The following is a 144,179-nucleotide window of genomic DNA, read 5'->3' as shown; positions in this document are numbered from 1 at the left end:
ACCACCTTCCACGTTTGCTTTCCCCACTTCTCATCTCCAAGACGAATATGATGTGACGTCAGCAGACGTCTAGGACGGAGAGGTGCGTATGCTGGATGAAGCGGGGGTGCGGGTTAGAAAAAAAGGGATGAGGGTCCTCTCCACCCACTACCGCACCCCGAAAGCCAGTAGAGCACCACCTCCCTCGTTCACCACCTTCTCCGGAGCAGCTTGAGGGAGATATGTCAAAAGAGAAGTAACCATCCTGCAGCCAGCCTCCTCGGGTGAGTATCCCACGAAAATAAAAAGATAAACACACACACATAAGAGAGCTCCGACCTCAGCGTGTGCTCCACATTCCCCCGCCCGGCCATGCCTGCAGCCGTCGCTGCCAAGACCAAACCTTGTCTCTCCCTCCACTACCAGCAGTACGTCTCTCCCATCGTCGCCTTTTTTTCGTTCGCAAACTCCCGCTCAGCCTCGTCTCCGAATCTTCCGTCCTCGGCCGCGTATGTTCAAGCATACCTTCCAGCGGCAGACAGCTCCCCTGCTGCTGCTGGGAGCCCGCCCCCCTTTCTTTTCCATGACAACCACGCTGGTAGCGGGGGTGTCTGTGGAAATAACGAATCTGGAGCCGATCTGTGGAAGTCTGCTCACAAGGCGACGGTAAGTAATGTGGCAAGTGAGAGGGCAAGAAATCGAGACCTAAGGGATCTGGATGAAAAACATAGGTATGAAGAAATAGACGAAGTATTTTATTTTCACTGTCTTCCTCGACGAAACCAGTTGCGCATAGTAGAAAAAATAGCACCTGATGGAGACGAAAAAATATTTACAATAAATGGGACATGGAGAAATATAGTGAAAAACATAATTTCTCTCCAAATGTAGCTATAAATTTCCATGTATGCCGAATCCGTCCCGACTCAGAAACGTAGAACTAGGAAGAGGAGAGGTAGTGAGGACAAGGATGTTTAAGCAGAAGTTAAAGCGAAGGTTTTTACTGACCTTAGCACCACAATTCAATCATTAATGAATCACTCATCTCTGAGTGATAATTTGAACTAAAGCCTAATGTAGGGATTTGGTTCTTTTGCAGCGTCAAAGAGTGTTGGCTTCCCATTTCTGGGTCCTGAGATCAAAGACGGTGGAGGAGAAATTTCTGGGATATTTTGATCCCTGCTTAAGTGATGTATGGATTCTACTCTTCGTACTACGCAATGTCTATCAGATGGAAGGTTGAATTGTGGCCCAGCTGCTACCTCACAGTGAGAGAATGTTAACACCGAATTCCTTGCGTAGATTTTCGCGGTGTGGCGAATATTCTTCGGGGAGGTTTTCGGGATATACATCTCGTGTATCCATCTGTGTAGACGACAGTTTCGCCGGCATTGCAGCTGGCTACTTCCGTGACCTCTCCGTACAGCTCTCCGCTGAATGTTAACACCGATACTGGAATTTTCCCTACCCTTTCCTCATCGCATAAATGAACTGTTACGCTACCCTCTATAGATATCGTGAGAAGAAAAATGTATGCACTCCTTAAATATTATTAGGCAAGCTTTAAGAAAGCCTAAAATAAATAGACCTGTATTTGGGCAGATATTGTGATAAAATCCACATAAATAAACACACATACTGGTGAGAGAATTTTCTGAGGCAGAATGATAAAAAAATTATTTAGGTACAGCTTTTCCTTATAATGAGATGGGAGAAGTTTTGTTTTGCCTATTCTCGAAATAACCTCTTTGGTATTGCAATGCGATGGAATTTTGACAAACTGCATAATCATTTCGCAATTTTTACATCTAATTAGAGACGGAGTACACAGCATATTATCCATCCGCCCATAAATTCCGTTTTATTGCAACGCTTGCTCATTTCTGGGACTACTAATGCTGCATCCCGGATGCGATAGCTGAGGTTCAAAAAATAAAATGCATCCAAACGTTCTGAAAGAGATCGGGATGGTGGGAAAAAATGCTGAAGCCATTGAGATGGAAGAGCGAGAAAGGAATGGGGTAAAGAGGGAGAATAGAAAAAGACGCGACAAAGCGGAAAAATAAGAGTTGCGGATGGATGAGAAGAATGGGAGAGAGAGAGAGAGAGAGAGCGGGGTGAATATTAATATTCGGATCCAGCTTTTCTATTTTAATATCGTGGACCTTTTTATCCCCCAGAAGGAGCACGACTCCCGAGCAGCCCTCCATGCCCCAAGCCGCAGCCGTTGTTGCCGGGAGACGTAGAAAGTGCAGGCAGGGAGAAATGGAAGGATGAAGATTATTCTACAAGAGAAGATACCGCAAAATGGGAAATAGAACAGGTAAAAGAGCGTGAGTAGGCATAAGAAAGAGAATGGCTGATAACATAGGGCGTTGTAAATTGAAGTGTATTCCGAAAAACTTCGCGGAGCCGCATTTTAATTAATTAATCATTTTATTTGAATTACCATCCGATATTTTTATGTGTCAGGCCTTTCCATAAGGATAGGTGGAAGGGATGAAGGGCCTGGGATGGCGGCGAATGAGTTACATAGAACAGGTTATAAAGGATGTAAAAGATATAACTTACGTACCAATGAAAGGCTAGGGGGTAGGAGAGAGTAATAGAGCGTTGGGTCAAACCAGTATTAGGATTGTTGGCTAATGATGAAGAGGCCTTTCGACCACCAGCACATCAATAAACTAGGTGATAACGCGCTAAACACCAAATTATGTGTGATTATCACTGTAAATAAATATTTGAAAGTACAACAGAATAAAAAAATTTACTTCCTCTTGTACTCTCAACTCTCGAGGGAAATAACAGACGAACTAGCCTGTACGAAATTTATCAAATTTCCGCTTTCGGTCTATTACAAGCATAGTTGCATTCAGAATTGGAGATCGTAATCGATTCAACAATCGATACGTTTTCTAGTTACTTATCGATATTCATTGACAGTAATCGCAGCCTTCCTCAAAACGATTTTCGGGATGACGATATGCCGCGTTAAAATAATAATTTAGTTATTATAAAAACTGAATTGAATACTATCTGGATATCACGTTAAATTAGAAAAAATCTTCTTCTCGATTATAACGCAAAAATACGATCTCACACTGTTTTATACCTTATGGTCAAAATTACATAATTGCCTTAACAGTACTGGGTTTAAGGCAACTAATACATAGACGTTCATGACTTGGCATTGCTGGTTCCAGAAATCCTGCACGAAATAAAAAAAAACTAAATAAATATGAATTTTAAGGTGACTACTCGATTTTCCAGCGAAACGAAGGGATGGAACGTTTTCACATATGCAGTAACTGTCAATATACCTAACTGTTTTGGTTACCCCCACCAACATCCGCATGGTTAAGTTACGATTACATCCCATGAATCGACTACAAAGAAGTGGCATCGAAAATAAAAATGTTTGAAAATTTCATGTTCACTCATAGAAAACGTCGAATAAGTAAGATACAGGGTAGTGAGGTTATATCTAAGGTTGTTGACTGACTTTAACATCACAATTCAATCATTGATTAATTACATCCCTGGATGAGAATTGGAACAACGACCTTATGTTGGGTATTTCATTAATTTTGTAGTGGCGAAAGCGGGTACTTATGTAAACTCATATAAAACATTTGACCACTCATGTAGTTTATTTAGATATGTTTCCTATTAATAGTGAAGTGTATGAGGGTAAAGCCAACCGAGACATAGCTCTCATTCTTGGATTGCCATTTACTTTCATGCCTACATCGCCCGTAATCATTAAAATATAATAAATGCGGTCATACCTGCCTCCGAAAATCCATAGCACAAAATGGAATATTTGAGAGGTACAAGGTGAATGCACGGTTGTCCGGCGAGATGACGAGATGGAACGCATAAGAATGCGCACCGCACGGCGTCGCTCATTTTTTTTCTCTCACTCCCGCCAGCCGACACCTCTGAGGGCTTTTCACGGACCCATGAAGTGCGCGGGTGGAGGGCAGGCTTTTCTATCACTTCATTCTCTTCCACCCCCGTGAACCGAGCCATCCACCCTCCCCCTGCCCCCTCCTCCCCAAAACCCACCCTTCAATTTATCATCCCCCACGCCCACCCACCAAAGACGAGCGAGGAGAGCGCTCTCTCGGCTGCCTAACCAAGAGTGACGTGACCTGAAAAAAATAATAATCCCCGCAGCTTAGAGTGCGGAGAGGGAGAGCGGGGGTGGGCATGGGGAAAGAATGGGGGAGGAGATGCGAGAGAGAAAAAATATAATGAAAGATTTAAAGGGGGAAACGAGGGAGAGGGAGGATGTGTGGAGACAAGAGGTGAGCGTATCCAAAAAATGTTTGAGAGGTAGGCGAGTAGTCTATCTCCTCCTCTCCTATTTCCTATATCCTCCAATCCACCCCTACCCCTCTTCCCCCCTTTGTCCTTTACACAACCCCGCCCACTCATCCTCTCCAAGGCTGTGAGATGGATTGGATGGAAATTGCATTAGCGGAGTCCTTTCCCCCGATGCCGACCAACCTCGGTTACGTTTCCTCCCGACGCGACGGTGAAAGTCACAGTAAGCATCTACTCGGCCGTGCAGGTGGATCTCGTTATTGAGGAAGCCGTCAAGCAAGTCGGCGTCATGGGTGGGAGGACTTTTGTCACGCAATTTCAGGGAGGATACCTAGTTGTGGGCAGCCTATAATCACTCATCAATTTGCTTGGGATGAGTGCACAAGCGATAAAAATTTTTAAATGAATCTAAGACATGGCAAAAGGACTTCATAATGAAATTGCGAAAAATGAATCGCTTTCACCATTAATTACACTCGAATGAAATGATCAGGCAAGTTGAACTTTATGGCTTGACTGCCGAAACCAGTTCGCCATTTAATAAAGAGTGAAAGTATCAAGTTTTTTCACTGCATTGAAAAATAAGAGAGCTAATTGAAATAATTAATTCCTCGTCACCAATCATGATTTAAGCACTCATGATTTCCCTTAATTAAACAAAACCTACCACTGGTATTCGGAAATTTAACTGTTTCAATCGTACTAGGATCTCTGCAAAAATTAACGAAGTCAATTATTCAATTAGTAACCGTCAACCGCTTTTGCTATGCTAGTTGTGTAGACGGGCATCGCATAGTAGACCCAACGATGGATCAAGTTCAGCAATTTTCAGCTCTTTCACTATCATACCTGACGATCCACAAGTACGAAAGCGGCGTTCAACTTTTCAATGGATAGAACGAAAAATTACTTTTCAACAATATTGTAACGTATACATGGATTAATGGCTTCCGATTCAAGATAAAAACCTAAAAGAGGAAAAATTAAGTAGCTGCATAAATTTAGATTTTTAAGCCCCTACGTTATACGGCTAAGCAGACTTTTTTTAGAAATATGGATTCAAGAAGAAGAATGCATTTCAGTTCAATCTAAATCTTGGATTAAATTGAAATCTTATACTGAATATGAAAAATGAGAAAAATAGATTTGATACGTATATTTTTAGGAATAATTTTGAAAATTTGAATGTGAAATTAACTTGAAAAAAATTCATGAATTTCAGAAAACATTGTTGTATACATTATTTTTCAATGCAATTAAATTTTGTCAGATATGTTTTTGCAAAATTTTCCGATGGCTTTCAACATATCTGTATTGAAAATGCGGTTTTACATGTCTATCCTATAATCTCGCAGGAAAGAAGAAAAACCCTTCTGATAGAACTCACCGTGTTGGATGCCAGTATTATACCACCATTGCAATGCAATGTAATGCGAAGGCATAGCATTGCACCTTTTAACACAGAGTTGTTTTTGAAATATTAAATAAAATTTTCATGAAAAAATACTTAAAATATAATCATAGCCAATTGTCTTTGGAATGTAATGAAGTTGGAAATTTCCTACCCAACAAATGTAAATACATCTCACTCTTAGGTTTTCTCCTCAACGTTTACTTAATTATAATGATTAGGGTGCTGTTATTCGCCTAGGAATTTAATGAATCTCAAAGCAGTGCGTGAGCCATTGTGGTCCATGAACTTCGGCTCTGATTAATTCCATCCGTCTCCATGCATCAAATTATGCATTCGGCAACACATATTGATGAGCTGACATATACAATTTCACGAAGCATTTACTACCACCATATTTTCGATGCTCGAGCCTAAAATCCAGTAAATTCTTCCGTAACCATCTCTTCGCCCGACTCGATGGCCTTATTGTACATGAATATGGTGATGCTCCTCTCGTTCACGTCCTCACAAAATCTACTTCCACCATGCGCATATTTCTTCTCCCACACCGCATCATCGGCGGAGAAAATATCTCCAATACTTCAGACTCCCTGAAATCTCCTTCCTCTCTTCTTTATGCGGGCATTTGTGCAAACCATCATTCTAGTCGCAAGGCACACGCTCCGCACGATTCTTGGGAGACAAATGCACCCTCAGACTTCCGGCCGCGGGAGTATGTAACATACACGCTGGGATATCTCTCTGGGGAGCCCGGCTCCCGTGGGGTTAAAATGAGGGGAAAAGAGCTGAAAGTGTTCAGCGGCCATTCAAATTCCCACATCCCTCAGCTCTCCCTCCCGTTTTTTTTATTTATTTCGACAAAACGGTCCATAACTCAAAGTCTATGGCCCTTGTTGAGCTTCTTCTGGGTCCCATTCTTCTCGCGAAGGAAATGTGCAAACGTAACACTCGTCCCGGACAAGAAAAATACACCGTGCGCACCTAACTTCCCATTATGCACACTCCCGCTCTTTTAGTCTATCTCACCCCCCGTGAACCCTCTCCTTATTTCTTTCTCTCGGATGCTCTTCACGCTAAGTTATTACACCTCCTCCTGTCACGGGCGTGCGAACATGGCCGTACGCGCAGTTTAAAAGAAGGCTATTGAATACACCACGCTGGAATGTGATGGCGCGTGAGGGCGTGATATAAATGCAAATCCACACGCGGCTACAAACCAGGTCTCTCACGGGAATCTGCTCTCCCATATCTCTGTTTATTCACTCAAGGAAGCACCACCCATGGCTTGCAGTTCGACCCCAGTCTCCGATCTCAGACGTATTCATTCGATCGCTCTGGAGGTTACCTGAACCTCTGTAGCCAAAAATCTCATTACATTACTTTAATTATATTAATTGATTAGTCAGAGCATTACAGAGGTGATGTAAAGAGACAAACGTTTTCAATTCCTTGGTGACATGCTCAGTGCTCTCGGTGAAAATCTCGTCTTCGTCCTTATTTGAAACGATTAATTCATACTATTATCCCGTTTTAAAAATTATAGAGCGATAACTATTTTTTTATGAGCAATATGGGGAAATAGTTACGGAGAAATCCATAAAATTCATTGCAGTTTGCCAAATTCAGCTACAGTAAAGACCCTCAAATGTATTGCTGACTTTATACAAATCATTTTAACCACTCCAAGTGGAGAGAATGGGAGTTCGCTATTGGCGTGCTCTACACGCCCGTCATCCCCAGTCAAGACCCTGGAATTAAACCTCAGCATACGATTAAACTCTGTATTAAGGATCAGACCTAGTAACGACAGCGAAATAATCTCGATTTATAGTTTATCAACCCAACGGAACATAGGTTCATCCGTTTTGAAGTTAATTCATTTGGAGCCAGTTCCTAAGAGATATTCAAGCGCATCTAATATTAATCTCTAACATTTACCGCAGATTTATTTCAAGAATTGAAGTATTTTCTTGTTGAGATGCATACAATTACATGCAGACCAAGACGATGTTTATCGTGATGATTCACATTTAACTAGAAAAGTCTTTAGCACCTAATCTTACCCACTCATTACCTAGCAATGAGTTGGGGTAGAACAATGTTTCCTTTCCTAGCATAGGAAGCATTCGAGTGCTTCGAAAACATCAACCGTCCACCGTATTTGATCACTCCATTTGCAACCATAGGGTGTTCCCCCTTTTAGCAGGCCATATACGGGGAGGCAGTTGTCAAATCTCCCGCGGGCGACGTTTGTGTGGAGGGCTGACGTGGGACCAAGGGTTTTGCCCTCACCATGGCAAAATCTCGCCCTCCGCTGCACCTCTCCCCCAATCAAGCCACCGATTCCCGGCGGGAGGGTCGGCGGTTCTCCCCCGCTTCACCTGCGCCTCCCACCGGGTGGAAACCTATCCTCTAGGCGCGGGCGCGAGCCCCGCTCGCAGCATCAAGTATTAAAAGAGGGCACTCGCACAAAAAGGCAGATGCCTCCCTCGGAGGGGTGCAACTTTTCTCAAGGGGGTGAGAAAAACCGTGGGGGAGGGGTGGGACTGTTCACCTGACGCTTCTAACTCCACGGCCTACGCCTAACCCCCGGGGAAAGAGAAATTATTTAAACATCCCCTCCGCCCTTTTACTGAAGTGGTCTCACGGCATTCCCGCACATCAGCTGCTATCGTCATGTGAGCACTCGCGGCTTCCCACATGGGGAAAGCGCGAAAGTTACCTATAAAGTCGTCGCGTCTATCAGTTACCAGAACAACTAATCAAAGCAAATCCAATAATATGTATATTCATTATTTATTTTCAAGTAGGAAGTAACCTATATAAAGGAGAACAGTGCAAGGCTATTTACTCCATTTCCGTCATTGAAATATATTTAGGAAATAATGGTCATAACTAGCATTCAGTGATGACACGATTATATAGTGATGGTTAATACTTACTTAATAGTTTTAACTATTACTGTGAATAAATTATACCTCGTTTCTCCTCAGAGACTTTTGTAACCATTCGACTTTTTGTAACGTTGGTGAAACTTCATGGAAGGTGAAATTATTCGTATTAACATTCTCTCTCCACCAAGGTGCCTCTAGGATTCCAACACATCATCTGCCATCGTCATACGTGCACTCGCGGTTGATATCAGTGATTGATATGATGGAGGGCGCTTGAGCACGAACGCCGTTCATGATTGTGCTTGAATGCGAAATCGCGGTATCCAGTTTAATCCTCAAATATGCTTGACTGTACCCGTCATGTGTCAAATGTTGGGTGATAAAAATTTTTGATGCTCAAAAAAAGAGTGGTTTACACAAGAGCAAAATCGTAAATTTACCAGCGCTATGGAAGACATTTTGCGGCAAAAATTTGAATTTACTTGATCGTATTTAAAGCTAAATCAAAATTTGAAGCCATATAGTTTATATGGCTTCAAATTTTGGCTATAGTTTATATGGCTTACAAGTTTTCATCCTGATTTTCACGATGCCATTTCCTCGTAAAAACTGAAAAATACAATTATATAAATATTTCACCGAACTTAATAGCTTAATCTAGCATGTAAAGTGTGTTCTGCGCATGCGCGTGTAATATTCTTCACATTTTTAACTCCACGCTTTTAGATAATTTATTTATTCATCTCAATTGCCCCCGAAAATAGCACTGTGAGGCCTTTACATGGGGGTTTTTAACTATCAACAACAGACGATCACATATACCCATCCCCTACCGAGGCTCGAACCTCGGTATGGTAGGCGAGGACTTATCCTTGCCGCCACCGAGGGCGACAACGTAAATGCACTGACATCATATAATTGTGAAAATAAATAAAAACTTCATTTGTTGCAGAAAAAGGATGTTTTGAAACTTGGGAAATAAAATATGGCGTGAATTAAAGGTTTGAAAAATTATTACCATTAATTTATCTAACCACTTTAGTGGAGGTCGCCTTTCTTTACTTGACGAGATTTAAGATTTATTAGCATGGGCAAACTATTCTCTCAAATACATCAGCGCCAAAAATAAACCAAGGATCGTTTAATAAGGCTGAACTTCAACACATAAATAGAAATATCTAAAACTATGCTATTAGAAAAAAGTAGCACAAATAATTCTAAGGAAGCGTAAATAAGTTATAAGATAATAGGCAATATGGTGTATTTCATTTGAATTATGAGAGTTTTTTTTAAATTTCCGCATTACAGTGCTTTCCATCAAATTTGGGAAAGGGTGAAGGGGGAGGGATTTGGCTCGACAAAACCGACAGCCTTTTTGAAGACTTCAAGGAAAAAAATGAAGGGCGCATAAGACGAGGGATGAGACTGCAAGAAAGAGCGAAAAGATATGTACGGAGAGCGGTGATGGTGGACGCTTGAGGAATTGAAGTGCTTCGAAAGGAACGAGAGAAAGGGGGAGGAAAACAGTTGGCGAGCGCTGGTTAGGCGGGACATCCAGCGGCGAGAGAGGGAAACAATGAGAGGGGCTGTGCGGAGAAAAAACGAGCGACAAAAACGCGCTTTGGTCTTCTCCACCCTCACGGATGCATCTGAGCGGAGGGGTGAAAGGGAGTAAGGCGAGCAAAAAGACAAGTCCCCGCTCTCTTTCTCCGTATAAGGGATTCTCACTCTCTTACCACGGCGTCCCGCACTTACGGCTCTCGTCCCCCCAGAGTGCCCAAAGGAGCGGGCGGAGAGAATCCGAGTCGGAGAAGGAGTGGACGACCCTTGTATAAAAAGAAAAGGCCGTCTCGGCGGAACCCTTGAAGATATTCCTCCTCGCGCCGTCGCCTCCACCATCTCCCCTGCCATTCGCGCGTGAGAGCTTCTTTGAGAAATTAAGCCGGGAAGTGACGATCACGAGGGGACATCGCAAAGCGAAATGAGCATCGGGGCTTTCCAGCCGAGAGTTTTTAATTGTAGCGCAAATACGAGGAATCATTCGTCATGGGATGCGCTTCGTGGGATTGAAATCTTGCCACGAGCCTAGTCAGCATTAGCTAAAAGTTCATTGGTGATATTTAATTACCTACTGTATTTCAGCTATATTTGAAAAAATCTAAGTGCGCCAGTAAATATAGTATTATAATCAGAACGATATTGGCATGTGTCTAAATTACAGATTAAAGGTATAACTTAGGAAAATAGCTTTACTATTTGAATTCAATTCTCTTGTTATCTCGCTCAATCATTACAGACAGTAAGCTTGTTCCCTTAGGTTTCTTGGATTTGGTTAATTACATTCTTGAAAAATAAAGAATATAAATTATAAGGTATCTGGGTCGGTGAATTGGGTTAGAGTGGAAAAATAAATAATAATCTTTATATAAGGTCAAACCCATGGAATTCTGTCCTTGCAGAGAATAAATTTACGTAAATTTCTTTCGATAAAAAAAGTTGCAGCCTATGTCATTGCGATTTAAAATCACGTCTATGCAGGTAGTAGGTGAATGAAAATCTGCAATGAAGAAATGTAGTCGCGCGGTCATCAAGCCTTAATGAACTAAGAACCCTAAAAAAGGTCTTTGATTGCATACAATTTAGTTGCATGAGTCAACTGCATGATCGATTATGAATCAACTAAACTTCACTGACAGGCGCGTAATACCAAAGAAACCGCAACCGCCAAGTAATAAGGTAAAAAATCGAATATAGAAAATAGGTAGGCATCTCTTCTCATAGGGAGCAAGTAGGTTACACTTTTTTCGTTATTTGGAGAGTGTAGGGAGTTGAGATCTTAATGGGATGTGGGAGGATAAGGTGTCGGGGGGTTTTGTTGGTCGGGATGAATGGATGGGGGAAGATGAGTGAACGAGCGATACGCGAAAAATCGTTATTGGTCGTTGATGGGATATATTGGAGGAATAAAATGGGATGTTGAGAGGAGAAGGGGTGAGTTGGATGAGAGGGGATGGGTGAATGAAAGAAAGGGAATGAGAGGGTGAGCGAGAAAGTGGAGATGAGGGTTGACCTTGGCGTGTAGATCAAGTGGAAAGAGAGGGGTAGAATAATGAATGAGAATTGCACCGGAAAAAATGACAACCGGGACGGAAAAGAGAAGCATATGACACAAAATGACAGGACCAAAGCGAGATAGAACGGGAATAGTAGGACTCAGGAGAAGGATACAATGAGTAAGCCGAGCAAATCGGGCAGTAAATGCAACTGATAAATTCAGGCTTTACTTTGTGAAACCTCTCCATATTGGAAATAAAGAAATAAAAACTTTGTAAGGTTCACTGTCATGGTATATATATGTAAAACTGAACCCCGATAATTACAAGAGTATTTTTAATGGAACAAAACAACTTCACCAGGACGATTTTTAGTTAAACGCGCTTTTGATAGGAACTCTGAGATATTGAAACCTGCTGCATTCTCTTTTTAACTCGTACTACTGATTTCTTTACACAAAGCTGCCAACGGAAATTAATCCACGGAAAAATACTGACCAAATAATTTTGAATGAGGTTTAGTACTTAGTAAAAGGATTTAAAAGAACTTCATTCACTGAAATCTCAAAATCTGAGGGGCACGTTTCAGTATTGGGTGTGTAACTAGGTAGACAGCGAAATCAAAGCATGGCTAATGGCTATTTACAAGCAGGTGCTCTCTCAAACTGCAAAAGTTTTTTTCAAAAAAGTGGACCGAAGACTCATGATGGGCACATAACATGAATAAATCCATTACCGACCCATGTTTTCCGTCTTGGACACATAGTTTTTACAAAGATTCCTATTGATAATTTTTCAAAATGTATTCCCAACTTCAAACAATTAATTTAATTTACTGCAAAAAATGACCCCAGTTACAGTTTTCTGGCCAAAATAGTTGACTTAAAAATATTAGATTAAATAAAATTAATAAATAAAAGTAATTAAGTCCCTATGGTGCACTTTTAGGAAGAAAATTAGGGCAACAGATACCTACTCTATTCAACCCAATGATAGTGAGCCCTTTTCAGTAGTTTCACTCGCTACAAAACGGACATCGCTACAAATTTTTCTCTAAAAAAAATAAATTAAATAAAATTCTTTTCCCATATAAAATATGGACAATTTAGCCTGAATACAGTTAATTATCTCTGTTGTTAATTACCTTCATACCGATAGCTAACAAAACTGTAAAATATGTTCGGGAAAGATAAGTCAGCACACAGAGGGTTGGCAACCAATGCATAAGACAGTAAGGGAAGAAATAACTAAAGGGTAAAGAAAATATCGCTAATAAAGGCCTAAGTGAATACTAACTCCTCAATTCCTGCTTTTGTATTCCGACATTTTAGTTCCTTTCGTGCGCACTTTAACACCTCACCCTTTCAATACTTGTTTAGCTAAGTTAGCAAACTAAGTAACGTTCAAACTAAGTAAGCACCCAACCTGTTTTTTCACGAGGAGCTTTTTCTTTCCAACACTTCCGATGGATACCTGCAGCTTTTTACTCCTCTTACTCCTTTTCATCCTCTGCGATGTGGCATGGGAAAAAGGGGAAGACGGATCGCCAAATGGAAAGAGGAATGAAAAATAAATGCTCGCGCAAGAGGTGGTAAGTATATACATATCCATGTAATTTTGAGGGGGTTCGGAAGGATGTGGCGATGTTCCCACACGACTGAAGCTTTTCGGGGCGTCCAAGTGATACATGGGAGCGCTCTCGAAGACTCTCTGCGCCGTTCGTTTTCCAACACGCTTCCATTTTGGCATCTTTTCCCAGCATTTTACGAATTTATCCTTATTTTATCCACATTAACCTATACGTTTTTCGATCCTGCATACCTTGAAATCCGCAAGGCGTTCACAACTCGTTTCCTTTCTACTTTATTCTAGACTTCATAAGCACAACTAAACTGAGAATAAATAATTATATATGAGAGAACCAAAAAATGATCGCAAAATTTTCAGTCTAAGGAGAGGAATTATATTCATATCAAAATTATGTGCTTGCAGTCCGTTTTTCCTCAAACGAAATATTCAATTTATGAATAATAAGAGTGACTTATGAAATTAGAACTCAGAAATCTGAGCATTGAGAGAACCAGTATCATAACTTAACTAAATAGGGAAACACGAGGTTTTTTTTCATTTTATATCACCAAAACTCTTAACAGAAAATCTACAGAGGTAAAAGGTAGTATTGCACATGTTATTGGAAAAAAATCTTATAATTATCAGTTTAGTGCACAAAAGTCCGTCGGCGGAGAGAAGGAGATGAGAAGAGATAAGGAGAAATGGAGAGAAGCGAAGAGTTTCCCTCTCATAGGATTGTACTCCCAATTTCATCAGCATTTGCATCAGGAAACTAATTGGCTTATAACTCCCTCGCTTTACTTTTTATTTATTTGCGCTACAAATTTCCAACAAGTTCTCCAATTACCTGTCCGGCAAAACATCGAAAAAAAACGCGGAAAAGTGAATGGGAGGAAGAGACTATTAAAATATTTGTGGAATGAATAATAGCAATGATAAAACTTCGTGGTGTCCGCAATTTATTGAAAAAAATATGGCCGGATTCGGCTATTTATTGAGAGACGAAACCATTCGTATTTTTAAAATAAATTGTGGAAGTCAAGAAGTGTTATCATTACAAATATGGAGCCCTTCCACCACGTTCAAACTTCTCGTTTCCATTTAATTGGCGGAATGGAATTTTCGTTTCGATGAGCGAGAAATGCAGTTCTACAACGTGACGGGCACCTTGGCCATTAAATAGTACAAGTTACCGGGAGCATTTTCCTCGACAATTGATGAAAAGAAAGAGGAAGATTACACGAAGGTGTGAGGGATTAATCAAGAGGGCATTTCGGGATGAAGGAAGGTGGTATAAAGAGGGTAGAGTTGGCCTCCTCGGGAGAATTGCGCGCGGAGGAGTCTTGAAAGAAGGAAGCGTCAATGAAGGAAACGGACAGTGGAATGGATGAACGGCGAGACGGAGGATGAAGATTTAGAGGGGGTGGGGCGGGGGATTGGGAGGGGTGGAGAAACAAACGCCTCCCACCCCCATCCTCACACCCCCCTGTGCGCTAATACGGCCCGATATTCGCGGGGAATCCAGCCCCATCCCCTCGCCCCACCTCCCCTGGACTATTCCTCACACCACCACCTATATTCCTTTCCTTTCTCATCACCACTTCCATCTCGCCATCATCGGAAAGATCACCCCCCCTCCGTCGCCCCCCTCTTTCCTCCACCCCCTACCCATACCCACAACACAACTCCCCCACACCACTCGCTTTTCCTTTTAAGAGACTCCAACACGCCGCCGCCGCCGGAATACACTCCCCACCATTCTCCGGCAAAACCATTCCGTCTTCCCCTCCACCCAACCTGTCTCAAACAATACAACCTCCCATTCCCACCCAAATTCTCCCTCCTACCCTAACCTCCTCGCTCCCGCTTTAAAACTCCCTATTCCTACCCCCACCTCAACTTCCCATTACATCCCCAACCACCCTGCAAAATTTTTCCCAACCCCTTCCCGACACACACTGCCTCTTAAAGGTGCCTCCCACTCTCTTTCCCCCCATTTCTTTTTAACGGGCCCGAATAAAAAAGGTAATGAACGTCTTCCTTCCCCTCTTAAGTGATGCCTTCGTCTCATCCCATTGAGAAGGCATGTTCCTCCAGCCATTCCGATTCTTTCCCCCCATCCACATTCCCTCCTTCGGTCGTTTTTAAGTGAGATCTTTGCGATGTGTGCGACACACGCAGATTTTTCCCACCTCGCTCCTTACCTTCCCCCCCCCCCGCTTCCCCTGCCCCAAAAAAGAAACCCCTCTTCCTCCATCCCCTCCACAATGCCACCACCCCTACTCATCTTCCTCCACCTCCTCCTCCTTGATTTTCTTCCTCGCCGCTAAAAAGACTGTTCACTTGCTCGCTCCCCGAACGTTTAAAAGGTGTTGTTGTCCTTCCCCTTATAAGACGCATCGAAGATCCTTCCCTTAACCTCTGCTCCCCGCGAAGATTTTCCTCATCGTCGATAATCCCGACTGCATCCTTATTTCCCGCGTCTTTCCGCCGCCCGCTAACGAGGTGCCACCTCCCTCGAGTCGCCTCCCCGCCCGCCTCTCTATGAGACAATAGACGGCTCGACGCCTTCGGAGCGGAGATCACAGACTTCTCCGCCCTGCCCCCCGTTGAATTGGGTGGGGGGCGTGGTTGCCTCGCTCATTCATTTATTTTTCTTCCCTCTTCGCGCCGCCAAAGATCCGCGTTATATTAGTTTCCTTCACGCTACTCAGCAGGCGCCGCTCTTACATATCGGCTTCGTCTCGCCGATTTTCTCCGGGCTGAGATCCCCCGCGGGTGCTAGGTCTCCTCCCGGGAGCGCCACCGCGGTGTTTCCCCGCTCTCTCGTTTGCCGGGAGAAGGGGGACTCGAATTACCTGTCTTTTGCCCCTCCCTCCTCCCTCGCTCACTCTCTCTTGTGAGGGAAGTGCACGATTCTTTGATCGGCCGTCTTAAAACGGGGAGGCGAGGGGGAGGGGTTGCACGCAAATTCATCTTGGCTCCCTTCCTCCCGCTTTACCCCCCCGCGCCCTCCCATCTTGCAAAACCCATTTCCTCTTCGCGGGCGTACGCCGTAAAACCCATTCTTACTTCCTTCCTTGCGGCGGTGGAGAGCGCGGATGGCGGCGAAAAGACTTCGCGTCGGCGGCGGTGGCATCGAGACGAAGGCGGGAGACAAAAGGGGAACCGCAGGAGGGAGAAACGACGAACGAACGCGCGGAGCGATTCGTAGCTAGAGGGAGCATTGCATGTGCTGCATCGCGTGTTGTGTGTATTTCTCAGACTGAAGCTGAGTGAAGGGTGTGTGTGTGTGTGTGGAAGGATGAAGCTGTTTCCTCAGGACTGTGTGCCCTTGAAATCTCTAAGAAAAGCATGCAGAGAAGGAGTGATAGGGTTGAAACTCTCGAAACCCGACGCGTGTGCCACGCGGCGTACGGGGGACCAAAAATGGCGGCCGACTCGTGGAAGCCGCAACCGGGGGAAGTCGCGGAGGAGGTTTTCCGGCGAGGCCCGGTGGAGGTCGCCGCGGAGAATCGGTGATGCGAAGACGGGCTCCAGAAAGGACATCTCCCTCCGAGGTGCTAAGTGGTGACCTGCAAAGCATTGCAAAATCTGGTGGAACAGACCAAAGGGAAGTCATCGATGCTTTTCGTAAGTGCACGTTCTCGTCCAAGTGTCGAAGTGTGGTTCAGCCTGTGATTAATCGCCTTCTATTTTCCCCATCTCGCTATCTCCCAAGTAAGAAGTCAGAAGTTCGAAGTTGTCCGTCGGAGCAAAGTTTCCTAGAAAGTCAAGGCTTCGTTGGACAGTCGCCATCAGGGAGGGTCTCTCTTCAGACAGCCTGAGTCCGACATATTCGTCTTTCCCGTCGTAGGAGAAAATTGTACTTCCCGATTCGGCCGTTGTAGTGACATCGTTTGTGGAGAGTTCTTCCGAAATGTCAAAACATGGGTGACTGATGGTAATTCGTAGGAAGTGGTCGTGAGTCCAGTTGGTATTACACAAGAAATCCTCTTTCCTGCAATGGAGGGAGAATGAGAGGCCGAATTCTGACCGCCTTTCCAGCCGTGCGTTCGGCGCGAATGACGCCAGGTGAGTCCGGGGCAGCGTTTTTATCAGCCGTGGTTCGCGACGCTAGCCAGCAGAGTGTGTACGCGAAGGATTGACCAGCGCAGTCGTAGCGTTATCCCCCTCACCCCCACCGTTGCCCACTCCCCACCCTCTGTCCGCCTTCGCTCCGACGTCCCACGGACCCCTCCTCCATGTTCCCTCTTTCCCCCACTTCCCCTCCGCGTCCTCCTCCCGCAACGCATGGACAGCAGAACACCCCTTCAACCCCACTTCCAGCCCCCCCTCCCGCCCCCACATCCGATCCCACTGGAGCATGTGTGCGTCTGTCCCTTCCACACCCACTCAGCCTCCTCCGCCCGTCCCCAAGCCAATCCTATCCTCTCGCCCAACCGCCAATACATCCGCCGACGTCAAGCCCTGTCCCCACCGGACCATTTCGTACGCCATGCATGCAAGTAGTACGGGCAAGCCCTGCTTGCTCCGCCTGTAACCTTCTCGGAATCTAAGGTGAAAAGCGGAACAATGCAAAGTAGATAACTGCTTCCAATAAATAATAAAATGTAGATACACCAACGGAACTAGGAAAAGAAGCGAGATTAGGGGAAATTTTTGTTGCTAATCTTGGAATAGAATTTACCGTACCGGGAGTTAATTTTTAGAAAAGTGAGAGAGGAAGCATCAACATGCATAGAAACACAAAGAAATTTCCATGGCATGTTTATCATACTGTGATGCCCAAAAAATTTTCCATCATCAAGGCAACGCAGTTCTTTTGCAGATACCTATGTAGGTAGGTCATATCAACCTACTGCGAAAATTTTACTAGGTAATGCTTCTTTGGTGAGGCTAGCTAGAATGACCGTCAAAATGGGTTTTACATCGGGGCTCCATTGAATTGATGTTTAGTACGCGAGAAGCAAGTGATTTTTTTAATTAGATACAATTCCAGGGATTTAAATGTTTATTATTTATTTTAAAATGCTAGTGATCATAATGTTAACAAATTCAGTAGTACCTACATGTAAAAGAGCATCAACTCTTCCCAGGTCATTTAATGGGTACGCTATTTCTAAACAAGAGCTTTTATTTGGTGTGGTTACAATTCTATCATCAATACTAAAAATGCAAATATGACTGATTCAAGTAACTTTAAAAGCAACTTCATTATTGCAACTCACTAAATGATTAAACTTGTTGCCTTGATGAATTTCAAAGAAGATACCAGGAGAGAGACAGCGAAAGAAAAATCCAAGAATGGGGTCTCCTATGACGGCCATTAAATGCTTGTCTCGGAGAAGCCGAGGGTCCGGGTTCGAGTCCAAGAGACGATGGGAATTATTCATGAATAGGTGTCCCCTACTTTTGTCCGATGGTGAGAGTAGATACTTAAGCGTCTGCGACACAGCGGTCCTGCAATTGAATTGAATACCAGTCCAGTCGGAACGAACTTGTGCACGAATGCAAATAGCAATATGTCGATGGTTGGTGGGAAAACTTGAAGGACCTGAGTTTGAGTCCAAGTGGCGATATAATTATTCCTGGGAAAACCGTTCCCTGCTTGAATGTAATGGCGACGGCACTCAGATCGTTATGCAAATTGCATAGACTGGGACGACATGCCGTAATACCAAACGCGTTCCATCCTAACTGAACACTAATGTCAATAATTAGCTCTTCTCATGTACGCCATATGTTCTTTGAGATTTATCTCTTATATGAAAGGAATAAGCCATTTTTATTTAACTGCAAAAGCATTATGAAAATTTTCTTTTTTATTAATTCTCATTTGCGTAGACCCTAATCAAAATAGCGTGAATTATATTGTAGGTAGCCTCATAGCGTGAAGTATTCTCGCATCTTTGCCATTTTGATTGCGGATATTTTACCGTACTCCAACCCGATTTCTCTGGCGGACATAATCTCCATACTGGCCGCCTCAGAAGCCAACATTTCGCCGGTGCACAAGTCTTGCGGTGACGGAGAAAAACAGATGCGCGAAACACGTGCGAAGTATGAGCTGAGCGGGAAAAGGATGTTATGAGATGGGAGATCTCACATGTATCCTGAGTGCCTGATATGGCAAATGAGCAGTGAAAACTTTGGTTTGACATTTTCATGGTAGTTTGACATTAAAATTCCTCTGCTTTTCAAGTCATTGAATATTACCGAGATATAAACGTGAGTATTTATGATTCAACATTTGTAATATTTTTCAAGTCATTAAAAGCGGTGTTAGTGACACTATCTTCACCCCAAATGAATTCAGTAAACTTCAAATTAGAATGTTTGCATTCCTCTGAAACTAAAGAGTATGCTTTGTTTATCTCCTCCATTCAGGAGACATTTTTCATAGTGATAATATTCAAATTTACGCATTTATAGCGCAGGGTATTTTACTGCCAAAATAGTTCTAAATAGAAATGAAAAGATTTTAAATGTAAAGGGTGACTATTCCACGCATTTCGAAAGCATTTCTCGTTAATGATTTGTAATAATAAATGTGTAAGTGTAATTGCAAGAGCATTTTTGAGGCTTCAATTAGAAAATATTGATTTTAGGCTTCTACAGTTTTACATATACGGGTTTCTCAGCCAGAGAATCTCTTTCATAACTAAATCTGTGGCGTCAGATTGGCCACGAAGAGCTGTAGATGAGAATAATGTTAGACACCACTCCTGTGAAATTCCAAACTCTTCTACCCATTTATAGCATGGATCACTAATCATGAATTAATGAACGGGAATAATAAAGTTTTTTTCGGGATTGGTGGCAGGACCTCGCATGAAAATAATAATAAATGAGGTGGAGCTCCAAACGCACACTTTTGTTTTCTCTCATGCCTCCTCGGCTACTCGGCACACTAATTAATTGCGCGCGAGCTTCGGAAAGAATTCCATCGCACGGAAAAACCGCGGGCGATCAGCAATAAAGACGGCGCGGGTGGTTGTATCGGGGCCGCGGTTACGCACCTCCACGCGCCCGCCAACTTCCTCCCGTCTCACCGAGAGGAGGAGGACTTTCGGATCGGGGGGGGTGGTGCGGTGAGGGGCTGTGGGGGTCGCGGGACCCCTTTCAATCGGGAATAAGGGGGAGAGGGCAGGCGAAGGGTGAGTTCCGCACTAAATGAAAGGACTTCGAGACAAAAACTTGAAAGAAACGAGGAGATAGAAGGGTTAATGAGGAGTGAGGCGAAGTATCCCAATCGCGAGCCAGCAGCCGCCGACAAACCATCTCCCCTTCCACGACGTCCCTCTCCATCCCCAACCACGGTCGCTAAAACGCGCGGGAAAAAAGAACCATAGAGAACTCATACGAGTGCGGGGCTGCGGTACGGTGGAAGGAAAAAAAAACCCACGGCTCGGCTGATAGGGATGGATTTTCTGGTTCGGGGGTGGTTTTCAGAGAAATGCACGCTTTTTCCACGTTATGATTTCAGCGATGTTTGGAGAATTTAGTGGGATTACTGCACTGGAGTATCACGCAATTTCAAACGTTCGATAACTATGCGACATATATCTTATAAGTATTTGCCCTTATATTAATTCATGCTGCTCGGGTTCCCTTTTGAGGACGTTGAAGACATTACCTTGGGTACTATCTACGTCGTCTTGAAACCAATGTGTTTTTCGTGATGGAACAGACAAAACGTACATCTTTGACAGTGGTATTTATTGGGTGGATACCCGAAAATACTCAATAATCATCATCATTTCTTCACCCTTGAATATTTTTCCTTCGGCATATTTCATTCTATAGGAAAAATCAGAGTTTGCTAAGCTAATGAGAATTTGCCATGCGGTTACGTATTAGAATAACCAATCATTATGTAACCTAGAGAGATTGCTAGAGGAAAGTATTCAGTCATTCCATTCAACGATTGACGCTTCTCGAACATGTTACACAAATGATTTAGCTTTGATAGGCAATAAAACTCCAAGCTTTAACAGTATTTCTAAAAGCGACTATGAATGTGAAACTAACACCTAATATCACTACGCACATGCACTAAAATTATCATTTAAATGAAAAATAAACACATTCGCCGATAAAGGTGAAGACAGCTCGAGCGAAAAAAAACTTCCTTCTGTTGAATCTGCTTTAATATTGTGTTGATCAATCATTCTTTCCCCTGTAGTAAGATCCAGATGCCTATAAACTTTGGGTTCAATTGTATTTTCCACTCCACTCACTGTATGTTAGGGGCTATGAATTTTTGTCGAAATACCTACCAAATACATCCCTAAGTGAAGAGCGCTCATGAAGAAAAATCTATTCTCCCTGCGTGGAGCAACTCTTAATGATGAAGTTAGTCTATTTACGGTATGGTATGGCAAAATTAGGTTTGGATAATTTCCTACCGATCTCTTTATAGTTCATGGTTTTACCTCCCAACATAAATATTCTATCTTGGAAGAGAAATCGAGAAAATAACTCATTTGATACTGCATATATTTATTTCTCAATTTAAAGTATCCATTTATGCATGTTATGCATCTATTAGAGACTATTTGAGGCTACTCTCAAATAACTTTTCTGACGCTAAAGAAAAGTACAGTTTTGCGCACACTAGTTTGAGAATAATCGGCTCTAAAATCTCACCCCCTTTGCCCTCTCTTAATGCCGCAGAAACGTCGAAGCGACGAGCCTCCAAAATTCAATCATCAAGACCGTCGTCATATCCGGGATTAAAATCGCTTTCGGCAATAAAATTTTCTCTGAGGTTCGGCGCTGTTTCCACTCTGCCCTCCATCTCGTCCGCACGAAGAAAACGCATAATCCGGGGCCGAGGGGGTTTGGCCTCGAATGATGCTCTATTCCTGGCTTTTGATTTTATTACTTTCCAATCATTAGTTTGCGGTGCAAAAAGCGGGCGGGATTTCGACTCTTCCGAAATGTGATGGGAAATTGAAAAGCAAGGGAGCAGCTTTTGCGTACATTAGATTATTATTTGTCAGCCATGGGTGATGTCAAAGAGACAAGCAGTTTCCAGTCACAGGAATCAATAATTGACAATGTAATGACTGTTAGATAATTTCCTTATTGTACTCATCAAATAATTTACCAGCATGACGAGAGTTACTATGTCATTTATATGAACTTTTGACAATAATGCTTGGAAAATTCAGACACCATCCATGACTGAGTACATAAAAAATCCAAAGAAATTAGAAATTAAATCTGTACCTTTGTACATGGCACAAACGCACATTTGAGAAGGCATTCAAGTACATTCCAACCAGGATAAATTATTACCATAATATTTACTCAACTACTTAGCGAAGGAAATTGTTTATTTTATGAATGGCAGATAGTTATTTATGGAGTTGCCTAAAGTAGTTTCTGACAGATGTATAAAATACATGAATGAATATTTTCGATTGAGAAATAAAGATGCGCATCTATCGATTGATTTATTTAATTGATTTCTCTGCCAAGATAGAATATTCATGTTGCGCAGGTAAAACCCTGGACTATGAGATCAGTAGGTAATTACCCAAACCAAATTTTGCCATACCAAACGGCATATAAACTAACTTCATCATTAAGAGTTGCTCATTACCACACCTGGCTTTCCACATGTTTTCAGCTCCTTGTGCTTCATGCCAAATTCAATTACACTATATTTTAGTCAGCATAAACCTATATTTTAATGATTGTGATATTGGTATTTAATGCCGTAGGCAAATCGAAATCTCAGAGCCCCGCGGTAGTAATCGGAAATGCTTTCTTCACCCACAAGGTATTTTTAAAATGATTATTGGCACTTAAAATTATCGTATCCAATCGAGCCTCTTAAGGAATGAAAACTTATGTCGACAAAAGGCAGCTTAAAATCTTTGTACAATAGGAATACTGATTGAAAATATGAGGCTTTTCTAAACGCAACGTCGCGTCGGCGGGAATGAAAATAAATTACTTAAAACGACTATTACTTAGCGCTTCCAGCAATATCTAGTCACATATTTTGAGAAACTAGCGATAATATGCTCCCTATGGCTTATAAGCCTTAGTTTTCGCAGTTAACGTGTGTTTTAAAAGTATTTTACTCCCTTCATCCAAGTGATTCAATGGACTTCACTGAGAGAATGCCTTTATCACCAATTGCTTCTATAAAATACCGTTGAGATTTATTCAGAGAAAAACGTCTAATTAGATATAAAGATAATGCTGTTGTTTTATTTCCACAGATTTTATTACTTAACCGTCCTAGTTTTAGACTGCTATCATAATGCATATTCTTGGATAATATAATCTGTCACTGTCATAGGTGTATATTGCCAGGACCTTAGTCGGTTAAGTAATAAAATCTGTAGAAATAAACAGCTGTTTATATCTTCATCATGGTTATTGATTCTCGATTTTCATAAGGTACTGCCTTAGTCGTTAAACTCAATTAAATTATATATTGAGCAAAAAAATAATCCAACGTTTCCATCAACCTCGTATGATATCATAATTCAAATATAAACCGGTTTTCCCTTATTTTATTCCAAATGTCTTCTAAACGGGATTTGTTGGGTACATAATTATGAATAAAACAGGCTTGTAAATGAAGGTACACAACATTCAAATTTGATCACTAATTTTAATGCTAAATTACTTTTTGATCATATTCTATTACAGTGGAGTGTCGGTTTAGTTGCTTACATGCATCAAGCGAGCTGTTTCGGGCGCCTTTCCCGGTGAGAGCCGGAGCCCGTCCGTCGCCCGCAGCCCTCTTCCCGTTCCCCGCCGCTCAATGCCGCCGAGAATATGGCCGACGCGGCGCGCCGATGAACCCTGGAAAGAAATAAACCCAATTATTTCGGATGGAAAAATGCGCGCAGAGTAACTCATAAACTAACAAATATGTCTACCAGCGCGGCACATCCACGTTTAAAAAAGTTACCATCTCATCACGTCGAGACGCCGTCATTATTATACGCATTAGTCATTAATTAGACATCAAACCATCGTCAATAAATTTTACCAGCCCAAGTGAATGAAGTGAATTGTTTATCCTCAGCTGAATATTTTTTTTCGGAAAAAAACTAAATAGCTGGACACTTAAGAGCAACAATAAGGAATATCACGTGCCTGAGATAAAACCATGTTCCATAAGTTTCTAAAAATAAGCTAAAAGAGTCTAATATGATTAAATATAACAAATTCATATAAAAATTTTCAGCTTTCCCAATAAAGATATAATTACTTAAAACAAATCGCCCGGCTACTTTATACGTCACATGCTGGGCGATAAAGTGGCAGACAGATGTATGACAAGGGCGATTCACAAATTGAATATACAGCCACAAAAAGATCTTAGAGGTATTGTCAAATATCAGGACAAGAAATGATCACAACGTAGAAAAATCACCTTGTCCTCACGTATTCCAAAATTTGCGGAGTCTTAGAGCGGTCTTATTCCCTTGGAAACCCGCCTGAATACCAAATCCACAATCGCCTTAAGTTCAGACGTACGGCCGAGCTTACCTAAGATCGCTCCACGTCCTACTCTTAAGATCCAATGGTACAATGCCTCAGCCATGCGTCGCTCTTTGTGGCCGCTGACTTGATGGCGAAAGGGGGAACGGACAATGACAAAACTCGTGCTCCATTCAAAGATCTCCACACACTTTCAGAGGACATTTCGGCTCCTTCGCGAGGGGACTTCATGCCAGCGAGGAAGAAGGTCGTAAACTGAAATAAGCCCCCGTGTGCTCGCCTCCGGACTTGCTATGGACCGGTATTCATGGAAGTGGTCAAACGGACACCGGTCTGCATCGTAGGTACTGCAGTGACCACCGAGGGGACAACGGAGCATCAACGCGGTGATGATGACATAGTCGTCCTCCCCTCTTTATTCCTACGGTAATCCTTTCAACCCTGGATGAGAAAGGGGGCGATTTAAAATTTGGAGCGTACAGACTCGGGCCGATTGTCGAGGTATATTATAAAGAATGAAAGCGTGTATAACACGCGTGCAAATTGTCCTCAAAAGTGGAAGGGATTAGGTGGGGGAGGGTAAACCCATTTGGGACACCCATCAAACCTTTCCTCGCCCTCTACGCTGTCCCTCGCGCCCCCCTTTGTCCCTCATCCCCAACTCACCTTCCTTTTATTAATTCACCCCCCAAATCCCTCACATAGTGTCCACTGTCCATCCGGTCCCTATCGACCCCGAGCCTCCCTTTCACCCACTTTACATTTGCCCCTAATGTTGCCTTGTTTTTTTCCCCACCCTTTTGACCCTTCCTGTCGAAGTTTTGGACGTTGGGGGAGCTCACACTGTTCGCGGCCGTAGCGGAAAATAATGGCAAAGAGTGGGTGATAAGGGTCATTGCCGGACATTAAGGCTGGGGGGGTGGTCGGGGATATTATAGGAAGGGGGGACCTTCCGTGTCTGTGTATGTGGTGAATCCATTGGTCGGCCGGTTGACCATCGGGCGACATATGAGGGTCATCCAGGTATACACACAACGGGTTGTGGAGATTAATGGAGAAAAGTTCCCGACCCGTTTTGTCCTCCCCTGGGGTCCACTCTTTATTACAGCAACCACGGCGGACGGTGCCGTGCAGGCTAGAACAACATGCGAGTAGAAGCCAAAAAATTAGAAAATTAAGTTTTGTCACTAATGTTGTATTATCTCTCACTGATGGTGACAAAGCTACGCAAAGCAAAATATGCATAGGGCGGATCAAAAGCGTACCCAGGATCAAAACTAGGGGGGGGGGAAGCCATGGTTGTTCAAGTTGTTCGTAAGAGTTAAGCATGGAAAAAGTGAATGAAATCAATATTTTAAGGAAACTGTAACAGCTCTTTATTAGTTTTTAAAATTATTTGCTTGAAAAAATATTATTTTCCTTAAAAACATTTGCGATTTTTGCTTCAAAGGAGGTAGCTGCCCTCTCCTGCTCCTCGCTGGGTACGGCCATGGGCCAGATATGTAATACCTCAAAAATCCCAACACTTCATTACCACATAATAATTCCCATTAAAATCATAAATAAAATTTATTCATCAACAAAACTAGTGATAAAATATGTTACATTTTCAAATTTCGTCATCATTAACGTCAAATGAGAGCAAGGAAACTTGATTCCAACATTAGGACTGATTCTCTGACTCGTCATTTTGCTCGGTCATCCGACATGTGAATCAATTCAGAAAAATTCCACGAGTTTCTCATGTATATTTAGAACTAGAATCCTGACGTCTTTAAAAATCCAAGGTGTAAATAATGCCGGTAAATATATTCGCTAATAACGAGAGGTCGGGTTCATCCGCGACTTATAAAAATACATGAATTATGGTGAAAATCTGAAGTTGGGACGCACATTTGAAAATGTCTAATACTTAGTATGTGCACATTAGTCACGAAACTATTTTAATAAACAGAGCGATTATCGGGTATAAAACCTAACTCACTCTTGCGATGAATACTTGCTTCTTTTATTTCACACTTCTCCCAAGAGGTATCTAAAAGTGAAAGGAATTATCAATGTTTGACAAAACACGGATATAAAGGATGTCGCAGGTTCCATCACTCCTGAGCCTCTTGTCTTTCAGACGGGAAAAAAGGAAGAACAAAGGGGAAGACCTCAAAGATTAAGTTAATGTTAGCCTATTTTCCAAATAACTTGTAAGTAAAAATATATATTTGAAAATATTGAAAAACGTATAACGCTAGCGACACATGTGTTAAGGCTACAAGGAATTGACAATTGAAAGGGTGAGAAGCCAAAGGGTACGAGTGTATTTTTTCCGAACAGAATTAGGATTAGTAATTGATAGAAAAAATACACAAAAAATGGTGACCAAGGGATACGAATGAGTGTCTATTCTGTGCTGACATCGAGTGGAAAATCAAATGCACTAGTAAATCTCTAGTTGATCTCGTTTGTTTTCTTTACCTTACTTTTGTGCCTAACTCTGTTAATAAAAAAATCTCTTGTACCCCTTGTCTTCTCACCCCCTCAATGAACGTAGAGCTTCAGAGATACATTAACTATAGTAGCTATAAGTTTGATGACCGCAAAATTCCGGATTCACCAGCCGCGTTTGTCGTTTGCGCCCGGAGAACACGGAATTTGGTAGTCATCATTAGCTTCACCGCGGAAACCTACGCATGAATTTCGCTCTAAGCTTGGTTTTGCAAGATTCCGGTTCAATAATACACTATAATACCCATTGAAGTAGTTATTAACAATGTTCTCCCTGCAATTCCATAAAGATATTTTTCATGAAATCAAACGTTACATTACATTAATGTCATAATTAATCGGTGCAAAGTTAAAGTTACACACACTGAAATTCATTTCAGAAGAAACTTCACTGGGAAAGGGAATAAATATGGTTCCGCAAATCATTGACTTTTAGGAAATTAAGTTAGTCAAAGTTACCCACATTCAATTTCCCTTTAGAATGAAGACGTTTCCAGCGCTCAAGGCACTACACGACATGACTTTGAAGTAGAAACACATTTTAGGTACATTTATAGTGATTGTGAGTGCATAACTTCAATGTCGCTCCACTCATTCGTCTATGTAAAATATATGTTACAAAAAATATAGCTTAGAATTGGTTTTACAATTTTACTTTAGTGAGTTCTACGTGGTTATTTCAATAGATTTCTTTTCACTACGGTTAGGAGAGTAGATTGAATAGAGGAGATTGAGAGTTGGGTTTAAAAAAGCAAACTTGGGAATTTTGCTTCACCGGAAAAACCTTAACTGAAAATAGAAATACGGTTGACTACCGCTCCGTGCTTCGATTTGAATAGGTAGCTCATGAGGAATGTAAAAAAGCACAAATCTACAGTCGATAGCATGAGCATAATCAGAGGAATTTCATAGGAAAGAATAGGAATATGGGCACTAAAGATTCAAAGTCACTGCAAGCAAAATCAGACTGTGGGGAAAATGTAAGAACAGTTGGAAAAAAAATTCACCCATTCAAAGTAAAAAAGTACAAAGTCACGCATGTAAGACACATTAAAACGATTGAAATGAATGCAAAAACCTATGCAATCAAGTGGCAAATGAAGAATCGATAGCGAAGAAGGAAGTGATAAAACAAAAAGAATGCGGTTGGAATGACTTATAATCGATATGGGATAGAAGCTATGATGTCACAGTTACTCACCAATTCATTCAACTTATGGAAACTATTCATAATTACAAGATTTGGCGGTTGAAGTTTGAGGAGAGCTTAAAGCGGCAAAAACAACGTCACATGATATTACGATATCAAAATATGCATAAGGAGATTCGAGGATCGGCAGAAAAATAAGTGATGGGTAGCGTAGTAGAATGAATTAAGCAGCTTCGCCGAGTAGAAGTCAGAAGATAGCGAAAAAGTTAAACGAAGCCATTTATTTTGAGTGATGAGTTCGCGCTCGAAAAAAAAAGAAAAATATAATAATTTGGGTTGGGATAAAAAATATTAAATCGTTTAAAAATCTTGGCGATGGCAGATGCAAAACCGTTGATTAAAAACGACGAGGGAGTTTGTTAGGCGAGGCCATAGGTTCGAGAAAACGGAACGACATGGCCACGTGATGATGACCGAAGTAGGTAAAAGTGACTAAAACCACGGTTCTCTGAAATTGGTGGAGTTTTCTCAATGATGAAGTGTCTAGATAAGGCAACCGACGAAGGAAATCAATAGGAATCAAATATTAAATCAAAATGTATGGATGCTTTGTTAGTGCGCGGATGGATAGCGATTAGTCAGCTACTCGAGAAACTGCATAAATATAAAAAAATAAGTCGGTACAACTCATAATGTAGTTCCTTTATCGGTAGCAGTAAGTAATAGCTCTGGTAATTCGAATCAAGGACTCAACATTGGATGAAAAGGCCATTGACTTGAGGAAATGGTTCACCATCGCTACTCGCCGATGGTGATGGAGAAAAATAAAAAATGCCATGTATCCCTGAAGTTCGAGTAAAGTTTTCAGCGACGAGATATTGGGCTATGAAAACGAAATATGACCAAAGGCCAGAAGGAAAGGAAAGGAAATGAAGAACAAATCCGCTAACAAGAGAAACATCATGATGAGTCGGATAACTACTAAAACCTTTCAAATAATGGTTAGTGATGAGTAGTTCACTCAAAAAATTACAATGGGATCGGTAATACCTCAACCGTAAATAGGACTAATAACTGTTAAATCAAAGCTACCACACACGAATGAAAGAAAAGGCTATTGGCTCGTGTAAAAGGATCAACATGGCCACACGACGATGCTCGGAGGAGAAAAAAAAATAATTAAAACCAGAGGGATCCCTAAAGTTCGAGCAGAGTTTTCAGCGGCGAGAAATCGGGCTATGAAAACGAAATATGCCTGAGGGGAACCGAGGACAGAAGGAGAGGAAGAAAAGGGACTGGAGGGAGAACTATGCATGCGAGTGAGTTGGGGAATGGAAAGATTGGAGGAGAGGAGCAGTGGTTATGGTAGGGCAGAGAGAGAGGGTGGAGAGAGACAAGGGGGGAGGGCAATGAAGGACAATGGGCCAGAGGAATAAAGGGCTGTGAAGCTTTGTGGAAGGCGGGAACGAGGGGGGGGCGGGGAGGGCAGGACCGAGGTGAGAGGCTGCTGCTGCCGCTGGGTGAAGAACGACGTCTAGGCACACAGCAGCGGCAGCGGTGAGTCGTCGGAGGGATGGCGGGAGACGGAGCGAACGAGAGAAGAAAGAGGCAGCGGGAACTCAGCATGGCCGCCGCCCGTCGCGAAGCTGTCCGCCAAAGGGGGAGGCGAGGAGCGAGTCGCCCTGGAAAGAACCCGACACGCGGGTGACGTCTCGTTTTTACAACGTCGAAACACCGAAATCGAATACACGGCAAAAGGATTTCGTCGAATTTTAGATTCGGTGATCATAACTTTTGACGTTGAGGAAAGAGAAATTATTTATTGCTGAGGTGGGATATTTCCACCCGTTCACAATATCTATGGACAAGGGGATGAAGAAGGTCAATGGAGATAATTAGAGGGGTTGAAGAATTACGGTTTCTGTAAAAGTACTTTAACAGATTAAGAGATGGAAGGCAATTTACAGAGAATAGGCAGCGAAATTGCAGTAAAAAGTAATGAAGGTCAAACCAGAGGGGAGGATAAGTAGATATAAGCCCCTTAACATATGACTGGGTGGATGGATGCATGGATGACATTCAGCGTCAAGTCTTTAAGCCCTTCGTCAAAGCATATTATCTAACGCATTTACTTCAGAATTAAATAAACATCAAGTAGAAAATGTAACGGATAAGTCGTTAAAAATATGAAACATCGTAAAAATTATAAAGGCCATTATGATGAATTCGTCTGAATAGAAATAAAATAATCTGCTACTGCTTTTCTTAGCATAAAAAAGAAGAGAAGAAATGCTAGGCCATATTTGAGGCATCAATGTGTTATGTGAAACGATTTCAAGGAAAATATTTAAAAGAGATATCATTTCAGGATTTCAAGGACTTAAAATTCTTCGATCATAAAAGCAAGAATCAGGCTTGATCTGGTGGAACATATTTTAAATTAAAACATACTAGAAATTTTCCATTATCTGGAATATTGCTAGTAAGTTTTAAAACACAAATGCCAAACTCTCTCGGTAAGGAAATAGTTATCCGCATAAGAAAAATAAACCCCATGGTTCATCCTTATCACATAGAACCCAAAATGAATATTCACAAAACTCAAATTTTTTATGCAAATATTACTTTTCAGACAGCAAAGGTACGGTGAATTTAAAAGGTATTTTGAAGCTGTGCGTAAAAGACGAGATAAAAAAGTGTATGCATGTATAAGTATGCGTAACATTGAATGCCGTAAAACTTGATAATTCTACAATGAGTAATTAAACAAATAAAGATTAAATTAGAAAACAACCAAAAACAAGCATGGGAAAGCAAGTGAAAACGAGAGCTACGTATGACTCGGAACTATTTGGTTGAGTGTCTTTATCCTGAAGACTGAGCGTCATTGTTGGTTCTAAAGCATAGGGGAAAGTAGAAAACATATCGCAACTTAGTTCCGAATGCCATAAGGCATAATCCTCTTCATGACTATAGTGCGCTAAAATTTTTCCAACATACCCTCGATGTCTTCATCTTTAGATACGACGCTTAAATACAATATAACTACTGGACCATTTATAATATGCATCTGAGCCATTGCAAGTCATCAATAAGAACTAATGGCACTTTGCTAAATCCAACAGACAGAGTTACTAGTTTATCTTTCGCATTTAAACCCGACACACAGTTAAGAGGAGAGGCTTAGGGGGAAATAACGCGAGCCCATCGAAGAATATTTTCCCTCGAAACCAGGGGGCGACAAATCATAAATTAGCCACGGCATTACATCCGAATCCCAAGGAAAATGCACCCATGCCTCGAGGAGCATTACGCAGGCGGGAGTGGGAGAGTGAGGGGAAAACTTCAGGAGCGGTTTCAAAGGATGAAAATAGAATCATCCTATTTGGCCAAAAAGTTGCATTAGGGAAAATGGCTCCAAAATCTTATTACATCCTTAAATACTTATGTTTTTTATATGAAGCGTCATTGAAACAGCGCAGTAGTTAAATTACTATTAGTGGTATCTTAAAAATCAAAATTGACTGGTTATAATGTATAAGATTATAGCTGCTAAGGATCAAAGAGATTATACATTTTATTTGCGATGAAATATCATGACGAACGCGACAGTAAGAAAATAATTTAAAAGATGTTTTTGATAATAAAAAGGTAATACTTGGGCACTCTAATGTAACCTTTAAAAGTAGCGTATCACATCGATTGTTGACTACTATCGGCGTAAAAAAGGCAGATCGCTGAACTTTAAGCATTTGTATAAAATCTTGCCGAAGCTCTAAAGATTCGTATCATACATCGTTTCATTCATTGTTTATTTGACTACAACAAAAAACCATTAAACACTATTTTGACGTAAATACTTAGCTTCTACTCTCGAAAGAGTAAAGAAAAACACGCGAAATACTATGAGAACGGCGAAACGGTCGTCTTCTTCATCTCGCAACAGGAAAAATATTTGATTGGTGCATTTCATTATATTTTTTATAGACAGAAAACAATTTCGCATTACAAATAGCTTATTTAAAATTAAATTTTACCCATACTTTAATTTTTTAATGGGCTGATAGGTATATTTCCGACGCGTGGAAAAGAAAATAAATATCGCAGTTACGTATGGTATATTTAAAAAATATCAATAAACTTTTATTGTAAGGAAATGTTTATATTGTTCCTCTTACCAATAAACCAAAAAGACAAAAATCGTCGCTTTGGTAGCTAAAAATTTACGTCTAGACAATGTTTAATGATTTATTTTTGTATTCGAATAAACAAGAAATAAAACAATATATGACACGACCATGTAGAGCTTCGGCAGAATTTTATACAAATGCTTAATGTTAAGCGTTCTACCTTTTCTGCGGCGATATTAGTTCACTTTGAGGATATTCATTGTAATAAGATACAAACAGCTCTAGTATTTTTCCACACTACTTTTTCGCTCAACTGGTTTCAACCATTATAAGTAAAGTAATTATTAAGAGACAGTTCTTCATAATGATGTCTTAATATTGAAATCGGTTAAGCGAATGAAATAGTGTGAAAAATTACTACAGCTGAATGTATCTTATTACAACGCAATCACTTATTAGAAATATGTTGTTCCCAATTTTTAATAAATATTAATAACATTTAAAAATTTCCCTCAGACCTCACACCGCCCATCAAAAACTCCTGGAGGTGTGTGTCACTGGAAGACTTGGATGGAAATGGAAGTGACGAGAGGCAAAGCTTAGGAAAGAGACCGTGGAAATGGATTCGGGGAGTGGAGGGGGAATTGGGAGGGAAGGGAAGCGAGGTGAGGCAGGAAAGGGACATGCACTGGATTATGCAGGGCGAGGGAATTTTCCAGGCACCGCGAAAGAGAGTGTGGGCTCACGGGATGTGGGTGGGTGGGGTGGGAAAGGTGCGGTGGGAGGAAGAGAGAAGAGCATGGAGAGAGAGAGAGAGAGAGAGGGAAGTGCTAACCAGATGAGTCAATATTTGCCGATGTGCCCCAGCAGCCCCACACTCCTCTAGCACTTCTATTCGCCCCACCCCCTCCCCCAAGCCACCCCAATTTCCTCCCATCCCTTCTTAATTCCCAGCAGTTCCCACCCCCAACACTGCGCTTTCCTACCTGTCTCAATCCGCTCATCGAGTTCCGGCCTTGCGGGCATGGCCGCGCTAATGGTCCCATCCAATGGCCTATAATTCATAGTTTGGAGTTTTGCTTGTTTTCAAGCGACCATAATAATCCAACATCTGAGTGCTACCAGTACAGAAAATGCTAAGGATTCATAGACTACTGTTTATTTACACGCTTGTTCATTCAATCACCACATCTTTAAATTAATCAATATCTTATCACTAATTGTATACCAATACTGTTAGAACTTTCTGTATTAATGTAATTCCAACCGCATATCTCATGAATTTGCAAATTTTAAATATAACAAAAAGCTATTTTCTCCCTGCTTGTAGGTAAAGGCTTTCAACGTCAAGTTTAAATTTCATCATGAAGTTTATAGTTGAACCTGGCGCGGATGAGGCCAAATAAATGCATTTACAAATATTTTGGTCCAGGGTATCTAACCTGAACCTTAATTTCCATCACTTAACCGTTGATAAAAACCATTTATGCATCTATTCTTAAAGCGGATTACGGGTACATGACTACAAATAATGAGCCTTTTTAAACAAGAGGGATAATGAAATTGTAGATAGAAATAATCGATGAATAGATTACAGAAGTATAAATTGTATTGAAGGCAACCCTACACATATATATTTGATACTTATTTATGCTAATCCAATTACTATTACGGAAAAATATGCCCGTTTAGCTGGGGAATGAATATTTTTGTTTTTCAATTACACTTAGAACTTACAGAAATGCAATTGTGATTAACGCACCCAGTACCAAAAGGAATAAAAATATTTTGTAATGAAATAAAACTCATAGAAGCCACATTTAATTTAGGTGATGTTACACAAAAAAGGAACCTAACTTTCATTATTATGAATCTAATTATTTACCTCATTCCTTATAGGCGTATCCGAAATCCTCTTTCAATGTATTTTCAAGATTTAACTTTATGCTCGCATAGGTTCGTAATATGCTCTAAAACATCTTCCCTCGTATTTTTCTAATGCTTTTGGGAACTTGTAGACGTTAAATGAGGCGAAAAACCTAGAATCCTACAAGTGGCTCAGTCAAGAAAGAATAGCTGTTATGAGCGTTGGGCACTATTTTTTAATTAGATATTCTCGCACCGTGAAAGCCATTCTGTTGCCCGCTGAGTCTTGATAGAAGTGAAGTATCTCCATTAGCACTTGATGACCCTTAATAGCCTACGTACATTCGAATATATGAAGAAAATCATACCTGGTATTTTCCGCTGCGGCGTCAAATATTTGCGGATCTCTACTTTCATCCCAAACAAAACGATCCATACAGTTTGGATAGCAGTTGGAATACAGCTGTAACTTAAAGCCTTGCCCAGTTCGTATTCAAATACACAATTTTCAGCTTCAGTGAACACCGTTTTCAGATTTTGAAGAGTATATTGTGCAACTTCTTTACGATCCAATCACCGTTCAAATTGGCCGATTAATCAAGTCTTCGCCGAAAAGAAACTGTTAAACCCAAGTCTAAAGCCTTCAATGGATTGTTAACTGTAGAAATACTCACAACTACCAAACATCAACCCACTCAATTTGTACGGGAGAATCACTCATTAGCTTTCAGAAGTGATACCTCAAAGAATCTTTACCATTAACCAGAATCGGAACCTCATTTTCTGATATGTATAAAAACGGAATATTGGCATAAAGTCTGATTACCTTTCTATATTCTTTTAATCGTTAAACACACCACGACAGACTTTTAAAACCCACTTATGAGTGTTGGTTAAGTAACTCGTGATTTATTGCTTTGATATGAAAGCATTTGCAAAACAGCAATCACAGGCTGTTAAACTACATAAAGTACATTTTACCCGTGGAAAGGAACTAAGATACCTCACACACTACTGCCTCGATAATTGCAACGCAAATGCGCATTTTCCACTTGAAGCCTTTAAAATATTAAAAGGAGCATAGTGGGTACCAACGAGAAGCAAAGATCCCAATTAATTGCAAAGTACTCCAGATGCGCAAAGTTTAAATTCACATGCTCACTTATCGTTTATACGTTTGCTTTATCGCAAATGAAGCTAACGCTTTGCCGTCTCGTACCGTCAGCAGAGGTCGATCCTCTGGCTATATTATGTGCACATAAAATCACCTTACGAAGGCTAAAATAATGAACTACTTTAACCTTCGGACGATATTCCTGACAGGAGAAGTAAATAATGCTAGCATGTGGATTTACGTTTAAATTTAATGGAAGTTATGAAATTAAGTACTAACGCAAACCTCCACTCTAGAGGCGAAGGGTGATTTCAGGTAAATAAATACCTTTAGAGGGTTAAATGCGCTTATCAATCAGTCAATCAAAAAAAATTGTGATTCAAAAATGCTTTAACATTATTTTTTACGATAGAAAGGGTCTACTCAAATTGAAAACTAATTTTTCTGCGCTAGTTAGAATAATGCTGTGACGAATGTTGACATCACGGGACGGATCGCAGCTTTTCATTCGAGTAATTCCAACCGTTATTTTATCATTTGAAAATGTATTATTCACGAGAGTTAATTTGGGGTCCCCAATGTTAGATGAACCCTCAATAAATTGCGAGCGGTATTGAGTAAGCTCACTAAAGTAGGTTCTGGGTGATTGGCTCCGGTAATTTATATCGCAGTCTGCTTTGTTTCTGCCTCTCTATCCTGGCCGCGATATTAGACCATCGCTGTTCAAATTTGCAATATTCGGCGTATTTCAGATATGTATGAGATATTTTAAAATATTCTATTTAAACTATACAAAAATTACCGCCCTAACTGCAGAAATAGGCACAGCACATGGAGTAAATATTAGCTTTATCTCAATTGTGGCAACTAGGGTGAGTAACACTTAGTAAGTGCACTTAGTGTGTAATTAGAGTGCACTGCCATATACAGATAGCCATAACCCGATGAAAAGATAAAGAGAACACAATAACCTAAGCTACGTTTTAAGCAAAAGCCTTTAACGCTCAAAATTTTTATAAAGTAGGAGGTATGGAAAACTCTCTTATCCTTAATAATGTCACACACGCCGACGACTTTGATTATTTCAACGATCTCTTGAGGTGTGTAATCCCCCATTTCACAAGAAAATTGTTGTAAAGCTCACTGCGTGTGGATCTACTATCAGAACGCTGAACTTTAAGCATGATTATAGCTGTTTTAGAATATTATTTTTTTAATGTAAGAAAACAAAAAACATGAAATTATGAAAATGCAGAAGATAAATTTTGATTACATGCTCTATTTTTTGAGCACTATAAAGCCAGAATTTTGGTTACCGCGTGAATGGTTGAAAAGTCGAGTATAAAATAACAGGCGGGAATAAATGAAATGAGGTAATGATAAAGATTCGTTTTAGTAGTTTGCACTCAAAACGTCGAAACCGGTCCACGGAAATAAATCTAGTGAACGTGTTCCGAGTATTTTTTTTAAATCGTTCCTGCAGATAAGTAGATCTCATTCTTTACACCCCCTACTGTGGGAGAATCCCTCGTATAAACCGAGGTAGGCATCTAGAATGTATTCTAAGGACAAATTTTACATTCCCAAATGTTCTTCTCTCAAAAAATTAACACGAGCAGCATTTTGACTGCTCATACACCCCCAATTTTACTTCGGCATCCGAAATCGATTATTAACCAGCAGAAATTAACATCCCTCCCCCCCCCCCCCCCGAAGTGGAGACATTCTTTACTTCTATCTCTACCATTCAAATCGTGGAGGGTTCAGAAAGTTATACCCACTCATCGTGGAATAAACACGGTGCACATTATAACCACCTCGTAACCTACTTATCCCGAAACGTCATGTAGTAAGACTGAGACAGAAATCACGGATCGACCCTCGCTGCATGGCGCTGCAAACAAAAAAAAAACAACTTAACACAGCCTTGACTCGAGTTGGATGGATCTCTTCGAGGAGGAAATATATGGGACCTTCCGCAGGACGAAATGAAAGGAGGGGTGGGGGGGGAGTGAAGGGAGTATGTGGAAGTGGGATGGGTGGAGAAGGTGGAAGGAGGAGGGGAAGATGTGAAGAGAGACGAAGAAAAATTATTCGGAATAGGGTTGAGGCGGCAGAGGAGGAACTCCCGCACGACATATCTCCACCCCCTTGTCACCCGTGTTCAAGGGAGTACGAAGCGGAAAGAACATTGGGAGGCCGGGGGGCGAGGCAGGTAGGGCGGGGGGCTGTGGAGGATTTGGGGAGCGATGCCGCGAGGGGGGTGGTGAGGGTGACGGAATAGTGGTGCACGGGGTGCGTTCTGGAGGGAGGCGTTTTTAAGGGCGTGTGGCATGGGGTGGGAGGAAGGGCGCCCAGACGTAAGGCGCAGCCGGAGATGAAAGATGAGTCTCCCGCCCGACTGCCAAACCCACCCTCCGCCTTAGCTCCCTCGAATTCCCATCGCCTCCTTCTCTCTCTTCATATCCCTCCCCCCCCCATCTTTTCCCACGCGCCTCCCCCTCCCCCCCAACCACCCACGCGAGGCTGCCTCATTCGTCTCCACGCATTCTTTCGACGCAACCCCGACCGTTGCCAAGATACCAAGTGCTGCTCTTCACCTTATTCCCGCCACCTCTTCCGAGGATGGAAATTTGGGGAATTTCTCGCGGGGGGGCGGGGGCTCCGGAGAGGTGTTGGGTGGGTTGGAGAGGGGGGAGTGGAGCACGCCGATGCCCCCGTTCGACAGGTATTCCGCGTGTGAGGAATCGCACGTGCAGAGTGCGGAGAGTCGGTAAACCGGATTGAAATGAATTAAGCAATGCGGAGGCGAATACCGACATGCCATTCATTCCCGGCTAATTTAGTACTGGATAGATAATAACTGAAGGATGCGTAATTGAAAAATGAATTCAATGTCATGTTCTTCATAACCGTCCAACCCATTTGAGAAATTTAAATCTCAAACTAAAGTTGACGAATAAATTCTAGCTCTCCACATACTGAGATGAATATAGGAAATAATATATCTGTGCATAAAATAAATGTAATTTCAAGGGAAAATTGAGTGTATATAAAGCTAATCATGTCATGAACAGTGAGTAATAGTGCTGAGATTCGGTGGCCTACCCACCATAGATGTTGAATCCAAGACATTTTCCGACGTAAAACTCGAGATTTAAATGTGATATTTCCGTGAAAATGCTAAAAAATTAATTTTTTTGAATAGAAAGAATGTCTCGATAGCAAAAATATTCCGAAAAATCAGCATGCTTTGTCGATCCCGTATTTCAACATCCACGGCATATCATTAGAAAAGCGATACTGGTTAAACATAGGCTTAAATAAGTAGCTTATGTCTGTCTTAAGTCGCCTCGAATAATAGCGAAGGAACTTGCCAAACAAAAGAATAAATGGCTTATTTACGTCTTCAGTCGTCTCAAGTTATCTCGAAAGCACCTTCATGGCGTGAATAGAGAAAATAAAACTAACAAAATCTTCAAATTAAGAATAAGGGCAAATTTTTCCCATGGTATTGAAAATGAAATTCAAAGGTGAAATTTTGAGGCCCGAACGTTTAAGAAACACTACTTGTAAAACCAGCATATATTATTTTTGCAAGCCAATAAAATTTTTAAATGATTCTATCATGCGCATATGGAAATTGGGACATTTTCACATTTTGCTTGATTCGACGCTTCGGCATACGCTTGCCTGCACTAACGTCCTTAATCAATGAGCTCTTGAAGTCTCATAATTGGTTCTTAATCCGAGGCTTCGAGAATTAACCACCAACCATATACTCCTCTAGGTCCTGTCCAGCTATCCAGGGCATTGCCGAAGTCTTACCTCTGGCTATTGACGCTTTCCGCACTCACTTCCATAGCCGCGCGCCTCTCCCACACCCTAGTGCTCCCTTTATACGGAGAGGTGCTCCTCAAGGCAACGTTACATTCCTCCTCTGAGAGCATTCCTACTCCCCACTCACCCTTTTCTCATCTCGTCTCTTTTCTCTCCTTCCAACCACTATTCCAAGCATCCGCTCATCGCACACGAGGGGAAGAAAGCACGTCAATCCCTCCCTCCACCCACTCTCCTCTCCGCTCTCTCTTATTTCCTATCCCTTCCCGAGTCCTGCACTCCTTTTTTTCGACTCAACCCGCTCCAATCACCTCTCCTCTCGAGTTCTCATCTCTTCTTCTTTCCAGATCGCTTGCTTCCCCCAAACTCCCATGGAATGAATCTTCTTCCCTCCATCTCTTTGTCCGAGGGTACCTTTTACGTCTTTCTTACGGTGCACCCATGTATGCACTCTCAACACAATTCATAAAAGTGGTGGACTTTTTCTTCAAAGTACAGACTTCAGTTCAAGACATGCCTACTTACACGACTTTTATCATGGTTAAAAAATATTTCAGCGCATTAATGTTGAGTTCTCAACAACCACTTATGGAACGGATGATGGCTTTGCAAAGCTCGGCTTCTACGAGTGCATAATTCCCTTGAACGAACAGCCAACTATTTCAGAATTGCTAACGTGAACAATTACTGCGGGAATTGACGCCAAAGATATGTCCCAGTATGTTCAATAAAAGAGAGAGAAAAATCCCCGCTAGATATTATTTCTTTCTTTGCCATAGGGTCCCATTTCGAGCATCAAATGAACAAGTTTGATAAACGGAAATCAAATGAGGGCAGATTGAACGAATATATGATGGCCACCAACTGTTGGACTCACGGCTTTGCTAATTACTTTGGAGGACGAAAGCTCGCTGGGCGTACCAAATCCCAATCAATCATGCAGACGCAAAGTATCAATCATTAACATCACCAGGAAAAATGCCATTGATTTTAAAAACAGTGGTTATTTATAGTTTGGTTTCCGGTTTTGCATGCAACCACTGAAAAATCCGACATCTTCATAAAAGTTTTGGAAATGAATAATGAAAATTAAAATTAGTAGTTGGAGAAAAAAGTTTTATTTATTCACGCCTAATCTTTCAGATTGGCTGTAAAAACGATACCCTACGTGTAGCTTTGTTTTCACGTCTATTTACACCATTCAAGTAGACATATCTGTTGCTAATCCAGTTGACCCATGTAACAGAATTACTTCATGCTTGCTTGAAAATTCATGCCCTTATCGCGACTAAAAATTATTTTCTAGCTTTGAATCGTCTCAATAAATTAAGAGCAAACTCTATGGGTGATTACTCAGTGAACTGTTCATTTGAGTATCTACATAACTGTGTCCACCTCCCCAGTTATTTATACGACGGTTAAAAACGATATTTCTTCGTTTTTTGTCTATTGAAAACAGAATTCAGAAGAAGAGTAAACACATTTGAATAACGTATAAAATTGAATGCAAAATAACAGTTCCTGGTGTGCTAGACAAATCATCAATGAGAGTCTAATTACACGTGGGCTTATGCCTCGTATTGCATGCAGAATCATTCAGTACGTGATTTTGAGTCAAAGGTCATATAATTCCACAAGCATGGTGTTCTAAACACCGTTAATTGGGCGCTTCTTCTTGAGATAAAGCCATCCAACCGTGGTCGCCCCGTCAGCCTTTTCAAGACCATCGGGAGAAATTCACGGGAATGATAACACGCGGGTGATCGCAGTCGCGGGGGAGGAGTTTTACTCGCTCGATATCCGCGTTGACTGAGAGACCTGTTACTCATTATTGCATTCCCTTTTCAAGTGAGCCTTCGGCGCCACCGCATCCGCTGAAAAATGATGTCCTCCGACTCCATGTCCTTTTGCATCCCACTTATCACCCACTCAACACATTTGCTACAATAAGCGCCCCTCATCTTCCCCATACACAACTACTACTATGAAAACGACCCCAGTCTTAATTACACGTCTTAACACCTGTTTTCATAACGTAAATCAATTAAAATGAGAGTATTAATAATTTACCGTCAAGATTTTTAGGACCCATAATAAACTAGCCTTTTCAATGTCAGGTGAAAGATGTAGCAAAATGAGAAGAACCGGTGAGAATTCGTAGATTATTCAAAAAACCTTATATGTATTAAATTTGATTTCAAAGCCATACGAAAACCTTCTGAAGGCTCTGCAAGACTCATTTAAAGATAATTAATGAAAAAATATCTCTTACTTAATTGCAAATTAGAGAAATTAAAATGCTCTAATATGGGCATCAGCCCAGGCAATCGGTATTACCTAAGTAAATATAAATCTGTTTATGAATATCTCACTAAATCTATATTTACCAAGCCAACATCACTAATCATCCACTATTATCGCCCACCTCTTCATCCACTTGTTCCCTCGAGCCTTCCAATGCACCTACCCCCGACTCAAATCATTCCCACGCGCTGCTGAATCACCTCCCCCACCCCACCTTCTCTTCGATATAAACCCCCCTCTCTTTGCAGCTCGCAGCCAAGTCATCCATCCACCCCTCACACCATCCCCCGATGCAATGTTACCTATGGCAACGAGACAGCTCTCGCCCGCTTCCCGACGCACCGGATCGCTCCGATAAACAGAACAATCGCGAATAGCGCCGGGCCGAGTCCCCACGGGGATGGACGCCCGACGTCACAGGCGGCGCAGGGGATGAGGCGAAGGAGGGAGGGATGGGTAAGGAGGGAGTGGGGGAGGATACGCGCGCCAATTTCACAGGTGGAGTGAGAGCGAACTAGGGGGAAGGGGAGGAGAATTTTGGTTGAAGAGGGAGGATCGTAGATAGGTAGCGAATGAGAGATTATGGTAAAGTGAAAGTAGATGAAAGATAGGCAGACACATTCGTGGAAGCGGGGAAATTCGTAAAAAATTGTGTTACTCAGGTCCTTTCATATAAATAGTGTTAAGAAATGGGGAAAACAGCCCCTTCGAAATACAAATGTGCATTTATAAAATTTTATAGCATTAATTTTCTATGGTAATTAATAGAATCATATAATTTTAAGAGTGACGGAAATAAAGAATGAAATTTTCAAATTTACTGAACGTGAAATCCTTACAAGTACTTTAGATTTTATTGTATTTTAGACATTTTCAAAAGAAACATTTTCTTCACTCAAGTGACTTGCTGTTCAAGGAAAAATATAGGTAGGATTTATAATGGAAAGTCAAGTGACGGATCTATAGTATCTCCGGAAAGGAATAATAATATTTCACCCTTTTGGGTTTAATAACGTGAGAAACTTGATTTTTACAATATTTTTCTTATTTTTCTCCGAATTTATTGAAATAAATGTCCGAGTTCTGCTGTAAAATTATTTTAGGCAGCAGGCTTTTATGTTTTCCCTGAATAAGGCTTTGCAATAACAATAATGAGTGTTTTAAAAATCTGGCCCATGGAAACATGGCTTTTTTCAGACCCTAAGTTCCTTTAGAGATCTTTTTGGATTAATTCCTTGCAAATTATTAACCATAACACATTAAAAACGGAAAACTTCATCAGAACTAAGAATATTTGAGAACGGCGATTAACGGCGTATTGTATCAAATATTAATGATATCCCGTTGTCTCCGAATTGTAATTTTTTATGACAACGTTTATTCAAATATATTTTACTAGGAAATTAAAGTTATTTCTCAGTTTTTTATCCCAATGGATCGAAAATCGATGCGTATTTCACTGTCACATCTTTCTATCACCACCTGAAACCATCCATTTAAATCCAATCTATTCCTGCTTATCGTAAAATAATTTTACTATGCACCTCAATCACACTTGTTATGATAGCCATTTCTCTCATATAAAGCCGCCGACCGAAAATTCTTTTCAGCGACATATAAGGAAATTCCCTCACCCACTTTAAGGCCAAGTCAAATACAAATTCCCTTCGTTGAGCTTCGCGTCCAAGTGCGGCAAACGGGGTTGTTTCCCCGTCTCCCACACGTTCCCCACCCTCCAAAGCCCTCTTTTCGCGAATTTCATTCCGGTATTTTCATTTTCTCTCGGTTCAATATCTCCTCCAAATCCTCCGCTTGAATTTTCCCCAGGAATTTCACCCCGTGCGCTTCATCCCTTTCGCTCCGACGCCCTTCCGGACCCGCACTCAAATCCACTCCCAGCCGCAAAAAAAAAGAAATAACCATTCGAGTCTCACCTATCATCATTCTCCATTTCATGTTATCTGAAATATCACCGTGCCAATGAGAATATATGCGACTCGCCGACGACGACAAAACACAAACGGAATAAGAACAAAACACAAAGCGTCGTTGCGCTCCCTCGAGAAAATCCTCTCCCTCCGTGTATCTCTCTAGCTTTTTCATCCGGGCGATACCGCAATAGTCGTTCCGGGGCTTACTTCAACAGCCCACAGAGTCGTCGTCTCCCAAAGCAACACACACGTGAGGTATCCCAGTCTTTTTCCATGCATAATATTTCCCGCGGATCAGTCGACAAAAATCCTCCCCACATGATCGTTCTCCATTCCAAACCAAGCCTTTATTCCTCTCCTCCCTTAATCTTTTCTTTTTATATTTTTATTTTCCTTCGCAGGAAATGTATACGGAAAAAATAATAAAAAAATTCCTTCCTAAAGTTACAACACTGCGATTCGGCAGGTTTTCCGTCACTCCAATTTTTCTTAAACTTTTTTTTTATTATTCCGCCTCTCCTTCCGCACTCCTTATGTTCGAAACCAATTCTCAATCGACGTCCCTTCACCTCTCACACGTATGGCGGAGCGGAAGTGTGTGCACTCCGCTCCGGCACCCATTTCCGATTCTTCATCCGTCACCGCGAGATCTCATGAGAAACGAGATGCGCCGTTTGAGTGCCGACCGTTTTTTTCTCTACATTTTATTGCTTTGCTTCCATTACATTTTTTCTCTCTCTCTTTCTCCACACTTCGCGGGTACGCATAGGATTGATATTGGCTGGGTGACACCTTTCGAGGGAAGGATACGTAGTAGCTATTTCCTCGCCTTCGCCGACATCGTTGAGTGTCGCATAGGTGTGCCTGAGTGCCGTAGGGATTGCAGAATATAAACTGACGTTTGATGTTTTCAAATTGGTGTCCTGGAAAAGTTCTGTGACGGCGCCACTTTTTATTCCTGCTCCATGCGGCCATAGTTTATCTCTCCGTGACGCAAGATAGTAATCATTAGTATTACGATGCTATCCAATTTTCATTCCAAGTAGTACTGTTCCGCAATTTCTCATTTAAAGCCGGAGTGACATCCTGAGACATAGTTGTTTATTTTTAGGACATCCGACCGCAAACACTTAAATACTCTCACCATAACTGAGTTACAGGGGTTAGTCGTTTTATTGTTCCCACTTCCTAAGGACAGGTCACAAAATGCTCGTTTGAATTCCATTATCAATTTGTAGAATATTCAGTTATAGATCGGTTTTTACCTTCTACATGCATATCCATTAATATAATTATTATCGTTTTAAATTAATATCCTTAAGTATCATACGAAAAATAATTTGAACCTTAAAGAAATATTTCATTGGGCTAATCGATATACCTATGAATACTATGCACGGGATTACTAAATATTGAAAATTTATAATGATAAATATTAGGTACCTAAAATGCCAAACTGTGACTAAAAAGTAGAATGAATTCACGTTTTGTAGTTTTTCCTCATAGACAAATGAACTTTCATGTAAATTCAAATATTATCATAGATGAACTCGTTCTAAATTACCCTAATGTTATTCTCATAATATATCTTCGGTTAATTCCACAAGTGAGGACCTTTAAGTGAAAATTCGACTTTAAAATGAGGATCATTTTCCGTGCATAGGTTGGGCCACTGGGGTACATGAATTATAATTCACATTGTAGTCCATCAAGATAAGTTAACCGCATATAAACTTCATATGCAATATTGATTAATAACATACTACAACCGTTCAATGCATTATTGAAAAAAACGTATAACCCTGTTATTAGTTTGAGATTATGGAATAAAGATTTTTCCCATAAGTTTATATAATGCGCTTATAACTTTTTCCATATGAACTAAATTTTTTCATATGAATGTAATATAATGCAAAATTTATTTTATTTTCAGGTGCGGCATATCCTCTTCAGCCCAGTTCCTCGAAGTCAATGAAACACGCCTGATGCCATTAGTACCTGGTTTTCTTAAACCGCAGCTCAAAATCCGACAGGCTTCCGAGTATTTAATGAGAAAGTTACAAAATGGCAACGAGGGTGTCAGCCTAATATACAATCCTGAATTACGGTAATTTAAATTCAATAAGTAAAGCTTAATTGCCCTCTTTAATCCCGGAAGAATAAAAAAGTTTTCCAGCAATAAATCAAGATTCCTCTATTGCTGAATTATTTTCTGCTCTCCAGCATGTTAACGTCAGCATCATGAAGATAACGCTATTATCTTCATAGTGGAAAATATCCTTCAAGGAGAAAATAAAGCCTTGCATTTTCTTTATTTTATATTTCCCACAAAATAAAACAAATATTTTCAGTATTTTCAATAAAACAAACCTTTCACTATTTGCTTTCTTTCCTACCCTCAATATGTAGAGTTCCCAACGATCCTTTGGAATGTGATTTCGATCAGGACCATGAGCCTGGTCATGGGCGCTAAGAATGTTGGACCAAACTTCCTAAGAAACACTAATTTGCAGAAATTTACACGGAGGTAAAACTTTCAAATCTTCTCGATTCAGTCATGCCCACAGGAATGAAAAACAAAATTAACAGTCTCGGAAGGTGCCACTCACTCAAATTAGAAACATTCTTGGCGTCAACATGGAACAGAGGAAAATCGAGAAACCCGTGGTAGTTCCTTCCCTTTTCTTTCCAACGAATGAAATAATTGCTTCTGAATTAGTTATTTGATCACGTCATGAAACTTTTGTCTGAACGATAACTCCCACTTTTTCTCATTTAATTTCGCGATAGAGTTGCTGGATATAGAGAAAAAAAGTTCACTGAAATTAATTTCGCTTAACTCATACCAAATACAAAATTAACAACAGATCGAGGGTATTTGATAACAGTAGAGTGAGGATATTTGATGTCAGGGTAATAGCTACTAGGGGATAATACCCTGAGTATGTAGGGGTACTCATGAATGAATACTCATCAATGCAGTGGAAGGCATTTATGAATTGCAAGATACCCATAACTCGTAATCGACAACCTCTGGATGCACGGATCCCATCCCTGGGGCCTCGGACCGAAGTCACATCCTCGACGCCTCTGTGCTGACCCCAGCGAAACGTGGATATTATTTTCTCTCCCGCAGCTCTCACGACGAAGCCTCGCAATTGGTCAAACACGCTCGACGGAGAGGAGTGGGGGAAAAAAGTGGGCGTTGAATGGAGGCAGTAGGGGTTCCATGGACACAGCAGTAGCAGCAGCAAGCCAAGGGAGGGAAGCGCAGAGGGGAGGGTCGGCCAGTGGCCATGCATGCGCCGTCGACCGCACCCCCTCCGCGCCACACCCGGGCGAACAAACATGGGTGGCCCATCTATCTTGACCGGCCGGCGCCTCCCCTCCGTCCCTTCTCGCATCTGCGCCCTGCACCAAACTGTCCGTCCATCCCCTTGGCCGCCTCCTCCTCTCTCCGAAAAGCACATCCCTCCAGTACACACACCTCGTTCCGCAAATGGTCACCCAATCATGGACGCTCGAATGGCGGGCGATCCGAAAGAGGTTTCTCGGGGTGAGAATTTCTTGGCTGAAGCTCTCGCGGGTCATTGCAGCCGCTGGTAATGTTTTTTCGGGCGTACCCCGCGTTTATTTGCTTTGTTTCCTGTCTTTTCGTAGCCGTTGCTGGTCATCTTTTCTCAGGGAATAAAGACAGTGGCGGATACAGAAAAAACTCGAGGGGAAGGAGCGCAAAAGATATCTTGAGTTAGCTTTACTTTTATCCTAATAAAAAATAATGACATCACGCGCAGAGTTTAAGAAAATATTAATTAAATTTAATACACAAATACACAAGACAATGCCAACTTAGGATATAAAAAAGTTAATTGTGGTTCTGCAATGTTTGGCATTACGGGCGGGCCCGCAAGAGGGAACGCTCCCTCTGCGCCCCCCATCTGTATCCGCCACAGAATAAGGATAGTTTTTCCGTAAAGAGTATTTCCAAGGGTTCATGAAAGGAAGGAGGTTGAAAGGGGAGGGGGTGAAGGAGTTTCCTTTTTATTTTTGCATACTTATAGAGCAGGATCCCACGTGTGGGATTGTGAAGCCACACTTCTTGTTGAAATTAAGTATTTCCTTATCTTCAACGCCTAGTGGATTAGCCAGGGTTTGGAATATGTCACCTTGGTATTATTTTGGTATTTTTTGAGGTCAATCGCGTCTGCCGAGGTTCCATTCACCGCCACTGTGGCTTGAAAATCAGCCCCACGTGGGATCCTGCTCCGGCACCCGAAAAAATATCACCAACATTGGTGAGAAGTTGATGGAATTAATGAATGGATCCACCCCCTGGTATATGAGAACCTGGAATTGGCTGAAAAATGCGGATTAAGAATACTAAAGGAGCTTTAGCAAATAAGATTGAACTACACCGCAATAGTACCTATAGCAATTAGGACTACTTTCTGTTTCGCATGCCTTGCTCGTGATGCATCGCACCTCATCTTTCAATATCAAATCAATTTCATATTCAAATCTTTCCCCCCTCGAGCACCACGTTAAGCACTTCTTTGTTCTCATTCTCTCCGTCAACTTAACCTTCTCTAGAAAAGAAATGACTAGCGCTGAGTCTGACCTGAAATAAAGCCTTTTGTGGTGCGGAAACGTTGATACTGAGGAAAGAGGGCGAGAAGAGACTATAAGCACTCAAAATGAGTTTGGAGAAGAGCAGATAAGAGTGATATGGAAGAAAATAATAAGAAACAACGAAGTGCTGGACATGGTACGCGAAAAGAGAAAGCTTTCAATAATAAATGAGATGTGAAGAAGAAAAGGTGATTAGAATGGAGCAAGAACTGGGCGGGGAAGGGGATGTTAAAAACTGTGCCAGAGGGAAAAATGCTTGGTTATGTAGATAAAATGGAAGGGAGGTGGCCAAAGGACTAACCTACTTTAATTGGTATAAGTAATAACCCGATAAATTGGAAGTATTGTTTTAATTTTAGAGGATACATTCATGATGAAATTTATGGTGCCACAACCACATCTTCCAATCCTGTTCGTAGCAGGCATGCCATTTCAAGGAAAGCTTCTAGTGGTCTGATTTTGGCCAAATATCCCCCATAACAAAGTAGTCATAGTGGGTTAACAATTCAGATCATAAACGTTTTACAAAATGAGGATTGAGGCGAACAAAATTGAATTTCAAACAATTTCTGAGAAAAAATTCCAAAAAATAACCTGAAATATGAGAAAATGGTCGACATGCCTATGCAGTATCCTAAAGGTGAGGTAGCGGTGAAACAATATGGTTTGGTAATAAAGTCGACATTTTGATGAAAAATGGAAATATAATGCAAAATGAAAACCTCCAACGGAACCATGCTAACTACTTGTTCACTCACCTTAGTTCCCATTCATCCCTTTTACCAAATATCTTACAAACCTTTGGCATTAATTCGTGTTAAATGATTTATAAACGGGTACAACCATTATTTAATAGAATTATTCATTGCTACATACATGGAAAATGATGCTGCAATTAATTTTCAGAGAAAAATTCTTCCTCCTGCTGTTCCATTACCTCCGGCATTACTAATTACAGCGTTTAATGGCTAAAAGAATGACAGGCGAACGAGACGTATAAGACCGGAATGTATGGAAAGGCACTGACGGTGAGAGAGAAAATAAACACGGTAAATAAATGTCTCCCGCACCGAGACCCAAACAACCAGACAAAGAAACAGTCCGGTCTTAATAGCACTTCCACCAGCTCCAAAAAAAATCCCCCGACCGCTCTTCCCCTCTCCGAAAGCGTATGAAGCTGAATTTTTCACTTTGGCAAGCCTTTTGACTGCCTGGCACACATTTTTCCTTTCATCGCGCTTAAAAACCCCCAAGTAGTCTTCCCCCGGAGTTTTTTTTTATTTTTCCCTCACGCCTACCTCCTTGGGAAACCACCGTCTTCGCCACCGCCTCCCGCCGATCCCCTTAAACTCCTTTCAACGCGCACCTACTCCTCTCCCCGGTAATTCCTTTTCTCTCCCGCCCTGTAATTAAGAGCCTCGCGGAAGGAGCGAACTCTTTTCAGAGCACCCAAACGAGAAACGAAGCCGTTGAGCGGGAAGGAGGTAAAAAAATACAGAAGGAGCGGACGGACAAAGAGGCCAGGTATGGAGAAGGATTGCTATTTCGCCTTTTACTTTTATTCTCCTCCTCCTCACCCAACCACACAGCTCCCTTCTTAAAGAACGTTTTCCTATTTGTTCCCCGCAAAAAAAAATCCCCCACCACACGGGCGTGCGTTCGGTGGGTACTTTTCCTATACATGCTCCTTAGCATCCCTTACCGATGCCTCTCCAAGACGTTGTGGTGCCGCCGCAAACCGACGCTTGCGGTGTCATTATTCTTATTTGTTTTCCCCTTATTTCCTCTCGTATTTTGTCCAAGGAAAAGAGAGAGAGGGAATCACGTGAAAGCATTAAAAACCTTCACATCAAAAAGGCACGAACGTGCACGAGCGAGTTCGTTCCCTTGCGGGGCACAAAAAAGCCTTTTCAATCGACGTGTCCGCTAAAAAATTAAGAGAGAGGGCTGTTTCTTAAAAGATTTCCCGCATCACAAGACGGGCGATGGAAATCTTAGCGGAGAGAAGGCAAGACAGAGAGAGATAAAAAGGAAAAGAAGTTAAGAGAAAGCGGATGTTTTAAGACGTTTCTTGCGCTTGAGTTCGTCATGGGCTCGACTCGTCGCGGACGGACTCACTTAATGTCATTAAGTTAGTTTCATTTTTTTTAAATTCTTTTGCGCGATTCCTCAATTTCCTTTCTATTGATATCACTCTCTTGTTCCGATGAGCACGGCGAGGCCCGCAATGAAAAGTTAGCAAACAGCCTCACGAAGATGGCAATTTCTCAAAGCGTTTGTACCGGTCTCAGCTTTCATTTGAGGCGCATGCCGGAAACCAAAGAAAGCTTTTCTCTCTGTACCCTAAAATGTCACAGCATTATTAAGTATTGCGGCCTAGTCATTAACAATGGTAAGCATTTTATTGTATGTTTCAGTCCCCTCTACCGCGTAGTAATTTGTCTATTCATTACCAGAGGCGTTATATCATCTTAAGTTAGATTGAATGAGTTACCAACCCTGAACAATGATCCTCTGGCAAAACCCAATAAAATTCCGAGGAGAAATTACCAAAAGGTAAAACAAGATACAAAATATACACTTTCTGGTCATCATCTGCCATGCCTTTGACCACCAAATGATACCGAGAAACATGAACCATCTAAAACCGGCTCTTTTTGGCCATTACTAGAAAGAAAAAAATTAAATATATTTCGCATGAGTGACTCGGGATTAGAAAGCATTGAAAAACCACATCAGCCCTCGATACCTCTTACCAATTGCCAAAGTGCAATAAGATTCTTTTAGCAGGAATGTAATAAAATTCTCATACACCTCGATGAATATTATACACAAGAACAGTTGATACCCTCGTGATAATACGATAATCCTGGTAAGATGGAGAGTGGAAGGCATTTGATTAATGCACAGCATAATTTTTCATATTTTTCATTTTATCGTTCAAAGATCTATAATAAGCTTACCACCGCTATCCGTGATTGCAATCCTCTCTTGCATGGAAAATAACAGGACTTATCACTTTACAGCCGTAACTTTCAAAATTCATCATGCCGGATTGACAACGACTACGAGACGAGAAAATGATCGATTTTCCCAAAAACGGTCTCGAAGTATTCAATTTTAGAAAACAAATACAGCCAAACAAAATTTTTCAGCAGCATCGAACACCCAAAGGATTAAATGTTTGTTGAACTACGGTTGAATGGCCCTTATCCGCCAATAAACTCTTCATAATGATGTAAAATTTCATCCAAAATATTTTTTTTTAATTTTATATCATACTGTGATCGAATTCCCATTAGCTGCGTTTGTATAATGAAACTTTCATCAGAAGAATATGGCCACGAAATAACTGATAATAATTGAAGCGCACCACGAAAACGAGTAAGGGGGATCATCGCGAAGCACCAGAGTGGATGAAACTGGCAGTGGGCGTTAGAGCGGAATCAAACAAAGGAAGCTCTCCAGTGGCGATCGCAATAATTCCGATCCCAGCCTCGATGGCCACGACATCTGCCAGTCCCACGGGATCCGCGACTGCTCACCAACCCTATCCGTGCGACCACAGCGGTGACCCAAATGGCATTGACGAAGGGGGGCTAGAAGTGGAGAGAAAGAAGCACTAGAGGAAAGAATTTATTAAAAGTGTATATTGTTCTCATGGAGTTATGGTGCATTAATGAAATAGATGGAAGTATAGATTCCCTCCCTCAAAATATACGTCGATCGGCATTCATATATTGGTTCCGGTCTCAATTATTTCAACATCTCCTCAACTCAAAACGCTCAAATTCATAAATTCTCAACCTAATTCACTCATGAAAATTAAAAAAGGGTCAGATCATATCAAGCAACAAATTGGCAGCAAATGGCTTGTTTCCTTTGTAGAAATTCTAAAAATAACATGGGACAGAATCTTTTATGCAACAAATTTTTTTGCTTCTTGCCCCCAAGCTTCGTGCGGTTCTCGCATAACGAGATTACTGCGGGCGTGGTCGTGTAGAGGAGATGGGTGCAAGGCAAAACCAGCGACGCTCGTCGCGACCAAAATCACCGCGCTTCCACCGAGAAGAGGAGATCTCAGGGCAGGAGGAGGAGCGGATTGAAAAGGCGAGGCTGACGAGAGGGGAGTTCGGCGGTCGAGGTGTGTACGTACGTATATGAGGATGGGTCTATAGGTGAGTGGGGCGTAGCTGGAAATGGTTTCAAGGAGGGAGAATAAACGTTGGCGTTGGAGGGAAATAAGGAACATTTCAAGAGCAAAAAACTGTGCAACTAAAAGACAATATAAATAATATTCACAAAATAAGTTGTTGAACGATATACAGCCGTTAAACAGTTGAAAGAAAATAAATTCTCCAAGGCCTTTGCTGGGCAAAAAGGTGGTGGGGTGGTAAGTTAGAAGGATGACAGTGGGTTGAAACACAAAATAAAGCTGAAACACTATGATACAAACACTTGCCCAAGATCACTCACTCACATAGCAGATTTGCTCAAAAGAAAAAATTTCCGCGCAGATATCAATCACACACACTAAGGTTTTCGAAGCTTCCGCTTACGCCAGTTACCCACTCACACCAGAGAAATAGACAAAAAATGTAAAACTAGGTAAATCACGCTCATACTCACGCACCTCGCGGGTTTGTTCCTTAGAGCAAATTTGCTATGTGAGTTAATTCAAGTAAAGAAAAAGTGTGCTATGTGAATATAAATCATCATCATTTATCTTAAGTGGCCCGATAACTGAGGCGATAATGATGTTGAAGGAATGAATTGATGCACTTGAAAATTTCAAATATAGGAGTCACTCGTTGTGCTTCACATGAAATGAGCAATGCTAAGTTTTTATGCAGATCTCCACCCAATACTTCTATCAGTATATATTTTCACATTTATATAAGTCTTCTCTTCCAATATCCTCCTTCACGTGTTCTATTCTTAAATAGCATCTCTGCTCTTGCACTTCCGTTCCGGTACTTTAAAATATCAGCAGTCGTATACAGCGTATCTAGCCTATTCTTTCTTTATTGCTTTCGTACAAATATCTGTACGCTTCATTGTATCTATTCATTGAAACGCATGATGTGTGCAAAGGGGTATCTAGAATGGTCATACCGGGGGTCACCACAGGAGGGCATTGGGGCCGAGGAAATCTGAAAAACATTTATACTATAATAATACGTTCTGAATGTGTACTGATTCTTGAATATCTTTGGAAATTTCATGACTTGAAATAAATGTCTGAAAACTTTTTAGAATTTATCATCAATTTTTATAACCTACAATTCCCGGATACGCGTTTGAATTTGTGTAACTGCTTGCAAATTTAAAATGCAATAGCTACATTCAATCGTATAGAATGTATAAAACATATGCAAATATTATGAATCGTATAAGAGCACAAAGCATACAAACTTTGTAATGCAGGCATAAAATTTGGAATGCAAACATAAACTCTAGGAAAAATGAATACATGTTGCGCGCACCATTCACTGTGTGAAGTAATTGAGCAGTGTGGGGATATCATTTCTATGCAAATATTATGAGTTATATATGAACACAAAACAAACACATTTAGCATAAATTTTGGAATACATACATAAAACCTGGGAAATATATGAATATATATTGGGCGCACCATTCTCATTGTGAGAAGTAGTTGGTAATGGTGGGGTAGGTGATCGGCCCGCAGTCGCACTGTGCAAGCGTTCGTCGTTGTCGCTCAGCGCAGACCCTCTCCACATCATTCGCGCTCGCTCCATCTGTCTCCTCATTCGGCATTCACGCTGCGAGGGGCGGAAAGGGGCGAAGACTTGATGACCACCCAGTTGGGGGAGCACCCGCTCCACAGCCACCACCGCGTCGCGGCCTAAAGGACCTGCTGCCTCCCTTTTAACGATCAGACCTTCTCTCTCAACCCCCTGGACCATTTGTTTTCGTCGAACGTGAAAAGAGACGGGAGGCGAAAGTGATGGACGACTTGGTTTGCCGCGAAGAAATGAGAGCGCCCCGTTTCCATTTTTGCGTGCGATCCGATGATAATCAGGGAAAGGAATCTGGGGACATTATCCTTGCTTACCCGCAAACTTGACGAGCGAAACGCCACGAATACGTCTTCCCCTGCAGAGCGAGTGCTCTATCGTGCCTGCACGTAATGAAACAGGCCGCAGTTTCGTGCTATGGACCACGTGTTCGTTTATTCACGCGTGGAAAAATTGAGGACGACCTTAGAAGATTGATTCGTCCGGTCTAGGCCGTCTGGTTTCTAAATTTATGGGAAAGTGATAGCGAGGTAGCTGCATTCCAAGGGAGTGTGAAGAACATTGGAACTCTTGGTTCGAGCAAGAAAAGTTTCAAGACTAACATTACGTGCAGGCACGATGAAGATCTGGCTTTGCAGGGGAAGACGTATTTGCTATAGTATTTGCTATGAAAGAATCAAGTATATTGTAATTTCCCTAAATCTATAATCGTTTTTACCATGGCAACCAAACGCATAATTTCAAAAAAGAAATTTCTGCAGAGGGAATTATTTTGCGAGCAAATTCCATGGAAAATGACGAAGAATTCGTTTGGACTCATTTAGGCTACTACTAGGTATTATCTATTTCTACAAAACTACACTATCTCATCAAGGCTGTTGTTACTAGCCAGAATTGCCCCAATCACATCACCGCTTCAGAATATCTAACGTAATGTAATTATCGGGCATCGTGAAAACGTGAAATTTTAATTTTCCTGCCTCGAACTAACAGCTCAGAAATTCTTCACATCCTCTTGGAATTCAGCGATCTTGATAGCACTGTTCCGTAATTTTAGGAACCAGACGTACAAGACAAAGTTAAGAAAATAATACTAAAAGACCGTGAATAAGGGGGAAAGTACAACTAGCAACCAAATTTTACTCTTCTTGTGCAAGGGGACTTAAACCTCTTCCACATGCAAATGTGTTCCTAAATAGCATTACGTAGTGGAAAGCTAAAACGTGCCTGCGGCTCCATAGTTTTAGAAAAAAAACAGAGAAGGGGAATGCATATCAAATGAACGGATGAACAAAGCAAAGAATAAGAAATACAAAGAACCGCCACTTCCAGTGAGATACTTCCATTCTAAGTGTGACTCTCTGAAGAATGGAAGCAGCTTCCCTAGACTTATAAAAACTAAAAATGCTGTTAATAGTAGCAGTTTTTTATTTCAGATGGTGTACCTTAATGCTTCGAGGCATTTTATACACTATGTGCGCTTGTGATAGCTTTGTGCTATTTTCATTTTATTATCGTATCATACCGAAAATTACTTTTTGATCACTTTATTTGTAGGATTTACTGCTTGAATGAGAGAGAGAGTAGATAATAAGTATTTGATTTGGAATACTTTCTTATGTACCTAGTTAGAACGATACCATCGGGTAAGTCACACCGCATACTCGTACTCGAGCCTCTCCATCCATCCGTTATTAATGTAAAATTTACTCCTCTATGAATTTAGAAACCCTGCAAAAAGGATTTGCGACAGGTATGGATGAAGGAAAAATTGTAGAAATAATCTCTATTTCTTGCATTATCCTCTCTCTCCTTTTAAGGGCGATACCCCTAAACCCCTTTTCAAGTGCGTATATACAACCGCTATAACGTACTTCCCCATGATTTTAGAAACCAGACGGATTGGATATGGATGAATGGGGAGCGGGGAAAAGGGATAAAAAGGAGGAGGGTGGTGTGGTGTGGTGTGGTGTGGGTGGGTGGGACAGAGATAGAATGGTTGCTGCGGGAGGCGAGGAGGTGATAGGGGGGTGAGGTAAGGAGGAGAGGGAAGGACTCTGAACACTTGAGGATCACTCTTACCCGTCGACCCCTGCCGCTTCGCCCATTATTGGAAACCCTCTCCTCCCCCACCCACCCCCTTTTCCCCTCCCAACCCACCCCACATGTTTGCGTGGCCGCTCGCGACCCCCACCCCCCGATTCGAACAACACACACCCCCACCACCCGCTGGGATTCTCCACCCCCCCGTTACCTCCACCCCCATGGTCTCAACCGCCGCCACCACTCATCCACATACGACGGATGGATGAGAGAAGGAACACCAACGACGCTTTCGGATTTGAAAAATGGTCCAAAAAGGAAATGGGGCGCAGGAGGGGGGGAGGGTATGTTGCGCGCCTACTCTTAAAAAATAAAGGGGCGAAGGGAGGAAAAATCTGAATGACGAAAGATGGAGGGAAAATCTATACCAAAGTGCAGTTCACTCGAAATAGGGATGGCCGTAATGGTGGTCTTCAGCGTGATGACAAAATGACGCAGGCTTCATTGAAAAATAATAAAATAAGTATATGAGTGAATTTCGTGGAGCAAAAGAAGATATTTTGCATTAAAGTCTTAATGGAATTATTTATTTTCTAGATTGCCATCGATGTGTAAATCGCAATGCTAAAATGGATATAATAAGCCAAATAGTTTTAAATGTTGCTGTAAAGTATCTGTTGCAACTACCTTCAATTACAGATGAGTCAAAGCCAATAAAACCTGGGCCATGCATAATAGAACTTATATTTCCTTATTTTCTGTGCAAATGGCGCAATGCAACTATTCCGTAGCTAAGAGATACCTTGGATTCAGGGAATTTATGTAGAATAGCAAAAATTAAAGTATGATAAGCGCAAGTGGAAGAGGTAAATAATTATCACCTTGAAATTTGGTACCTGCTACAATTATTTTTAAATAGCGTAAGTTATGAGCAAAAAATGATTGACGGCAACTCACTTGTTGTAACATAAATATGCACTGGAATACAGCCTTACTAAATGAATTTTGGTTGCGTAATCTGAAAAACCATGCATTTTTTCCTATTGACGCGAGATATGTACTATTCACTGATATTGAATTAAAACGATCCTAACTGAATGAAAACGCAGATTTTCGTACAACTTATTGGATAGTGTCGCTCTAACTGGATAAAAAAAGCAATCAAAATCAACTACTCACTCTCCACACTCCCTCATTTAGTGGGTAAATTCTACAAATAAAGTGATCAATATAGCATATGAAGTAATTTCCAGCGCACACAGAGCATCAAAATGCCTCGAAACAATGCGGTATACCAGCTCAAACAAAAAAATTGGTACTTTCGTCGGTATGTTTCAATTTTTCTGGGGACAAGAAAGAAAAATTCAATGTTATGTTTAAAATTCAGCAAAAATACCGGGAAAAAAGGAAAATTTCCATCCATTCGTTTAGATGATCAATTTAATCGTGTCTCGCTTACTTTAGGAACACCATACAGTGTCTCGCTAATAGTAAGAATATTTGACTTTCTCATTAACCTTTCTATTGTCTCCCAAAACAAAATTCAATGCTATTAACAACTAAAAATATTATATATTAAGTAGGTATTTAAAAGATCTTTCGTTATCCTTAAACCTTCCATATCATATTTGATGCGTTTGATGGAATGCTCTGCGGAAAACAGATATCTACGCAATATCTATATTCTCATCTACGCTGACATACATCTGGGTTTCTCAGTCATACTTTCCTATGTTTTTAATTTTTCCTGGCTTCATTCCAGGGAAAATATTTAAAATTTTAAGGAGAGAAAACACGGTGATGTACTATACTAAATAATATTTGATAGAACGGATTAAAAACAGATAGTATAGTTGATGGTTTCAGGCGTTTCTTTATGGAAATTGCTCATGATGAATGAAAATTGTACTTTGTTTTTCCACATATATTTATTTACACGTGGGCTGACAAAGGCCAGATGATGACGCAGCGTGTCGAAACCGCGGTCGCGTGTAAATAAATATATGTGGAAAAACAAAGTACAATTTTCATTCAACAGATAGTATCACAAATGAAGGATTTACTTACAATATTTCACAATCTCGCCACGGTTTTCGGTTCCATTAGTACCTAAAAGAAATATCAAAAAGAAATATAAAATTTGAAGAATAATTGTTGAATAAAAAATAATACAAGGTTATCATTAATCCGGTAAATAATTAATCAAACCAAATATTTCAATCCACATATACCTCAATAATAATTAGAAAAATATTTAGCATCACTCTTGTAAGATTACAAGGGCTATTTAAACTATAAAATCATAATAATGCATTATCTATCTACATCGCTACAGATGGTGAAAATTCCCACGTTCATCTTTTAGATCTTCGTTCAGGAAATGTACTCTTGGAGATTTTATATTTGCTATGAATATGTGAGAATCAACTCTCACATTTATGTTCTAAAATAGCCTCGAGTACTCCAAAGGCAAACGGGTAGACGGAAATGGAATAAAATGGCCACGTTGGGATATTTTTCTTTGATCTCTACACTGTAGTGGGTATTTCCTCTGGACTCCATACGCGGGCGGCCACGCTCATTCTCGAGTGGAAATGATGCGCGTGTGTTTGTCATTCGCGCCCCATTTTAAGTCTCTAGTGTTACTTAAAAAGCGTTTATTTTGTATTATTCTTAGTCCACACCGACCCCTCCCCCACCCCCGTTATCAACTCCCCCTCTCCGCTGCACGCGCTATGGGCGCCCTCCGCCTCTTCTCATCCCATACCACACTCCCCTCTCGGCAAATAAAACGTGCATATTCATTCCCTCCTCTTCTCCCATTCCGTCCTTTCATGATCCCCTTCCTCCCTACGCGTCCTTATCCTCTTCCCCGCTAATGGCTCACGCATGTTCCGGCGCTGAAAACGGTGGAGATGGCCGAAGGACGGGGGGTGATGCTGGCCGTGCCGGCAGGTTATAGAACCTGAGGGAGGTCTCGAGTCGGATTTTTTTTTTAAAGAAAGCATGGTCGATAGATGTGGCATACAACATCCTGAAGTATTGTTACTGATCAGTTCAATTAACAGTACCTTTGTCCATTCATGATGCCAATTCCAGAACGCCAGAAAGCGTCGCACAGTTGTTGAAATAATTAGAACGGGATACGCTGGAGACTTAGAGGCTAAGCTCAAGGCTTGGACTACTTGAGCAATTTAAATCATAATATAACCCCACTGAATTTACATTTCCGAAGGAAGCGATACATTTAGATAAATATTATGTCAAACGGATGGGCATACGACTTCGTTTTTCCTCAAAGCAATAAAGGACTTTAATAAATGTAGGGCGGAACTCTGCATACGCATGTTCATTCTATTTGTCAGCGGGTGGTGTCCTAGCATGCATCGTTCCACGCCTATTGGGGCGATTTGCAATGTGGCATGTGAATGTAGAATTCTTTGGACGCGAATTATTTGAGGGCATGGAAGGGGTGAGTTAGCATTTTTAGAACATGGTCTATAAAAGAGGGAAACCACATGCTAAACTATTGTTACTAATCGGTTCAACGGAGAGCATGCACATTTTCAAAGCATCTTTATGACCCTCTTTCAGGAAAACAATGTTTACGAATATATATTATGAGAATAGGGGGAAAATTATCAGCGAAAATTTTCCAGAGAAAACAGCACGAGTTAATTCATAAAGTTGAGTAAACCACAAATGAATTAGTTAATTATGTTAGCTGATAGTCTATTTTCATTCTCGCGGAGAGGATGGGGAGACATGAGTCGAATAGCTAGTGCATACTGGTGGAGGGTAGGTAGGTAGGTCGGCACGGGAGGTACGTTGAAGGGTTTGAGCATATGACGCCCGTGTGGGGGAGTGGATGAATAGGGCGGTTGGCATGTGGTCCCGTTCTTCGCTTGCCATTGAACTCGCCGCGAAATTAGGGCCACAAGGGGGTGGCGGGGTGGGGTGGGGGAGAAAACAGAAGAAGAACAGGACTCGTCCGCTCTCTACATCCTGCCATTTATTTATTTTTTTCCTTTACTCCCCGGGCACGTGAGCAGGGTTTTTGCGAGAGGGAACTAGTGGCTCTTCGCTCCTCTTTTATTTTATTTCCCAGAGGCGGCGACTGCAGAGAGAAAGGATTGTAGACAGACGGTTGCGAAGCGACCGCTGTCGGACGAGTGGTGGCGCCGCGGACGCCCTCATAATGCATATATCCCCCCCCTCCCCAACCACTCACAGTACCACGTACGTATCTATGTATGTACAATCTCTCTCTCTCTCTTTCCGTCGCATGGCTGTGGGAATTCCCCCGGACGCGGACGCTTGGACGAACGCGAGATAGTGTGACGGAGAGAGCTTTCACGCAGATGTGTAGCGAATGCGGGAGAGAGATCTTTTTTACGTTAGTGTGGGGGTCAGAGTGCGGGAACGCGACCGTACAGAGGAGAGCATAACGGAGAGAACACGCGCCAGGGCCACCAGGGCCCCCTCCTGCCTTTCGACTGCACCCTGCTACCATTGTAGTCCATTATGATCAGATATGTAAACATCATTCCTTAGCTATTGTAATCCTGGATGTGTGCCATAGAGTAGAAAAAGTAATGAATATGTAGAGCACAAGGCGCCAGGGAAGGACGTGATAAATAGGCCAAGTCATAAGCAATGGTTATACTTAACTAGAGATATGAAGAGAAACTGAATCGAAATTGCCAATAGGAAAACCATAACATAAATACTGAGGCAAATTAAGATGGAAATAGGTAAAAAGAAAATATTAGCGAACTGAAGGAACTAACATGGGAATGAGGTTGTAACACTACCCAAATTACGTAACACTACTCACCTACTATTTATTTGGTTTCGTGTTATCTTAGGGTATAAAAAACACACTTAATTATAAAATAACATGCACAAAATATCACTTTTACACTTTTATATTTAGAATATCAAGAAATAAGACTAATAGGGCCCAATTTACAATCGATCATTATAACAAACAGATTGCATAACTTCCAATTATATTCCAATGGGCTTTTAACTCTTCCCCTTGTGTATTGGTTATAATCATTCAAGTCTACTTATCGGGTTCACTGCTCGCGTCTCCACTCAAACACTGCCGGATAGTACAGTACTCCACAACTCCACTCTCTGCCCGATATCCTCCTCTGCGATCCCTGTCTCTCGATCACGCGTCCTTCCTTGTATCGGTTCTCTCTCACTTTTGGGCGCCTCCTTGTTCTTTGCGTCCTCTTTTTTTTATTCTGCTGATCTTCTAAAACACGTCTTATAAGTAGCTCTCTCAACACAACGACTCCCGCTTGTGTATTTTCTCTCCGCGTCCCTAACTACCCATTCTTGCCTCATCACTACCGTTGTTAATTTCAAATTATCTCAACAAACAACATGGTAGCATGTTTACATTATGTTACAAGGTAAAATATTTGTCATTACCATCTTAAGTTTGCCACCTAGTAAAATGTTTCTGCGACACATTTTACTTGCAAATGGCTTGGCCGTATAAGAAAACGTTAATAGTATTTAAGAAAATGTTTTTAAGAACACGATTCCTAACCAAACTCTTCCCATAATTTGGAAACGCGAACACCTAACTATCCCGCAAAGCACACGCAAAGATATCCACCATCCTAGAGAGTGCTACAAGAACGGTACTGGAACGGGGACGAAATAATGGAAGCGAACGAAAAGGAAGAATAGGAAATAGGAAGAGGAGATAGTGCAAGAGAGGGATAAAAAGAGTCGGATATCCCCGGAATGGCTGCAGTGTAATGAGGGAGGGAGGGAGGTGGCGCTTGTGGAATGAGAGCCAGCCATTCTCTTCCTCCCCCTCCTCCTCTCTCCACCACCCTCTTCGCTTCACCGCGGAGTCGCCCCTGGCCCAATTTGCTTTGTACACTGATGGCGCGTCGTCGAGTCCCCTGGCGGGGGCTCGCTCAACTTCGCTCCCTCGCTGCCCCGGCTCACACACAAAGTGAGAGGTCCTGCACACACATTGGCGACGCATTATGCGCGGCCTGGGCAATGCTCTTGTGCGTGCGTGCGTGCGTGCTTTTAAATAGCGAGGAGCACTTCTCGTGCACAACACCCTTGCCGAATGAGCGGCGCGCGGAATTGATACTTTTTATTTTCTCCCACTGCCTCCATTTAGGTAATTAACCTTAATGCGAACCTTCTCCTTCTCTGAATGCTTCAGTATCATGAGCCAATTATTTTAAAACCGCCACAGAATGCTGTCATTTCTTTAGAAAGTATACATGTTTTGAACACAAGTAATTAGGTCAAACAGGGTCAAACAAAATTGAAATGAGTATTTAAAAAACGCTTGGGGTTAACACATCATTACTTCTTGAATGTTATCTTATGAGTTGATTAAATAAACGATGGTTGATCAACTTCAAATAAAGGTTACTCAGGTAAATAGCATCTGGACCATTCATGCAACTATATTACTCAGGGTGAATATTTTAAGCCTGTAAAATAAATATTGATTTACAAATTTTTCTGCATCACTTAACTCAGGTATAAATAGCAATTTAATTTTGAACACGTGATATCAAAATTACGTTGATCATCCAAGAATTCAGAATTTAACTATGCGTCACATTATCTGTGACCTTTAATAAATCCAAGTAAGGAATTTTTTTGCAAAATTAATTTATCAAATATGGAGTCAATATCTCACAAAGTTAATTAATTATAATTAAAAAAAACTAATTATCACTGATACAAGGGATATGCGGCATAGGTTTTTGTAGAAAATCAGAACAAATGAGGTCAGAGGATCATCAAGAACGTCGCAAATTGTCTGCTCTGACGTTTTTTTCTAATTTGACAAGGAATAAACTCCAGACAATAGTTTCATGCTTCGCCGACCGAGGGAAAACACCGAGATAATACCTTTCATGAAGACAGTTTTATGCCAAAGAATTAACAAAGCACAATGCAGGAAACTAATTGAAGTTTTCTAAATCACAAACTACGCATAACTTAAGGCGGACACGTTTGTCGGAGATCAAAGGAACCGTTGTCGTCTCGTATACTCCTTTTTATCCTTTCCTACCGAACCGCGAGATCTGGGAAACGAGACGACTCAAAAGGTAGGTAAGCAGGTACTGCAAGGGGCTCGGCTTCCGTCATAAAAGGAGTCAAAAGCGTGGCACGGTGCTGCGGCACGGAGACCGATAAAAAGAGGCGATGTCCCGAAACCGTGAGAGCGAAAGAGGATGCGTAATGTACGGAGTGAGGGGGTGGGGGAAGGGGGAAAGGAGGCGGGGGGGGGGGGGGGTGAACGGGTTGAATCATGACGGAAGCATGAAAACCCTTAACCCTCTCCTCCACACCCACCCTTCTCACAACCCCTCTTTGCGGAATTTGCATGGAAACGCCCCGAAAACCTACCGCTATGATATGTCTCGCGGACCCACGCGCCCAAAAGGTGGGCGAGCATGAGTCTCCGGTTGAACGTGCCGTCTCACAGGCTCGGCGTCATTTCGGGGGAAGATCTAGCGAGAGAAAGAGAGAGAGAGAGAGGGAAGAACAAGCGAGTGAAGTGGGGTGGCAAAGCAAAGAGGAGGGTAAAGAGAGCCTCTGAAAGTCTTTTTGAGGGCGGCAGCAAGATGAAGAGGACTGCTTCAGTGGCTGCTGCCGAATGGAGATAAGGGCGGCGCAATGTTTTAAGCAAAGGTTCACGAATCGAGTTTAATGCCTCACGGCTAATTTTATTTATTTTTTCACCTTTGTGTACCTATAGTCATTTAAGCTCTTTGTTGGCGTCGTAAAGACGTTCTGTTGACTACCGCACGGGACTTATTCATAGAATGTTCCGGAGCGATACCCTCGTTTTTCTCACGTCACGCAGGGCTGTGGGTACGTCCAACGAAATTCCGGGCTTGGGCCGTAATTGCATATTTCTGTCCTCATGTTATCCCTCAAGGGATTACCAATCAGTACTATTTATTTCTTGCTGAGAATATAATAAGCGGAAAAGATTTAGATTGATTTAACTTTTCCTTTTAAGATTTCCTAACAAAATACGAAATAAAAACGGGAGCTTATAACGTCATGGAATAATCAACTGCGTTCACTATAAGCTGATACTTAGCCATCAAATAAGCATAGATTAACCGTCACAACAGGAGGGATGAACACAGTGAATTATTCAGTAGATAAATAAGTTATTAAATTAGTTTCAGTATGTCACTGCCCCGTTACATGCACCGTATACCTTTAGTTTCAATACCCCCTATTACGTGTCATGATGCGTCGAGAAAAGATTCGATGACCTGTTGACGACAAATAATGAGTCAGGCATAAATGTATTACTGTGATATTTCATACGTATTCATCAAAGAAAAGGGAATACATTGTGTCTGCATAGACCGCTCCAAAAATCAAATGAAGGCCTATCTAGCAATTTGAGGTACACCCTTTTTAAGCGAATGCATATTGCAGTTTAATTTTGTTGATCATGAATTACTTTAATTTCAATTCAACGTAAACACCTCACTTACAAGCTTTAACTCGACAAATATTGCAAATATCTTAACCGTAAACTCGATTGAACACTCATTCCGGAGACTTTTGCGTTCATACTTATTTTTGGACGAAACAATTCATCAGACACGTTAGAAGATTTGAAATTTGGATCTTTCTCCCTAAACACATGAATTTTGCATTTCTGTAAATTCAATTAAAATAGTGCAAAACTAATGGCCAAAGAATGATGGAAATATGCTCATCCTTTCAAGACCATTATTCTCCCATTTTGGAAACATGGTGCTCGTGGCCTCTTCCACCCCGTATCATTCAGTCAAAGAGGTCGGTGACAGCACCACCTGTCCTATTTCCATCTCCTCTTAGTAATTTTCACATTAACAACCTTTCCACGGTCAAAGCAACCATGCCTCTTTCACCATCACCGGGATTTTCACATAAATCATCACTTACGTCCCCCATTGCAACCCTCCCGCTTGCGCACGCCGCGAAGGACCCGCTTGGACTATAACCCCACCGGGGTCCACCTCAGTTCTCTCCTATTCTACATCGCCCGCCCCTCTCATTTCGCGGCGCATACTCACCACCTCAACACGGGTCGGTAAAGGATTTTACGGATGGACCCTACTCACTCCCTTTGACCCATCCGGGTGGTCACGTAGGGAGACTTCGACCCCCGCTCTAATGACCACTGACACACAAAGGAGGGGAAGTCATCGAAAGAGGGGGGAGAAAACGGCCCGATCAAAAAAAATAATCCCAAAAGGTATTGCTTGACCACTATAAGAGCTCAAACTGGTTGGCGAATGGACGTTCAGGGAGCTATGGGAAGAGGGAGGGGAAGGACTGTTGTACTCGGACTCAACCGATGGAGGGAATATCAACTGGACTTGAAAAAAAATGGCGTTCGGTCGTTTGCGACACGCGCTCAGCATACTAACACATTTAGGGTCCGCGGAGGCAGTAGCGTACAATACCGATCTTGCTTCTCATATTCCATGCAGTAAAAATAGGACAGAGGGTTTCACTACAGCTTTGGAGAGAATCGGGATACGATAACCCGTCACGACCCCACAAATTTACGGAAAACATGAGGGGAGTCGAGGTGCGCATTTAATTTAGCCGGAGGATGAGGCGATGAAAAAGGGTCCACGTGTAGGGGATCCTCACAGTGAAGCTTTCAACGGAATGGGAAAAAGGGTTTGGGAAGAATGGTGTCCCGTGTCCAGGTTATATAAAGGAGGGAGAAAAACGAACAATGGGCCAAACGTCATCACAAACAACCAATTTTCTCAGGCACTATATGCTCACCATTTTCCTGGTAGTCAGGCCATATGTTGGTAGTGAACTACTGCAAATTGCCTTAACAACATTATTTGTTCTAAATTTACAGACTCTCCTCCAGCAAAACACGAATCTTCAAATTCTCTTCATCAAACTATAATGGTCATCAAAAATATAAATCTCCCATTTACTTCTTTCATCACATATTTTTCTAATTTCCTAATACGTCTAAGAAATTAGCAGAAGTCATTGCACATATATCCGTTAGTTTTTTTTATTCAACTTCTTCATATCTCGATAACAAAATATCTGCACTTCTTTCTAAATTCATTCTATAAGATCTCATTTACGGTTCCTTTGAATAATCGTCAAAAACTGCGACGGACGTACAGACAGCGTTACCCAGATGTTAAGCGAATTAGGCTGGGAGCCATTGGAGACTCGGAGGCAGCGTGCTAGGCTTAGATTGCTTGAACAATTGAGAATGGATATCATTAAGAGTGACACAGATAACATAATATTATAGCCACACTATATTTCCAGGTCCGACAGATGCGATAAATTAAGAGAGATGTTTTGCCGAACGGATAGATATGGGAATTCGTTTTTCCCCCGAACCATAAAGGACTTTAATAAACGCTAGTACAAACCTCGTTAGAGTACTTCATTTTTTTAAAGCTGTAAACGGCTGGTGTCCTAACACCCCCTCCCACCCGCCTTTTAGGTGGTTTGCGGGGTATTAAATAGATGTAGATAACTGTTTTTCTGGATCCCTTTTATACAAACGGATTTGTTTATCAGAGGATAATCTAATTTTCTAATGAAATAAAAAGAAACAGCAGGTTGTTCACATAGTATTCCATGAAAAAAGTTTATATGACTCTAGTACTTTGCTTTCTTTGCTTCTGTCTCCCGTCCTGTAAAACACGAATCTTCAATTTCTCTTGGACAAACTATGATGGGCATAGAAAAAAATCTCTCCATTCTTTCGTCAAATATTGTTCTAAGATGATAAGTTTCTTTGGACGAAATATACAATGTTACTTTTCATCGATAATTATGATTTGCGTACAATAACAGACGCAATAAACATATTTTATGTAAATTCTTTCAAGTAATTTTCCCCGCTCACTTCAAAAGTATTATAAGCATGTTTACTGATTCTTAGCGGAAATAAAATGGTTGTTTAAAATATATTCAATATAATACGATAAGTGAACATGTATAAGGCTAAAAAGTAGATCTTCACTCGAAGTATATAACTGAAAATTTAAACATGGTGAATAACTAGGTGAGGAAGAAAGAATAGGAAAGGCATATACGAAGAATCTTTTGTTAAAGAAGAGATAATGGGTAAAAGGAAAGGAGAGTGAAGCGCTGTGTGTTTCCTGGAAGCTAGCTTGTTTATATAAAAGAGTAAGCCTGGCGCTCTCTTCAAGCGAGAGGGAAAAATGGACATATGCATGAGAAAAGGGAAAGGATATCATGGTGATGGCAAACGAGAAGGAAACAGTTTTTTTAAGCCGAATAAAAAATGAATGGAGAGGAACACCAAAATATCTCTTTCTCTAGATTTATGACATGACGTCTGATTTTTTTATTCTTTCAAGAATCATTTCGGGAATAAAATAGGAAATGCGAACGCTAATGCACTGTAGAGTGTTTTTCTAAGCTCCTTAGAGAAAGTTTTTAGCTCAACTTCCGCTAATATTTCCTCTAAAGTTATGATGGACACCGATACCGACGGAAAATACGTTTGCAAGATAAAATATTTCACATAAGAAATACTCAACCCTGATTTGAGCTGTTATAAGACTAGAAAATATTCTACAATTGGGGTCCATGGGGTATTTTTATTGAATTAAAATTATTTGAATTTAATAAGAAGGAAGATCTAATTTCGCTTTGTGGAGGGGAAATGTAATTCCCACTGCAGTCACTGCAATGTGCTTGCAAACGCTGGTCATTCTGAGAATACATTTCAAAGGCGAATAAACGTATTAGCAATGACGCTTTCAGGAGCATTTAAACTCTATATCAGGGTGTCAGTTTGTTTGAAAGCATTTAAATAAGCTTTGAATAATGACAATATAAAACCCATATGTTTTGCGAGAGGCCATTGAAGAATCTTATTAAGTTCGCAAGGTCAAAATTTTCCTTAATTCCCCGTCTCTAGGAACATCATAGCACATTATAAGGTAAATTACCGTGCTCATAAAAGTACGGATTTAAAGGATTTTGTAGCCGCATTTCGTCGAATAAAATTGCCTCTTAGCGTCTTAATAATTCATCAGCACGTCTTTCACATTCCATTCACCCAAATAAATTAGCCAAAAAACGCTGGGGAGATACATATTACAATTTCAATGTTGGTCGCACGAATGCATCTTAAATATCTCGCTCTGCACTAATCCTGGTTGTGCTAATTTGTTGTACGTATCACTTAGCACGTTTTAATCAGCTCTACGTCCATCCTCCCAGCGATATGGCGCTATTGATGATGGGGAGCAAACGGCCATGCCCAAGTGGGGTCACGGACAGTGTCTCTCTCTCTCTTCGCCATATTCAGAGTAAGGGTTGCGTTGCAGGGGAAGGGGAGGGGATCATTGAGAAGGGTACGGCAAGATGCGAGAGATATGAGTGGGCGGTGGCAGCAGGGGAGCCGAGGGGGATTGAATAGAATACGGCTCGGTGGTTCCGCATGTGGAGGGGGGTGGGGGAGATGGAGGAGCCCGCGGCGTAATAGGGTGGACGGCGGGAGAGGCAGCGTCCAGCTCTCGGTCATTGGTCCGCTGGGGAGGCGGTGGTGGGGGGAGGGGAGGAATTGAATAGGGTCGACGAAAGAGAAGGGGTGCGATATGGGAGAAGATGACGTCATGGGATAAATGTGGCATATGCGTAAATAATGTGAAACAATCTAGATAGCAGAATGCTTAAAAGGGTGGCCCTCGCTCGCCAGTGCCCTCGACTGACCCGCCAGGCAATGTACGCTTAACCACCGCTTTGAACGAGCACAAAAGGACGAGATGGGAGATATACATGTTTGCTACACATGGTGCCACCTCTGCTGAGGGACAGCGCATATCTTACGTTATGACCGAGGAAATGTATTCCTCAGCTGGAATTTTTTTAGCTAAGTTAAGTTTCTCATTTTTATTTTTATGGTATGTACATAAAATTGGCTGACTAAAATGCACTGAAAGTTTATTTTGTTCCAATGGTAGTAATGAATTGTTCCAATGATGTAATTTATTAGATAAAAATGCGTAAATAAATTATCTTAATTGGACCAACATCACGACGTAAATTAATGTTCAATAGTCTTCTGCAGAGGCCAAAAAATTAGACCAAATCTATTTCATAAGGAAATTTCAAAATTTTTGATTCTTAAAGCCCCGTAATGAGGTGTGAAGCTAAAAAAAAAAGAGCAGTAAAATATGTGTAATGAAAATCTCTAGGATCGCCGAATAAATAATTATAGATATATTCCTGGATTAATCCAAAACCCAGTGCTATTCAGAAAAATACTCTTATGAAATATACTTACGAAGAATTTTACCAATTTCTTGGTCCAAATGGCCGCAATGGAACTTTGTCATGGTCCAAAATAGAAGGCATAAGGTTTAATGGTATCTCAAATAGGATCCACGGTCTTTCATCCCCTTCAGCTGAATCTTAGCTCCCACAGTAGCTTCTGGAAAGATATAACAAAACGTTACAAAATAAACTCTGAGATATAGTGTTGTTAACTTAATTTATTGTTCAAAATCTTACGCTGAAAAAAAGGACTTCCAACCCGAAATGTTACCAGGACCATAAAGGGAAGCGATAAAAGTGTGAATGAGCAGAAAATTAAAGCCATAATACTTATAAATACATGAATGCCTGTTGGAATAAATGTATTCCTTTCTCTCTTAACATTATATCAATCGATTTTTCCATATAATGAGCATAGATTAGTTCAATAAGTAAAGTTTGCTCGGACATCTATGCACGGGAAAATGTTTAAAACGCAGAACCTCAACTTACAGGGATATTTTTCAATGATTTGCTAATTGTAAGTAGTAGATAAAAGTATGAGACGCTTTTGTGATTTAATCATACTGAGTATGCGTACAAATTTTAATTATTAAGGCCTGGAATGCACAGTATTAAAGCATGAAAGTCTGAATTGTTCAAAGTAACCTTTAAAAGCATAAGCTAAGATAACCATGCACAAAAAAAATTGCTGATTATAAAAAAAACAGAAGTAGGTGATCTGGTGACTTAATTATTAAAAGTCAAGGGAATGAAAGGAATACCCTTTTCCAGGTAAAGTCTTTTTGATTGCCCCAGAGCTAACGCTCAAAGCAACTCCAAGGGGATCCAAAAACTAAAAGAAAGTTGACCTATATAGCAAAGAAGGATCTTCGATGCATGCCCTCATAATCAGTTTCCAAGAAATATTCTTAATAGACGCTTCTCCTGCTCTTATTTTCGTCCAAACGAGTTTTCATACGCAGTAAAAGGCGAAAGAAAGCAAAAAAATCATCGAGTACGCCTTCACATTGCGTTTACTTACTCTTAAATAATAAATCCGTAAGGCTGATTCCTTTTTTTACTACACACACCATGCAGTGTCCGTTGCAAAAATAAGCATTGCATAAAAAAGTCAATTTTTGTGTTGAAGAAATCGCAGAATGATACCTAACGGCAATGAGTTGACGTATCTTTAAAACTTTCAAACGCTCACCCTCGACGAACCATTCCCAAACCTCCAACACTAATCTCACTCCATACCCGTCACCCTACCGTGGCGCCCTCACACTGTCTCAGTCTCCGAAAATTCTTCTCTTTATTTGGTTTCAGAAGAATTTCTGCTTTCTCATGGCCGTGTCAATATTGGTGACGGGAGCTCCTTTCAGACGCGCTCTCTACATCTTTCTCTCCCTCCCCACCCCTCCACCCTCACCCCACCACTACCTACAACAGACTCCCATCACTTCTTCGCTAAGGAGCAGGGAGCAAGAATTCCTCACAAACAGACAAGGAACTGGAGACTGACGAGTGAGGTGGAGGGAAGGGGGGAGGAGGAGGAAGGTAGGGATGGAAACGGAAGCCGGAAGGCTGAAAAGACGGGGGGAAAATAAAATATAATCCTCCACGCGCGTACATGTGAGCGGAATGGCAGGGAAAACAAGCCGAAAAACGTGGGTAAGTAGACGAGGCGCGCGGATGTGGGAGAGGATGTAAGAAAGTCAGTTCAGAGTGGTGGATTGAGGGCATGCTTCTCATTTCGAGGGGAAGAATTTGAATCTCGACATGGGTCGTGGTATAGTAGGAGAAATCCTAATATGTTCTCCTTGATTTTATCAAATTCAATGCAATATTTCACCATTTTTTATATTTTTATCGATTGTAATAAAGCTTGTAAAACAAAGAGACACCCATTTTTTCATTTTTAGATCCGTCGCCTACTTCGAGAGCAATAGGGTGGTTTCCTATTATTTTTTTATTGCCTTAATCAAAAGATTATTACTCCTGGAGTACGTATTTCACGCTTTTAGAATTTTAAATGACGATACCTATTTTTCGCGATTAAATGAAAAGTGAAAAATTTCAAGCGCGCGAAAACGCGACGCGTAAGTAGGAATGATGGGAAAAAGTCCGTGCGACGCATTTCTGGTTCCCCCTCCCGCCTTGTGAGGTGACCTTGATCGAGGCTCTGAGCGCTGATAGGACGCAGGATGCTAGCGGGTAGCTGAGTACCTTGCTGGCTGGTAGCGCTTGGCTTAAAAAAGGTTTATTAATACCTTATCAAACGAAGAAAACTTTCCGACCTTAGCCAGTTTTAATAGGTGATTATTAAGACATGTTTCCCTGAGCTCTGTGCCTCATGCATGCATTGGTAACCTCAGACGATGTATAACTCCTATCCTCTCGTGTAGAAACTAGGTCCCTGTGACGTCACGTGGAGTGGAATCGCATGGGCGCCAATCTGGCCTTTTTCAAATGAGGATAAAATTTGGCCCTTGCCATTCGTCTAAACCGGTATTTCAAAAACCAAATAATTTGTGTATTATGAATACACTAATGGTGGGTAACGAATCGCAATCAATGCCTTTCGTTTTCTTTGATGAAGGAAACTACCCTATTCGTGGCAAAAATGCGACGCCATTAACCTTACGCTCAGATATTCATGACATCACTTACTTTTGCCGAGCGGCTAACCAATTCTCCCCCACTTCTCAACTTATGGCATCTGTCTCACATGGTTCATTGTCAATTACATCCTAGTGAGCAATTCTTTTCGTCAAGGATCGGGTATCTCTTGAAGGACTTAATGAACCAGAATTTAAATGGCGTCACTGACTCATGAAAAGTGGACGGCAACTTTTGCATTTTTTCATTTTAAAGTTATAAGGAAATGGTTGAACGAGGAAGCCAATATTTTCGCCATGGCTTATCTTTCCTTTCCATCTACTGAATTATCTTAATAAACTGCAGTTATAGGTCTGAATGAACGACCTCATCGTCGAAGAATTGATCTGAGAGCTCATTATTAGACTTGAATTCAACTGCATAATTAGATTCCATATTTGAATAAAAGGATGAATTCAAACAGCTTGCCATTTACAGTGGTTTCTGACGAAAAATGCCACGCGAGTAATACCATCCACTTCCACCTACCCCCAACCTCACATTTCTTGCTGAGTTCAGAGTTAGGCATCGAACTAAAACAGGTCGAACAGTAGGTACCTACTAAAGAAAAATGATGAAAATCAAGTGGATAGATCATGTCACACGACGATAGATGAGAGGAGAAGTCTTTAGAAAACCTTCGGTGAAATACGGAACACTTGAATCGGTCACATCATGAGACACGTGGGTACGATGAAATTTATCGTTGAAGGAAAGGGTGACAGGTAGAACGGCAAAGGAAGGCCACGGATGGGATACATGGGGCATTGGGGCAGGTGATGAAGAATGTAAAGCACAAGAATTAGGTAAGTGTTAAAAGATTAGCCGATAGCAGAACTGAGTGGAGAGCTGCGTCAAACCAATCTTAGGAATAAGTTCAACAGATTCAGGCTTTAATTGGTGGAAGTTAGGCATATTTAAATAAATAAAAGACCGTATCACTTTTCCACAAATTTATTTATTGCGTACAACGCGTTTCGGCTCACTGAGCCATCATCTGCTACAAGACAATGCAAAACATTATTTTACAGTTATGACTGGAGTCCTCCTTCCAACGTGGGTTCCCCAAATCCCGTAGTTGTGTCTTTTCCCACTGTCTCTACTCTGTACGCCTGTTCTCACCATCTTCTTCAAAGATGTCAAATCCTCCCCAACCCCCTTTCTCAAGGGTATACATATATTTTCAAATGTTTTGCAATGTCTTGTACCGGATGATGGCTCAGTGAGCTGAAACGCGTTGTGCGCATTAAAAAAAATTGTGGAAAAGTGCTACGATATTTTATTTATTTAAATAATCATAGGAATGATGAGTGATGATGATATTGAATACATTTTACTAATGTTCTATTATTATTACCATTATTAACCACTACTGTTCTGAAATGATGGTTAGTTGCTGTCTGTACATTATGCGTTTATATACGTGCACACCTGCGAAATTTTAATTCGAAAAATATTCTTAAACTCCACCAAATGAAGTAAGAAGGAAATAGTCAATAGAATAGCAAAGAGGAATCTTAGACTTTACTCCGAGACCTTAATCATCATTTGTATGCACAGTTGGTTTCCGTAACCCAATTGATTGGATATCTAAGCGCAGCATGGACAATTAGACATGTATAAGTTCGAGAGAGATAGAGAAAGAAGAAAGGGGATTGGAGGGGAAGGGAAAGGGAAAAAAGGGTGAAAAGTGATGAGGATGGGGAAAGCTTCGAGGGATATGTGTGCTGGTTGGAGAGGCTGGCGAGAGACTTCGCGGGGAGACGAGGGCACGAAGGGTTTGCAGAGGAGGGTGGCTTCAAGGGGGAAGGGACGAGGGGGGGGAGTGGGTTGGAGAGCCTGACGCAGCAAAGTCAGAATTTTCGTCACACTTAATAAGGGCAGTCATTTGCATGGATAGTGAAGGAGAGGAAGGGACCGATGCGACGTCGCTCGGATGTTCGAGGGGTCGCTTTGAGTTGGACAGCGCCTCTCGCGTGAGGGGTGACGAGATTAGTAAGGAGTTCCCCCGCAAGGAGTAGTGGGAGACTGCGAGGAGGCGGACGATGCCTTATCGCAATGAGAGAGGGAGCAGCTTGAGGGAAAGGATTGAGAAGAGCAAGAGTACGGCTCGGGTTCATTATCTGCGGAATAACGCAACGGTTCTGGCTCTCGAATGAAAGGCCATCGATCATTTACTACGACCGGAATCGAAAATGAATGCACGATACAACTAAACACGAGCGAGAGTTTTCGTATCACCAGGGAGTAGAGAAAGACCACAGGGAAAAAATAAACGAAGGCGGTAAAATCATCAAATTATAACTACATTAAGTGATAGAAATGTTTCACACTTCCGATGGCGTTATAGATATCATTTAAATGCCAAGAGTCTACATCGTAGTCTATTATCGTATTATTGCCAATGCAAAAAAATAAATTTAGAAATATCATATTTCGTATACCAAAGAACCCAACTCCGTTAATCATATCAACGAAGAAGCTTCGTTCTAAAGACATGATATCAGTCATTTTCCATATTTAATATCTACAGTTTTTACAAAAGGCAAACAGATAAAAACATTACTTCCTTAGCCATAAATTACGAAGTAAATTCGATAAAGCTGAGAAAAAACATTAAATATAACGATTATATTAAATATATTTAACAAAAAATATGAATTCGAGTTTCCAACCAGTGCAACAGGTAAGGAGGGTCCATAAAATGTTTGAGAGACTTGGTTTCAAATTATTACGGAGATTATTACAAACGAATTTTTCAATTACGCGATAGTGTTCTCATTGGTACAGGCATGTGGAAGGGTCCACGGTCCTCGTGGAAGTTACCGCCGCCCATCTTAGAAACATGCCTCATCTTTCCCTTAACACGTACTACGTTGGATCGCACAAGCTAAAAGTACTCTCCGATTTTACATTTATGGCACTCGTAAAGAACTTACGTCCTTTGAATTGGTTCTACCAATACCATCATAAAACATAAACTAAAATTGAAGACGACATAAATATCCATTTTCTTAGCACATAATGAATCAATACTGATCTGCAGGGAATTTAGTTCCCATAATTTTAAATGCACCTACTTTAATCCTGAATTATTAAGTCCTTCAATTTGAGTGGAAGGAGTTTATCCCGTTTAGATTTGATCTGATGGCCACTGAAAGTGAATATCTTTATATTTCAGCTAAACAAAACTTCATTTTGATTGAGCTTTGAACTTGTGCGTTTTGAGTTGAAAGAGGATATCCATGTGGAAATCGTAATAGGCACCATATAAAAATTTCCTTAGGATATTTTTACATGGTGACTCTTAGGAATATTTTAACCCCTATTAATGAATCCTAAGGATATTTAAACGCTTTATTCATTTCAATCAAATGTACGAGATACCAAATGCTGAAAATAATTCCACTTAGGTTTAATATTGAAAGAGGTCCAAATTTACGCTCCTGCCTTTTTCTCCGAAATCGCGTCTCCAGCACACGCCCAAATAAAATATGAATAGCTTCAGGGCGTTGGAGAACGGCGAGTCCCAAGTGCTCACGAGGCCTGAGAGCTAGATAATGGGTCTTGTATTTCAAAAGCTTTGAGAAATTGGGTCCGAGCGATAGAATACGACTCCACCTTTTATTGCAGAAGCTTATAACCCGAACTGACGTAGCCTCGGTATTCTGCCTCTTAGAGCTTTCCGCCACCCCTCAAAGGCTTTTCGCTCTTCAGGAGTTTTCCCCAAGCCAACGCCTTTCCAACTCAGTACCTCAGATCCGCAGGAACCAACAATGATATTACATGACAGTACTCAAAGCACCATCCTATAATCTCAAGTACTCTGCATCTAACGAACATACAACGGAAAACTCGATCCCTCACCAAAAAAACTAGTACCCATTAAATACATTTCAAAAGGTCAAAATTGTTCATTATACCTCTTGTTGAAACGGAAAATTTAGGGAAAAGTCATAACAGTTTTAACAATTTACTTCGAGAAAGGATACAATTTTAACTACTCTCATTTAAAGAACGTAAAATTTCTAGCTACCTTAATTACTATGGTGGATATTGGATAGTATGTACATGTAACTTTAAAAATTGAATAAAACTAAAACTTCATTAAAATTTGCAGTCCACACAAGCCATGACGGCAAATATTTCCGATTTTCAGCGAAAAATACATGTACACTCTGACATAGTGATTGTCGATTTAATTTCCTTAGGTTCGCACCTTGGCAGCGGAAAGTGTTCCAGAGAAATTAATATCCCTAGTTCAGTGCGACGTGTCACTTTATTGATGTAACTTCAGTGATTATTTGAGCAAGTATGCTCTACTACGGAATAAGAGGATAAATATGCAAGGTTAGGGGCAACGATAATTCATGGTCTCCTCTTTATTCATGAAGAGCAGACTTTGGCTAACCCCGAGTCTTTCCTAGTCTTTCCTTTGCAGATAATAAACCTAATTCATATCTGTACGTACATATTTGATGTACTTGATGCCAATTTAAATTTATAACCATCATAAATCAACTATTAATATTTCAGTTAAAATAGAATAATTTGGTATGGAACTTCCACTGCTTGTCACGCTTTAAATAAACCTCCCAAAAGGGGGGATGCATATGAAGTATATTTTAATTTAAATAGGATCATATCATCATTATCAATATAATATTTCAAAATCTACATGGCCATATAAGACCTTATCTTGTTTTAATGATGGCTTATCTGGCTTGGATCTGAGGTTATTTAAACAAAATCTGGTATACTTATTCCCGGGATTGATTTACTTCTGATCCAACCTGCTCGAATTAAATTTTAAAAATTCGAAATTTAATGTCAGATTAATACTTTGAGATAGAAGCCTAACCTTCCAATATTATAGGACACTGAGGTGCAGTCATATAGTGCGTTTATTTAAGATTAAGAGTAGCTTCACACGGCGTGGCACCTCCTTCAATCATCGACACAATCCTTTGCCCACCCAAAGCACCTTTCTTTCGTCAAATGCCCCCGCTCCATCTCTCAGCACCCTCTCCATCTCCGTCGCTGAGGTTTGCGGCCATCACCACTCTCCTCCCCACCCCACAACCTTCCTAATGCCACCCCTGAATCTCATGCACGCATCCAACTCCATATTTCACGCCCACTTGCCACCCGCGCTTCCGTCCACACGCGACTAAATCTCTTCCGTTAGGCGACCTCCCGACTGTCAGAGCCCGGTTTTCGTTCCTTACATCATCATTGAAACGAGCATAGCATCAGCAAGATCAAATAAATTGACAAAAATGAATTTTACCAGCAGATTTTCTCGGCATTGAATTGAGTCACGGGCATCAGGTCGGCGCGGTGGCTGGATTGTTGGCTTCCCATCAAGGGGATCCCCAAATCGAAACCTGGCTGCGGCGATGGTTTTACAAAAGAAGATACGTCCCTGATTTCTTGGAGCATGGGAGAAAATGCAAGCACAGCACTCAGTTGGATGTAACGGTTTAGCTTTGGTTCCCTCACCAGCTCAGAAAGAGCGCAGAAGGTGACATACATTATTTTATTTGCATAAAATTTTCAATGCATCGAGAGAATTTGTCAGTACACTCAGAGAGAACATACGTTTAATATATCAAATTATACAGTTACATTTTAATGTAATATTTCATATTTTGGACTTATTTATGTGGACACAGATGCATACACTCAATTAATGCAGCAGATATTCCACCTTCACCGGCGCAAAGAGCATAAAACAGAATTGAAAACGGGAGAGAAGTTTATAAATCCATGCTGCATAAGGTGACACGTAGGAAATTCTGGAAAATGACTTCAAACTCTAATCTAGACTTGACCTGTCATTAGACCATTTTAGTGGCAGGCGAAACATATTAGCTTTTAAAAGACTAAACATTCAGACGGGTCTTATCACAAAGGGTTTATTAGGTATTTTCTCAAAATGACCATATTTTGGACTCCCATGAGGCCTGAGGACATACTGATTACGAGTCCAAAGCATAACCTTCTTTGCATTCCTTCTCCCTTCGTAGCTCTAATTCATTTTAAGGCTAATCCCAGATTTTCACTAACCAAACGTTCCATCCTCTCCCGCCTGTCTTCCCTCATAAATTCCCTTCCAGATCACATTCACCCGTTCTCCTTTGCAAACCACTCATTTACAAACCGTGATCTTTCCTACCTTAATAGAAACTCTTAAGGTCAAATAGTTTACTTTCAATGTATTGTTATTTATTTAATTTATTATGTTTGATTGTGTTTGAACTTTTTAAGTTTGTTATACTGTGCCACTATAAAATGGCAAACTATGCTGTATGTGGACAATTTGATAAATAAATAATCCCTAAATGTTACCGGAAAGTAGGCACCGAAGAAATGTAAATTCCGCAAAATCATCGGGAAACAGAAATTATGATGACATGGCGCGGTGCGCATTTCAGTCTTCGCTTCCATGGCGACGCGACACCAGCGTCCATCGCGCCGCGTCCGTTTGCAACCCTCTTTTCTCCCCCCCCCCCCCCCTCTTCCTCTCTTCATGGCTTCCGATCTCCTTCCGCTAGACGCTTCCAGTCCAGAAAGGGGCTGCTGCTGAAACCTAACGATCGGATCCAGGAGCCGAAGAGAACGGCGGTTGGGGGAGGAGGAGAGGAGTGGGAGTGTTTGCAAGGGAGGAAGAGGAAGGGGTTGAAGGACTTTTTGGTCGGTGGACACCAGAGAGGGCTGACTGCCGTCGAGGGAGAAGCCGGGGGTAGGGAGTGGTCGGGGGGAGAGTATGGGTGGTTGCAGGAATTGGTGGGTAAGTTTTGCTGGCTAAAGGGGACAAGGGGAGGCAATGGTAAGGTGGAAGAGGGGCGACACGTCACGAGTCAAGGCGAGAAAGTCGGGGCGGGATGGAGCAGGCAATAGAGCGTGCCAAGGAGGTTAGAAAACTAGTGCTAACGGGTTCCTATGTCAGCCTTTCCTCCGATAATAACATCCATCCCACTGGGGCACTACAGGGAGGAGAAAGTAAAATGATTGGAGTACTTTTTTCCCCAAGGGAGAGTCCCTTGGTGACAAAAATTTCTCCAAAAGTACTCCAATGGTAATAACACACTGTAATACTCATTTGAGTAATATTAATAAATGGGTGCCTTATTTATGTTATAGTGTGAGTTTATAAAATGGCGGTGATATCAATCTAAAGTTGTTATAAATCTTTTAAATCTCATTATTAGGCGTAACATGTAATTGACATTCGCTTCCATAAAGGTATAAGTATTAGAGATCACAGGGCAAGATTGAACGTTAAATTCCACAGGAGTGGATGATTTGAGGCGTCACTTTATGGAATTGACTCATAATGAATGAAAATTGAACTTTGTTTTTCAATAAATATTTATGCGGAAAAACAAAGTTCAATTTTCATTCACGTTAAATTCTGCGTTTATATTAAAATGGTCACGTTAGCAGTGTTTGCAGATCAGCATAATTTGCTTTAGCAAGAAGTAGCAGTTAAACAAAATTGAAGCAGGGAACCAAAGAAGTATGTTGTATGCACAAGACACAGGTAAGATCTCGGGAATAATAAAAAGAGTGATTTTTCACTCCTACGCATGGTAAAAGATGAAAATGCTATTATCTGAGATCGCGTAATGGATCTGATGGGCTGACTACGACGTCACAGTTTATTTTAACGTTTTTCATTTCAAACTTAAGGGTGGATGGTGATATTTGGTGGAACTACGTAACAGGAAGCATAATCACAGATACACTAATATTTAATGTTCCACAATTTTTTTAATTATGTGACTCAGATTTTAGCGCTATACACTAAGTATGTCATTTTCAAAGGATAATATTTCAGATCTGGTCTACCTTTGAGAATGACGAAGTGCATAGAGTTAAAACCTGGTTCAAATCTTTAAAAAAATTTGTGGAGCATACAGTATTAGTGTATTCTGTTTCTAATAACTATATATAATAACAAAATAGTGTTTCCTGCTGCTCATATCGTTTGAAAATTTGATTTTCTATTACCTAAACACGCACACGGAGAAGAAGTATATGCATATTAAAGAAATCTAGTTAAAAGACTCCCACTTCCCAACTTTCTCTATTTCTCAAAGTGGCGCTGAAGTTTGGATTTTGATGTTGATAATAGCTTTCGGTTGCTGCGCAGACACCTTGAGCGCTCTTGCGCATATCAACTACATATAAGGATGGCCTGAATGAGGAGGACAAGTTTAAATGAGGGGAAGTCCACCCTCTCCTATACACTACGTCATTCTCAAGAGTCATATTTTCAGGTCAGGTAAACCTATGAGATAACATAGTGTATAGCGTCAAACCCTGAGTAAATTCATTAAAAAAATGGTGAAACATACAATATGTATCTTTGATTATGTTTTCTGCTGTTCATTTCAATTGGAAATTATTTTTTATTGCTTAAGGCACCCACGGAAAAGGAGACGTATCTGGATTTTAACAAAATCTAATTAAAAGGCTTCCATTTCCCCGCAGTGGTTCTTAAGCTTCGGTTTCGAAGTTGATCCCAACTTTCGGTTACTGCGCAGACACCTTGAGCGCTCTTGCGTATATTAGCTCTAAGGGCGGCCTGAGGTGGAGGAGTTTGAATGAGGGGAAGGCCACCCTCTCCTCCTCCAATGACTCCTCTCGCCCTCCCATACTCTTCACGCCTTCAGTCGCCAGTCTCGTGTGAAATCGAACGACCAACGCTCCGCTTCCAGACCTCATGCGTTAAGAGAGAGAGGGAGGAGGGGCAGAAAGGTGAGAGGACTACGAGGCAGGGTCACACGAGGCGAGGGATAAAAGATCAAGAAGACTTTGCAGCGCCACGGCGAAGCATCAAAGGCGAAACGTCAAAGGAACCAAGGGACGGGTCAAAAATTTGTAAATCGAGTTCCTCTCGTCAACCACTTGGAGCGAAAGGCGTAGGCGACGCCGACGGGGATATAACAAGCAAGGCCTCGAAATCTCCGTCCTCGCAGAATTCCACGAATTTCGTCTGTCTAGTGGGCACAGACATCGCGTTTTAAGGAGTCCAAGATGATTTGAACCCCCTACGTTTATCACTATTTTCTCGGGATAGCCATTATAGGCCGTATATATAATATCTGGTTAGTGTTAACCGGAACATGACATAGCTGCAAACTAAAATTGATGTTGCCCATTAGCCCTGATGATGGAACCCGACTCGTGTTCCGATGCGTCGGCAGAATGGAGGGAGACCACCAGGCTGGAAGCCCGAATAGCCTTTTTCTTAAAATTGATGACATTTGAAACTTACGGGAAGGCAAGGTAACTTAGAATAACTTTTAGAGAAACTCATTCCTTTAATGGAAAATTAATAGAATGTGTTTCTCTAAAAAATTTATCTTAGCGGTGATAAAATATGCGATACGGGTTGTTGACATAAGTCCTGTTAAGGGCAACCTACTGCCCATTTCCAGTGGCATTGCGGTCGATGCGTCACTAAAGCTTTGAACTTGATAAAGTTTTAGTTAGTGCTAAAGGTAAATCATCAATAACCTGTTTTTGGGGATCTACCGATACCTAACCTACTGATACCTGAAGGAGTCCAATCATTTTATTGTCATATTTATGAATATTGTAATATTTTTATGCTACCCAAAACATGAACGGTACAACTCACGTTTTCCGAATTAGGATCAAATTATATAAAAATCTACGGAAACGCCCGCAAAGGTTATAATGAAATCAAGTCACAGTTAACTACATTTCTAGGGGTAAGCACTTTGATAATTTTTTTAATTAACTTTACGTATAATAATGGCCTGCTCAAATAGGTTTCATGAGGAATATTTTGAAACGATCTACTAACGCCACAATTGAATTTTTTTTATTATATGGGCGGGGAAAGTTACTAAAACGATTACCTGTTGGCATATTATAACAATTTAGTGAGCATAAATTGCTCATTTCATAATATGGGTAGTACTTTGTTGGGATCTAAGGCTGTGCGTCCGTTGGGTAGGTCTCCGATTGATCTTAGTCTTCTTATCTGAATATCACTATGTCCATGCATGTAAATCAACTCAACACACCAAAGAAATAATCAATTTCCATTAAACTATGAACGGGAAAAATACATATATACCTATGCATAAAATGTTTAATTACTGATTTCGATTTTGCTTGGGTGGACTTTAACAGCCACTTTATCAATAGAGGCGAAATTTGAAGACAAAAATCCATGTTATTCAAATGAGTATGCTAAGTCTTTGCATGCATAATACCTGGGATGCATAAAAAAATTGAAGGCGAAGAGGTAAATGATTCGTAGCATACTTTTTAATGCCTCTGATATTGGTGGAAACGAATCATCGTATTTCGTCACAACTCCACGCCTTGTTTCTTGCGATGGCAATTCTAATTTTTTCCGTGATTATCAACATTTGTAATTAAGGTATTCATCAGATATTAGATAAGTGAACAAACTAAGTGGCAATTAGGGCTTTTTTGATGGATTTCCGAGATTCTTACGCTATTCGGGGGAAATCTTTCTTCAACCGCTTTGGCTAAAGTTAATTAGCATTTTAGCGAAGAAAAATACTGCGGACCCATTTGGAGGCATTTAAATGCTCTCTCGAGTCTAATTGTCGTACTAATCTCACGCTAATTACGCACAATGCGCGAATCAGTCCGCTTGCAAAAATACTGAGGGCCTTCCTCCTCCAATGGGACTCGAACACAAGACCGCATTTGTTCGTGCTCACGGGTCTAAACTGCCGTGGGGAAGGCGAGGGAAGCCGTTATGGCAGCCGCATTCGGCGGAATCTTTTTGCCGGAGGGGTGATGTGGCCGGGGGAAGGAAGCGATGACTAAACGCATGCATGAGCACGCTAAGAAAAAAAACTGAAATGAACAACACCGCGCACGCAGTGGCATGCGTGTGCTAGTGGGTGTTCCTCGACCGTGCGTCGCCGTTGAAACGGGAGGACGCAACGCGGAAAATTAGGCGATATCCACCACGGTGGATGGGGTGGAAGCTGCACGCTTATATGGGGATGAATCTGAGTGGTCTGCAAATGGCGCGGTTCCCGCGGCATAATGCGAAAAAAATAAACAAAATTGAATGAAAATAATTTAAATGTCGTGTATTGGGATGTGATGGTGGTGGTGGGGACACGGTGAATGACGTGTGGGGCTCGCTTTATTTTTTCTATGGAGGACACGGGAGAGTGAGGGGTTGGTCCAATGAAAAGGCTCAAGGGAGAGAATGGTAGAATAGGGTCAGAGTAAGGGCGTGGTGGCTGTGAGGAGGAGGTGGATAGGCTTGAAGAGTGGCGGGGAAAACGGCGCGGCGTAATCAGATTGGCATTCTTGAGAGGGGTTCGTTATGGGGAAGGACCACCATTAAACCCTTTGAAAAAACACAAAAAAGTCCGTTTTAGAATAAACCCTCCGATTTCCCTTTATCTTTACTGAGAAATATGTGCCAAAAAATTTTCCCTCACGAAAAAAATATTTTCCTCCAATATAACTTCCTTTCCGTAGGATCCTTATGACAATCGTTAGTAAGGATCTAGAAAGTTTGAATTAAGCCTTCTGGGTTCTCTACAGCGTTGGTTGATCTAGGGTGATAGTGATATCTATGATAAGAAGGAATTTATTATGAAACCATACCAGTCCTTGTCTCCAAGCTCCCAACAGTTTGGATTGAGTATTTGCAAACGAAGCATCACGGAAGTAAACCGAGAGAAAAAATTACTATTTCTGCATGTATTTTTCCGATTGAAAAATTGAAGGGAAATGGCTTACTTATGTGGCATCATTATTTAAGAATAGGCTACGCAGTTGAGGGAGTAGTCTAAGCAGCGTCTGCCCCATTTGCGCAATCGGCCTCATCATTTATCCTTTTTATGTGCACTGACACCTTTTGAATCAGCATTTTTCTGTGATATATTATTCCTATAATTCAAACCAGCCTAATGACCGAAGTGCATAATTAGACAATATTCACAAATCTCAGGTTCTGTAAATGTGATAAGTGGACTCCAGATATTCACATTGGCAATGATTGGGATGTTGACGGAACAGATTTTCAACATTATTGATGAAACACACGCGCTGAGTCATGCATACTAAACCGTGTCCGTATAAGATGAATCTGACATTTGAGTGAGCTACTGAGAGCGTAATAGCTTGAAAAGATGAATGAAACACTAGGAAAAAATGAAAAGTGATTTAATGGTCTGCCCTGCAACCAATAACGTTTTAATGGAGATATACAAAAATTCCAAATCAATAATTAAGACAATCACTTTATATAGACTCATGGAATACGGAAGTGACTTTTAAATATAAAATCACCAGATACAACCTTGCTGCATACACATACTCAAGAAGCCATGCAGTTAAATTTCTTCACCATACAAGTCATAAATATCAAAGACTCTATAACTTTTGAGAGTTTAGGAAAGCAAATATGAAAACTATCCTAGGTTTAACTGTATATTTTCTACATTACTTGATACAATTCGTATCGAAAGGAAGGAGGAACTGAAGAAGGGTCAAGGAAGGCTAATGTGATGGATATTGAAGTAAACCGGAATATATATCCACTCAAATGGACGTCATAGGAGGATAGGTGGTAGATGACTTGAGCGTCGATTGCAAATAAAAAAGAACGGAAATGGAATCACGGCGACTTTGTCAGCCGGCTAGAGCGGTGCGAGGGACGAGCGGAGAGATGACGAGAACAAGAGGGTCTCCTCGTGTCGTAAAGCAAAATTGAATCCTGGGACGGATTGGGGCGGGGAGAGAGGGAAGCAAGGACGAGACAATATGGAGAAGGCAGAGAGGAGAGAAACATGAGCTACGGAAAGAGCCTCCGGCAAGTATCTCAAGGGCCTCTACTCGGACAAATGAGATGGACCAGAGGAAAAAAATTACTATCAAAGCCAATGAAAGAAGTATGTCGGTAACTCCGGCTCGGAACAAGATTGAAGGAGTGTAAGACGAGGGAGTGTGCAGTCGCGAGTGAGGGAGGGTAGGTACCATAATTGAGACGAGGATATGTTCGGGAAATGGAATGAGATTTGTACACATGCCCCCCCCCCCCTCCCCGGACTTGCACTCTTAAGAACGACGAAAAAGCCACTCAGTTCAGGGCCTGGCAAGTCCAATTTCTACCCAAGTGGATCCCAGCCATTTGATTCTCTTACTTTAATTTCATAAAAGATCGCACGGCCCAAGGGAATCCAAAGGTTTTCTTTCTGGGAAAAAATGCGCAAGAGGTAGCATCCTATAATCCGAATAGAAATGTGGACTGTAGGGAACTGAATGATGAACATAACACTCTCTTCAGAATGCATGCCAAAAATGTTTCAATTCAGCAGAAAAAATGCTTGTGAATGTGGAGGCCACTCAAATTAAGTGACAATTCTTAATTCCGTCTTACATAGGTGGTGCGTATACTGGTACTGGTACAACAATAGCCAGCGTGAGCGCTTGCATAAGAAAATGTTACTCATTTAGGCAGAAGATTTGAAGAGGTTATTTATGTCAGCCGGCATTTCATTCAGTCTGAATAAATGAATGGAAAACATACGCTTCTCCCATTTCAATCTAGCTATCACTGAATTTTGAAATTGTTAGTTTGCACAAAACTATACAGATAAGATATCCACAAGTTGGGGTGAATAAGGAATGCCTTCTACTTCTGTAGCATTTATAAAGTACTTGGGAGAAAAGGTCCACTTTGTGGTTTAACTTTTTCACTGCAATAAAATTGCTTAATTATAGTGAAATTTGTACCTCAAGAATCCATGGAAGTCCTCCTCATATTCCCATATATCAAGCACGGGTTCGCCATCAGTCATTGTATCTGGAAACTGCTCCCTCATTTAGATAACCTTAGGTTCAGGAAACCCCATTTCCGTGTAAAGTCTGAGAAAAGTAATTAATTACATTAATTTTTTGTGTTAATGGAAGAAATGATTAATATCAATACCCCTAAAATTGGTAGGTCTTTACTATATGGTTCTTAACCCTAACCACCGAAACTTACGGATATATTACGGTATTACAGAAAATGGTAGTCCCTTGATACAAACCCCTAATATTTTTATTTTATACCCTGGTAACGTTGCTTTTCTTAATTTCTTGGATTAGTATTTTGGAGTTCATTTGATAATCATGACTACATACAAACAAATTATATTTCCGATATGAGTGATTGAAACTTTGAACACTTGTCTAATTATAGTAAAAATAATAAAATTTAAGTGATAACGGATTCAGTATCCTAATGGCGTGGTTTATGCCTTTCATGGTAAAATACACGACACGTTTGACGGCTAAACATTTAGCGATATGTCGATTAAGACCTAAACGGCCCTTAGGACCGTGGCAAGATTTGAAAGGGTGGAGAACTATGGTGGGAATGAAAAATCGGTAAGGACAATGCACGCGGAGGAAGGACTGGAAGGGTTTCGAGGAAAATCTCTCCTCCCAAAACCTCAACGGGGCTTGAGGGATGTGGAAACGTACACCCATGCACCACCCTCCTAATCGTCCATTATTCCGCGGGGCACGTGTGTCTCCGGCCGCACACACTCGAGGGGATCATTGCGCGTTCGACGAATGTCCGTCCTCCTGCCACTCCACCCACGCCAGCGGCCGACACTCTGATTGGCCGAATCCCTCCGCACGTCCCCTTCCCGTCTCCACCCCCAGGGCGATCCCTTCGCGTCCGCCCCACGGGGGCGATGCTTTTTCCGCCTTCCAGCTGCCCCCCCGAAAGGTTCCCCACTCCTTCACACGCCATTCCCCTTGCCTCCACTCCAAAACGTCTTTCCAGCACTCCACGCTGCGAACCGCCACCACATGCACTTCCGATACCCCCTCCTCCCCCCCCCACATCCGGAACCTAAACCACCCCTCCCGATCTCGCCCTCCCCCCCTGCAAGGGAACAAGCCATCCGTCGGAAAGGCCTCGATATGAAAGAATATATAAATGATTCAGACCAATAAATTCCATAAAAAGACTGCCCGTCGCGATCAGGGTCTGGAGGGTCTTTTTCCATCAACGGTTCCGGGGTATCAAGTAAACGGAAAGGCAATAATGCATCCTTCGCGGATGGTTTGCACCCCATGGCATGAATCAAATGGTAGGATTTTAACGCGTTTTAATTCATCTGGACGTGAATTCATCTATGTATAGGATAAGAAAATTCTATTCTATACGTAAACCAATACGCCATGGAAATGCTGTTTACAGTTAGGCAGAAGTATATCAAAATTTTAAAAATAATCTTCTCTCGCTCTTTTTTTTTAGCAAAAAAGGCTTCTATATAATTCATAACTGCAAACATTGCAAATCCACTTCGTTAATAAAAGAGTTTCTAATAGATTTTGAATAAAATAATATCCCACACAATTTACTGTTAACATTGTATATACCAACGCTATTTAATATGCTCTCTCCATCCATATCAAAAAGTATTTTTTTAGATAAATCCACAAACGGCGTGATTTATGACTATTATTAGTTTAAATCAACCTGCAATCCGAGTAAATAATGACACCAAATAAATTTAAAAATATATTCTTTAATACCAACGAGAAAGATATTTGTGTGATTAAGTTGAGTTTAGCTGGCGATAAAAATTTTTTATCCGTAGTTCAAATAAGACGTTTGGAAGCCAATCAACCGTTTTATTTTCAAGTCACGGCATGCGTATAACGACCGAGGGAACACGAGGAGAACCTATTATGTTGGGCCCTTGATTTTGTTCCAAGCACAATCCTTATCAGTCGGAAACGCTTATGGAAATACACCATTCCGAACAGATAAGATATGCGATTACCCCTGAACAAAAAGGGCGGTTTTGGCTTAAACTGGCGATGATTAAAGCAAAGAAGGCTTTCCCAACCCCAACTCGGGCTATCCACCATCTTCTTAAGAATTTCCCCCGCTTCCTTCCTCCACAGCGACGAACAAGGAGAATAAGATCGAGGTGCTAAGAGACTTTGATGGATTTATTCTCGCCTCGCCCCGGACGCCCGCGCTCTTCCATCTTACTCCTGTGGCGTCTCAACCTCCCCCCCTCCCAAAACCACCCTCATCCCTCCCTCTCCGCAGTATTCTCCTTACCTACACTTTTAAGCGCTTCCCTTCTCCATTCAATGACTCCTCCCTGCGAAACGTAGGTGTCTTCCTTCATTGCTGTTACGTTAAGGTCTGAATATTTAAAATCAACCCTGCATTACTCATAGATATTGTATTTGTATAATTTTATCATACGGTATAAAATTATCGATTAAGAATAATTAGCTAGAAACAATAGCTGGTGCCTGTGGCGTCTATTGTTCATGGTTCATTTCATGAGTTATCCACAGCCCAACCTTAGAATACAACAAAGAATCATGATTTTTTCATGGTTTTCAGCAAATAAACGTCGACCAGCCAATATATTCTTCATGCTAAAAGACAGAAAATCCTCTCTTCATAAAATTCAAGGCCTTTCCCATTTTCCCAAAGACTCGGCTGGAATCAGAAATGGGATCAGTCACAGACCATTATCTCCTAAAACAAACGTATTTGCAAGCACCTGAGATAAATGTCGATGTACGAAAATTTTAATTCATAAATTGAAAATACTTATCAAATTATCATATTCTTCTGCCTTATCAATGTGGCCTGAGATGATGAAGTGGAGCGAAGAATGAAGGTATGGGGTTTGTAAACGAGCCTAATATCGATTAAGGTTACGGATGGCATTGTGCTGGCCAATTCATATTTCTTCAATTTAATCCTAAATTCTTTAGATAGTACTTAGTACAATCCTAGAGAAGTCAAAAAATGCATCTTTGCCCAAACAATGGACTCAATAGACGTTTACTCTAAGTGCGAGATACGACTACGGTAAAGTGAGCAAATCTAATATTTTATATTAAAAAAAATATAATCCAAATAGCAACTGCATGCTCATTGTTGATCTGCCATTCCTCAAAACTCATGGATACGTTTAACTGGTGCATTTATACATTCATGTACACAAGCCACGTCTATTTAGAACCGAAGTGAACATCCAGAGGAAAAAATTACCCTTAGTAAATGAAGTAATTCTGAAACGCTGATTCGTGAATTAGACTCGTGGTATAACGGCTTTGACGCCACAGTAAAATAAACCAACAAACCCACTCATTTAGTTTTGACAGTTTCCTGCCAAGAATATTCTTAATATATCAAGAACTGCAGATTACGTTACGTTACGATAACGTTAATAGAAAGAAAATTTATTGAAGAATTGATGATTCATGTCAATTTTACTCCACGCAGGAAATATTCAGGGAATGTGGGTAGTTTCAAACTGCTGCTTCAAATTATTGATCTACAGCGAGAAAATAAGGAGAGAGGAAGAAGTTATGTACGTGGAAGGAAGGTTTAAAGGTCTTCGACCGAGATACAGATGGATGTACTTTGGCCACCTTAAAAGCATTTTTCGTCAGAGTCGATTAACCGTCACCGGGAAACGAAAATTGAAGAAGAAGGAGCCCATGGGAGAAGTGAGCGGGATTGAGTGATGGTGGCGGGGAAGTGTGCAAGGAGGGGAGCGGGAAACGGAACTATCGCTGCCGATTTCAGTGAAAAAGGTGGGAAATGTGAGGTGGAAAGACTAGAAGAAAACGATGACGTAGTGTTAGAAATGAAACAAGTCAATTCACCGAAGTAAACCAGTAAAAACTAAATGAATGAGGGATTAGTTATTGAATAATCAAAGATACAGTGTCCGGCGTGATGCGGAGGAAATCTTTGATATTCAGCTTATTAAAACAACTTGTCTGTTTCCACACTGTTTTATTTTCACCGACCATGGTTTCGGCAACCAGTGCCATTGTCAAGGTGCCATTGCCTTGACAATGGCACAAGTTGCCGAGACCATGGTGGGTGAAAATAAAATAGTGTGGAAACAGACAAGTTGTTTTAATAAGCTGAATATTGAATAATCGTTTAAGGCATGAGACAACTTTAGATTATAATTACACATGACTATATCTTGAACATAGGATTGAATATACTTATTTCGAATTTGTAATGACCAGTCACTTTACCACCAGAGATCAGAGGTCGAGTGTCATCTTACTACTCTGACTAGCTGTAGTACCTCGGGTTCAGTGTTAACCAGTTCGGGATTTAGTTTCCGTCATACTTTTCAGCGCTTCCATGAGTCATACGTGAAAATCGCACTTTCATTTTTATTTTATCGCACTTTCAATTACAGTTTATCGCATTTTGTAGCGTCTATTTTTTTATTTTCATAATGAGGTAGATGACGATAAAATGTAGTGAAACACAGATATATGACAAAATACAGAATATTTTAAATAAATATGAATAGAACAATTATAAATAAAGGAATAAGACATATAGTGGCGGGGGTGTAGCTTGACCGCGCCCACTTGTAGTTCGCGGCCACGTAGAGTCCCAGCCGACTAGTAGCTGGCCAGTCGCTCACATGCTTTAAGCGGTTAGTGTCGGCGGAGCATTTAAACTGCGCTCGGCACAAAAAGTACGAATTTTGCATTCGAAAAGGCAAATTTGCGTAAAAATATCATAAGAGTCCAGTCATCGCATCTATGTCGCATTTATCGCATTTGCGATTTTCACGCATCTCTAGTGATGGTTATGATATGGGAATGGTTAGGAAGTATATTTTGTAATCTTGATACTCTCGACCTCAGGAAAAACTGGAAGCTCTGTCGATCACAATCGCGAGAAGAGCATGGTGGATAGGAATATGCGACGAGGAGGAGCGAGGCAGGAGAAGCAATTCGCATGCCCCCGTCGGTTGCGGAGCCGCGTAGATTGACGGGTGAGGGGGGCACTTTATTACATTAGCGCGGGACGGAAGCCACGGACGAGGAAAGGAGATGGAATTCGTGGAGCAATAGAGCGGGGATGGGCCCATGCTCGTGCACTCGTCTTCGTGTCCGCAGGTCATTACCTCCCCCAGAAAGCATCCGCCCACGTGGCAATCACTTTTGAATCATAGATGTAAAGCATGGGACGGGCCTTAAAATACGATCAAAACTGATAACCTATCAGATATTTATAAAGAAGACAATAATATTTTTTCTTTTTTATAAATAACAGATATTTATAAAAAAGAAAACTTGTTTTACTAATGAAATAAACTCAAATGATGTATTTTTTACACAATTTAATGACTAACTTACTATTTTTTAGATCTTTTTATTTCGCAGGATATTATTCAATATGACGATTGCTAAGAAAACGGTATGATTTAATGTTTTAATAATTTATTTTTAAATCGTTTAATTTTATTTCAGCTATTCACTATTCCATGAATGAGCAAATATTAATTCATGAAAATTTAATCAATGCCTTCGATTGAAATGACGGTTATATCAAAAATAAGTCTGTTATTGTAAAAATTGTGTCCCCATATGAGCATAACGACTTCAGAGCGTAAAGACAACATTTATTCTCCTTTGCTGGGTGATCCTTCAGGGCCTCCTTACCACTACCGTACCTCGCATGCATAATGTATATTGCAGGATAGGTCTTCAGTAAAAGGAGAGAAAGGTTAAGTGTATATTCTGGAGAAGATACCCAGAGCAAGCAGTTCTAATGATAGTGAGTACCTACATTCAATAAATAAATAGTGGAGTGTATATTTTAGACACGCTTCTTTTCCAGGTATAAGCTTGAATTACAGTGATCAGAATGCATCTTTACGTTTTTTATATAAAAATAATATTAAATATTATATTTATCAAAAAATAGTGTATTAAATGATAGTGGAAAAATCCCATAATCAGAGAAAATTCCCATTTATTCAAAGAAAACTCCACAGTTACGACCACCAGTAATTCTTATTTAGCCACTAGAAAACTTTCCAATAATTTATCAAGCAAGCTATGTAAAAGTAACCGACAGGAACTTGGTATTTTGAAAACGAATAATCTAGAAGTCATAACTTGCAGGCTGTTTTTGACGAGCATGCAAATTCCTAAAACTTGTTTCCGTGTGCTGCGGCGTCATAGCAGAAAAAATGACCGCTGAGGAAACGTTGACGCTTCAAAGACGTCGCCCCATATATTTCTTCGTCCTCATGCGCTCCCTCTCGAAATGGAACAGAAGACGGCCATGAGAAACGGAAATCGAGAGAGGCCATCACGAAGAAAAATAGTTTTCATCCCGAGCATAAAACACGAGCATAAACACCACGCCACACGTTTCCCGCAGAGAAGAAGAGCACATACACACACATTGGGGGATGACATTTCCTCTCAGCCTCTTCACGGCACGACGCAAAAACCTTTCGAGGGCGAAAAACCAGTGCGGCGAGGCGTGAGGAGGCTCGGCGTGGTAAAGGGCGGAAGCGACCATTGGTGTCGGGGGAAGGGCGTGGAAAAAGACGCGAACGGCCCTTTTGTGTGGATAAGATGGCCAACCGCTCGGATAACCACAAAGAAAGGGCCAGACGGAAATGCGGGAATGGGGTAAAAAGAGGGATAACTTGGCATGAGAGCGTCTGACAAGAACAGTGAATGGGCGAGAATGACGGAGAGGGTAAACAACGCGATGATTGCCTCGAAGGAAAGCGTAGCTATGATACCCGCCGTTGCAAAAAGCTTTCAGTAACTAAAGCTACGTTTCCATGTTAAAAAAAATTAAGCTACGTTTTCAAGGAATTTAATGGTAAACAGGTAATTTCTTAAAATCATTTTTTATTTGTTTTGACGGCACTCAAAAATCCGCTTATAGAAACGGGCGCTGAAAAAAGGCCATGTATTTGGCAGAAGCAAGTGTTTTGTCGGTAGCTTGTACCACAAAAAAGAATATAGGATTTATCCAAATATCTGAAACATGATTTTAATGGCAACTTATATAGATAGATACAATATATTTGAGAGAAATTTATGTTGTTTTGTTGGGACGAATACAAATATCTCTTCTCCTCTAAATTATGGAATTTTACGGACTGGCAAGAAGAAAAATTAAAACCTTTGACAGGAATACATGAGATCTGGTCAAATAAAGCAAAGCTAACTCCGATGTAAGAGGACCACGAATTCGACCAATTTACCATAAAACCAAAGAAAAAGAAACAGATGTATTAATGAAAAATTGTGACCGCAAAGAAAATGCCTAAGATGAGATTGTATTTTGGTGGCACTTGTGAAAATGGCAAATATTGTATCGTCACATTTCAATTAGGTAGGTAACATGCCTATAAGGTAGTAATTTAATCATTTTACCGAATAAAAATGGTAAATATGTTAAAATAACATGTAATTGCACTTTTCCAAAGTTGTATTAATGCGTACGACGCGTTTATGCGCAAAAAGCAATCATGTGGTACAAAAATTGTGGAATCTATCTTGTACCAGATGATGACTCTTTGAGCGGAAATGTGTCGTACAAACAATTTGGAAAAGTGCAATAACATTATATTTAAATGTGTTAAACTTACACTCTGTCACGCCTGATTCGGTTGTATTTAGTCCTTTATATGCATTTCAAGGATATTCCTAATGCGATAAAATGCACGAGAAGAAAGAGAAAACAAAGCTTTTATACACGTCACTCTTATGGCCACTAACCGGCGTCTTTAGCATCACTCGATAACAAGCAAAAGTAGGGATAAGAATAAGAGGGGAAAGATCCGGCGAATAAATCAACGAGGACGGCGAAACGATAGAAAAAAAACGTTGCCACAAAACCGCGGACGAAAAGAATTAGGGTCAGAATAAAAGAGGCTGGAAACGGTAAATGGTTACGAGTGATGGGAAGGGGTACCAGGACTGCTAGTAGGTTTTGGATGGAAAAAAATATATATACATCACTCTTTTCCTCCTTACTAACCCATACGATCCCTCACACCCTTGGTAAGGCCACACTTGCTTCCCACGGTAGAGATCCGACCTCTCCCTCCTCCTCCTCCTCCACACTCAGGACGAGCGTTCCTCCGTCTCTTTTCCCAATATACATATATATATTCACACCCCTCTCGCCATTTTCGAGTGTGAGGCATAAATCAGAACGGAGAAGACAGCGCTACCGCGAGACGAGTGGAGGGTAAAAGAGAAACGGCGGAAGGATGAGGGCAAAATGGGGTGAAGCCTTGCGCGCCTCGGAGACAAAATGTCCGAAAGGAGATATTAGTATCGCAACGAATTCAAATATCTCACGGAAAGCGGAGGAGAAAGAGAGAGAGAGGGTTATATCCAGGAGGAAAACGAGGCACCTCGGGGTAGAGTGACTGCACCCCTCAACCCGAGACAGCGATATCTCAGAGAGGGGAACGGGAGGAAAAAAATATGACAAAGTTCAGAAATCCCTCATGTGTCGAGTAGGTATGGGGGATGGGTTGGGGAGATGGTGGAGGAAACGAAGGTTGCACGAAGAAGGAAAGACTTTGAGGGGGGCTGGTGGTGGGGCGAAACAAATGAGTGGAGGCGAGGGAAGGGGTAGTGCAAGTGGCTACTGAGTGGGGATGGGGCCGAGGGAGAACAACGGTTGGGATCGAGTGTTGTTGAGGGGAAGCTAGTCAGTGAGGTGAGATTGTGTTCTGGTGGCAAAACAAATAGCGTTGGCTTCGGGTGCGAAGGGAGAAGATTGAGATGCTTGGCGATCATCAATTGCCCATCTCATCAAGGAAGATGACAGACACTCCCAGTAACACGATAGGTTTCCGCTCAAATCCAGATTCTTCAAGCCAAAGTAAATAAAAGCTACATTAGATTCTAACAACGTCAAATCGACAGTTAAAGCTAGAAATTGAATGTGTTAGGAAATATATTTCAGAAAAAAATGTTGCAAAACGAGACAGTGAATGTAAGGATTCGTAAGTCTAAAATTTGATTACAAACAAAGACAAATCATTGAGAGAATTCTAAATTATCATTAGTTCATGTAGCATTATATTGATTTTGTTGAAACGTTAATGTACGGCTTCTTATTGGCTCAATATAATAGGAACATTTAAATCGAGTAAATAAACTGAAGTAGCATCTATCCTCAGCATCAATTTTGACTTTGAGTCAATTCATTTACTCAATTTATTGAAAATAAGCTCAATGAGAATTAGAAAAAAGCTATGTAAAAATTTTATCTTACTTAGCTTCAAAATAAAGTTAACTAAACGAATAAGGGAAAGAGAAGGCATATTCACATTCCCTCATTCTTTTCCTTATAATTCATTCAATCCACTCTTACACCAATACCTTCCGTTTTTCCTTTCCCTTTAAGCTGCACCCTCCGACAGGCATTCTCTGATTTTCCGGCGCGAACTATGGGCTGCATTTAATATCCAACGGTGCTGAGAGGCCTTCCTTTAAGTCCTCTAAAAGAGGGTTGTGCAAAGAGCAGGAAATGTAAGTCTTGTGGAATCGATCCTGTAATAACGGGAAGAAATTTAAAAAAAACAATTTCCTAGACATTTTCTCATATAATGAACCAAGAATAACCTAACAATAGTAATTCAGTCATATCTGTAGAATTACAAATATTTTGAATAAGAGGTATTATATTTATTCGAATTCAATTCTCTAAAAATATACAAACTTGAATATTAATTAATTAAATTAAAATTATTTTACAAACTAGATTTTTAAAACCATGGATGGAACAGTGAGATAATGGTGAAACATACGTAATAATTCCCAAAATTAATATGCTATGTAAAATTTATAGTCCATACAAAGAAATAACTGCAACTTAATAAACATAATTTAATTAAATAAACAAAATAATAACAGTCTGAAATAAATATTTTCATTTTGCTCTTGGAAAAAAATTAAAGGAACTCGCATGAAAATATTTTATCTAAATAATTTATGAGCTAATTTAATGTCGGGCATAACGTTCCACCCGGAGAAAAATGGCACAGGCGAGCCAATTCGGCATTGCCACCATATCCTCCATTCACGAACGTCGCTCGCTCTACGCGAAAGTCAAAGTTGCGCTGCTGACAGGCAGCAAGCAGCCTTTGGCTACAAAGTGACTGGGGTGAATGAGGCGCCCAGAGGAGCTCGCAAATCTGTTCCCTCATCTCTTTGAAGTGGCCACAAAACATCTCCACCATCGAGAACCATAAAGGATGGTAACTCGAGGGGATATGTGCGCGATATGGAAGGGCCTCGGGGCAGAAGAGAGAAAGGATAAAAAGGAAAAGAGTGGAGAGAGGACGGCCCAGAGGACGAACACAAATAATCGACAGGCAAGATAAGAACAATCTCCGCGTCCGCCCGGCCGCTCTCCCTTCGACTCACGCGCCGTGAACAAACAGCGGCGTTAAAAAAAATTATAAAAATTTACAGTCCCCATTCCTCTTCACGAGTTGCAAATAAAAAGAAGAATCTGCGGAGAGGAGAGAAAGGAGAGTCCGAGGGGGAAAAGCACGATTGGGCAGACGGGATGAAAAAAAATGCTCGGCCTTTCAAGAGAGACAGGAGAGCCTGAGACTGCTCGAGCTCTGAGGGAGAGAGAGAGAGCCGGCGGAAAGGAATGATGATGCTCTCTGTGTGTGCAAACCCCCATCCCCTGTGCTCGCGAGAGGGGCCTTATCCTTCTCATCCAATCTCTCGGACCATCGGCCTTCTCATTCTCTCCGCTTTCCTCTTCATCACCAATGCCTCAGAGACCGTGAACGCGGCCCCTCGTCTCCCCCTTACAACTCCGGCCAACCAACCGCTCGCCCTTGCTACTCTCTGCCTCGTTGGCCCGTCCCCCTAATCCACCCCGCCGGGGTGAGACCCACCCACCCAAGGGAGACCCACCCACCCATTTTACACATCTGCCCCGCAAATCACGCGCGCACACCAACGCAACGGGCCTGTCGAGACCAATGTCCATCACCCGAGTAGGAGGCAGCCAGCGCCATTGCCCGCCTCCACCCGTCCCCAATCCTATCATCTGCACGGGTCTGCTCCTTCTCTCGCAGGCCTGCTTCCTTTGGCTGAGCTTTTAATCCATTGATCTCTCCCAGTCCAATATCCTCCACCCTTGCTTAATGCTGGGAGAAGCATGATTCGCATGGTACCAGAGCACAGGGCAAGTTAAGACAACTTCAGAATGTTTGACCCTTCCCGCTTGCCTACTACTGGTGATAGCATGACTCAAAGTAACCAAATCTCAGAGAGATAAGTGTTAAATGTTAAGAGATGCCGGCTAAGATTAACAAGGCCAAGGGTCATGGTCAAAAGCGCAATTAATTGTAGATATATAAATTACATGGAGTATTTTAAGGAGCAATTGATGAAAATGTGCGATGCCTATGAAATAATGAATTTGCCAATTGCTAATATTCCCAATTTTGTAATCAACACCTGAAAAACTAAACCACTTATAGCCAAAATTAATTTACATGTTAACAATTTGCATCATGAATAACGAACGAAAGTTTAAAAGACTCGCTCGCTTATCAATTTTCAAGATGTGCCCATTTTCCGGGAAAAAAATACTTCGTCAATCCTCAAAATACCTCAATAAATAATTCTGAATAATCTGACCCGATTAATGGAATGTGCCTTAAGACGATGTATTACACCAGAAGTATTGCAATTTATAAGTCACCTAGATTTTTATCGATAAATTGAAGCCTAGTAAAACCGGCAAAATTTCAAAATCAAGCCACGCATAAAGGTGTACATCCCTGCAGCGTAAATTCATGAAGTTTCTAAAAGTTTTAATTCTTTACCATTTCGTAGGTTGGTAAATACATTCACCCCTTTTCCACGATTCCTTGGGCTAACTTGCAGGGGGCTCCGTAGATGTAGACACCATGTTCCGAAGTTAAACCTTCCAAGCGGACCGACCCCAGCCGCCCTGCATTCCTCCCCACTTTAACGTCTTCCTCCCCTGCGATCCATTTACCTACCCTAGTCTCGATCACTCACTCGCAACCATACTTTCACAACCCACCCCCTCTCGGCGTCTTTTCCACCCTTTAAACCTCTCCATCACCCCACCCTACACCCGATCGCAATTAAACATGGCCACTAATTAATGGCTGACATCTGAACCCGGGACTAGTCAACCTCGCCACCCCTGCAGCTTCCGAGCCCCATGGCTCCAGCACCCGAGACTTGCCCCTCACCCCACCCACCAGTCTGAACCCAACTCCTCCCCCGCGACCCTTCTCGCCACCCAGTTACACCCTCCGTAAACCTCCCCGTTTTCCCTCGCCATTGGCCAAAGGACATCGGACGCAAGACCCCTTCTCTCCTCAGTCCGGCCCCAACCTTCCAAATCCCATCCCTAGAGCAAGAAGCACTCTGCCATCCATCTCCTAGCCTTGTCTCACTCCACTGACATGAACCCTTTCCTCGACCGTGTGGCCACAAATCCCCTCCGGACGTTTACACCCGGAAAACTACTCACTACGGTAAACATCCCTGCTCTCTGTGACCTGATAAGGGGGGAGGGAGTTTCCAGTATTCTTTACTACACCCCAGAAATGTTGTTGAAGAATAACGACAGTTTGCATTCGTGGTCAGTAGATATCGCCGCTGGAAGATAAAATACTACTTGAATCCGGCTACAAATGGCGCCTAGAGTTTATATTGAAATTATGGAACCATTTAGGACATTACTTAACTTTTAGAACTAAGAAAAACCCGTTTTATCTCCGCTTTGTTTTACTGAGAAAAGTTTGAGGAAAGGGAATAATCCCGTATAGTCTTTAGAAAATTAGAATGCATTTCTTTAAAACTGGTTCCATTAAATGCCTAATAAAGAATGCCCAAAATATGACGAAATTAACTTCATAGAATTTTTTCCAGAGTATATATTGCCCCCTCCTCTGTTTGAGAGATACCTTATGAATACATTTCTTAAAACAACCTCATCCGACCTAAAATGGATGTTGTGTAGTCGAGTACGATAAAATAAATTATAATTAATTTTTCTCCATCGCAGTGCATTAAAAATTACAATTAACCTCACCTTCAAAGCTATCTGAAAATATACTCAGTAAGATTTTGAGTACATAATTATAGTGGCCAAATCGTTAAAAATAAAATTCTTCGGATAAATCCTTTTGATAGGTGTTACGAAAATAAGTAAATCACGTCCAAAAATATACTTCAATGCGGATGCACGATTCCTTGGCACGAGAAGCCGATCTGGCCAGCAGTTATTTTCGCTGGATATAAGTCTTTTGAGTAATAGTAGATACAGATTGAGTAAACCAGATTTCACGCTGATTTAAACCAATGTCCGCGGAAACGCGGCATCACTTGGGCGAACGGAGGGACTCCGACCGTTAAGGGAAACTTGGAAGGGGGTAAAGGGTGATCATTCCTCAAGCTTCTGCCTTGCTGCGCATTGTTTCCATAACCCTAAAGGGGTACACACACAGTGACCAATGTTAAGCCTTTGCCTCGATTTAAATCCCGGCGGAGGGTGGATATGCGAAGAGCGCGATGGGGATGGGAAGGGAACCGTGGAATTATGCAGATCAGGCCTCTCCGACATGCTGTGCGCTCATTCGTTCTGAAACCGGCAAACCGTGAAGTGAAACAATGGGACGCCGGGATAACTTTTTTTTCTCTCTTCCGCTTTGCTTTTATTTTTATTTTGGGAGCAACCATTTTAATCCCTCGGCCTGAGGTACTCCGCAAATACTTCATCTCCGAGCAAGGGAAACGTTCGCCATGGAGCACCGCTGAATGCCACTCGGGTTTAGACCGCTGACTCACGGGATCGTGAACCGTTTTCTTTTCACGAGAGTTAAATCACAAGAGTGTAGGACGTTAAATATAAAGGAATACCTATGGCATACACAGTACTGAATATAAAAGCGGCATTATAACTCGGGATTTTCGTTATTTCGTGGCCAGAGCAACTTCTTCCACTCCAATGCTGAAGAAAAACATTCATAATGATCTCGGAATATGAAAAAATGTAACGTTCCCAAAGGGGAACCAGAATGTTATATAAACATAAATAATACATCCAAGTTTCCCTGCTCATTACTCATTCCACATTCATTCTGCTTGAATTGACAGTCAAAAACAGTAAATATTGGTCATTTTTATTTTCCTCGTCTACATTTATTCCACCTTTTTATTGTTACTTATTTTATTAATTTGATCACATACAGCATCTCAGCCAATTTACAGTAAAACAGTTGCATGTAAAAAATGGATATGAGTAAGAATTTTAAAAAAATAAACCACTACAAAATATAAGAGACAAGAATACAAAAATACAAAAGTGTAAAATTCAACAAAAATACGAAAGGGGACAGATTTTTCTTATGCGCAATCGATTTTCCAAGCCTAAATGTTTAATTCTTATATTTTACATTCAGGAATGAGAGCTATGCCATAAGAGAGAGTGTGAGATTCAATTTTCCATTTTTAAATATGTAAATTTAACCCAATGATCGTCACCCCCATTTTTCATTTTCAATGGCTTGCTCATCCATATTGCACCTTTTCTCTATTTTCACTTTCGTTACTGCTGCATTATGCAATAACTTTCACAATAATTTTACGCCTTACTTCTGAAAGTCACCCGACGCATCTCAAAACCGTATCAAGGCCAGAATATTTAACTTCGGAATGAAATACATTTTCTTCGTCACACATTACGCGCAGGAAAATAGGACATCCGTCGTAAAGTGAGCCTTGAACTGAGGATCTATGATCGGATAGTAATAGATAGAAAGCGTTGAATTAATAACAAAACATCGCTTGGCATACTGAATTTTATCACGTGGTTTCCTCTAAATAATTACAAATTATCTCACCAATCTCTTTCAGTACTGCTGCTCCCTCTATAGTTTCTTCGCCACTTATAACGCGCAGAAAAATAGGACATCCGTGGTTGAGTGAGTCTTGAGCTTAGAAACTAAGATGGGACAGTAAAAGACTTAAAGCGTCGAATAAACAACAGAATTTTGCTTGGTATACTTAATTTTATCACGTGGTTTTCTCTAAACAAATACATATTTTCCCACTAATCTCTTTCACCACCGCTGCTCTCTCGATGGTAAGTACTGAAAGCGGCGCGAATGTGCCGCGGCCACTCCCAGATGATAAAAAAAATTAAGAGAAAAGAAAGAGAGGAGAGGTGAGTTCGACGAGCAGCGACGATGGGGGCGAGGATTGTGTGTGAAAGGGAGCTAAAGGCTAAGAGGAGAGAGGGATCGCTTTTCCGTCTCCTCGCCGTATTTCCGCGAAAAAGTCGAGACTTTCAAAGTCTTTCTCGCTCGGGAGGCCAGAGAGAGAGAGAGAGCGCGGAGGCCGGGGCCCACTCGTTCGTTGGCATAAGGGCCGCAGCGCGGGAGATACTTGTGGAAAGAGCACGGGGGCGCGTGGGTGGAGGAAAGTTCGCTTTAGGGAAAGAGAGAGAGAGAGGCATACACAGCGACATAGGCGAGCGATAAAAGGATCTCTGGCGTGAGACCCACCCCGAGGTCTGTTATGGGCTGAGACCACGCCCCTCACGGGCGGCCCTTGAGCAGCCAAGTGCGGTGCAAGACCCTATGACCCAACCTTCCCCTCCCCCCCAACACCACCGGAGCCGTTCTTGCCCTCGTAAAATGTCCTTCGCCCGCTCGCTCTACGCGCCCTGCAGTTCGTGATTACCTCATTGCTACGTTTCCATTTCTCTCCGTTCCACTTCCAGCTCTTACCGTCTTTCTCAACCCTCTCTCTCTCTCTCGACCTTAAAAACCTTAAACTTCCTCTTAAAAAACACTCCCTTTCTTCGTCCCCTTACCCTCTCTCACTCCTTGCAATTTCCGACCTCCGAGCGCCTTCCAACCTCTTCGCCTCCCAGCGCCTCTCACTACTCTCTCAGGCAACATGCCATGCGACCGCATTAAGAAAATATCTCCGTCTGACGCCCTCCACTCCTCAGCCCCGTTTCTACATTTTACTAAGTCCCGGCTCTTCCCTCAACTCCCATTCCTTTATTTCCATCGGTCCTAGTGTCATCAGTGTCACCTCACTATTCTTTATTCTGCAATAATAACACTCTCCCAACTATTTCGCATTCTCATCCTGCTCAGCCGGCCTAGGTCAACGTTCGCCCATCTAAGATGTTCACAGTACATATCAATGGAACTATGAGCAAAGGATTTTCTGCCACTCAAGATATTGATGTCAATCATATATAAGCCAATCATTATAATTTTATTCGAAATTGCCGAGACAGGAAGCGATTTATGAACCATGAGAGTACAATTTCACGGGCGTTTTCACGACAGGTAATGTTATTCCTAGCATAGAATGTCCTACTCTCCAATCATCTCAATAGTTTACGGCGAGATGCAGTAGAAGATTTTAATATACTAGATGAAACCAGCACCATTATGAATTCCTTTACTTCAATTTTCCAATTTTTACGCGTATTGAAACCACCGAGCCTTGAGTAGATGTCCTTCAAACGCGTATCAGTGAAGTGAAAGGGTAAAAATATCATTAATTTGAAGCAATCACTGATATGATAAACCAAAATGAACTCATTATCATTTCCTATCAAATATAGACAGCTAAAAACAGAAAATAATCTAACTGGAACATCCAAATACTTCAAATTACTCAAGTTTTAACCAAACCCGAATACCGTATGCACGTCTTTTTGCACAAATATGTGTCCTGCGAAATAAAGTTTCCAAAAGTGGTTTTGAGATTAAGATCGTATCCAGCGGAATGACGAAATTACTGGCTGTGAAGTACGCCATCAACGGTACAAATATAACACGCACCACCGACCGTAAAGAGCCCTGCGTTTTCATATTATTGGATGGGAATTTTCACCCCTTCTCCGTAGCAACGCTGCCCGTAGAGAAGGAAAGGCCCAAGGGTCGAGAGCTGCGCAAAAACCTTCGAGCGTGCAACCAGCCAGCGTGGGTGGCTGCAGAGCGGGTTCGGATGGGCCTTGGAAGGGATTATATAGCGAGGGAGAGGAAGAGGGTAGGAGATATAGGACAGGAGGAAATGGTGGCCGTGTGAGATGGAGGGGAAAGGGGGTGAGGGAGAGACGGGATGAAAAAGAATGGCCGAAAAGAAGAGGACGATGGAGCGAGGACTCCTGGGACACGAAAGAGGCAATGGATGGGTCATAGGAGAAAGTTGGTGAAAGGGGAGAGGCAAGTTCTAGGGATTTGTAGTAGATTTTATCATTCATTCAAAATCATGTTTGATCAATATTTTCAGGATGGATTTGAAGGAGCATCAAAATCGACAAGTTAAAGAAACCAATTTCATGATTTGCCATTATTTTTCCTTCTATAGCGCAGTTTTCGTATCAGAGTCATCAATACTTGTCGTTGAAATTCGTAGCTTGTAAATAAGAATTGGGAATTGCCGCTTTATATGGGATTTATCATCTATTTCCTCCTAAATTGGTACAATTATTTCAGGAATCTAATCATACTATTCCATCAGTATGGATTTGCGACGGAGAAGGTGGTTGAGCTAAAGGCAGGAGTTCGTGGATACATGAGACAGGGGTTGGAATCTAGGAAAGGGCGGGATGAGGAAGGAAGAAAAAGACGATGGAGGTGGAAGAAGAGGGCGATTGAGCAAGGACTTGGGAGGAATAGAGAGAGGGAAGAGAGGAGCGATAGAAGAAAGAGAATGGACCAAATGAAAGCCGCAGCTTATCCCGTGGAATTGCGAGGGTGGATGTCGGGGAGGAATTGGGAGGGGGCACAAAGTGAGGAGAGAGAGAGGGGGAGAGAAGAGGCATGGTTGGAAGAGGGCAATGGAAAGGATATAGCGGGCGCCCTCAGGAGAGGTTAAGTGCGGGAATGTTCGCTGAAGTAAAAGGTTAAGAGGTAGAGAGAGAGAGAGAGAGAGGGAGCGAATGTAAGGGAGAGAGATATGTGGAGAAAATGGAATGAGCAGGGCGTGGTGGAGGAGTAAGGGATGGTGGCGGCGAGGTTTTAGTCGCGTTTGGAGGGGAGGGAGAATTTAGAGGGGGGTGGAGGATGGTGGTATTTGAGAGAAAGAGAGCTCTGCCGCCGCCGTGGTGAGGGTCTCCTCCGCCCACCCCCTCCACAATCCCTCTCGAAAAACCCTCTCTGGACCCCTCGCCGCGAGGCCATCGGGTGAAGGCGAATGGGAAAATAAGAGAGGACGTTTGGGTACGGCGAGAAAGACAGAGGGAGAGAGAGAGGTAGAGGGAGGCTGGGTGGGGGGAGGAATAGAAGTGGTCCGTACGTTTTAAAACGAACGCTAAATATCCCGGCGTACATGCGACCGGGGGAGAGAGAGCGGAGGAAAAAAAATATAGCGTTTCATTTTTTTTACAAGGGCCGGTTTGTTTTTTCTTTCTCTCCGGCATTAGGCCGCTCTTAAAGGGTGTTCATTCCTTTTTACTTTCTTCCTCCATTTTCTTTTTTTCCATCCTCTTCTTTATCTCGGCGGTCGGCAATTTTCAGAGTCCATTAAGCGAGCTCATAATTATTTTAAAATCTCTCATGACCTATGGCATGTTTTAGTCGCACTCCCCCGCTCTGATATTAAATCCGTAATTAAGAATTATTTACGCAACACGGAGAATGAGGTCCGACTGATTTATATGCAAGCGACGGAAGCATTGGGGACCATTTGGGGAAAACATTAAGGTCTTCGAAGAGAAAAAAAAAAATTTTCTCCTCACCAATGCGTAGCAAAGTTCACTTAAGCATGCACTTTTTTACAATGGTCTGAATCAATAATCAAAAATGCACAAGGGTTAATAATAGCTATGAGCTAAGTCTTATCCAACCAGTCGTAGGATTGCTGAATGGTGATGATGGTAAATTAAAAACATGAAAAAACCGAAGCATCAGTAAAGTACCTAGATTAAAGGAATCCACATAATCTGCTAAAAGGTGGTACTGAATTAGAAGGGAAAAAGTCAGGAAGTTATGATGAAACGTAAAGAAGCTGTAAGCAAAAAATACCACGTAGTTCCTTCATTGAGTCTCCACGATATACGTACCGATTTGGAGATCAAATCATGGATTCTTTTTACAAAACCACTGTTTGATTAGCGAAGACTGATATTCAAGATGTTACAATAAATTTTTTATGTCGTTTGTGAATGACGAAGTGCTTGACATCGATGAAGAGAGGAAGTTTTAGATGAGGTTCGCAGGGTACAGAAGGCTCGGATGATGCGAGTAATGAAAGGGGAGGGAACGCTAAAACCAGTGCTATCGGGGAAATGCTAGATAACTGAGGGAGGGGAATAAAGAGTACAGGATTTATATATATTAGAGGAAATGAAGTAGGCCTCATTGTGAAAGGCCCAATATTGGAAGAGAGATAATAACAAATTACTCCGTTTAAGCCTGCCAAAATCTGTGGAATACTTTGATAATATATTTTGTGCCTGAATAGAATCTTTTACTTATGGAATTAGTTCATAAATTTCAATTGTGAAATAGAAGTAACGAAGAAAGGATAATCTTATCTACTTTTCACCTTTAAAATTCACATACTGTACATTTCAACTATTTTCTTAGGTTCATACGAACCAATTAGTTATTGGAGCCCATAACGCTAAATTCCTAAGTCTACGCATAAATGCTAATGTGTTGTTATATTAAAAAACCGTGATAAATGTATTTAAATGTGGAAATATGAGTTAATAATCATAAATTATTTAGACAAACATAATAATTTCCATTTAACATGGACAAACAACCAGAGAAAAGATAACTCGAAACGTTCAGTGAAAAAAATTAATATCGTATCTATTAAATAGTTAATGAGCTAACATACCATGAAAATAAGCGAAGTGATGCAAATATCTGAACTAGATTGCCCATTAATCGTTCTCACAAGCAAAATCAAATGATAATTCGCAATAATGGAAAAGATTTCCAGAGGAAAAATGTTGGCAAAAAGGTATCGATTTAACTCTGCGGCAGGATTTTGACCCGTAACCAATAACGTTTTTTTTTTACTACTACCTTCTTTTTGGAAACAATAACCATCTAATCAGCAGACTCCAGTAAAAACTACAAAAGAAATCACATTGAGGAAATGAATGGCACCATTAAAATGAAATAATTCTTCCTTTTAGGTGCGATCAGAACTCACCAACACATTGAAAGGTGCTCCCAGCTGTGGTTTTCCCTCCCGCGATATTTGATGAAAATGGAAACGAATAATGCTTTTATTTTATTTGGCAAGAGGACTCAGAACCCTAGAACAGAAAGGGAAGAGGAAAAGGGGAACGGAAGGCGTCAAATCGCTGAGGGGAGGGGGATAAGAAGTGGGTGTCGCAAAATGAAGGAAGAGGATGACGATGAAATTCTTTTTTTAAAGCGATGGCCACCTCAACCACCCGGATGACTTGAATCGTAACCGAGATGAAAAGGAGGAGAAAGGGAGGATTTTAGGAAGGGGGAGGGTTGGATGGGAGGGAGGAGAATGAAAAGGGAGGGATGTCGACCGATTAATTACAGGCGGCGAAACAAAAGACGAGAGGGGGTGGTCGCACGGGGGGTTGCGGGAGGGAAGACCGGAGGGGGGGGGCGTCATGGAAGGAGTAGGGTGACAGGGGAGCAGGGGGCAGGAAAAAGGGAGGCATTTTGTGGGGATGTGTTTTATTAGACTCAGATGACGCTGTCCTCTCGTCTCGGGGCCGACCCCGGGTCGAAGAAAGAAATTCCATGCCGCCTCCTCCTCCCGGAGAAGAAGGGAGGGTGCGGGAAGGCCGCCCCGGTAGGAGAGAATAATAAGGAAAAGCTTGGGGGTGGGAAATTAGTATGGCGGGGAAGGGGTAGAGGGAGTGGAGGAGGTGAGGACACATGGGGTAGGAGGTCGAAGGGGTTGGGAGGGGCGAGGATGAGATTTATATCGTGGAATGGGAGTGTTATTGGGGGCTGAGCCGCGTAAAATAACACCGGGCCTCGTAGAGAGAATGGGCGAGGGTTTGAAAAAGAATCAGGGGCCAGCTTAAAATGAGACCGAAATTCTGAGCCTCCGGTAAACGTGATGCGCATGGACACAGGCGCAAAGACTTCTATTCATCCATGGTACTTTTATGTGTGCTCTGAACAAGCGAAATATGAGAAATTGCAAATATAAAATGTTCACCAATACGACAACGCCCAATCTAAAAATCCTAGAGAAACAAAAATTCTTCAACCAAACCCCTACCCTTTCCAAACTGATGCTTGAGAGTAGTTACTACTTTTTTGAAGCTCGATGAATAAAATAATGCAACCAGAATGACGACAGAGACTGTGGCTTAAAAATCAGCCTCTCGTGGGTTCCTGCCATGAAATTATGCAAAAATAAAAAGCCAACACCCTCATCCCCTCTCATTTCACCTACTTCCCACCATGAGCTCTTATATATACCCTCCACGGATAAACTATCCTTATTCCATAAAGTAAAGTGATCAGCAACGGTCACGAAACGTCGTGCAACAAACCGAGTAAGCGAGTCACACCAAAAAAAAACATCACCAAAAGCAATAGTTAGTAGGTACGTATACATCTAATGCTCCGTAGCTAAATTCACTCTCAAAAATCATAATGTTTACATAAATTGACACTGTACGTAAGCTATGATTTTAGCTGAGTCATATAAAATATTGATATTCAGTAAATATAGCATTGCTATGAAGTAAATGTAATTCATGAAGTTAACTATTAGAAAAACATTACAGTCACATTGATTTTGATCAATAAAAACACGCTTCGAGCAACACGACAGAGCAATCCCACACTCAACAAAATCCGTGGATGCCGAGCAAGCGGGACTAGACCACGCAATCGATCTGAAGAAAGCAACACTCTGCACCAAAGTAAAAGGTTTTAAGCCTATTAAAGGTTTACCAGTAAACCCAATATATACAACGAAGCCACCAACTGACCCTTGCACCCACCTTCCTCTCCTTCTTCACAACCTGACGCAGTCATCAACCAACTATGAATAAAGAAGCACTTCCTCACAAAATTCCCTGGAAAATAAGACCAGCATTGGTTGGGAAACGTTGGGGCTACCCAAACGGCGACATGGAGACATATCCCGAAGGTTTTCAGCTAACACGACGAATGCACGCGAAAGTTTAAAGTAAGAAAATAACATATTTTGCTTACGGTTTCCATTGTACGCCTATTTTCCACCTGAACCACATGACTCCCTTCACTTACTCAATCTTTTTGACCCCGAGCCATCACCCCTCGCCCTGTCCACCTTCCCCTAGCAATATGCATAAAATCATGTCCCTTCCGAACCTATGCAAAGCACTCATATCCATTGAGAGAGAGAGGGGGCAAAGGGATGTCGCGTGGTTTCCAGGACAACCTGAGGGTCCAAGAAAGGCTCGCTCCCGGCCCTACAACCCCCCAAATATCCCCTGACTCTCCCTATCTTCTTCCAACAATCCGTCCCCACCTTGCCACTCCAAAACGCCCCAACAATCAAATATCCCTATGCCCATCGCTACCTTTCCCCATCAACATACACCCCATTTTCTCCACTGTATTCTCAATCCACGCTTGTGAGTGCATTCGTGCCTGACCTCACCCTTTATGTCCCATGATTCAGCGCGCTTCTCCTGCCATTATTCCCCGTTCCGCACCCAACGCCGCGTGTCCTCTCATTCTTATACCCGTATTCATGAAAAGGCCTTGAGACGATTCTCCTCATGCTGGACTCAAACCATTGAGGCGAGAACGGCGCGACGCCCACAGCCATACTGGGTGTAGAGGCGATATCGAGGAGAATCGGTGAATGGATGAAATTTCCAATTTCATTTAAAAATAAAAATTGATTGCTTGTGATTTTACGCAAATGAATATCTAACATCCCTACCGGTGTAATGTTTTAATTATAGCCAAACAAATTCCAACCAACGCCTACAATTGGCATTTTTCAAACCATCAAATGTATACAAAAAAAACCAATGAATTATAATTACCTTCTTCATGCAATTAAAAATAATTTATTGGATATCTATTTCGAGTTTAATACTTACATGAATGAAAATAAGAATAAAAAGTTATTATTTATATGAAAAAGAACTCAATAGTTTTATATGAATTTAACCACTGCCTGGACCAATTTTAACGATCTCAATACTGCAAGCATAAGTTACTCACTTACTGCATTATTGTGGCGTCCCATGTGCCGACCAGCAGATAGATTTTAAAATTAAAGGCAAAAAATTAATCAGGAGTATTAAAACAATTTCATCGGCGACTTCTTACATGAAGCACTTGGATATAGACAGGACCCTCCGGCTTCAAAGCAAATATAATTTCTGGTGGGAAAAGTCTTGGTGGAACAATTTACTGAATACGAAAAGAGAGAAATGGCCCGTGGCTACGATTACATAAAATTCACACGCCGAATCTAGGATGAAATCCACCCGCTGAGACTGACGTCACTAAGATTCAACCGTGGGGCATGCAGCAGGCGCCTTATGAAGTCCTCTTCGTCGTGGGCCCGGTAGGTTGGCAGGGGTGTACGTAGTTGAATACTACTTGTGTGGGGCCGAAAACACCGTGGGTTTGCGAGGGTTTGTGGAGTTAAGAAACAAAATAACCGCCATCTTGGAATTATTGCTGCGTGACATTTTATGGCCAGTTCAAAGAATGGAGGATGTGACAATGTGACACACAATGTCGAGAAGGCCTAGCATTTGTAAGCATTAAGGGACCTATAACAAAAGTAGGTAGGCCAAGCCTGAACTGTTGCTTACATTAAACTGTATCATGGGTCAAATTTTAACCACAATAAAGGCAAATATTTTCCTTTAGTTGACCTATCAAGATCACCTGAGCTAGTGAAATATTCATGATATTTGATCCCGAAATTTCCTAATTCATTGGGTTCAATGGCCATATAAAAATTATCATCATTCTGGTTATCTTCTCTATCCATAACTGATCTCATATATGGTTATTTTAAGCTTAAGAATATTATTTTCTTAATACCTTCTGATATTATTAAATGATGAAAAAATATTGGCAGCAATTTTAATAAAAATATTTTCATATAAAGTAAGCCTCAAATATAGTATTCTCAATAAAAGTAATAGCTACAAAGAATATATCATACGTAAGTTAATAATTTACATGCATTCTAAGCAAAAAATGATTAAACCATTAATACTAATAATTTTAACAATATGAAAGATAATAATTATATTTCCATTAGCGAGCAGTCACTGCACTATTTTCCTAATGCGTATAAAGCATATGATCAGATCAAAGGGCTACGCTAAGAACAGCTCTCTGGGAAATGAGTCCGGGGCAGCTAAGAAAGCTTAAAAATGATTACGAGTGCATACGCACCCCAATTAGAGCGAGGCAACATTTAGAGTGAGTGGCGTATTTTAGCGAAAATGAAGGCTGTGGGCGGGCGCCTGGTCCCCCATACCGAAAATACTTTGCGCTTATCCCACTTGGCTTGTGATGCTCAACCCCTCGAGTTAGGAATCGCATACAAGACCGCATCGGGGTAATCAGAGTGGAAAGGGCATAAGGGAAAATGCATTCCCAGAACAAAAAATGGAGCCAGCCCACTTAGTAATTTGGCGTGAGTAATGAGAAATTGCCGCCTTGACGAAAAAATTTAGCTGCTTTCCTCATTGCCGATAAGGGCAAATTGGAATCAAATTTACTGAAGGTTCTTTTAAAACATGAGTGAAATGGACTGTAATACAAACTAAAATCTTTATGTTTTGAAGGTATAATTTACGATCATGATATCACATAAGGTATCTGTGATACAATCAGTTATTAAGGTGTTTAAACGCATTAACACCACATTTTCAAAATCATATTTAAATTTAAAGTTTAAATTCTTGATTGATATTATTAATTCCAAATACATTATCGTACACATCATTATGTGTCATTTTCATTTTACGGTAGCAATTGCGTCTGATTGTAACACCAGTTTGAATAATGGTATAAAAAATATTTCATTTTAAGGCATATATCTGCAATGACCCTCTCCTAACTATCATATATGACGCAAATTTTGGTTTGCATGGTATTTGAAGCTACATATACTTATTTATTCTATTTCGAGGAATAAAGCTCAAAACGCTTAAACTGGAATTGAATGAATTCGAAAATATCATACGTGTGGCCTAGATGCTGCACAAAAAGTTAACTCGAGCTACAGAAGAACTAATCAGCAAACCGATTTGCAGGTGCTTCCCTAGCACATGAAATGATTTTCACCCCTAGTCACGGCATCCATTGTAACGAGGGTGGAGTAATCAACTCCTAGTCAATAGAAGCACAACAGAGGGGACGCAACAGCGCGACTGACATGAAGGACCAGACGTCGGGCAACGAGAGGCAAGGGGGGGAGTCGGCGCCCTTCGACGACAACTGTGACAATGACAGTGTGCTCATCCACCGTGAGTACACGACGCGGCACCGATGGTAATTAACGAATCAGAAGAATGAAGAAAGGGGTGAATCTGAGAATTCTGGCCGAAAAGAAGGTTGAAGGTGCATCTGTACATTATTTCAGAGAAGACTAGTGGGAGAATTATTCGAATAGAACCCTGTTTCAAAGATACGGCAAGATTCTTCTCATACAGCAAAAGTATAATGTCTCTATCATTATGTACTCATTTCATTCGGCAAAGGGCAGGCACCTCCCAAGCTGATGACTTTCACCCCTATTCTTAGCTACCATTATAACGGGATGGAGTCATATACTCCCAGAAATAAAAATCACATCCTGACACCCTTCATTCCCTGCACTGCCAAAATCCTCCATGTCAAGAAATTAAGTAATAATTGTAAATTAATTAAATTATTTCCACAAAATAGTAGGAAGAGGTATATGTATTCTAGGATCTCTCAAAAGGCTTACCTAATATACGTATTAGTTTTTTCCAGCTAAAAGTATTTCCATTTAGTGTAAAAAATTCCAAGATTATTTCCCTTTTTCTGGTGTTTTTATGAACATTATCCATGGCCTCCACATCTTCAGAAGCAATATATACCTAGTATTCAAATAAATATTCTAATAGAAGCCAGGGGTATATGACCTTTCCTTCACACTAAAATAATTATTGTCATGAAATTTAACTGTTCTAATGTCTCCTTTTTAAACCCTACTAGATTATTATAGTTTTTTGATGGAGTATCATCTCCTAAATATATTTAAAGAGCATTTACCTTTATTATCTGGCGTTCACTCGATAAATATAATAACTATAACAATTTAGCAAAGATCACAATTCCCACTCATCACATTCGACCTGTACCTTACTGACATGAGAGATGCCTTTTCAATGCCAAGGAGGGTATATATGAGGCAGCTGTTCATCTGAAATATTAAAATTAAAACTGAAAATATTCTAAAGCTTGACTAAGATATTTATACTCATCAAAATAATATTGATTTTTAACACGAATTAATGCACAATAAAGTTATCCTCAATTTTTGCGACGAAACTAAAAATTCTGAGCATAAAATGCTGTATTCGCTACATAATAAATGATATATTTCTCTGCATGATGAAGATAAATTGCATAAAATTTAGAAAAAATACCTAAATATTCTCCAAATTTCCAATTTAACTTCAATTGACTATGAAACTCAATTGACACCACCCGTTGTTACCACTGTTAATACCATTGGGGTTAATATCTTTTTTCTGAACAGTTTTATTCGAAGATAACTTTTTCCTAGAAGATTTATATTACACTGCACATTCTACCCAATTCTGGCTCAGAAATTTGTAAAATAAAAGAAATAACATCGAAAAGAATCGACAAACAGAAATTTTTAATTCATATTCGTGCCGAAAAAAAATAAATAAACATATGACACGCGGAGAGCGAAGAAATCAAGCTTTGATAATCAGGATCCGTCGAAATAAAACACGAAGGAAAGAAAAAAATAAACGAAAAGATTTCCGCCGGAGGAAAAAAAATATGAAAAAATTCCAGCCAACCACTTGGACCTCCATCTCTCCATCCCTAATGACCTCCCCTCACTCTCTGTGTGCGGAAAAGTTTCGCGGCCACGAAAACCCCAGAGTACGACCATTGTGTCCGCTTTATTCTCCCTCGAAGGCAGAGACACCGAGCACTCTCTCCTCGTCTTCCTTAAAAAAATAATAACAAAAAAAAAGGAAAAAAGTCCTCCTCCCCGCTACCACCACATTACCACCCACCCCCGTCGCCAACCCACGCAGCAGCAACCCTGGAAAAAATTCACGCTCCCCCAAATCCCGTACGTCCCCACCCCCTCGAAACACTCCCTTTATTAGAGGTTCTCTATACGTATATATATACATATATATATATGTATGGCACTCTCACCCGAAGGTTTTTTTTTCCTCTCTCAGCGACCTGCCGTCCCGATAACCACCACCCTGATTTTATATTTTTTCCTCCACATTCCCAACGCGCGAGGAGGGGACAACTCTCCGTCCGCGATCCCGAGTACTTCAAAATCCCGCTGATCGCGAGAGTGGAGAGGGAGCGGGGTGTGCGGCGGAAAGGGCGCGTAGAGGGGACAGGGGTATCGCGAGGGCAAGGGGTATCGCCTATATCGAGACGCGCTGAGTGGGGATCGGGCTATGGTCGCGGTCGGGTGTATGGGAAATTGCGAGGGGAGGTTCTCTCTCTCGCTGCCTCCCATCCAATTTGCGTGGCTCGCTCGCCATCCAGGCCTCACCCGCACTCAAATGAGGAGAGGCAGTCAAACACACACACAGAGACCAACCCACGTGCGGGGCGAATCGTTCGTTCCATCGACGTGAAAGCGAATGCACGCATACGAGCGCACGACAAACAGGGAGAAAGAACCGACCTTTTGTGCCCTCCGCGACCTCCCCCATTGCCACCCCCTCCGCAACCAAAAAGGAATGATGAAAATAAAAAAAGTACTCTCGCTAGCTTGACTCCCATTGCCAAGCGCACAATCTGTTCGCATTTCCTCGATGCTATGGCATCCTCCTTGATTCCTGTCTTCCTCCTGCCCTTGCCCCACAAATCACCAATTCCTTCTCTCACCCCGTCTCTTGCCCGCTCAAATCGTCGTGCCTATGCGGACTCCTGTATCCACTTGTGGACGCAAACCAGAATAAAAATATGAACTTTTAAGAGCTATTTTAGAACTCCTAGAGATAAAAAGGGAGGGTTGAATGTTTCCTTTGTTTACGATCATTTTTCTTAGTTAAGCCAAAAAGAACTAAAATGAATTCATCTTTTTAGTATAAACTGAGGTTCTAAAGGTCGATCCTTCGATGTGATTTGCAAAAGTCCACATTAGACTACTACGATTTCCCTTAACAGCTGGTGTCCATCTCGTCCTTATAATAGGTAATATATCGAATACTAAAAAATATAAATATCGAAGAGATTAGAATCCTATAACTGCTAAATTTCGACCTTAGTGGCGAATTACCCTCACACACAGGCCAAGGTGCATCTGCATTGATGCTTCAAAATTAAATGTGTTAGGTTCATGAGTTTCACATGCAATTTAGAGAGATTACTAACCCCTGGAGCCATTTCAGACTATTTCCTGATTTCTAAAATCACTCTAATGTTTCATATTCAATTCTATTTTAGCTCCCTCCATCTCTCTCTTACTTACCATCGTTACTTTTAATAATTAATCCATACACTTAATATAAATGTAAAAAAGAATCTACCTGTCGGGATACAAAAAGGAGTATCAATTTTGGCAACAAAACATAAATTCCTGCATTAATGAACAGATGAGTAATCGTTTCTTTCCAAGATTTTGAGAGGCTAATGTAGAAATGCCTCTCGCCAATGGTATTTCAAGCCAAGATATAAATATAAAATGCCTCCAAATGTTTTCCTGAGCTCATTCAAGGAGAAGATTACGGCCTCTAGCCCGAGAGTTGGACCCCTATTCAATTATGATGTATGGAAAGCTTATATCGACTTAAGCGGACATATTTGCGGAATGACCCCAACTTGGTAAGCATGCGTCTCAGGGGAGCGATGCCTAGCATACGATATATTCAAGGGAGAATTGGTAATGAGCGAGGGAAAGTCGAATGAATAGGAAATAGCATGGTAACACCAAACAAGGAGAGGGAACGCCAACCTGCTTCTGCACATCTCATTCATCTGAGCCTTAGCTAATGGTATAATGGTGCGTTTATCCCCTGGACATAGTTCGTGTCTACCGTAAGATGAATCTCTCCATGTGAGCTACACCGCTCAACCAGCAATTGAAGACGAAAAGTATATCTGAAATCCTTTTTGAAAAAACTCGTTATTATTGCATTCAGAAGTACCTAAGAATCTAGTTTTCCACATTATTATATCCGAATAATATATTTCAGGTAATAAATGAAGTTTTGTGACTTTTGGAAATAATTTTCACTTTGAGGGCGATGAAATACGTATTCTAATGAACCCATTAGTATTTGTAAAATAATCGATGATGGTGAAGGGAATTCCTTGCGAAAAAGACGTTTTAATAAAAGCCATAGACGTCTTGGTAATTCATTATGATGTGAAACGCGGAAATTATTCCAAAATAAAATATCCATATTATTTTTTAAACAATACGATGTAGCGCAATGCAAATGCAGGCTGCGCATTTATGAATTATGAAATATTAATGCACAATTCAAACGAGGAATTCCATTTGAAGATATAAAATAATGTTTTTCTTTGAATAATGGCGGAATAACCAGCGGTATTCAACTATGTAGTCACCTGGAGGTGCACACAAGGGGAAAAATTCTCTGGAGGAAAAATACTTTTCCTATACTAGGTTTCAAGCAAAGACAAACTTCTCTCAAATGCAGTTTCCTTAGAATTATTTTCCAATGTCATTTCCATGCGTATAATTTCTATCTATTCCAATGGAAGAACCTGATAATGGAGACAAATACCTATGACTAGCCGGAACATCCATTAAATGTAAGATTCATTGTGAAAGAAGGAAATGGTAAAATTACGGCATTCTAAACGAATAAATATCCAACAGATTAAATGCTTCATAATCAATCGATATCATGAAATTTTCGATGATGGTGTATTTTCGTAATTTTCATTCACTTATTTTTGACTATTGATGAAGATTACCCCTTTGTGACCACATAAAGGATAAGATAGCATTAAATAAGTGCCCAAATGACATTAAGGCTACCGTACAAATATTACCTACAACACTGTAGTCATTGGGATGAACCCCATTATATCTCTGAAAAAAATCATACAGACGATGGGCGAGAGCCACGATACCATTGAAATTAACTTTTTTCCCATTCGCCACGAGTTTTCTGGCCTATTGTGCCCACGCAATGCCCGTGCCTAATAGCTCTCATCAGAATCAAAACTCCGCAGAATTGCCGCCACCCCTTCCTTTCCTTTCGCTCCCTAGTGGGAATAAAATAAAATCCACTCCCTCTCTCCCTCTTCAAGAGAGACACACTCGCATTAATGGACATTTTTATCTGCCAAGTTTGCCAGGCACAAACAAGCGCGAGCACGCCCGCGCTCATACAACATGACCCAACCAACGCCACAACAGAACTTTTGCAGGACACATCACAATACCAATCACGGAAACAATGGCCTCGCTTCCAACCTCTGACTTCCTCCGGCCGCCTATTGTACCGAAAGCAAACGTGGCATTGTTGGCGGAGAGGGACCCTAAAAATAAAAATTGAGAAAAAAAGAAGAACGTGGGCGAGCCTTGATGTTTCACTGAGGTTAAAGAGATTTAATGAACCGCCATCGTAACGGCTCGAGAGTCCAAGAGAGACAGGGTGGTCGGGGGTGGTCGGAGGCCATAGCAAAAAGGCCGGAAGGGTTGTGAAGGGCTGCAGAGGGGAGAGCAGCAGAGAGGGGAGAGAATAGGTGGAGAATAGAGGGAAGATGGGAGGGAAAAACGAAGGGAATGGCCTAAAGAGAGATAATTATAATTCAAAGGGGCAATAAGAAAGAGTCTCGCTGACAGAGGCATGTGCACTGGTTTATTTGGGTGGTAGAACACTAAACAGTCTAAATACTTTGTATAAACATTTTAAATGCATGAAAAACTAATGCATTTTTACTATTTCTAAACATTCCAACGTTATTGAACGCGGCAGACAACCTTGTTCTCAAATTAAATTCATCGATAAAACCAACCCACCAGCTTAAGTAGGATTATAATGCAAAAGGGATATAGGAAAGAGTCACTTTGACAGAGGCGTGTACACTGTACAGTAGTTTATGTCGGTAGTAGAGCACTCAGCAGTCTAAATAGTTTAAAGAAACATTTTTAATGCATGAAAAACTTATATTTAAATTTTATTTAATTTCAATGAATCAATCGTTATTGAACACGACAGACAAGGCTAAACTAAATTCATCGTTAAAACCAATTCACCACCATTTAAATAATTTTCATTTGGATACGCTCAAGAGGCAAGGAAGAAGTACTGAGAAATGAGCGGCTTCAGAAATAATTAAAACTTATTTCCATTATAAATCGTTACAAAGCGAAAAGGCGCAGAATATTTGGTAACATACTTATGAGAGGATAAAATACTTGATGAGGTGATCACTAAATATTAAAATTTACCTATACACCAAGGATAAAATTCGCCATGAAAAAATATTTTGCTTATCAGGGATTCGAACCCGAATCTCCCAATTGCCGGTCAGGTAAGCTACACCACCAAATGATTCTCAGGCTAGGTTCAGTAATTAAAATAAATTTAAATAATATTAAAATAGTAAAAAATATTAAAATAATTGAAATGGTAATGCATTTTAATACTGTCTCCACATGCCAAGAATGTTTTCTGTGACATCTAGGAAACAATAGTAGATAAATCACATAAATAGGTCTTGCATTACAAAAAGTGTTCACAAAAGTGCCTTTGTATATCAAATTAGCGAGTTATGAACATAACTGGTCTTCCTCTCATCATTTTCATTAATATTTACACTGAATGATTCGCAATTACAAATACAATGCATTCCACCGATATTTTAATCGCAATAATATAATTATGCCTCAATGGTGTCCCGCGCATCAGCAAATTTGTAAAGTGACTTAGCTTCACATGCAAGGAGTAATTATTCTAATCATTAATTATTTTAGTTATTCAAGTATAATTCTAATTTTATTCTGTAATACGGAATTATGAGGTAACTAAAACGACTGGAAAAAGTATGTTTCACTTTTTGAAAGCATGTAGTCAAGGGCCTCCAAGAAAATTATTGCCTCATTGTCACTAAAAACGGCAATGGATACCACGAAGAAATACAGATAAATAACCAAACCATTGCCTCGACCTCTCAGGTGTTTTCAAAGGACTATCACCATGCCTCATACAATGAATTGAACAAAATAATATATACTGTAGATAGATATAGAAGACGAGATCGAAGAGCGGAAGAGGAATGAGAACTGCAACCTCGCCGCGAAAGCAGAGAGGTCGGTCGACGAGGGGAGTTCAATGAGGAGTGAGCGAAGAGGAAGGAAGCATTGGAGTGGAAAGAGGAGGAGAAAAAGAAGGAGGAGAGATGGAGAATGGGAGGAGATCGGAGAGAGAGAGAGTGAGTCGTGAGAAGAAGAGAGCGGAAAGACGCGAAAGAGACCGGAAACCCCTTTCCGCCCAATGAGGGAGGAGAGCGCACGCTGGGAAACAAAAGAGTGGCGAATGAAGTATCAGCGACGGGAGAACGAAACGAATCCGGTTAAGTGGTTTCGCAAAAACGGCCAGAGAATGGACGAATGGGTTTCCAGTGGGGCAAAAACTACGAGAGCTGCAGGAGGGGAGGAGAGACAAACTATATGGGAGCGGTTTTGAGGGCCGGAGAGGAAGGGAGGAAGTGTGCTGCTCCATGGGGAGGACGGGGCGGGAGGAGGTCGCCGGAGCGTGGCGCGCTGGGTGTAGCGGAGTTGGAGAGGGACTTCATAAAGTACGCCCTTTGATAAACAAACAGAGGCGGGGGAGGAGGGTGGCCGAGGGGAGGAGGAAGAAGGACGGGCTAGCATTGACAATAGGAGTGGGGAAGGAGCGGAGGAGAAGAGGGAAGAAATGAATAAAAAATAATGAAGTGGAGGAGACAAAAGGTCCAAGAGAGGGAGGGAGAGGAGAGAGTGAAGGAGCAAATTAAAAAATTACTTCGTTGACCGTGGAAGGGGCGGAAGTGACGAGAGAGAAAAAAAGTTTATACGGCAAGTGGGCGTGTGTTTAGAGGGCTGGCGGGGGTGGAAGGAGAAGTCCGCTCGTCCGTTGTTTGCAGTTGGCCCGAGTTCCACGAGAGGGGGCACCCCAAAGGGCGCGAGAGAAAGAGGCACATACACACGCTCATACTCACAGTAGAGGAGGTGGGAGGGTCCAAGCCTTGAGGGGGGGGGGAGGGTTGAACGACAAGAGGGTGGAGGGTGCTAGTTGGACAAGGGGACTGGTGTCCGTGCGAGCCAGAAAAGGGTGGCATAAACCCCGTTTTGAAGAAAAAAATATACTCGAGCCAAAAGGGCCACTCCTCCTCTCGACTCTTTTTTTTTCAACATCCGTCCATTTTACCCTTTTACCCTGTCCACGGGATGGTGGCAAAGTGCTCAAAAGCGAGAGATTGAAGTCGTCATGGCGAGGTGTCAGTGCGAAATGGTGGCCAAGCGGGAAGGGAGAGCTTGTTCCGTAAAGTTAACCCTCTTTTGCCCAACACATTCAGCCTCTCTCGATTCTGCGAGACGGCAATGGGGTATAGAGAGGTAAAAATGAGAAGTAATTAGAGGAGGAAAAATCAAGTACGCGTACATTAATGATCCCCCTCAGCATTTCGTCCCAAGGCGTCAAAATGGATTAAAACGTTCTCCTTATTAATTGCTGACCAAAAGCTTCAGAAAGTTGTCTTTGGGCGTTAGCATAAATTGAGGTGAAGCCATTCAGTATTTTTCGCATGGGAAGTTTATCACTAAAAGCGAATGCATATCCTCCCGGTATATATCACGGGACAAAGGTCATGCAAACGATGAATAGATATTATGGAACTAATAAATATAAACCACTTGAATAAATGAATGATTTGAAATTTGTCATTATTCCGAATATTTTGCTTTACCCTGAAAAAATATTTTAATAAAATTATGCTCAAATACAAACAGCCATACCCTAAGGAGACGAAATGTTTATGAGATTCCAATCAATGACTTTCGGATTAGTAGTTTTCACCAATAGGCACGACCACATTTTTTGAATAAACAGAAATTAACCAGACCTAACCTTCCTATTAAGTATGGTTTTTTTATACCCTAAAAATCACTTGAAATAATTAAATCCTAAAATAGAGCACTTGATCAATCTTTCAAATATCATCCTTGGCATTTCATCTCGCGCCCCGCTACAAGAATAAAATATGAATAAAAAATCTGTAACTATCTAGATTCATGCAAATAAAATGGCTTTACTCATGATGATATTTCAGGGCTATAAAATTAAAAATATGGAATAATAACGATTCAATTTTCACTATAGCATAAAAATGCTGATTTTTTCCCAATTGGAGAACCAAAAGTCATTGAAATCCGTATTTCCGGTATTTCTAAAATCATTATTTAATTTCAATGTAGCATTTCCTAGTCCCCAAGCAGATAATAAACCAAAGAATTGAACTCATTTGAAGTTTCAAAGAAATATTTTCCATCATTTATCGAATCAATATGTTCATACTAAGCTGTGAAATACAAGTATTGCTGAAATCCTACCAAGCATCAACGAAATTAAAAAAAAAACTTCTTAGATGAATGAGATGAAACATGAACATGACAATAAAAAATCTTTCCAAAAATATCCAATTATTTCGAAATTCCTATTTTAAATATCATTGGCTCGTAAACATTTCAGATGAAAAAATATTTACAATCTTAAACTCTGTTATTACTGTTTCAATGAAACCAATTGATTCTCAATAACCTTACCTGCATCAAAGGATAATTTCATAAAGATATTAATCGAATTACCTACCATCCATAAAACTGCGGTGACACATTTTTTATGAATTAACTCAAACCTCTAGAGTGGGTTAACTATAGACGACTTTTCACCCATTGTCTAACTTAAGCTTTTGTATTAGAAACCGCATCATTGAAAAGGTATTCACACAACTATTTGGTTTAGATTTAAGATTGTATGGGTCCCACAGAGCGTGCTATAACTTACCCAAGCAATTAAGGCTTAATGAGGAGATTGACTTCGTTCTTCAAGCCTTATTACGCATTGTGTACTCACGGAGCGAGGGATATGCACAAAAGAGATCATCTCAAGATACACGTCAAGGGAATGAAAACCAGAATTAGAGTGAGAAAAATGCTCCTTTTCGAGCTTGGAGGAAAAAAAAAACAAGCACAAATCCCTAACCGCAACAATAGATCGAGAAAAAGAGCTCTCGCTCCAATTATTGTAATGGACTTTCATGGCCTCGTTATGGTTAATTCCTCATGAAACATTTTTAAGTTATTAATACAAAAAATAATCCCCGACCGAAACAGACCATCTCTTTCCCAACGTGAGAAAAAAAATTAGCGAGTTAGTGCAAATGGAAGAGATACATAGAATCGAACAAAAGGCAAGCGATTCTATAGGAACAACAGCGTCACCATGTCGGAATTGAGGGAAATTAAGAAGAGAAAAGGAGCCCGAGGAGAATGAAGAGGGAAGAAGGACGGATCGGGGAGGGGATGGAGGAGAGGGAGGGTGGGGATTTTGAGCTGCCAATGAAAGCAAGGAGGGATCGAGAGCCGAGATGTGCAGATGGAAATTGAATGTGCATTTTTAAGATACACAAACGCCAAGAAGGAGGAGAAGGCTTGGAGGTAGGAAACTTGAATTCTAATGAAAGAAACGACGCGAAGGCGTCGAAGTTCGTGCGCTCTGCGAGGAATGAGGCGGGCGTTGGAGGGATTAGGACGCTGCTACCCCCCAGTCCCACGTATTTCGCGACGGCTACACGAGCAAGGAAAAAAATAAATAAACATAAAAACAATGCGACTCTTAAATGAATTGTACGGCTGGTTTGACGACGATGCGCTCGCTCCAGAGTTTAAAAATAAAGAAGACGACATAAGTGTCTCTCCTTATCTTTTTTTATCCCCTCTTTCTTCAACTCCTCTCCTGAGGAATGGTAATGTTCTCTTCCCTCTCTCTTCTCCCCTTCCATAGCGACCCGTATTAGCACAGCCGGCGAATTTGCTGAGCTGTCGGGCTCATCATCGTGGTTGGCTGAACAAAAGATGGCGCTCTCCGTGATAAGGAAATGGGGAGCCAAAGACGGAAGAATCCCGTTGTCCCGCGGCCTTTGTCTCCGCTCAAGATATGCAACTCTCCCCCAGAACCTCGCTCTCCGATGATATGGACGTCCCGATGCGTCGCTGCGCCTCAGCTGTGGTAGTTGTCGAGAAGTATGTAGTACGGTTGTATATACATACCTTCGGCACTCCAGTCCTCCTGCCCGAGTCCTTTGCCTCTGGGGGACAGTGGCCGTCCATATCCGCTCAGACGCGTTCCTCTAAATTTCTCACCCTCTTCCTCCCGTCTTTTTCATAATAAACCCTTCCCGTACCGCTGAACACAATTCTCTTTTCCTTAGCTCCCTTGGCGTTGTTCAGAAACGTGAAGTAAGGGTAATTCTCTTCATACTTACGTAATGACAATGGTAATATCTATTGTGAATAAAAGTTTCCCTACCATTTCATCTCAATAGCTTGCATACGTTGAACTTTAATGTGATTGCAAGCTAATCATAGGGAATATAATAACTAAATATAAATGGCATACACTCGCGAAATGTTAGAGCGTATCACTTCATGGTACACAACAGTGATGCAATGTGAAGAATGCAAATTCATGGGTTTGGAGAAACACGTTTAAGATCAGCATTTTAAAAAGTTGCTCACGAAACGTTTGCTTCTCGACCGTATTTGATAGTGATTTTTTACCGAGAAAATCCTTCATCAAAAGATTACTGAAAAAATGGGCATGCTCTGTTCTACATGACAGTATTTCGACATTAATATTTAAAAAAAACAAGTCAATAATAGACTAAATATTTAGAGTAATATAATATACTACCGAATCGGTACCTTTTTTAAACATTATCTCACCTCCAAAGCGGGTATGTTCCGATGCAGAGCCATGAACCACCTAGTATCTCTCTCGACGGCCTTCATCTCCTTCTTCCTCCTCCTTTTCTTCCAAGCCGCTCGAATCCGGAGATGATGAGCCCATGTGCTCATCCCCACCAACCCGAGTGCAATAGCAATCTTCCGGACGAGACGTTGACAAACTCCCGAGGCTGCTGGCTCTCTCCGAACAATCACCTTCGCCGGGGAACCTGGAGGTGGCGGGACAAAAGGGAAGCAAAGCCGTTAGAGTGAGCGGACGCGCGGGAGAAGAGAAGCAAGCCTCCGTCTTTCTGAAGCGAGGAAGGCGTGAAGCTAGATAGGGAGGGGAAAGAAAACGCCGGGAAAGCAAGCATCTTTGGATGATGAAATTGCATGATTTGCTAATTATGACGACAAGCTCGCCAAGGACGGATGGCTTATGACAGCTGCTTAAAAGGTATTAAATTCTGTAGCAATGGAGGACGAATGCTTTCTCAATGTGTAATTATTATGATTACATCAGATAAATACAACTTTTTTTTTTTTTATTCCCAAACCACCGGATACAGCTCTTATTGGCCATTTTACACCGGGGTGTTCAACAAATGTAACAAGTAAACGTAACACAAACGACCATGCCCTGGACCGGGGAAACCTGCCCAGGCGGGACTCGAACCCGCGACCTCTTGTTTGGCAGGCGAGAACGTTATCCCTACGCCACCGAGGCCGGCATTTTTATTACCGATAACCGATATTTATAATAATTTATAATTTATATAATTTATTTAAATAATTTATAATAATTTAATAATAATTTATAACCGATATTTATATGATTTAAATCATAATTGAATCAACCTGTTGGAAATTGCAAACACAATCACCAAGTCAAAATCGATTCATAAGTGGAAGTTATATCAACCGTAAGAATTCATCAACGAATCACTAATTCTCTTCCGATTTCGATATCGTAGCAAATAATAGAAGCTTGCTAAAATGCAATTTTTATCTTAGTTATTCACATTCACATCAAGGCAAAGTATTTAAATTCACACATCCATTATAATGCATAAGTAAGAGGAAGTAGACTAATATTCAATAAAACGTATTGGAAAAGTTCTGATGAGGGAGCCAAAGGGATTCCATATATGTATAATAGAAAGGTAGTAGTGGCCTAGTGAGCCATCGTGGTTAAAACTTCCGCTCTTCCACTATTTCCTTTCGAGGATAGAAGCACGTTAGACCTCATATCCCAATAAGGAACCTGCTCTCTAATACTTATAGCCTCTGCAACAGGATATAATTGCCCCGATGTGCCTACACACTATTGTTAAATTGCGTGTCTGAAGATAGCAGAGTAATTCCAAAACTGGATCGCATTCATTATTTTTAGGTTCAATCACCACTTTGCCAGTTTTATGTCAATGTAGGAGTCCCCCAACCAACACCAACATTAACCAAATAGTCGACACTTAATACGTACCTATATTTCCCCTTCTTTAATTGTATGAGATGAGACGTGTAAATATTGAAACCAGAAGCTTTGAAACATTTTTGTTACAATTGATACAGAGCAATAATTCCATTAAGAAAGCTCGACAAGGATCCGCAAGCGAATCTACCAATATTTATCAGATTCCTATGCATCTGGGTCTAATTTTATCATAATGGAGCTTATTGTATCATTCAATATCGTCTACTTGATAAATGAATTGATTAAGTGTACCATCAACAATATTTTCCCTACCAATGGGAAACAAGTCACGTTCTCATAAAAAATATTATAGGGAAACCTGAAAAAAAGTATTTAAAATCTCAACAGAGAATGGTTCTACTTATCAATGCTTCAGAAATTAAACTCAAACGTTAAATGAAGCCTGAAATTATGAATTTTTCTTCTCCTCCTTTGTCCCTAATATCGCACAAAATACTCTTTTAGCTCCGAAGCTGCCTTTATCTTAATTGTACACAAATGTCATACGCCTCCCAGCTTGGAAAAGATACATTTCATTCTCGCAAAAAATGAATAATCACGGCATAGAAACAACATTCTAGTTCAAAGAAAAGTAAAGACTACAAAAGATTTAGAAAAACCAAAGGAAAATCTGGCACAAAATCAGCACACATTGTTCTTTTACTTGTGATTAAAAATATCAGAAAACAAAGATGAGTATATGAATGTATTTCTTTACAAATAAAAAAGAAATTAACTTATGGCCAAATTAGGCGTTTTACACTATGCCATTGGACCCGAGAAAAATTAATCTAAACTTCCGCGGAGTAATATTTTAGATAATATTGTGAGGAGGTCTTTAGATAAGATTAATGAATACTTTAGAGAAGCCAAAAGGTATAAAGACCGATTATAAACGTTTACAGGAGCAGTCTACAAAAATAGGGACAAAACCCAGAAAAATAAAATTAGGCCGTATACCAATGAAAGTATTACTCTCCTTATTTCTAAAGTCTAAAAGACAACATCTAATCAAAATTTAGTAATAGTCCAGCTATAGTACTCTGCAATAGCCTTTCCTACTAAGGTCATTGCCATATTACTTAAATGTTACTTGAATGATAGACATACCAAATCTTAAACAATATCTTCCTATTTTTTAATCATGATAGGAAAACGTTTCTTCCTCTCGTTCAATTACCAGTGTTACTGATGACCTGCATTGCGGGGATCAGTTTGTAAAGCGGAATTAATATTATTCAATATAAGACGGAAAGAAGTAATATTAGTGTCCCGTTCGTTGCACAAAAATTACATGTGTTACATTTTTGAAATTGGAACGAAATAAATAAAGCTACATTTCTTCCCATAAACGCACTTTCGGATATTCTGCTAAATTATTTCAACAAGCTATTGATTTTTAGAGACATTGTCCTACACGCACCGGTACGTACGGGACACTATATTTTCATTGAAAATACAGTTATTAGGTGGGTAAGTGAGCCTTGTTTTTGGAAATTTAAATAATGCACAGAATTTATTTATGCTACCTACTGATGCCTAAAATGTCTCATGGGTAATTATGAGTTATATTAATTTTCCAAGGCGTTTAAAAAGATAGATGCAGGGTTTGATATTAAGGCAAAAGCATTTTATGCCGATTAAAGTCACATAGAAGACATTTTGCATCCAATAAAGTATGATAAAATGTTTCTTCCCGCTTCAAGATAAAATTCTATCATCAGGCGTCCTGCAGATGAGAATAAATATTTGCACAAAAATTTGCCGTTTATATTAAAGATAGATTATAGAGTCCTAGAACGAAAATAATGATGGAAAATGGATATATAAAATATACACCAGTAAATGAATGAATATTTATACTTTTTCAATGCAATTAAAATCCTGAATTCACCGTGTGACATTTAATAATATTTTTCAATATTTCTAATTTACAGTGAATCACATTCTTTATACGCTGGAAAATATTTTCACTCAATAAAAATGAAATGTCGCTCCGTTTCTAAAAATTAAAAATATATCTTACATGATCAAATCACAAATATCCGAACCTTTTGAGGTAGGCGGCAGGTGAACAAGTTTAGCTTAATAGAAGCGATGAAAAATATTAGGCAGCAATGGAATGACTCCTGAAAAAAAATACTCGAGCTCCATTATAGATAATTTCCTCAAAATGCAATTAGTTGCAAGCACAAATTGCTATAAAGGTCAATTTAATTAATTTAATTGCTTATGATCAGTGCTGTAGCTGGAAAAAAATTTGGAGGTACTCACCAAAAATTCCAACATCTAAACATGTATTATACTTCCGGCCGCGAAGGTTTTTTAAACAGTACGCTTAAAACGAGTTTGGATTTTAGGGGGTACGCCGTACCGGCCCAACTACGGCACTGCTTATAATTTCGATTGTTTTGGAAATTCACCCTAAAATCATCATCAAAATACATCTCCAATATTAATTTTGCTTGAATAATTTCGGGAGGGAATTAAATTTTCCGTAAAACAAATACGATTATGATAAATAAAGCAATCATATGAAATAATTTGAAATGAATATAAGTAAAATAGCTCGAGGTGTATCAAAATACCGATAGCAAGCGCACTACCGTAATTTATAATTGATATTAATGGAGCAGTCAAAATTAGACAAAGTCAAAGAATAGGAAATTGAAGGCGAACACAATTTGAACAACTGTCAGACAGCGAACTGAAGAGTGCTAAAATTTTGTTATCCTGATCATATTGAATACTGAAATAATTCCAAAAAAATCACGAGCTCCATTACAAAAAAACACAAACAATTTCCCTAAAACAAAAACAAAATACAAGGTTATCAATGAAAGCATTTGTGAACTATGGACGGTTGAATCCATTTATGTCCCAATTACATGAATAAACCAGAAGGCCTGCAAGTAAAAGTAAGAAGGACACCAACAAGAAACTTCATAGCGATCGATGAATGATACGACAACAACATCAATTGACCTGTCTACTGACCCTAAACCTGAAATAAAATTTGACAGAATGTTCTTATAAAAATCATAAGCATTAGCCAATATGGCTTGACTAACCTATCACTGAAAAGTTAAAAGGAAACAACATGCCACAGCCAAATAATTTGTGAAACATAAGTAAAGGACATTTAGACATATATGACCCTACCACTGAAGGGAATCAATGGGGGCGTGAGATGGGTATATAATGTGGCGAAGAAGCAATTAATGCCTAAACATTTTATAGTAAAATGGAAATCGATATATTTAACGAATAAAAAACAAATGTTTTGAAAATGAATTATAGAACGTAATACATGTGCACTCAGTCCTGAGTAAACAAAAAATAACTCCTTCATTTGCGGCCAATTTGAGCCCACCGTTTCCCTTACTACAAAAAGGGGACGAATGGGCACGTGGGTAAAGAAAATGAAGAAAGGCGAAAAAGAAACTCTTTTTTTCAAGATCCGATGAAGAAAACGGCGTCGACACCAATTAACTTAGTGGCTTTCGTCTTTTCGCGCGTGAAGGGAGGGAGGGGGGAAAGTAAGGGGAGTGGAGGGGAAGCTGTAGATGAGGAGGGCGGGCGGCAAACGTTTAAGCCCTGCCACCCCATCACACCCGACGTCGGAAGTCGAGAGGAGGAGGAGGATAAGGAAATGAGAAGGAAGGCGACGACATACCGTGGGGGATGGGCGGTGAGGAGGCGTGCGAGAGGAGAACCGACCGAATCAGAATCGAAGAGGCAATGTCGCGTCTCTGATAAACTGCGAGTTTAACAACTCGAAATTACGCACTTTTCACCGTCGGCGGGAGGGGGCAATTTCCGGTGCCTCCGCTCCGCCATCCACCGCACAGGCGTCGTAGTCATCATCATCACCATCGCCCAGATGTCTCCGTCGGGGTCCTATCACTCAGGCCCACCCCCACAGACAGACGGAGGACAGAGACGCGGCGCCCTTCCTTAAAACACCCACCGAATCTCCCCTCCCTCCACCCTTTCATTCTCCCCTTCCTCCCGCTTTCCTTCCTCATCCCCCCCTCCTCCTTGTTTAGCACACCTGATTTAGCGCCCCCCCTCTGACCCCCCTCCACATCTCTCCTCCTCAAGCAAGGATCAGTCAATTGAGGTTCATTTCCTCGAGAGACGGCGCGGAGATGCTCGCCTGATTTCAAACCGTTCTTTCCCGCCCATGATAGATTGTGTTGGAAAGATAATTACTTATTTAAATAGTTCCTTTACATGCTAGAAACGTACAATATAATTTAAAACCGCAATTCAATTCTCTAATTTGACGCGAATCTATTAATAATCAGGGGGATACAGGGTTGATTAATTTTATTCACAGACCAAAATTATATAGAATTACAGTTAAACAGTATTCATATTCGCGTCTGACCCTTGTTAAATTGACAATTTTGGTTTTAAACCGTTCTAGAAGTCCGTGAAATTATCACAGATGCGTCTCAATATCTACTCAATCAATTGGCCGATTAGCTTTGGATTAGGAATCGCTCTAGGTTATTATAACAGAATGAGCAAGGAGATTAAAACATTCTCAGTCCTTTTACTCATATGGGTTATCAACATACACGTTTTGCCACCGATAATAGGAGAGAGAGAAAAATAATAACAGAATGAAACGAGCAATCCATTTTTTCAACTCTATCAGTATATTCATGAAATAATAATAGTAATCGGAAAAAATAGTATTTAAAATTTTTTCAGCGGCTATGGTGCTGACAACAATGGTGAAACGATCGAGGGACTTAGCAATTCAAAAATGCATTTTACTGATTTATCAACATCAGTTCAAGAAGTTTGTGTGTTGGTGTGACAGACGTTTAAAATGTACTATTATATTAAACATTTCGAATGATTTGTTATATTTACAAAAATAATCTGATTTTGTCGAAATGCAGTTCAATTATTATCCAAAATAGTGTTTGACCAAACAGAAACCAAAACTCGCCACGTCCATCGGTGTAGCGACTATTTAAATATCTCCAAGTTGAAATACTCACAATTTAGATGTTGCAATGAGATGCCAAACGATATATATGATAAAAATACAACAGGATTAGGAATCAATCCTCATTTTTTTATAATATCTGTCAACTTTATCTCTCACTTCACTATCTTTAATTCACTAGCTCCGTGAAATTCGTTAAGGAAGTAGCCAAGTTCCTAAGGTAATCGAAGGTTCTAGAAATATTGCACGGAGGATATACTTATACAGACAGGAAAATGATGTTCACCCAAAATAAAACATCAATTGCACCTCTTTCTCTTCTTTCTCAGCGCTGTATACCGCAATCTTGTCTCCCATTCTCCCTCGCCGTCTCGTCTTATTATGAAACTCCCCAATCTCGCGCGCACCGCTTTCTTCTTCTCTTTTCTCCCCGACACTTCCTCCCCCACCCTGCTCAACGCACGCCCACCCCAGCATCCGCTTCTCCGACTGCGCCATTTTTTCCGCCCCGACTAATTGACACCATAAAGAGATTTACTCCTTGAGACTAATCGCGTTTAAAAAAAATCACTCCCGCGGCTTTCCGCGAAGAGACGGGGAAGAAGCTGATTGAGGAGGGAGGGAGGAGACGAGGCAGGAAGAGGGGAAGATAGAAGATGAAAGGGGAGAATGGAAAGAAGGAAAGAGTTGTAGCGGAGATGAGAATGGGAAGGATAGATGTGGAGAAAGCCAGATTAGAAGTCTGGAGGTGAGGTGGTTTTTCACTCGAGAGCTTGAGAAGTTAAGTTGTAGCATACAAAAATATTAATGCAATATCGTCAGAAGCGGTGCAAATGGGTTGTAGAAAATCCCCAGAGATTGAAAGCTTTCCGATGTAGGTCCTATTCAATATGATCCCAGTCACACTCTTAGTAATTACATTCAAATTTATTACTTATTGCGTTATTAAATTTTACTTAAAAATTCCTATTTTAAATTGCAATACTCATATCCCATCCAATAAGAAAAATCAATGAACCACAATATCCGCTGCGGCATCATTCCTTGAAGATCCTGTATTAGAAAAGTTTCATTCCCGGCGATGAAATAGATTAGTGTGGAATGGTATCTGTTATACGCCTGACACAAGAAGCGTGGCAAAGGTAGAGATTAAGCAGTATATCTACTCAAGAATGGCTGTCGAATTTTGGGTGCGTAGGTGACAGCGGGATAAAATTAATGAATTGCATAATGAAGAGAAAAGATATGGTATGAGTGGTTAAGAGTTATCTTTCAAGAACAATGACATGTAGAAAAATAAAGAGAGATCAGTATTGAAGAAAAAAAACAGAGCCAAAGGTAGTTGGAAAACCACCGCACAAACCTGCTAAGTTACGAGGCTTACTAGAGTGGATTACCACCTTTAAATGAATTTTAGGGGTCGGAAGATTAGAAGAGAAAAATAGCTGAATTTCGTTCATGCGGGAAGCATTTTCTTTCTTTCCGCATCTGGTGGGTAGAGAAATTTTCTTCTCGCCCCATTATGAAATCTCCACCCTTCGTCCCATAAGGCTGATTCTTTTAGGTCGCTATATTGGATTTGCATTTTTTTCTACCTCTTCCGTTCAGATCATCCATGCGGAACGTCGTAATCCTAAAAAATGTCTTTACAGGGATTTTTATTCTTAAAATTGCTTTTTGGGAAAAGTTTTAATATATAATATGATTTCTCAGAAAATGTGTGTTTCTCGGTATATAAAGTTCCAAATACCAACAGTTTGGCAAAGATTAAATACATATCATTCAATCAAAACAATTTTCCTACGCATACCATTATTCAGTTCTTATAATAAGTTTCATTAATACTACTTTTACTTCATTTTTCTTTGATTATATTTCTAATGGATGAACGAGTCAGTTATTTTACCAAATCCAGATCGTTCATGTTTCATTCCCAACGCGGAGAAAATTCAATTATTCAATCGAAACTTTCGAGGGTACACTGACTACTCAGTTTGTCAAGGTTTTTTTAGTCCTTACAATCTAAATGACAATGGTAATTCGTTTAAGCATTATTACATTTAAATTTCATTCCATTTACAGTCACTTCGAAACTTGACGACGAAAGTCAATCATAACAAAACCCCGGGCACACGAATGAGAAATTAAAAAACTTCCAGGAAAATATCTGCGGTAAAACTAACATTCGTCTAGACTAAGATTCGAACCCAAATGTCCTATCTTTGATCAAGTATCAACAACTTACACCACCAAATCATTGTTATCTTGAGCCACGAATCCGAGTTCCAATCAAAGCCATGTAAAATCATTTTTTCGTCTGGAATTTCTTCTCTTGGCGTTTATACTAAATTTAAAGTAAGGTTTATTCTTCAATGGCATTGTTTATTTCATCATTTTCACTCCTTTATATATAACATGTATATTAAAATTGCAGCTGAGTTTTATGTCATTCCTACGGACGCGCTTAAGCAGCGTACAAATATATAACCCACCACAATCTTTGCAGTAGGGATGACTTCCATTAGCTTTCCCTCCCGGAGCAAGCAAAATCCCAGCTTTTGACCCCTTTCTAATCCTAAACCGAATGCATACCACGGAATGAGAGCACATGGCGCGGGGATCCAAATCCCGTGTCCAAAGCACGAGAACAAAGATGAAAACCCTTTCTGCCCTTGAACCATTCCCTTCCACAATGCACCGCTTCTTCTCAAAAGGATTTAGCCCGGGGTGAAAATGGCGCCCCCCTCCCACCCCCGCCCTCCCTCCCTTGGAGCCGGCTCCTCTGTCCAAACCCACCGAAAATCTCCACCCCCGTCCTTCCTCCCCTTCTCCTCCTCGGACTCCGCCCCCGCGGAAGGGCCGACAACCGAGAGCGCAAACCCATGGTAACGACCGCCTCGGGGAGTCGCCTTCTCCGACCTTATGTATCCCCCAATGCGATCCAACGGGGAAACAAACTCCCCTACCCGCCCTCAAGGTATACGTTCGCAGAAGTCCGCTCTGCATCCATCCTATATTTTGCCATGATCGCATCGTTACTAGAAATTGGTTAAAGTTACGTGTTTGACTTGGCACGTAATTATTCGCAAGAAGACCACGCCTATCGTAAAAAAGGTGAATTTACAAAGTAACTTTAGCCTTCTTTCACGCCAAATCAAAGCTAAAAAAATATTCATCCGCATCAAATAAGAGACAGAGATAGTTAACTCCACGTGAGAGTCTCCTATTATGATTTCATTCAATTCATCAGAGCACATTTAACGTGCAGCGTACATATATCCAACGAGTATAACATCTAGCGATATTTCCTCTCCAAAATTCCTTTTATTCCCTTTCAGTAATATTTTAATCCTCCGTGAAGAATAGTAATAGCATTTCATTTCTTTACTATAACCGCAATCTTTCGAGTCTACCTCCCTATTTGTAGATATATTCTTGAATGAATATAAAAATTGGCAAGAAAAACATAAATCTAGTCTATTCTGTTGATAAAAATGCGTTGAGGACTCAAAAGTGAGATTACCGGGTGTGATTTCATTTTTTTGAATTTGAAAACTGTTCTAATGAAATTTTCCTGCGAACTTTTTAAAATTAATTGTAATAATTAAACTACAGCACCCTAGTGTTCTGTATTATATAACGTGTAAAGTACTGAAATAAAATTTTTAACAGTATCGTCTAAAATCTGTGTATCGATGACCTGAACGCCCTACAGCTCTTAATACCTTCGCTAGTTAGCAGTAGTGTAAATGGAGTAGTATTTCCCCGCCCACTCGCCGATCTATCTCCCCTGTCGCCCTGCCCTACCTCCCTCCCTCTTGATCCTGCCCAAAAACACCCTCGCTCGGCCCTCGCCTCAAAAACCTTCCTTTCCCAAGATGCCTCTGGCACCGTAGTCGAGAAAATCTTTGAGCCCGGTCGTAAATTACGAGGAGACTGAAATGAATGTTCCCGCAGACCCGAAAGGGAGGCGAGGGCAAGGGGAGAGAAAGAGGTGTGGAAGAAGCAGAGGGTGGGAGGGAGGGACACGGCGTCTTTCAAGTTTGAGGAGAGTTTTTGGAGGTCCAAGTGAGGGGGGCGGGGCGGGGCAGGGCAGTGGGCGGATCGGATGGGATGACGAACGAGGATGAGGAGGAAGGCCCTGGCCATTAGGCCACGGGAAGGGTGAGAAGGGGATAAAGGATGGCCAGAGAAAAAATGACTCGCGAAAATAAAACGTGTCATTAGAGGTAACACGGTGAGGGAAAGAGAGAGAGAGGAGGAGGCTAGATTGAAGAAAATGCTTGTGCCTCAATGGTGCATAGAACATATTGTCAAATACAATCAGCGACGTACACGGAATTACGGATACAAGGACATACCCCCCGGAATAAAAATTAGTATTCCCTGGAAGGCTAATTGGTGAACCCTTTATTGCCCACTGTTGCCTCTAGCAAAAGTAACATCAAAAATGTGTAAATTTCCCAGTCTATTTAGGAAATTCTAAACTGCGCATTATTTTGTGGTGTAAATTATAATGATGAAATATTTCGATACCTCCACTGCATAAAATGCTCAGCAATCGCCCAACGAATCAAATCCGCTCATCTAGATAGTGTGATGTCGCAACCCTATTTTTAATCTCTAACAATAATAGACATCTATACTCTCTGGAGCTTTATTCTATCTCCTGCCTCCAATATGGCTCTCTTCATAACAATCCCTTACTTACACTCCGATCACCATAGCGCCCTCAACTCCCAAAACAGCAATATAAACATAAACATGCATGCAAACAAAAATACAATTCAAACATAAATGCAATAAACTCAAAAACAGCAATGTAAACCTAAATATGCCAATGTATAATCCAAGGACCATGGCATAATTAATCATGCCCAACATCAAGGACGCGACGTTACAATAGCCCTTATATTACTAGATGAGCGGATTTGATTCAGTGGGCGATTGTTGAGCGTTTGCGCAGTGGAGGTACCGATTTAGCTGCCATGATAATGATGGTTGAGAGCACAAGTTTTCAGAGTGAAATATCTTGAAATTTTATTTCTCTCAGAAGCAGCTCTGGGTTAGAAATGGTTAAGGGTAAAGTCTACTGACCCATGATGAAAGAACACAAATGGTAATTTCCACACTTTTTAATTCCAAAACCCAACAACTGACCCACATTGTTGAGGTTTTGAATTAAAAAGTGTGTAAATTACCATTTGTGTTCTTTCGTCGTGGATATAACGAGCTTCCATCAAATCAAGCCGGGAGCCATTTTATACGTCTACTAATTCGTTGTGATTCTTGAGTCCTCAAGGCCCACGTTTTCATAGGAAAAAAGACGTAACTGTCAAATTCATTCTTTATATCAAATAAATACCTTCAATTTGTCGAAGCTATTCTGCAAATCCTAACTTGAGATAGCGCACGTATAACATTTCAAAGGAATATTAGACTATTGTGACGACTAAAAAATGTTCATGCACACTTTGATTAGACTATCAAAGTCACTTGTACCTATAAATCTAGATAAAAATTAAGAAGTGAAGTGAAGAAAACCGGGCCATAAACCTCTTAGCATAGTGCATATTTGGATCTACAGCGACTTGAAGGTGAGTCCTTAACTTTGTGACTCACTCATCCAACACAGGAGACCTTACGGCCTAGAGTTTTCTCAAGAGTCCAATATTTTTATGAGATTTTGAATGGTAGGAGGGTTAGATGAAATCTGGAATAATTGCAGGAAAAAATCTCTGTATCCAAAACTCCCATGACACTGCTTAATGCTGATATTGTATGAAATTAACCGCAGTGGTTAACGTCAAATGTGATTCCCAATGACTACTTTCCATAAGGTTTTCAAAATATTTTCGACTTATTTCACATTTGATGAGTAATTTCGCTAAAATAAAGAAAATTCTACACTATGTCCATGTAGCCAAGCTTAAATAGTTTAATCGGCTACTAACTCAATATACTTCAACTCAATATTTTCGATTAAAATCTTTGCGATATGCGTGAGCATATTTTTATTAGTGTCTAGCAGTAAAACTTAGAGATATTTCAAAGACATTTATCAAACTAGTTTCACTTTGTGCGATTTTAATTCGCGGTTCAATAAAAACTCTTATTTTTTAAAATGTCGACGACACTCACGATAATGAAGGCAATACGCCCATATTTTCCATGGAATTTTGAAGTTGTTGCGAAGTAAAATAAATATTTTTTTAATGAAAGACAGTGCACTTGTATCTATTTTGAAGATATTTCCGAATAAGAAAAAAAAACATCCACTTGATAATGCACATTTTTTCACAGGTCCGACAGAAGCGATAAATTTTGAGAGATTTCATTTACCTAACGAGTAGATATGGGAATTCTGTTATCCCCTGAACTACAAAGGACTTTAATAAATACTCGTTGTAATTTTGTTAAAGCATTTGCTTTTGTTTGCCATACGCTTTTGTAGGCGGCTGGCGGGGTAGTATATAGATGTAGATAAAATGTAACGAGTCTAAGACTACGTCATGCGTAGGCGTGAAAGCAGAATGGAAGGAGGGAGGAATGGCAAGAAGAAGAGGACGATCCGAGGAGAAGGCCGAAGGAGGGCGAGAAGAGTGGTGGGATGAGTGAGGGTGGGAAGAGTGGGGAGATGCGAAGGACTGAGGAGAGTGTCTTAAGAAGGGAGAGCATTGTGGTGGGCAGGGGTCGTCCGGAGTTGAAGAGCAGCGAGGGAGAGAGCAGCGGAGCGTGTAGGGCCGGCTGAAGGCACTTGCCCCTTTCTCACCCAAAGCCTCATCCCACGTATACACACACGAACACCAAGAAGGAACCTCCCGAAACCCTTCCTCCCTTTCAAATCCACAGTCATTCTCTTTCCCCTGGCCCTCGGAGAGGTCCTTTGCGTCCGTTCCCCTTGTACTGCGCCAGCCAAGGAAACCCTCCATTCCCTATTCCTATGCCTCACTTCTCCGGCTATTTAACCTGGGAGTTAAGGAACTTGGGTCGGAGGGCGGGCGGCCGGGCCGGAGAGTTGGACCAAAGACAATGGCATCTGGAGAGGAAAGCGAACGCTCTCCAAGTACGGACGCGTGAGAGGGGGGGAAAGGAGCCAAGGGGATGGACCACCACGGTGAGGAGGGAAGAGCTATGTTTGAAAGGATGGGAAGGTCTCCGGAGGGTGGCGAGGGGGGGAGAGGTTGAAGGTTTGGCGTAAAGCACCCGGGCGTGAGTGGCCGGGGAAATCTGGGCGTTTATAAACGAGTGGTGGAAAATTGGTCGCCTTCCCTTCCCTTGAGTTGCTAGCGCAATGAGTTCCCCTCCCGGAAAGACAGCTATAAGGCGAAAGTACGGTACGGCACATAGCGGATTTAACTTGTGCAACCCTTGGTTGCAAATTTAAATATTTGGCAGACTATATGACTTCTTAAATTGTATGTCTTTTCAATCGAGATATTTGAGTGGATAGACATCCAGTTTCTTATATTTCCCGCTCATTTTGAGACACTTACAGTTTTGAAACGAGCTTCAACAGTGAGTAATAATATTGATTTTAACATTTCTTACATTACATTTCTTACCAATTACGAGAAATACAGAATTGAAAATTAACAGACAAGTATACTAAACACAATTTTAAACCACCAATGCCCATCATATCCAGGCGTGACTCGAACCCACGGCCTTCGGTTTGTCATACGAGGACTTTTACCCTTGCCACCGAGGCAGAAGTAATTTTTTAGGGTGTTTCTCAAGCGAGAATCATCTCCATACTTATTTGTATTACAATTATGATCACGGTAGAAACAAATGTGAAATTTGTAGATACCTATTGTAACGTAATGTAAACAAGCCACCATGTTGTTCGTAAATAATTTAAAATTAACAATGGTAGTGAGGAGGCAAGAATGGTAGTGAGGGACGCGGAAAGGAAATACACAAGCGGGAGTCGTGGGTTGAGAGAGCTACGTATAAGACGTGTTTTATAAGATTGGAAGAATAAGAAAAAAAGAGAGGACGCAAAGAAAAAGGAGGCGCCCACAAGAGAGAGAACCGATGGAAGGAAGGACGCGTGAATAAAAAAAAGTGGAGAAAGATCGAGAGAGGGGTCGAGGAGGAAGATATCAGGCAGAGAGTGGAGTTGTGGAGTACTGTACCATCCGGCAGTGTTTGAGTGGAGACGCGAGCAGTGAACCCGATAAGTAAACTTGAATGATTATTATATATACACAAGGGGAAGAGTTAAAAGCCCATTGTAATATAAATGGAAGTTATGCAATCTGTTTGTTATAATGATCGATAGTAAATTGGGCCCAATTAGTCTTATTTCATGATATTCTGAATATAAAAGTGTAAAAGTGATATTTTGTGTATGTTATTTTATAATTAAGTGTGTTTCTCTACCCTATGATTACACGAAACCAAACAAATAGTAGGTGAGTTGTGATGAATTAATTGGTAGTGTTACACTATATAAAATGAATTCCACAATGCACGTAGCACGCGAGCCAAAATATACTCTCTTATTTCATAAAATCTGGCACTCACCTGACAAAAGGTTCACCACTCGTTGCACTGACGCATGCGCAAAGCGTAAAATTGAAGACTTTCCCACAGTGAGATCATTCCCACTGGATCTCATTCCTCATCCTAATCCTACGGGACCCGGAGCGCATTGGCGCACCGCGGCAAAGGACGCAGTCCAGGGGCATTGAAGAGAAACCCACGTATTCCTCGAAGGTGGTCACGCCAGCCGGTAAGACGGATAGATGAGAAGGCGGGGAGATGTTGGATGTACGGATGGGATACGTCGGTAGGTCTGCTCGGGTAAGCCACGCTCCTCAGCCACACGGACCTCGTGAAATATTCAGGACGAATGAAGTTGGCGCCGTGCCTCACCAGAGGTTTTCCCTTCGTCCGTCACCACCACCCTCTCTACCTCCCAAATATCTATCCCCTCACCTTCGTAACGAAACCACAACCTCCCACTGCTGCCAGCCTCTTTTGAAATAGTTTCACTAAGTATTTACGATGGTTGAAAAGCATCTGCGAAAATATCCACGATAACTCAACTAACACTATAAGTTAAAAGGTAGGTTTTACCTTAATTAAGTAGGTATTTATTTCTATCGATACCTCCTTTGCCTTCCTTGTCTTAATAGTAGTAAGTAAGTGGTAAGTAAGTAGTAAGCTAGTGATAACGTTGAGTAAAAATCCTAAGACTTCAAATCATTTGAGAAAAATAACAAAAATCAATACTCCTCATTAAATCAGAAATGTTTGATTGCCGTCTCCTTTAAATTTAAATAATTGCGAAATATACTAAAAATTATTACCACTGACCTCCGAAGGAAATTGGTATATAACAAAATTCATCCTACATGGTGAATAGAAATAGAAATTTATCGATCAAAAACTTAAATTATAGGATTAGAGCCGAAAATGTACAGTCGAGAGCATAGGTGTAGTCAAATTTGGAGAAAATAAGCAATCGAGTCCAATAGTATTTTGAATGATCATTTTAAATATTCAATTTAGATAATCTTATCTTATTTTAGATAACGTTTTACCATTGATAGAAATTCGTGCACTTTAACTGCAAAAAAATCGATCTTTGAAAACTGAAAAAAGTCGAAATTAATTTCACGCGCTCTGATCGATTGAGACGCAGGAGGATTTCTCAAGGAAAAACTTTTCGAGAGAAACCTTCCGACCCACATTCTGGAAATAGAATTCCGCTTTACTCGACGGCTGCCCCTTGGTGTTAGTCGTCAAAGAGACGAAGAAGAAACTTACCCAAACAGAACCGAAATCTCGACTCCTGGCCTCTCCGCAGTCCCTCTTCCTCCACACTTGCTCCGTCTCCTTCTCCTCCGCCTACTACTTCGTCGGGGCTACATTCCTCCTTATATTACATCCTCTTGTCCATGCCCTTGCAAATCTTTCCTCTTTTCGACACCGCAAACAGCTTACCGTCTCCATGGCCAGGGGCTCAAGATTTCCTTCTCGGTCTAAACTCTCTTCTCCAACCCACTTTGTCTCTCCCTCTCTCACCCTTTCTCATTATCCTCTGAAGCGATTGGAGATCCATCCACTCTCCTCCTCTCGCTCCCAAGACAGAAACCTCTCTGTCCTTTCGCTCCTGCCTGAAGATTTCTCCCTGCGGCATCTCGTACGAAAGCCACTCAGACTGGCGTGGAGTTTGTCTGCTGGATTCGACCTGTAAATGGAAAGAATCATAAACTATCATTATTTTTAATTTAATGAAATCAAAGCATTTGAAGACATTGCAGCAATTTTTATGTTTTCATCTATGAAAATAAAAATATTTAAAACTTTTCTTGATTGATTTGTTGGAATTCGATAGAATTCTTTCGTAATACGGGACAAATAAATCAGATAAATATACAATGAAATTTAATCAAGAAATTTTCAAGGGGGTAACATAGCATCAATTTTTTATTCATGCTCAACATGCTATACATATTGTAGGCAATGTGATACAACCAACCATAAAAGAACTGTTCAAGTCAATGAATCAATCCATTGCTAATTAAAATTAAAAGAAAAAAGTAAAATGGTTGTCAAGGTGATATTTGTTTACTAGTTGCCGGATAAAAACCATCAGTCAAAGAGACAAGAACGACGTGTACCATTAAAGATTAATTAGATAATTATTTACTTTAAAACTGTGTCTAATAGTTATCAATGGAGCAAGAGAAGAACTAAATTCAATAGGTTATGGGCCCGGCACGCTTCCATTGTAGAGTTTGCATCTTTAACTGGAGTGGAAAAAAAGTTGTCCGGCCAACAGGTTTAAGGAAAGGCTAATAAGATAATAACAGAGCTGAAATAAGTACTGACACAGCAAAACAAGCTCCGATAATCAAGCGCGACTGATTACAGTGAATATAGTACATGCAGAGAGAGTAAATGAACGTTAAAATGCTACCTGTTTCCGGGCACAGGCATCATTGTAAGAAAAATAAATTTTGCTTACATTATTAATGGTAATCAAATGCATGCTGTGTGCTTTAACAGGATTAACATCTGCCAAAAGATGTTTCAGCAGGAAATGCAGTAGCATTGACCACCTAAGCTTCATTCATAGAAAAAATTTCACGAAGGAAATTAAAATGCATATTATAGCTAAGGTTGCAGCCCTATTAAGCAATAAATATTTTGCCCATAATTCCTAATAAAATGTCAGTACCATATTATTAGGAATGAATTCTTCTACATAAATAATGTATAAGAATAAATATTTTCCGTTGAATAACATTCAGTGGCTCTAACGCTTTGAAGAAATCACCGTAATATGACAGGCTATTTCCTTGCTATGGCAAATACGAGTAAAAATGAAAAACTGTGGGAGTACATATTTGCAGCAGAGGGAACTCAAAACCGCCTACAAAATTCTATAGTTATTCAAAATCAAATATCAACTTTCAAATGTATTATACTCAGAGAGAGAGAAATAAGAGACTAAAATATATATTTGTAACTTTAAAACTATTTGAATTTAAGTTCATAGGACTATTTTCAAAATATTACCTTTCCATACATTTGATCTACTCAGAGCTAAAAATTTACCGATAGAAGAATAATTATTGGTTAATAAAACGTACAAAGTAGACATAAAACGGTGACATTACTAATATTTAATCGACTTAAAACTGAAAAGGATATTTGAACAAATCCCTGATGGATTGCGAATTAATTTAATTACAATTTCAAAATTTTATAAATATTAATAATAACATTTTTAGCAGTCAATGTCTCATAGGTTAACACATTGAGATAAACACTTATATTCCGTTACGAAAAATCAATAAGAAACTTAAATTCGCTTTCTCACTACATATGTGCACGCTCATTATGGCAGGTCTATGATCTGTAAACTTCAGCCCTCTCCTTCCCTCCATCCCATGCTAGATGCTTAGTACCCTAGGAAAGCAAAAAAAATCTCGGCACTTGAACGGCGATCTAGCTTTCCCGTTTTTCAAGTTCTTATAGCTACAAAGAGTGCTGAGTAGACCTTGAATGCTTTCTTTTACTTGATACTATTTACACAAAATCATCTGATAAACGATTAAATTTCACTGAATACTAACTGCCTATCATTTCACGATAACACCTTTTGTAGGTGAGCTAATGAACTACCAAAATAATAGAAATGTTAATGATTAGCTGCTTCTAGATGGATTTTCTACGCTGCGTGCAGATATGCCCAAATAGTTGTTATGTCTATGTGTAAGAATTGATTTTCACTACGCGCAAAAAATACAGGAACAATCCTACACTCCTAGAATTAAGCAAACGGCTGTCTCATTACGAAGCCTTTTCATTGGACATGAATGCTGGAGCGATCGATTTTTTTTTCGCAAAATAAAAAAAGTAAAATAAAAACATTCCGCCCGCGGCGATACCGTTCTTTTATTTACTAACCAGGGGCTGGAAGTTTCCGGAGCCGCAACTTCCTCCGTCATCATTATGTCCGATACCGCCTTCTTCTCCTTCGAGAGCGTGAGAGACCCTCCTATCTTCCTCGTGTGGTCCCCGCGCACCCAACCCTCCCCCTTCCTCGCTACGAACCCCGCCCCTCAGGCACCGCCGTCGTCCGCGCGCACGGGTCCGTTCATTCACCGACCCTCCAACTCCCCGACACGCCACCAACGCTCACAATTTTGACAACTCTCCACACCCAACGACACACGCAGTCCACGAGGAAACCCCGCCCCTTCATACTCTCCTTCCCTAAAAAATGAACGACGAAATAAACTCCATAAACAATCAAAAATTAAAAACAGAAAATTGAATTCATTTTCTCTCTCAGATATTGTGAGACCCTTAACCCCTTCGCGAACTGTGGACTTTTATTATTCATTCTTTTGAATTTTATCTCGAATTTTCTCGACACTAACCGCGACAAAAAATAATATATGCAGAACATATCAGAAGTACGAGCAACCAGCGAGGTTATATTATTTTCCTCGGAACCCCACGGACGAAACATCAGGGTTGTAATATTTTTTGCGGATAGAGACAACGAGGACGACCAAAAAAAAGCAGTGATCCGCCTGTGACCAGAGGCGCATTCAAGGAGGTAGTCGCTATTCGTTACTGGAAAAGAGTCGAGGGCAAACAAGACGCACGTTGGAGTCCAACTTAGTTCCAATGGTATGGGGATGACGAAAAAATGAGTCACTGCATTGAATAATTCCTCATTCACTCCCGCCATATAATGCAAGGAAGCATCCACTGGATGAGGTTCGCAGAGGAAAGGCGTATGGACCAAAAAAAAAGATTGAAGTCAGCCAGCCGCAGTCTCTTTTATCCCAACTAAAGTAACCATTCCTTGACGGCTCGCACAACTAATGCACTAATGACCATCCGTGAGCATCGCTCCACAGCTACGGGGCGTTATGGCGACGAATGGGGTTCTTTGTATGGAATCAATGATGCCCTCCAGTTCCTGCAGTAATGTAAACCGTAGGAAGATGGATATCGAAATGCAAGGCCAGAATGAATTCGCACGGACTAAATTAAACGATACCTGCAACTTTTGGGCGCTGGTTAAACATGCCAGAGAATCCAGAGATAATGAATTTGCAGCGAAGAAAAGAGGCATAAAAATCCGTTTTGAGCCACCGAGGAGGAGATAGAAATACAAATTAAACTACTTAAAAAATATGGCTTACTCGAATTATCCTTTTTATTCTACGTTTCAAGACACAAGTATTAAATGATATGTTCCAATTATGAAAAATGACATTCCAACAACAATGTATACGCTGCTCTCCTCACTAGCTTTTGCTCATAATAGCAACTGAATTAAAATCAGATTTTTCATTTAGAATTTATGATTTTACTTACTTGATTTAATCATCAAAGGTGTGCATTTTCTTAGTATAACATTGTATATGAATTACGTTGAAAATGCCCAATCGCTTTTTCTAGGCTCAGTTCAAAGAAAAAATATGCCGTCATGTAATTATAAAAAACACATCTTCCTTTCTTTTTATTGCATAAAATTTCTGCCACAAAAGAAAATGAACAAAATTTTATGAAAAATTTCGCATCCCTTGCAATTGAAAAAAGGCTTAGTTGCATTTATTTTCCAAACTAACGGCACAGATAATATTTAACGGCGAAATAACTTCCACAAACTAAATCATATTGATATATAGTGATAGTTTTAAGGTAAAATAACATAAAATGATATGAATGGGCCGAGACTCAAAAAGTATTAATAGAAATTAAAGTATTACTTGGACTCCGCGGATTGTTTTGCATTAGACCCTATGTTTATACATTAGCTGAATAGCTTAGGAACAAGTGCTTCATTGCAGACTAAAAATTGATATATGCGTGCAAAAGTAATATGAAATATATAATATGAAAAATAGATGCGTGCAAATTGCCGTTCCCACTAAATAGACTAAATATAGAAGTGTAATTCTGTTAAAATTTATTAAATCAAATTTATCCATTATGTTCCATCATTTTTACAAGTTCATATCTTGCTTCTAACTTTGCGAGATAATAATTTATAATTTTTAATGAATTTGCAGTTAAAGAAAAGAGAGATAGAGGTACTTAATTTTGCTTTAAGGAAGTTCTCATGCAACTAATATAAAGGCAAATTTGCATATTGCCTAATTCACGAAGACGAACATTATTTTGTTATTTACATTTTGGAAATTAATGTATTGGCACATTTTAATCTTCTGGACAGTAAACCAAGCACCATC

At 40.9% G+C, this 144,179-nt stretch overlaps 2 long non-coding RNA genes across 2 annotated transcripts; both read right to left on the bottom strand.

The window, feature by feature from the left end:
* Nucleotides 1–23,934: 23,934 nt before the first annotated feature.
* Nucleotides 23,935–85,853, bottom strand: LOC124174020. Its single transcript, XR_006868838.1, has 4 exons — nucleotides 85,736–85,853; nucleotides 69,324–69,470; nucleotides 58,055–58,096; nucleotides 23,935–24,074 (listed from the first exon to the last, which is right to left on the bottom strand). It is a non-coding gene; the product is annotated as an uncharacterized LOC124174020 (long non-coding RNA).
* Nucleotides 85,854–95,185: 9,332 nt separating this feature from the next.
* On the bottom strand, nucleotides 95,186–139,575 carry LOC124174019. The gene is made up of 3 exons (XR_006868837.1): nucleotides 139,222–139,575; nucleotides 123,002–123,231; nucleotides 95,186–95,350 (listed from the first exon to the last, which is right to left on the bottom strand). It is a non-coding gene; the product is annotated as an uncharacterized LOC124174019 (long non-coding RNA).
* Between the last annotated feature and the right edge of the window lie 4,604 nt (nucleotides 139,576–144,179).

This window comes from Ischnura elegans, chromosome 2, assembly GCF_921293095.1.
Source record: "Ischnura elegans chromosome 2, ioIscEleg1.1, whole genome shotgun sequence".
NCBI lineage: Eukaryota > Metazoa > Arthropoda > Insecta > Odonata > Coenagrionidae > Ischnura > Ischnura elegans.
The sequence above is the reverse complement of the archived record's forward strand: the minus strand, read 5'-3'. Positions and strand labels throughout refer to the sequence as shown.